A 144,179-nucleotide genomic window follows, 5' to 3' on the forward strand; every position below is an offset into this window, starting at 1 on the left:
AACACACCAAAACATTAGGAAAACACGATTTTATTAATTGTATTGTATAAATTTTTGGTTTTAGCAAATGAATAAATATGAATATTTAAAAACACGACTTGTTTATTTGTATTGTATTTTTTTTTAAAAGGCATTTGTCTCATGGTGAAACTGATACACTGTTAATTATTCTGTATTATATTTTTGTATTTATGCAATAAATGTACAAACTCTGTGTTTTTTTTGTTTGACAATTTCGCCAAAACTGAAAAAAAATATTTTTACTAGATCTATAGAGTTGTATGTTATTTAAATTCATAGTAAATCTACCATCCTTCCAAATATTTTGATATATGTATCAAGTATGATTTTTTGTGTGAGTAAATTTCTGGCTTTTTAAAAAAAAAATTGACGTGGGGTCGTCCATAAATGACGTCACACTCGTAAGGGAGAGGGGGGTCCGCAATTTTGTGACGGTGTGTGATGAGGGGGAGGGGGGTGGGGGTTTCAGATGGTGTGACGTCACTTTTGTGGTGTGACGTCATTTTAGGGGGTCTGACTTTTTGTGACGACGTGTAACGGAGGGGAGGGGAAGGAAAAAAATCGTTAAAAAAGCGTGTCCGTCACAAAAAGCAAGACCCCCCCCCCCCCCCCCCAAATGACGTAGCACATCTGAACCCCCCGTCCCCTCAACACACACCGTCACAAAATTACGGCCCCCCCCCCCCCTCCCCCAGAGGCGTAGCGACCCCTTCCCGGGGACAAACTTTCAACTTTCGATTTGCACCACCCCCCCCCCCCCCTCAAACTTTCGATTTGCACCTCTTAAAAGACTATTTAACACTCGTATTAATCACTTAATTAAGTGGAATTATCATTTTTCTCTATATATTTTGCTATTTTTTGCCTTGGTGTCACCCCCCCCCCCCCCCCTAAATGGTGTCAACCGCCTAACCGCGCTACGCCTCTGCCCCCTCCCCCTACTAGTGTGACGTCATTTATGGACGACCTCTAACATTTATTTTTTTTAAATGACGTGAGTTGTCACACTTTCTCTAACACTCCAAGCCATCCCTCACCAAATTCCCCCCCACCCCCCCCCCCCCCCCCCCCCCCCCCCCCCCCCCCCCGGCCCACTTTTAGCAGCATTATTGTGCCCTTTTAATACTTTTATTCAGTTTAGTTGAAATTGGAACACTTAATTGTACAAAGTGTGCATCTCTATTTTTGTAACCAACGAACAAAGCACTTCAGTCAGTCTCTTTGTTGTTTTTTTATTCATTTGTTAAAACAATAATACAATACAAATAAACAAGTCGTGTTTTTTAAACATTCATTTTATTCATTTGTGAAAACAAAAATACAATACAAATAATAAATCGTGTTTTCCTAATGTTTTGGTGTGTTTCGGTTGTTATAATAAAATACGCTCAACTGGAGGTAAACAAGCAATGGAGAATAAAATACGCTAAAATGGAGGTTTACCCCCAAATTGTTTGTCACAATACATTGTCATCGAGTCTAGACCTACGTGAAAACTTTTGAAGAAATCGGTCCGGTAAAAGTGACCTTTTTTTTCAGAAATCGGAAATAGTGTAAAAGTAATACATCCATTCACCGGAACTCACTCAAAATTTGAGAAAAACCAGAGATTAAAATCTTCTACCTATTTTTAAAGTCTCGTCCACCAAACTATAAAAGTACTCAAATTATCTGTATTTTAGAAACCAGAAATATAGTAAAGTACAACTTCCGGTTATCGTATATTAAAGAAGTAAAAAATGGCCAAAAAATACCGCGACGTCATTTTTTGACGACACGTATACGGAATTTAAACCAGCTGGATAACTCGCTACAACAACACCTGACCTAAATTCTAAAGAGAACTAAATCTGCAGGGGTGGGGGGGGGGGTTGGACACTGGTATGAGAATTATATTTTCTATATAAACTCCACTTCGTCCCTCTGAAGAAATGCCTGGAAGAAATTCTGTGTAGACCTACTGGAAGAAAGTGCCGAGCATAGAAAGTGTAGCGTAGACCATTTATTGGGGTCGGCGTGGTTGGTAAAGCTCATCGTTTTTAAACCGAAAAGTTCCAAGTTCGAACCCCCGTGTAAATAAGACTCGGTAGCTTGGGACAGCAACCTATCTAAGAGAGACAACTTACAAATCAAACTAACTGCTGCCTTGTAGTATGTTCTTGGTTGGACAAAGGCTGTGGAAGCAAATCCAAAAAGAAAATCAGGCTAAAATCAGAGTCAACGACCCATATGGCGCATAACAAGTTGACGCATATTACGTAATTTGTTTGGAAGAAATACCATGTAACAATGCAATTAAGAACGGAGGAGAAAAAGGAGAAAAAAAAAAGACTGTCACCAAATCTGGAGACAATCATGCAGTTTGGCTTTTTTATTCCTTCAATACAAAAATATTAAGAACGACAAATAATATGACCTATAGGGCAAAAATCGATCATGCAGACGGTAATTGATTGAAATATTATCTTAATCAGTATATTCTCCGAAAAAGTTAGAGACTTTTAAACTGTTAATTTTTTTTTAACATTCTAAAAATGGTAAAATGCTATGGATCAGGATTGCTTAAAGGTAGCCTACTCAAAGTACCGTTCAATGAAAATGCCGTTGTGTGAAATGTTTTATTAAAGAACTAAATGTTTTTCCAAATTTTTTTCTAACAATACTTGTTGCTTATGCCTGTTTATTCTTTAATAAGAAATATTGATTTATAAGTTAAGAACATAAAAACAACGACTATCCAGCAATAACACAAAAAAAAAAATAGAACACATTTATTACTGCAACATATTTTATTAAAACATCTGAGATACTTTAGTCTTCAAAAATTAAAGCTGAAAATGAAAAATGCAAGCCAAAAATAATAACACCCCCAAGCAAAATAATTTACTAGAACAAATAAATTTGGAATGATTCTGTATCGCCCAGCCACTATCAGAGCGAAATCCCACAATCAGTGCTTTCTCTGGGGTTCAGACATAAAGAAAAAGATAGGAAATGCAAATTTTTAATGTATACTTTAACCATTACTATAATTTGCAAACCCCCCAGAAGATTGACTTTTAAAAAAATCCCAGCCCACAGTTGCAAGTGACAAAAGTATTTCGCAACCCAAATAGCCAGCACGCTGACTAAACCATACTCATATAGCAAATAATTTTATTTTTCACAGCACTATGACTCTCATATCCTGGGTAGTTAGTTAGCACAATATTCATGTACAAGCTTAGTTCTCTATTCACGATAACAAACAATATTTAATAATAACATGGAATATTTATGATGGGTGTTAAAGTATTTAGACAAGATGAGAACCACTGGCATAGATCACATACAATAAAGGTTATAATTAGTTACTTCTTATTTATAATATTTATAGAATATTTTTATTTCATAAAACTTGTAATATCAGACAATATTAAAATATTAGAATTTATAACAAAACGTATATATATAAACAGAAGAATTATTTACAGCACCCATTTAAAGTTTGTTTGATGGAAGGGTAAAGCCTACAGCTCCAAAATATTCACTCAACCTGATCTAGCTTTCATCAAGCCAAAGTAACTAAAGTGGGACAAAAAAGCCAAAATAATTAAGTGGGACAAAAAAAGCCAAAGTAACTAAAGTGTGACAAAAAAGGCAAAGTAACTAAGTGGGACAAAAAAGCCAAAATAATTAAGTGGGACAAAAAAAGCCAAAGTAACTAAAGTGTGACAAAAAAAGCCAAAGTAACTAAGTGGAACAAAAAAAGCCAAGGTAACTAAGTGGGACAAATGAATTATTAATGATAACTCATGATGGAGAATTGTAATTTAGCAGCTATGATGCATTATTGTGATATTTTGTCATAGGGTACTTTTAGTTTGAGTGTTGATTTCAATAGTGAAGACTAGTTAACAAAATTGAGAGATTAAGTCTCGGTAAAATCTAGGCAAAAATGTGATCATGAAAAATGTTAACAGTAAAATATCTCTCATTGTTTTACCATTGTTTTCCTGTATATACTTTCTAGTTAAAATTTAAAAAAAAACAATATAAATGTGCAACAAATTATTAAATAAAATACCTAAAATCCCAATTTTGTAATATTAGACCTTTTACTCATATTTTGGTGTATGATAAAATTAAGGTGCAAAGTCATAGATCACATTTGTAAAATGATTAAACCTAACATCAACCATCACATTTTAACAATGAATCACCACTTAGAATCACATTTGTCAAGTGAATCTGCTTGTAATCAAGTGTCAGTTTTGTAAAGTTCACCACAGAATATTTGAAACCAATCATGCTGGTTGTTTAGGTTATATGTGTAACATAAAATTCCAATATCTTTTCTACATATCACATTTATTATCAGCACTTGCTTCCATCTTGTTTAAAATTTGTAAAACAATAACTATTTTTTTTAACAATAAACTATAAAATTCAAATATTAAATAAATAAACATACAAATAAACCTACACAAAATGAACGACTGATAAACTACAGACCTTAAACATTTTAAATAGCTATTTACAAAGACTAGTCTGTATATGAAAACATCTATTATATGAAAACATATTTTTTTGGTACATGGCGTTGCAGCATCAACCATAAGGGTGGGAACAATTAAAAGTAATTTGCAAAAACAGTTTATGAAAGCAATATAATTTCACTGTACGTGTAGACTGAACTTAAATCTGTTTAGTGTTTTTGAGTCCATCCAGCTCTGACAAGTACCTGACTAGAGTTGGGAAAGTAAAGGCAAAGGGGTGTAATGCAGACCACACAATTCTTTCATATGCCACCACATTAACTTTGCCCATCTGACTTTCGGGTCTGAAATTGTGCTTTTCATTTTACTTGACCTAACAAAAACATGGTTTCTAAATACAACACATTTTAAAGTAATTATTTACATGTCAACATTGCAAATAAATATTTGTTTTTCTTCAGCTTACAAAACTACACTTCATCAACAAGAAATAATATGAATAATTAAGCAAATTCATATAATTAATGTTTTAAATACAAAATTTGTTCTGATGTATGACAAAAAAAATGTGTTTAAAGCCAAAGAAAAGCACACATTAACAGATATTTTAAAATGCTGTCTGCAGCTACACTAGATGATTAATAAAAACTATTTTTGTTAAAATTCTTTATGCATCTTATGTTAAGGAAAACTCATACAATTGTGTTTTTTTAAGGATAATTAAAATATTTCTTAAGTTTTTCACATATTGTTATTTTAAAGAAAATGAAAATTTTGTTTTGTTGTAATGCCAGTATTTTTTGCCACATTAAATCAATTTGTAGATTACACAGCTTACAGTACTTGAGATTTACAGAAAAGCTAGAAAATGTGGCCAGATAAATGTTCATCTAAAACGCCATGTGGGTTGTTTAATTAAATTAATTTTCAATACATTTTATTTTAAAATTTAGGTAAGAGAATCAATAACTACATATAAATTTAATAATTAAGTCTAATGTTTATACACAAGATGTAAGGAAACCCTGTTATGTATTTGCAACATTTTAACATTTGAAAAAATAAAAATTAAGTTTATTAAAATTGACTATAAAACTCTCTAAAATAAAGTAGGCTTACATAATATTATACCTCACTATTATTTACTTCTAAAAACACAATTATGGATTTACAATCCAAATAAAAAATGTCCCAGATATTTAAAGCTAAATTTATGAGTAAATCTATCTCCAGGTGTATTAGCATTGATTAAATACTTGACTAGTAGTTTTGAAATAAATTTTGATCACACAATTGTTAGGAGAAAAAAACTCCTCCTTAAATTGAAATATTTTTAACTATTCTTTTACAAAATTTGTATATATTTATATAATTTAGCCTACAAAAATAATTTACTTCTAAAATTATTCAAAAAAGGTAATTTTTCACAGTGAGATAAGGACAAAATATAAAAATGAAGTAAAATATCAACAAAAAAAGTTGAGCTTACATTAAAAAAATAAAACTGCAAAATATTTGTGGGAGCAGATTTTTCTATACAAATACTGACATAGAAACACCTCAAATATAAACTTCTAAACATTAGTCTGAATTATTTATTTGCAAAAAGTGGCATCAATATTGACTGCACCATTACTGTATATGCAAATAAAATTCAACAGTTTTAAGAAATTTTTTGGCATTTACAATTTTTCTTTTTAATAACATACATTAAGTTGTAGAATCATAACAAATTTGTGCAGCGAAAACTTTCACATGTTGTATCAGAAACTGTTACTTTGTGCACTTTTTACCATACAATTTTTTTTTGTTATTTACCCCATAATAAAATATCAAAATGTATTCTTAATTATGGTAGCATTATTGCACAAATTGTTAGAAAATTGTTTGTGAATAACACCCAAACAACAGAAAAATAAATCAATTTTTTGGTGATAAATATACTTCTGTAAAGCTTTTTAGTGACTTTTAGTATTGATTAGGTAATTACATTTCAGAAAAATAAATGGGGTAATCATATGGATAGAGGAGATTATGCTCCAAAGTTATACCAGTTAAAATCAAATCACACCAACTTTGAAGAATTGTCATTTTTTTTGTAATTTAAAATTCATCCGATTCAATTTCATCATCAGCGTCATCCCCACTTCCGCCCACCAAACCTTTTCTCTGTTCTGAGTCTTCAGTGCTGCGCGGCTGGGTGTGGTAGTTGATGAGCACCATAACGATGTAAAAGACCGTACCTGTGTGTTAGACATATGTTTTGTTAGTGGCAAAATTCAATTAGAAACTCCCTTTTTATAGGTGTGTAAAAGAGTGAATGAGTTTGAATCCTAGCCAGAAAAATTGGTATTTATATCAGTTGGACAACCCGAAATGAAAATATTTTTCATAGGCATTACGTTTGATCAGTTTCTCACAGGGATGTTGACATGTTGTATAGCATGTGGTCTAATCAACAATTGGGATTCTCGCAAACATAATCAATATCCCAAGAGTTCAAATATTATATGTTAAAATAGCTACACTTTTAGGCTCTAATTTAACAATGTTGGCCATCTTAAAAAGGAGTATTTTTATGTATCACAGTAAAGTGAAGCAAAAGCTTGTTTAAAATAAGGGTTGCTATAGTTAACCAGGTGCAAAGTTCGCAAAGACAAAACATTCTATGGAGTAACTATTAATGTGAAATGTCATTGTTATATTTTTAACTCACCTGAAGTGGCAAGAATGACAGGTATGGTTTAACTCACCTGATATGACAAGAATGACAGTTTAACTCACCTGAAGTGACAAGAATGACAGCTTAACTCACCTGAACTGACAAGAATGACAGTTTAACTCACCTGAAGTGAGAAGAATGACAGTTTCAATGAAACCATTGAGGTCCCCAGATGAGAACAAGAGCAGGGAACTGCTGAGTATTGACAAGGTGGGCACCAGGGGCATCAGTGGGGTCTGAAACAGGGCATTGAAGTTAAGGCATCTTAAACTGGGTGATAGGACACAGAATCAATGCACATAAATGAGGCACAGAATTAACACAAATTTAAAAGATAGTGTACAATCAAGGCATGCAGAGTTCTCGACAAATGGAAGATATCAGGGATGTCTTGGATTATGGAAGGTTATGGTGGAGGCCCTGTGCTCCACAAGGAGTAAAGAGGATTAAGTCAGGTCAAGACTGTCAATGCATGCATTTTAGTTTAAAAGGAATGTAATCCAGAACTAAGGAATATATAGGAATTTAAGATTTAATAAAAGTTTACAAAAATTATAAAAAGAGTACTTATAGTACATCTATATACTACTAAAACTCAACTTTGTTTACATGTTTGAATATTTATTTGTTTGCCTGATCGAAAATTGTGATATGTTCGACTCTATCTGGAAAGCTGTAAAATGGTATGCAGGTAGAGAATAATTTTTTAATGCAGACAGACTGTTGATCACAAATTTATTTAAAGACGTTAATTAATTTATTGATTTATTCCTATGCAGAATAACCCATTTTTTTTTAAAATATTTGAAAAGCCACTAGACTCGGCGGGACCGTGACGTCACAGGTTTTTGTTTACTCTTTAGTACAATAAAATGGCGGCGTCTATTGAAGAAAATTGTGTTCCCATTCAAAAGTTTAACGCGTTCTAAATCTAATTTTCTGTCGGTTATAACTTTAACAATACGTCCGTTTGCTGTATTTATTACGTTCCAACACTTATATCAATTTTAAACTGTCTTTTTTCATTTAGTTTTACAATAAATTTCTCTAGATCTAAAATCTCTAGATCTATGCGCGGAGACTCAAAAGTATAGTATAAAAATTCATTTGTGACGTCACGAGAAAATAGCTAAGTTGGTAGCGTAGCCCGCTCTCATGTGGGTGGCACAGGTTCTAGACCAATATGTCAATGATATTTTTTTTCAATTTTTTTTTTAGATGTGAATGATAAAGTTGCCTATCTGAACTTGGCAGGATACAGGGCAGGTGAAGTAGAGTTCATCTGTTTCTTTGTCCTAAGCATATGAAAGGATAGTGTGGTCAGAGACATGCTCGGCTGGAATCGTTATTTAAACGATAAAAACATGTTGTCTGAGACTTGGCGGGACACTGGGCAGGTGAAGTAGAGTTGAGTAGGTCACATGTGACGTCAGTATATGAAGGGATAGGCCGAAATCGGTGTTTTCGGTGTTTTTAAAAGATAAGAAACATATTTTTGAATGTGGGGTCTGTTTTTTGTGACGATAAGTGACACTTCAGTAGCGTAGCGAGGAGGGGGGGGGCGGGAGGGGAGGCGGGGGGGGGGGGAGGGGAGGGGAGGCGGGGGGAGGTGGAGGGGGGCGGGGGGGGGGGGGACATATGTTGGGGCGCCAAAATGGTTTGGAAAAATAAATTGAAAGGTTGAGGGGGGTTCAAATCGAAAGTTTGAGTGGGGGGGGGGGGGGGTGCACATCAAAAGTTCGAGGGGGGTTGAAAATCGAAATCTTGGGGGGGGGGGGGGGTTAAAATCAAAAAGTTTGTCCCCGGGCGCCGGGAAGGCTCGCTATGCCTCTGAGTGACAGACGTGATGTTTTTTGATGGATGACCCCCGAAACCCACAGTTATCCAACGGATGACGGGTATTCTAGTATAAGATATTTTTCTATTTCTAGTTTTTTTCTTAGAATAAGTTCTTAAAAATATTACACAATAGAGGCAAAAAATGTATTTACATATGAACAACATATCAGTATATAAAACCTATTAAAGATGGCTGATATAAATTTTAACTTGACGCTTAGGAGATTCTCACTCACCTTAAAACCTGAGTTCTGAGTTTCCCCACACTGAGTGCCCAGCAGAAATGACAAGAACACGGCCACTGACATTAAAACAGAGAGTGCAGCAACACTGACAGGCTGGAGTGCCCAGAGGTCCCTCCATCCAAAGTTTATCTGGATGGCCATGAAGAAACAGGTGGCCCAATGCAAAAACATGACAACATTCACGGAGAGTATTCCAGGAATTAAAGGGGAGACAAATAAAGCAGCAGCAGATGCGTATTTTTTATCTCGGATCTCAATCAGTGTTTCTGGTTCAAGTTTTGATAATAAAACTTTAGGGTCTGCTCCAGGTCTGTCATCCTCTGTTTCCTCGTCGTCTGCCTTATTTACATCTGAATCTTGTTTCACTTGAATCTCGTTCATCACTTTTTGCTGAATTAAGAACTGGTTTTGTTCTAAAATACTTGAAACATCAGGGCCGTCTCCAGAACAATGACCATTGAGTTGATCATTTGTTACATCCACAAGCAGGTTATCTCCATGGGGGACAACTCCGTCCACGTCCACACTCTCCGTGCTCTCACAGGTTTCATATTCACTCACCACCACCTCCTGGTCATAATATTCTCGCTCACTTTTCGGCAAAGTTTTCTCCGTCTGGTTTGGGTTGACCCCAGAAAGAAATTTTTGCGACTCTGTGATCTTGAGTTTAATGAGCGCGGCAGCAACTGTGATGTTAGCCAGCAGCATGAGAATCACTGTCTCCCTGACAATGTACGACAAGTCAAACAACAAAGCTCCGATTGATGTGAAAAAACCCACAAAGAACACACTGTTCAACGGGACTCCTGTTCTTTTGTTTACTTTAAGGAACCAATCTATGAAGAGGCCATCTTTAGCCATACGGTAAAGAACACGAGAAAAACCATACACTCCCAGCATCTGTAGATTGGTTATACCAAACAACGGACCAATCACAACCACAATTTTTCCCCACAAGATGCCGTTGTATTCAAAAGCTGATGGTAATGGTGAGCGAAGATCAATTTCCCAGTATGGAATCAGCATCAACATCCCAATAGCTGCACCGACATAAATGGTGCAGACAAGAAGCAGCTCAGATATAATTGCACGAGGTATCGACTTAGCTGGGTTCTTGGCTTCCTGTGCATAAAAAAAAAATGTTTTAAAAGTAAGCTAAAATTGTATATTGCAATCATTTAACACAATATATATAAACTTTGGTTAGAAACACAAACTACATTACTTGGTTCTGGATTAATTTGCTGTACCTGAATATTCATAAAGATACTACCAATAATTATGAAAACATCTTTATGGTGATACAATATGTAGGAATACTTAACAAGTGCCAGTTATGAAAAATGTAAGCAACAAACAATTTCTAAACTAATTATCTTAGATTAGGTTTGTAAAAGGTTACAAGATTTTATTTGAAAAAATAATTACAATTGAATATACACATATGCTCACCTCCGCTGATATTGCGATAACCTCAAAGCCACTTAATGCATAGAGGGCAAGCGTTGCCCCTTTTATTACTCCAGCTACACCGAAGGGGAAAAACCCACCATGATCTTCATTGAGAAGATTACTGCCATGGCCGTACACAAGTCCCATGACAAAGACAAAGACAAGGACAGATGAGGTGAGGATCCCAAGAATGGTGTTAATCACTGAAGAGCACAGGACATTGCAGGACACAATAATAACAACAAAAATCTGAAAGAAGAATGCCAGGACATCAAGAGACTCTGCAAATGGAAGACCAAATTGAATATTTCCTAACACACTGACAGTGTGGGCCTGCAAAAGAAAAAATATTATTATTTTAAACAACTTTTTTTTTATTTCTTATAAGATACAATTATAAGGCAAATGCATCAAAAATATGAAGAATATCACAGTATATTTATTCAGGTTTCTATACTTCTTTTTTAAGAAATTTTTATATCTATCTGAAAAGTTTGGTCTAAAAACTGTTATTGTCTCTTAAAATTTAAAATGTTTTTGCAATGGCAAATAAAGAATAGAACCTATAAATTCTTTCAAAATATAGTTACTAATACTAATTAATGAAGAACTACCTGTATTGTATTGTTAAAAAATGAATCTAGCATTCCACTCCAAGCTCTTGCACCCACGGATGAAGCAAATGCATAGGCTGATAAAAAAAGTAAATCCTTCATTATTTTTAACAAAACAAATCATTTTAGAATACTCTCTATTGTTATGATCTAGTCTAATAAACAAGTTTTATTTTAGTTTTTTTTTATCATTATCATATGGAAATATTTCTTACTAATTATCATTACCCATCCACAAAGAAATGCAGCAAACTCTCCAAAAACCTGTTAAATGAGAACATTAACACATTCATTTTCTTTATTGCAAGATAACTATATTATTGATGTTGGAAACTAAAGTCTTGAGAAAAAAAATAATATAAAAAAATATATAGGGATACCCTGTAAATATAAATGTAGGAAGCTCCAGTATGGGGAATGTAGGTAGAAAATTCAGCAAATACCAGAGCATTCATCATAGTAACAAACATGGCAGCCACAAAGGACAAAACTGTAGATGGTCCTGAAACAAAATACTGGCGATTAAATCAGGTCTAAACACAACTCATAAAGACCATCAAAAGTTAGTGAAATGTGTTCTAATTAATCTATTGTAACCTGCTATTATACATTAGATAAATATAAAATCTCTTAAGTTTTTACCAGCATTTTCTTTAGCAATGACGCCAAGCATGACGTAGATGCCAACACCAATTGTATTTCCCATACCCAGAAGGGTAAGTTGTGGAGTAGAAAGGCATCGCCTTAAATCTGTTTTCATATCATGTTCCCCCACCACCTTCTGATGTAGTATACGCTGATGCAAGTATCCAAGGCGGCTGAGCCTTGGTGAAGATGCTGCCTTCATACTAGTAAAAGTAAAAAAAAAAATTCAATAATTAGTAATATGTTTTGGAATAAAATTCAAAGTCAATATTGTAATTAGGCCTAATAATACTAGAAGATGAAAAGTGTATTTTGCCTTAATTATTAACATAATTATAGGTAGATGTTAGAAGATATATATAGTGACCAGATCTCTAGAGCGGCATTTCTTTCGGATGGCCTGGTTAAAATATTTTTTCAATATCAATTTTATTTTTCTTCGACTTTATCCCCCGGAGAAAAAAGTCTGGAAGAAACACTGGTAGTAGTGGTAGTGGCAGAGTGTAGTTTTAAAATTCTAGTAATGTGAACTTTATTATTATCTTACTATCTATATATATTATATATAGATCTATATATATAAATGAAAGTATGCACCATGCACTTTTGATATGATGGTCTACTATTAATAACCATTGGCTAAATCGAACCAGACGCTTTCGCAAGCGCCCTGGCAGTTGGATGACAAAGAGCACTCTGGGCTCTCATGTGAGCCAATGTCATGCCGACACTGTTTACACATAAATAATTATGTTAATTCAGTTTTAGAAAACAATGTCACACATCTAAAAATATAAAAATACACTATTGGTAACGCATTGAGGAAATACTCTTGTGACACTCTTGTCTGTCTTATAATAATATTGTGAATATTATTGTCACATTGTGTCACTGGTGTCGAGTAGGTCAGTCAGTTCAGTAGGAGGAAGAAGAAGGACAGTAGTTTTATTATTTCAGTCCTCAGACCTTAAAAATAATAAAAAGCCACCTGTTATTGTTTTAGTTTCAAATATAAATTTCTTTTATCGGAAAAAGTTCCATTTTTTAAATCGACTAAACTTGTGTTTGTGTCTAAATAAAAATATGTTTAGTTAATAGTTTGCTAGCAGTAGCAGCCGCAACATTATTGTTTTGTGTGAGAAATAAAATTACATTCTACTGTTTAAAACTGTTAGAACTACTGGAAACGCAAATGAAATTGCGGTAACAACTTAAATTTTGACACCCTGAGAAAAGAAAATAAATTTCGAGTAAGGTAAAAAATTAATGTACAGGGTTTTTAAAAATATTTTTGGATTTCGTTTGTCTTTCTCTTCATTTTAAAGATAACATGATGAAAAATATTAGCCCTTGTAGTTATTCAGTATATATTTATTAAATGATAAATAATAGGTTATAAATTAATGATACACCGGTACCTAGTAAATTTACAAATCCAATGACCCTAACGCCATTCTCACCCGTCAGGTGTTGGTACTTCCGCGTTTCGCTAAAACATTGAAAATGGGAATTCAGGTAGTCCGTTATATTTCGCAAGACTTTTAACTTTTAAACTATTATTTTCTAGTAAACATAGCGTGGGGTATGTGTTATACCAGTGTCTGATAATGTCACACTGCCACGGTAGAACTTTAAATAATAAATAATAGGGCCCTATTATAAATATAATAAAATTAAAAATAGTAGTAGGTCTAGGCCCTATGGCCTACTAACTACTAACTTACTATTAATTTACTATTAACTATAATAGTTCAGACTATACTTTAGATAGTCTATAGGCCTAATAAATTACTAATAATAATAGTAAAATAGTAGGCCTATTGTGATAGTGAATAAAAAGGCCTAGGCCTATACCCTATACCTAGACTAATAGGCCTAAATAATAAATAGGCCTAATATTTTATAAGGTAGTTTTTCTCACTAAATCTAGAATTTACGCAATTATCAATTTAAACATGGCCACTGAATAATAGACATCCATATTTATTATTTAATCCATTAGGCACTAACTTTGGAGTTTTTAGTTCGTTTTAAACTAAATTACTTAATTTAATATTTATTGTCAATCACTGCCATGTCCAACACATCTCTCCATGACAACTCTTCTTAAGCTTGAAGCTAAAGAAAACCACAAATCAAGTTAGACTTTTTAAGTGGCCATGCACAAGAGTTCCTCACTAGTGATCACCAAATAGTGGTCACGTGGTTTTTTTTTTTCAAAAAAAATTTGGTTGTCATTTTTTCGGCTGGTCTCATAAAAAACGGCTGACGATATTTGATTTATTTTTTCATAGACTGATAAAACTAATAATGCTTCAGTATGGAAATCAATTTTGTAATATGGAAATCGATATTTAAAAAGTTCTAGTATTTTTGATGAAACCAACTTTTAAATTTAGCCTTCATTCTCCAACGCAAATTTTAAAATGCTTTTCTGGCATATATAGCCCTGCCACCTATAGCTTGTTGTTATAATGTGAAAGTCCCGCCATTTTGCGCGTGGTAAACATTTTAAATACTAATTAGTAGAAGGTCTCTGGAATTTAGCCGAAAAATCATCGGAAGTCAAGCGTCCGGTCTGGGCGCCATATTGTTGTTAGCAACCGACCACGCCTCCAAGTTAGCGAGTAATACTAATATAAGGTGCGCTATAAAATTAAACGAGTTGAGTTATAGACTAGATCTATTCAATAACTTATTAGCCTATAGTCACTATTGCCGACTAGGTGGAGACGTTGGGGCGAAAAATCTTTTCCGAGTAGTCACTTCGCTTAGAACTTAGCAGCTAGAGTATCTATCTACTAGGCTATATTGTAAATTATATATATGTAAATAATATAGGCCTAGGCCCTTATTTATATGCCCAGTTGGCACATTTTTAATCTCACACATTAATTAACATAAAAATATTTTTAGCCTACTATTTATATGAACATTATATTTCTTGTTTTATCGCAGGCACCTGATAAACGGTTTCTTATTCTGGCAATAGCTGTTGGTGTTGCATATATTGCCACCATTTTTGTTGTCATAGGGCTGTGCACCAACTACTGGATTGAAATCAGGAACCGTAACCTATACAGAGAAGATGTTGTGGCACATTTTGGACTACAACGAGTATGTTGGACTAGCAGTGACCGTTGCACAAATTCCGGCAACGATTATGATAGGACAAGTAAGAAAAATTTTTCTTTCTCAGTTTCATTTTTTAATTCATTGCTGTGTCTCTATTCTTTTTGTAGCAATTACTCTTAAGTTAGTGGTTATGACCAAAGGTGGTTATATACAGATGCCAAGCCATACTATCATACTGTGGCATAAGCATGGACCCCAATTAGACTAGTGTCTTGTATTAAGTTACAAAATTTTGATTCATGAAATCACAATTTTATGTTAACAAAATAACCTGCCTTATACCTAAAAGCTGCTTATCACTAAAATAATATATAGTCTAATTGTATATGGTAAACTGGAGTTCAGCTAACAGTACATAAATCTATTTTTTTTTATGTTGTTGCTTCATTTGGTTCTTAATTCCCCAGACACCACTCCTGCAGCCCAAGGAATTTTGATAACTGGAGGATTTATTGCTGTTTTTGGTAGTTTGATGGCTCTTGCCAATCTCCTGCTTGACAGACTTGGGCGCTCAAGGGGTCTTTTTTCTGCAGTTACTGCTGCCGTTATTGTGCTGTCTGGTATGTCTAATTTGTTTACTGCTCATTTAAAGTTGATGTTCAGTTTTAATTTGCAAAGTGATTGATATTGCTAAACATGAATAAATATATTTTTCAATTAAATAATTTTGTAAATGTTTTATGTTTATACTAAACTAAAGGCTTTATTTATTGATATAATTGTTAATATTACGATATTTCATTTTGACAATTAATCTTTCATTATTTTTCCTAAAATTCACTTCTAGGTCTCTTTTTACTGGTTGGTATCATCATATTTGGAGTGAAAGTGGAGGTGCGAGTAGAACTACTCAATGTTGGTCATGTGCAGTATAAAGGGTATTCATACGGGCTGGTTACTACAGCTTCTATTTTGATGTTAATTTCTGCTGGACTAAGCGCATGGTCTGGCTGCTCTGAAGCTTCACCAAAATTTAAACAATGAACACACACTTTATACAAACTTTTTTTGTACATTTTTACTTTCTCGTATATACGAAGTATAGAGAAAGTATTGTAATCGTGCACAAAAATCACTTGAAATTTTAACAATTTTCACCGTATTACACCTCAGTCCTTCATCACATCCGAAGTACAGAGGACTTATTTTAATCGGGCAAAAATTATCAATCCAGATTTATCAAAATTAAGAGGTTTTATGCGTAATCCATTCTGAAAAACTGGGCTTTGCAATTCTGTCCGTATGTCTGTGTGTCTGTGTGTGTGTGTGTCCGTGTGTAAACACGATAACTTGAGTACCGTTACAGCTAGGTTGATGAAATTTCATATATAAGTATTTAATCAAAATCGTAGATCTGTATCAACTTTTGAGCGATTTCCGATAACCGGAAGTGGTACTTTTCCTACTTTGAATTTTTCAAAAGCCTATAACTTGAGTACTATTTCAGATAGATAAATGAAATTTCATACGTAAGTAAAAGATCTAATTCTCTACCTTCTATTAAATTTTGAGTCATTTCCGTTGACTGGAAGTAGTACTTTACGCTACTTCCGATTTCTCAAAAAACTAATGTAAATTTTAAAAGTAATAATAATATTGCGCACTATTATGCGCTTTTTTATTTCGCGTTCACTTGGTGTGCAATTAATTTGTCTACGAGATTTTATTCTATTTTTAAAACTTTAAGTATTTAAAATGGATTAAAAATCATGTCTATAGCCCGAGTTCCCATCCCCTGTTATTTTATATAAGAATATTCGAGAAAGTTTAGGGGAGATCACTCCCGGTTTATTTAAATCTATTGTGTATTTCCACTGAGGCAGCTTGAGATTAAGAAAGAAAAACAATGAGTTAATGTGACATAGTATTGTTTTTATGTATGTCTGATGCTAAATTTGTCTGTACGTGTTATTTTTAGTACAAAAACTATAAACCTACTACATAATTCTACATTCCATTTTTACTTATTAAAATGTGTAATATATAGATCTGATTATTCTAGGATTATAATAGTTTCAGTTTTGCACTTTTATTTTAGTAGAAAATAAATATTAACTTGAAAGTGTTCTAGATTTCAAAATTGACCATGCTTATAATATGTCATCAGTTTAAAATTAGCAAATATTGCATTGATTTTTTTTTGTGACTGTTTTAAGTATTAAACCAAATCAAGTCCTGACTTATTAAATTTTGTTATTTTTTTTTTAAAAGCAGAAAATGTATTACTATTGAAATTAATGATTTATCAAGTTTATGTAATATTTGTTTATATGTATATAAAGATTTTGTACACATTTGGAACGTAAATAAATATCATTTCTTGTATTGTGCAGTTTTATTAGTTTCATTTAAGTTGATATTTAGTGTCAAGCTTACAGTGTCATCACCTTTTTTCCACACTACACTTTGGACAATACTTTTATTAAACTTTTATACAAATAACAATGAACCTATTACAGCTAAACTTTGCTGGGAGCTTTCATAATATAAATAGAAGTTATGACTTTGATTTAGAAAGCATATTTCATCCTTAACAGTAGGTTATGTCAGATTGTTAACTTTTTTATTTCTCCTTTTTCCCTATGCACTGCTTGTGTTTTTATTTTCGTTGGCATTATTTTCTATAGCTTAGATCTTCTACAAGGTGACCCGTCAAAAGAGCGCCGACATAAGAGCGCAGACAAAAGAGCGCCGACATAAGAGCGCCGACATAAGAGCGCAGTCAATAAAAATAATGTTGTACGCTAAACGAATATGACATGGTTATCACTTGTTTTAATCAAACAATCGGCGAGAGAACAACGTCTTTATTTATATATTATGGTTAATATGTTATAAATGCAGTTTGAAAATATTTCTAACCCAAGTAACATGGAGAAGATCGAATCACAGAAAGGGAAGGTTATTATATTGGTCGAAGGCTACAGATATAGACAGGACAGAGCAAATGCTGATGGAAGTACGACATGATGTACTACCTACGAGGTACAGCCCACAACATAGCATTATAAATGCAACTTATTAATATGAACTTATTTTCATTTTGTTACATTTCATTTCAGTTTATATTCTCACTTTAGGCCAAACATTTAAAATCTGTGTCTGTGTTATTAGATTGCGTTTTGAATAATTGGACTTCACGTTGATTATACCAGTTTTTTAGTTAAAGAAACTGAACAATTCGTTTTTTAATTTAACATCAAACGATGCCTCCTGATCTTAGTTAATTTTCTTGTTTTTATTTATTAAATATGGTTTTTCGATTTTTAGTTTGCGCTCTTATGTCGGCGCTCTTTTGTCGGCAAATTAGTGCGCTCTTATGTCGGCGCTATTATGTCGGCGCTCTTTTGTCTGCGCTCTTATGTCGGCGCTCTTTTGTCGTGCGCTCTTTTGACGGGGTGCCCTTCTACAAACTCATACAGAGCACTAAGTGGTAGCATTTGATATTTATTAACACTAGAACGCTGATAGACTGTTCAGTGGAGATACAGGAAAAGGATCGTAACTAAAATAATCTGCCTTTGATAAATGGATTTATGATTTCTAATAGTGGAGGTCAGCTGTTAAAATGGACAGCTGAACTTTGAAGTTATATTTATTGCCAATTTTCAAAAACCCATAACATTACAAATTACACAATAAACATTTATTTTCTTAATATGAGCTGTAGTTTAACTTCTTTTAATGGAGGTAAAGTAATACAGTGCCCAATATAATATATATCTCAACCTTATATCAAACACATTTGCGACCAATTAACCAAAAATTAAAGGGATTGGGAGTAAGGAAGAACATGGTACAATAGTTGGATTCACATATTGTCAATAAGCTCATGCAGATTGAAAAATAAAAAATCTGGTACCAAAAATCTTAATTTTCTGAGGTTTATTGTACTTTGAATAATAGAAATAAAATATGTTATATATTTATATAAAGTATATTAAGACCTTAAATGAAAAGGTACTTTTTGACCATCGGTTTTTGGAAAAAGAATTCACAAATCACAATTGGAAGTGAAAAGCATACTGTAAAGACTTCTAGTACAATTTAATTTATAAAATAGTCATAGTGATGTGAAACTGTTTTTTCAAGTAAATATGTAGTTAAAACTTTAAGAGTCGATTCGGTCATTTATTGTTGTTTTCGGCGTTGCAACCATTCACGTAGTAAAAATTCTACTTCCGCTACACTCTGACCTTAGGGGCCTAAGATTTAAGCACATGCAATAGTTTCATAATGGATCCTAAAAAGGCTGCGGAATTCGCTGGACGATTGAAGAAAGCTGGACCTAAAGGCTTTGGGGCTGGCTTAGGCATATTTGCACTTGCTGGAGGGATTTACGGCCTAACACAATCTTTTTACACAGGCAAGATGCTAATAAGAAAATGTTCATGTTGGTGAGGTCACGTACCGACAGCAAACGTTTTTTTTTTATTTTTATCAACATTCTGTCTGATGAAATGAATACGATGTTTTTTTTAATGATGCAGTCATTAGAGTCTAGACTAGATTAATAGATCTTGGGGGCCTCTTGTTCTAGAGTATCGGCCTATATTATAAATATTTAGTCATTAATATTTTAAGTCGACCCTTTGTATTAGCGAGACTCACTAACTTAAAAGCGTCCTTGGTTGCTAACCAGAACATGGCTACCACACCTTGGCCTACGATTGGGCAATTTTTTCTGCTTTGTTCGAGAGACCACCTTAACATTAACTTTAAAAATAATTATCACGCGAAAAATGGCGTTTTTTTCGCGTATTTTAAGCAATCTAATGATGACAAAGCTATTTTTGGCAGATTTTTTTTTTTTTTTTGCTTCCGACATTGAAAGGTCGAACGTAAACATGGGTACAGTTTGAGTAGCTCAAAAACTTTAAATAATGGTCTCTAAGGTGTCAAAACTGCATGCCTAGGTCGAGTATTATTAGATTGATCGTTTAGTGAAAAAAAATTGTAAATATTATGTTCGCCTTTTAAGAAATCGGCATCGCAAAAAGGTCACTGAAAGCACGTTATTTTTTATTGTGACGTCATCGCTATGGTTACGGAAGCTGTACAGTAGTATCCTCTCGCTGCTTATATAATTGTGTTTTCTTTTCACTTGACACTCTTTTTCAGCTTATTTTGCTAGCGTAATTAGACTAATTAAGCCTAATTATGGATTTTCACCTGACTTTTGGATTATACTATGACTCTAAAAACCCTTAAACCACAACGATCTGTTATTTTTTTTTTTTGTTGATCCCTGGAATTAGATCTAGATCTAGTAGTGAGCGTTGGTCTTTGTGTGCTTACTTAGGCTAATGACTTAGGCCTAATTATTTGTTTTCAAATTTGTTATAGCTTAATTCTTATTGATTTCATAAATTTTAATTAGGCTAATTATAATATTTTCACTGGTCTTCGTTGATACATTTATTAGGCTTAATAATGTTAATATTATTACGATTTTAGAGGCCTGATAGATAAATTAAATGATTTTAGCGTTGGGTCTAAGTTTACATTACTAATTAGTACCTAGTAAACCAAGTACGCATGGACTAGGACATGTGTGCTGTGCCCGCGAGCGAGCGAGTCGTTTGACACACGTGGTCTGTGTCGATGTTTGGAATGCATAGGCATAGGCCTAATTCTCGCTCTCGGGTGATTAATTTTTATGCGCTGACATTTGAAAAATCAAATAGACACACATCTTAATTAAATACATTTAATTTGAACTTTATATTAATCTAGACCTATAATACTAATTAGGGCCTATAACTTGGGATAACAAAGTACTTGGACTAGATTTAGCGCATGCGCACACTGTGCTGTGAGTTTTCTCTCGCTGGTTGACAAAAGAACGCAGGCGGGCTAGCGATGTTTGTAATTTGCATATATCTTTGCTCACAGGCGATCATTTTAATGCGATTGGCCTCTTTTTATTTTATAGGCCTAATTAATTGTATTTGATAGGCTAACTTTTCTGGTTGACAAAACTAAGCGAGCGAGATGTCTGTCACGCGCACTGCCCGTGACGCTGTTTAGAATGTATTTCTCGCTAACTTGATGAATTTGAATGCTATTGCAGTGTTTTTTAAAATAAATCAAATACTTACAAATCTTTACATTTTAAACTGAGCATAGACAAAACTTTGTAAATAACACACCTGTCCCAAGTGAAGTGAGAGAAGAGGGTTAGATTAATTTTACAATGACATCGCTATATTTTATGAATTGCCCTAATTAAGCATTGCTAAAACACTTACACTAGTTAATAAAACATGCTTGGGATTGAATATCTTTAAAAAGATTAGATCTATACTATATATTCTTGAACATGTTGTTCATTAATTTGAATTTAGTTTTCCTTTTTAAACACCCTTCCATTTAAAAAAAAATTAAATAAAAATATTTAAAAATTCTAGATCTAGATGTAATTCCATCTTGTGATTTTTTATTCTGAGGAAGACAGTGTCCATACGAATAGAAATGTGGTAATAAAATCAAATGTACTGTGCATATTCTGCTAAAATCAAATCAGCTGCAAGGTCAACCCTGCAGAGTTTGTCTCTTCAGAAAAGTAATAGCGATCTGGTTGTCACGGATTATTTGGCTTGCAATGCTTGGAGTGGCCAATTAATAAAAATCAGTAATTAAGCTCCAAATGAGTTTATTTTCAACAAATTAAGTATTTGATTGATTAGAGATTGATCTCTAGTTTCCATTGGTAATGTTTAAATCGAAAAATAACGAAATTTAAAATTAGTGAGTATCTCTACTTTGTATCGTAAGCAGAACGTCTCCCCAGCCTGGCCTCAAAGACAACCAACCAGTGGCCTTGTTCAGGGTTCGTGCTGCCTCCTGAAATCTTAAAAAGGCGTAAAAACCTCCTAGAATTCTCATGAAATTTTTAAAATTCTCATGAAATTTCATTAACCCGACCATAATTATTAGATTCTAGATTTTGTTCTGCCAACCGATCATTGAGAATAGTAGAAATCTAGAGTAAAGTTCCACGCGCGGTCACACATAGCGAACTCCCGACTTTCATCGACTTTCATCGGGCGCTATTTTGTAACCGTTTAACACAGAAACAAACCCAAAGTACTATATTATTCCTCTGCCTTTCTACTCTTAATATGTATCAATCAATTTATATTCCTACGCATTGAATTTGAGATATTCACGTTTTAGTGACGTGCTACTTGCGATATTTTTTTCCCCTCTTTTTTTTTCCCTGCGGCCATCTGAACCGGCTTGCGTAACGATCGTGTTTTATACGTTTTAATCCTAGTTTAATAAATAAAATAAATATTTTACACTTTTAAACGTGTTGTTGATTGTATTATTAATTAATAGATTTCAAAACCAAATTAAAAACATGTTAATTAAATTAATTAACGACATTAAAAGTTGACCCAGTGATGACTCAAGGGACGCAACTATAATAATCATAACAAAGGGACGTAACAACCACTGACAAGACATAACGTAACATTTGCTTAGATATGCTTGTATGTAGAGACACAAACTAGATTTAGAAGAAGTAGATGATCGAAATAATTTAAAACAGCAGAAAAAAATAGAAATTATACAGATTCTAGGCTTAGCTTGAAATGTAGAGCATCTAGAACTAGGCTAGTCTAGCTCAAGTCGTTGGTTACGCAGCGCGGTGAAACCACCCAAATCGACACCCAAGCTGCGGCCACCCCTATTCACCTATCAGGTTGCTTTATTAGCCTAATCTATCGTATGTACAGTGTCACGCACATATTGTAGAGGCTATTTATAGTTAACCTAGTTATAAAAAGCTTTGATTGGTTGGTTTATTCATCTCATCCGGGACCTAGTGTTTTTCATACGGGGAACTAGAATCGCCTTCGACGTCATACCTCGAAACTTTAAAATTTAAAAACTCGACTTCCAGAAGGAGAAAAACAAAAGAATTTGACCTGGATATATTTAGAAATGGACAGGTTTACAGCAGATATCGGTAGTTTCGTATAAAACATCAAAACAAATATTGTACGAAGCGATAAACAGGCGATGACCGCACCAGTGTTTTAACCGCGCGTGGAACTTTACTCTAGTTTTAAAATGGGACGGAAATAAAATGTATGCATTGGCCGCCGTCCGACTGAATTGCTCTGCTGTGGAGATATACTCATCGTGCAGCACAGCTGTTGTGTGGTCACATGACGCTCAGCAGATGATCTGATTGGATGATACTATAAAAAATATCTAAAGATAGATACATGGTGTTCCCGTGTTTGATTCATTGGCTATTGCATTTTTAAAGTAGACAGGCATGTTTCATAACTGTCTTAAACTATTGAAAAAGCAAAAAAAAGTTGTAGTATTTACTGCTCAGGACGAATCGTCAAAATTAATCTTCTTTAGAAATTAATCCGGATAGCTGCGGCCTGATCAAACAATACTGATGTGATTTGCGTAACATTTGATTATTTTGTACATTAATTTGTACTCCATTAGCGATTATTAGACCAAACTAAATTTAATTAGGCCCTAATTACTCACTGAGAGTTCCTGTATGTATGATGTTTTAGCAGTATTAATCTTAAATAATAGGCCCTAGGCCTATATTTTTACTATTAACTAAAAACTAAATAGCTTCATTGTTTCAATAGCCCTACCACACTCCACTTCTTGAATTAAAAGTTACACTTTAGGGCCTACCGACTGTAAAGTGTAGGGGAGGGGTATAAACTCATTGAAACATAGTGAGACATGTAGGGATACTTTTTCCCCTCAAAAGAACAAGGCAGTAATGAAATTTAAGGTTAACCATTGTGTTGTCAGAATATAGACTTTAAAGATTAGTAGTTATTAAGTTATTAGATCATACATATTTCTAAATCACCAATCTCCAAAGCGGGGGGCTCATTTGGTTGTTGAAACTACAGTTTTAAATTTTGATCGTTCTTAGGTATTAGTGAAACTCAGTCCAAATCAGAAAATGTGCTGGTGAAAGGTGTAGGCTATCCCTCACACAAAAATTATTGGACTTGGTTATAATTAGCATACTATTTATTAAGTGATAGGACTATATCACATCATGCCTGAAAATTTAAAATATAATTTATTAGCCTGGGGTTTTGTTTAAATTTTGTTAAGCTGACGCTCTGTCAATTTATAGTCTCAAAAAGAATGCATTTGTTTTCAAAGCTGCTTATCACACTTGATGACAATGGCTGTACAATTTTTTTATTAAGCCTGCATATTAGAGTAAATGTAAATTTTTTTCATTTAGGTCTCATGCTTAGTGGTTTTTCAGTTCACAAAATTGATGATGGCCTAGAAAGTTAATGATTGTAAAATTTTTGACTATTTAGGCCTATAGTTAATATAAGGCCTATAATTAATATAATATACAGTTATTTTTCATATAGGTTATCATACCAGAATATTTTTTCTTTCAAATCTGCTGTTTCTAAAACTATTTTCAAATAGAATCTATTTTGGTTAGAAATTTAAAACATTCATTAATTTTTAGATTGTCTAGTATTGTTTTTTTTTTTTTCGGGTTGTTTATTACCTGTCATGTTAACTTAAATCCAGCCTAACAAATTCTCTTACTTTTCCAGTTGATGGTGGACACAGGGCTATAATCTTTAGCAGGTTGTCTGGCATTAAACCTGATATATATGTGGAAGGACTACATTTCAGGTACATTTGTGGCTCCTTTTACTTTTTAGGCTTCAATAAAAATGATCACGTAACTCATTGCATTACACAGATGAGCTTGACTTTTCTCTACAGTAGGGGACACATTTTCAAATCAAATATACAAAAATTATGTAATTTTATATGCTTAGTTCATTGTTAGTATTTTAATGTATATGGATTTGGCTCACTTAAATTAACTAGCCTTTAATATGCCTAATTAACTCTGCAAAATACTTAATTTTTCTACATGTGTTACTATTTTTAATTTCATCAAAACTTGTTTCAGAGTGCCATGGTTTCAATATCCCATTATTTATGATATTCGGTCAAGGCCTCACAAAATCTCTTCCCCAACTGGAAGCAAAGGTAAGGAAGTTTTTAAAATGTGAAGTTATGTTTTAGTAACACAAATGAATACCAGCTTTAAAGTGGAACTAAATATTTTACGATATAATATAATGGAAAAAATTTCTTTTCTTTAGATTTACAGATGGTTAACATCTCTTTGAGAGTCTTGTCTAGACCAAATGCCTTGTCATTGCCTCAAATTTACAGGCAACTTGGCACAGACTTTGATGAGCGCGTGTTACCATCTATTTGTAATGAAGTAAGTAGGCCAGTTTGGTTATGTAATCATTTATGTTCATTGTATCCATAAATTAACGTGCATAATAATTTCATTCTATCCTAATTAGTATTTCAATTGGGGGCGATGGAAACTCATTTTTAAATAAACTTTTGGAAAATTGCATCAGACACCTATTGGAGCAACATGCATAATTTTCCCTATTAAAAAACATACACATACACAAGCTAGTTCTAAACAATTATAAAATCTATTTAACAGGTCTTGAAGAGTGTTGTGGCCAAATTTAATGCATCTCAGCTCATCACTCAGCGTCAACAAGTTTCACTGTTAATCAGGCGTGAGTTAACTCAGAGAGCTAAAGATTTCCACATCATTCTGGATGATGTCTCTATCACAGAGCTTAGTTTTGGCAAAGAGTATTCATCAGCCGTTGAATCAAAACAGGTAACCTCACATTACACTTGGGTTTTTTTTTCTTTCAGGTTTATAGCTACAATTTCCTTACAAAAAAATGTCCACACAATTAGACTAATAATGCTATTATTTTATTCTTATCCTTACAGTTAAATACTTAACTGTTTGGTACGGGTACATTGATTTTTTGTCAAATTTCTAACACAATTTTTAACTTTTTAAGATTGCCCAACAAGATGCACAGAGAGCCCAGTTTTTGGTGGAGAGAGCTATTCAAGAGAAACAACAGAAGGTAGTACAGGCTGAGGGAGAGGCTGAAGCTGCCAGGCTGATTGGTGAAGCCATGAGCATGAACCCTGGCTACCTCAAGCTTAGGAAGATCAGAGCTGCCCAGAATATAGCTAGAACAGTAAGTGCTGGTCTTTAAACTGCTGTTTGACCAAGATAATAACAACTGTATAGAATATTTCTGGACAGTTGCATTTTGATTGCAGTCTGTAACTGAAGGAAAATAACAGTAGCTAATAATATTGTTAGAACAGTGCCTTATTCCCACGTTTTCTTTAACTTGCTTTCTCTGTTTGTCTTTCCAATCAAATCTTGCGATCGAAATTTCTGGCACTTCCCAGTTAGCTAGCGCGCTGAAATTTTCAGGGAAGCTTTCTTTTGGATGACCATAGAATATTCAATTGTTATTATTACTAAATTGATCAATGGAAACATTTTATTGAGCATTTTAGACTGCTATATAATCCATATATATAATTCTCCTCTGCGAGCCATTAGAAAAAAAACGAGCGACGCGTAGCTCGCCTCTCTCTTGCCGCGCGCAGTGAAGCGAACGATCCCACGTCGCGACAGGCTTAGGGGCAGATAATTTAGTTTGAACCGACTTTAAACTTACAGGAGGTAACTATTACCACTGGTGGCCAGTTTGGGGGAGACGATATGGTCGAGTGGTTGGGCACACGATTGCTATCCCACTCGACACGGGTTCAAATCTATGTGTTCTAGTCAGTAACCAGCCCTCGTCCTAACCGCTATCAACTAACCTCTGACAATCATTCACTTGCGATTGAGACCGAAGAAAAAAGGGTCTCTCGGTTTTTACGAGTTGTCTTCGTTTACTCAAAAAAAAAGTGAAAAGATAAAATCGATAGCAAGATTTCAATGCAAACAAACAGACAAAGACTAAAAAGTAGAAAATAATAATCATTAAAAAAGTTTTCAAAAACCCACGTTTTCTGATTGAACTAAAAAGTAGAAAATAAATACTATACATCACAATAATGCAAGCGATCACTCTACTATAAGCGATGAAAAACGTGGGGCGCCGTGATTTTCTTACAGTTTCTAATACTGTTGACTCTCTACAAGCTCCCTAATAAAAGTCAATAGTATTATCTAATCAATAGTAATATAACTTTTACTTCGGCGCCCCACGTTTTTCATCGCTTATAGTAGAGTGATCGCTTGCATTATTGTGATGTATAGTATTTATTTTCTACTTTTTAGTTCAATCAGAAAACGTGGGTTTTTAAAAACTTTTTTAATGATTATTATTTTTCAAGTTACTGTTGTATTTTAGAAGTTCAAATGTCTATCTCTTCCTCGCCAGCCAAAATATCCCATATTTTTTTTAAAAATATTTTTAAATAACTTTCTTTTCCAGATTGCCCAATCTCAGAACAGAGTGTACTTGAATGCATCATCCTTGATGATGAACATTGGAGAGGAGAGTTTTGATATCGCTGCTGACAATCTTTACACCAAGAGAAGGAAATGAAAATAACAAAAGTATCAAGTGTAGAGAATTTTCAGAGTTTAAAAAATAATTGTAATGTTGAGGGCTTGGAACGTCATTAATGTTCGTAGTTGAACTTCTCTGCATTTAGAATCTGTTCACACTCTTGTGTTGCATTAAGATTTTTCTAGGATCATGTGATTGTGTTGATTTTAATAGATTTTTTTTTCCAACTCTTCTTGAATGTAAAGAAAAATTTGTGTCTATTGGACCACAACATTATTTGTAATAAAAAAAAATATTTCTACTGTATTTTGTGTGCAGTTTCTTTTAATACTATCTCAAACTAATATTAGATAAACCAGTTTTTTTTCTCACCCTTTTCTGATGGGCTATGTTTTCATAAATTTACAGGACATTAAACATTTTCAAGTACATCAAAACTAAAAACTGATTAAAATATTTATTGGCAAATTTTGTATCATAAAACAATATCACAGTTCATTAGGGAAAAATTATAGCATGGTTAAGTTATCTTTATACTGGCAACAATGTACATTAATAACAATTTTCAACTGTCCACCAATTTTAACATGTATAAAAGTAACATACAAATAACTTCATACAATCCAAAAAAATTCTTTTTATGTGGTTCTAGAAACAACCAAATGACAAATAACTGGTTATATTTAACATTGCACAAATAATCATGTTCATTACATCAAATCTCTAACATTTACAATACCCTGGTAGCATAACATTTAAAATAGTGTCACTGTAGTTCACTTTCGAACATTTTCTAATGCTTCTTTCAAGACTTTGAGCACCATTTGGACATTTTCTGGTTTACAGTTGTATCCCATAATTCCAACACGCCAGACTTTTCCCACCAAGTCTCCCAAACCACCAGCTATTTCCACTTTGTAACTGAAATGTATTTAAATTACAAAAAAAATTAAGCCACTAATTAAGAAATAAAAATAATTGTGCAGTCTGAAAAAGTTAATTTTATTTTGGATAGCCCCAAAACTCACTGTGTATCAAATATTCTAAAATTAACTAGCATTCAAAGATAAAAGAAAATTACTTTTTCATGGCATAGTCAGTGACATCCTTCCAGTTGACACCTTCAGGTACCTTTATTGTTGTAACGCATGGATTCCTTATCTCCTGCAAGCATACTTTTATTAGATTGAAACTAACCACAAAAAACTACAGCTTCTCATTCAAAATAGAAACCAAATCATAACAGAACCAAGCGATAATTAGCTACCAAGTCAGCTGAATTAGGCTATAAAAAATGTATTTAAAAAAGTGAACCTCACAAAACATAAAAATTTGAAAGCTGGCTAGTGTTTACAATGATAGAAGTTAACAATACCTTGTTCTTAACCAGTAGCTCTAGGCCAAGGTTTTCCAGACCATTATATAATAATTCTGAACAAGCTCTATGGTCTTCCCAAGACTTTTCTAAACCCTGAACAAATTTTTTAAATTGCATAGAATTATTTTTGGTGTGTGATGTAAGGTGGTTTGGTGTAAATGAATCCATTGCAAAAATGAGCATGCAATTTATCTTAGAAAGATTTAAAAATTAACTACAAGATTCACCTCTTCAACTATCCTGGCCAGTCCCTCCCTTAAGCCATAGACGCTGGTAACCATTCCAGTATGGTGGTATCTAAACGGAATTAAACATGTTTGTGTAAATGTATGATTTCAGTAATCCATCTTAAAAAAGATAACTTATTCATATATTCAACAATTTGTTAGAACAAGGATTAAATTGGCTTAAAATTAAACAATATAACTGCTGATGATGTGTCTTGTTCCCTAGCTCTCACTATACATCTTGAGAACCACAACACTACACAATAATGCGAATAACATTAACAACAGTATTTGTTAGAATATTGTTAGAGAAAATAAACCAGTTTACAAACTGACACTTAAACAACAGTAAGTCAAACTGATTAACATTACATATCTATTGACTCTAGGTAACAGATTGATAAAAACATTAAAATACCTTCTTGGTCCCTTGTCACAACCCCAGTAGTTTGCCAACTCATTGGCATCAAAATAGTATGATCTAATCTTTGTTTTTCTACTTGTTATTTTGTCCCTGTAATAAAATTAATTGGTTTGTAGATAAATAATAATAAATTGAATTTTCAAAGGGTTTTTGTTAGGAATAAAAAAAAACAAAGAACTACAAAATAAAACATGCATTGTATTTTTCAATTTTAAGTATTAATGAATGGCATTAGTATAGACATTCATGAATATTGTAACTAAGATGAAACAACAAACCTTGCTCTTTGGTTAAAGGAAATGGGACTTGTTGCAGGTGGAGCTCCAATTACTTTTTGGGAACCAGAGTACAAAATATCTATATCTAAAAATCAAGAAAATAGTCTCATGATTTGCAAACTGTCACACATTTTTTAAAAAAAGGTAGTGGTAGAAATTGTAGGGTGTAAATTAAAAAGACAACCAAAGAAAACTGCTTAAAATCTAAGTATCTTTTTCTTCAAAACTTAATAAACTTGCAATTTATTAAATAAGCAATATTTATTATTCATCAGTATTACAAAACAGAATAGTGGGTATAAACAATTTATTTTTTAAAACTTCTTTTAAGGTGAATTGAGCAGTCATTTCACTAACTAAATTTTCTAACCGCAAACAAATAAGCACATATTAATAAGACATGTGGGATCTACAATATAATTTGATTACAGATATTTGTTTTGAGATAGCTCAATATCTTATAGAAGTTAATTATATTATACCCCAGGCATCCATATATAACTGTTTTCCACCTAATATGGCAACAGAGTCAACCAACAGTAGTGCATTATACCTGCAATTAAAATTTCACACAAAATAGTATTAGAATTGCATCTAAAGCTATAAATAGCTTACTTTCCAACACTTCTTTTAATATAATCAGTTACCAAAATACCTAAACAAAGATTCTTTTTTAAGACTTATTTTTGAGTCAAACAACAATAGGCCTATAAAGTGGATGGTGGCTGAGTAAAAACTTTACTGGTAATATGAAAACCTACTTATGGCATAGTTCACCAAGACCTTCCAGTGGTTGGGCAGTTCCTGCAGATGACTCTCCGTATGTGACAAACACTAAACTTGGCTTGTGCTCTTGCAAGCCCTGAAAATGGCCATACAACAAACTATGTAAGATATGTTGAAGCAGGAAGTTGGTGTGCATATGACTAGCTCTCATGCTACTGTTCTCTATGATGGAGTCACATGTTTAAAAAAATTAAGGCTAGGAAACTATGGATTCTGGAAAAAGAAACACAAAACTGAAAAAGATATTGGGTAAAAAAGAATTAAAATGTATCTCACAGATATGTCAACTATGCAAAGCATACATTTTATCCAATAAAATGGACATTATTTTAAAAGAGGTAGATTCTAAATAAAATTATTTTCCACTAGATCTAGATCAGTGTATTATTTTTATTAAAAAAACTATTCCATGCTATATATAATAAAATGATAATACATTTATCAAATTACCTTCTCTATTTCTTCAAGTGTAAAAACTTCTCCATAAGGACAAATAATTTTCTTTGCGATAGACCCTGAGATTTAAATGAGATTATTTTCAGAACATAAAATGGGCTAAATTTAAATTTTATCTTCTAAATGTATAGAGATTTAGAAATAGAAAATCTATTCTGAGCCAGAAAAGGAAAAACAATTACCATTTCTCTCCACCATATCAGCTAATCTCTGGCCCCAAATTCCATTCTGGCATATTAGAGCTACTTCACCTGCTTCTAGCAGATTCACCACTGCTGCCTCCATTGCAGCATGTCCTATTTTATGATGCAAAACACACTTTGTTTATAACAAATGTTGTACAATCTTTATACAAACTATCCTACCCATAAAAACATCCTTGCCAAATAATGAATATATTGTTAACCCTTTCATTTTACAACTACTTTAACAAGATATCATGTATGGTTTACAATTGTAACCAATACTACTCTGCAAAATAGATATTTAATTGAAAAATATCAGACTTAAATCACATTAAATATAGAATCTACAAACCTGCAAAATATTACATTATTATTATTAATTAATGAACAGAACAATGTGTTAGTTTGATTTAGTTATAGTGTTATAGTTATAAAATACAAACAATGGTGTAGCTTACCAGTGCCAGAAATTGCAAATGTCCACTCATTTTTTGTCTGAAAAATGTACTGTATTCCTTCTTTCACTTCATCCATGATCTAGAAACAACAAGGATAGAATTGCATTTTTATCCTAAGTATATTAACACTAAATAAACTATGTTCACAGTTTTATTTTCTACACATGTGAGACCAAAAAAAACTGTTTGTTTTAAAAAATAAAACTGGCAATTTTTTACACATCAATTTAAATTTGGCCACATTTTTTTTATTCTAGATTATGTTATATGCCATTAATTAATTAAATAGTTAATTTAAAAAAAAAAGAAATTCTTATAAACATTTATTGTGCTACAAATACAATAATGGGATTTTTATTTCTACAGTTGAATTAATTAAATCCAATGGGTTTTTTAACATTAGAAGCATTTAGATATTGTATCAATTTCCTCTGCCATATGGTTACCTTTGTAAACTCTGGGTGCAAGTGACCTAACATTGGCAAGGATCCTGCAGCCAACACCCTCGGTGGACAGTTCGATGGCCCAGGTCCCATTAACAACTTCGATGGAACATCCATAGGTTTCATCAAACACTTCGGCGGCGAGACCGACATTGCTGGAGATTCCATTCGAGCAGATGTTGAAAATGTTGCCGTCGCAGCTGCACGCGAATGCAGTTGTTTTAAAATACACAGCGATGACCAGCCTCGTTTTATCGACCGCTGGTTATATAGGTCGGAAAACGTTTTTCTTAACGAAAAAGCCATGGCTATATTTCCTTGTGCTGGTTTCACTGAGATAGTTTATCTATTGACTATATCTATTTACTACTCTAATAAACGCAAGTGCACCAAAAGTTTTAAAAATGTATGAATATTTTGCACTGACAGTAGGCCTACTACTGCACTATGTGACAAGACAATAATGATAATCCATTTACCATTATGTTTTAGTTTTCATTAATTCGGATTTAATTTCTGCAATAAAAACCTACTGTACGGCTTTCAAGATCTAGCTAAAGTAATCAAACTCTTAAATTAAAATGTTGACTACAAATTAGGAGAAAATATGCTTGCAAATGTGCATAGAAATAGCAATAGATTAGTCTCGGGAATTTGACATGGTTGGCTACTAAATGTCATGCATGTCCCACATCGGCTCGTCTTAGTTAGCTAGAATTTAACATACTACGCAAGACAGGTGAACTTTGTGTATTTTAGTGAATAACCTATGACCTTTAATACTCTCTTCAACCCCAATGTTAAACTGAAAGAGTAAAAGAAAACTCAACCAGTGTTTCTTCCAGACTTTTTTCTCCGTGGGGGGGGGGGGGGGGGGCGCACTCATTATTTTCGGGGGCGGGGGCGGACAACATTTTCCGGTGTGGGGGGGGGGGGGGTGGACACTGGTAAAAAAATATGTTTCCTATATAAATTTCATCTCGTTCGGGGGGGGGGGGGGCGGTAGACTTTCTTCTGCCCCCCAGAAGAGATGTCTGGAAGAAACTCTGAACTCAACGATGGGCAATATATTGTTTCGTCATTTCAAAGGCCGATGGGATAAGTAGTAAGATTTCCCCTTGGCTTTACAACTTTAAATGTGTTTACGCTATGAATATTAATAAGAAAAGTCCCTGAAATGATGTCATGCTTTTTGTTACGCTTGTTCCCCCCCTCCCCTCCATCACACATCGTCACAAAAAGTAACCCCCCCCCATAAAATGACGTCAAACATCAATCAACCTAACCCCTCCCCCTCCCATATCTTCCCGCCCCGCCTATTTAAAATATCGACAAAGCACGGTCAACTTAAGGTATTTCATTTCAATCAATTTCTATTACAATTTATTAAAACAATTTTACCTAAAATGTGAAATAACGGCAAAAATTCAGTCTCTATAATTACTTTATTTAAATGCAAAAGTTTGACGTCACACTATCTTAATTTCCCCCTACCCCCCCCCCCCCTTTATCACACATCGACACAAAATTACTTAACCCCTCACCCCCCCCCCCCCTTTACGAGTGTGACGTCATTAATGGACGACCCTTATGCCTTATGGGTAGGCTATAACTACCAATCACGTGCCTATGTTCTGTAAAACTATTAATTTCTGACAGCATTGATGATTTTGTTCAGGTATTGTTCCTCATCAGGTGATGTTGAGTTCTGCCTTCGGTTATCATCCCACTCCGCCCCGTAAACGAAATTGAAAAAAATATTTGGAAAGTGTATAGCCCAGGGGTCTGCAACTTTTCGAAGCGGAAGAGCCAAAAGTTACAATTTTCAAAATTTCCCTGGTTTTAAAGAGCCGCTGACATTTTTTTAATTCAAGTATTTTATTTTTTTATTAAGATTATTAGTATTTGTGCAAGGAGCTGGAGGGCCACATCTTGACATCAAAAGAGCCGCATGCGGCTCGCGAGCCGCAGGTTGCCTACCCCTGGTATAGCCAATACTTTAACCGGTGTTCACCCACCCAACCCCTTTTCATGAGTCCCCGTCCGTCCGTTACGCATCTTCTTGTCACCGTAGTAAATGACATTAAGGTAAGTAGCGTCACAGAGAGGTGGGGGGGGGGGGGGGGGCGAGGGCATAGTGGTGTTGATCTCGCCAGGATACAGAATTCAAGGGCGTGGTGTCTCCAAAAAGAAAAATAGCATATTTTAACTTTAATATCGTTTTTTTCCCCCGGTTATTTAAAAACTTAGAAAAGTTGTATACACCAGGAAGGGGATGAGAACAATTAGGCTGCATGTAGTTTTAGTACATTGTTGACGGAGATGGGTGACACTCTGGGTTACTGCACCAAATAACACCCGGCATAGTAACACTAAGCTATAGCCTTATCAATGTAAACCAGGTGGTTTCAAATGATGTGTGCTAATTTCTAAACATTAAATTATTTAAAAAAAACACAACCTCAGAAAAATTAAGTAGGCCAACTTTTTATGATTTACCCAGAGAGATTGAAATGTAATCATGCACTGTAATCTTAGAAAAGTCAAGGGCATTTACTTCTATTTCTAATATAGAAAACGCTAGCCAAGCCTCATATAGTTTCGGCATTCTCTTTTAAATTTTAAAATGATTTTATTGTTTGAATGGCCCTAAAGATAAGCCTAACGATGGGGACTTTAAGAACCACTTTTATATCGTTTATGATTATCGTTTGACAAAAATTAGGGCCCTAGGTTATGTAAAAAAAACAACAACAATAGAGTTTAAAATTAAGAAAAATGTGCGAAATTAAAAACTTTTAACAAATTTGCACCTCATTGCGTGGCCGAAAACTTGGGCAGATCTATAAACACCCAGCATAATGGTTCTCCCATCCTAGGCTAATACGAATATATTTTAGGCAGATTTTGCTCCCCACACTTCCATGTCATACGTCAGAACAAACTCAAGTCTATCTCCACTGCTATTACAATGTGTCCCACCACCCCAACCCCTCCTAAATAAAATAAATTAATATAATTTAGTTTTAATTTCTGTTTTGTTATTTTAAAATGCTTGATGGCCGCTTTTCTCATGGGCCCAAAGGTAAGCATCTCCAGTGTTTCTTTCGGGCATCTCTACCGGGCGCACGTCCACCGCCCCACTCCGGGCGAAATAAACAAATACAAAATGTATCGAACAAATTTATTTTAACTAGTGTCACCGTCAGTGTTTCCTCCATCCGCAAGTTTCAAGTTCCCCCAGGATAAAAATATCTAAAAGAAGTACTAGGTGTCACACACAGTGTTTCAGGTATCTCTTGGGGGGTGGGGAGGGCCCCATTTACCCCTCCCCCGCCAAACCCCCACAAAGAACATAGAATTTATATAAAAAATATGTACATCCAGTGTCCCCCTCCCAGTCCACCCCCCCCCGAAACCCCCGAAAGTTTCAAGCCCCCCCCCCCTCCACTTCCCATGGAGAAAAAAGTCTGAAAGAAACACATGCCACCTATACAACGTGGCATCAGCTGTGTCGAATTCGCTGCCGAAAGAAACCCAGAGTTTTCAGTTCTATCAACTGGTGTCCACTCATGTTCGACTATGTAGTTGTTCTAAGTTTGCTTCTGCACAACGCTGTTGTGTTATGGAACCCCGTAGAGGAAAACCGCTCATAGAATTATCAGAATGCTATATACAACAACAAATACTTTTCGTGGTACCAACGCTCGCGCCGGACCACCAAAATTATATTAATTGGGACATAAACGTAAAAGCCTCGCGTTGTTGTTCTTCTGTTTTTGTCCCCCCCCCCTGGTATTTATGACAGTTTATCAATGTTATAAACACTACTTTGTATGCCCATCTAATAATCTCAATTAGCCGCTGCTTCTAACGTTCCTTTTACTTTAGCACTTTAGCTGGCATAACAGATCAATTTTTACAGTTTGCTTTTAATATTCAATATCAATGGAGGCCAAAAGCCACGAAACTTTGCTTTTATTAAAATAAGTCTGAAAAAAGTTAACGCATGTTCTTGTATTAGGTTCTAGGCTAGATATAGATTCTAGGTCAAGTTAATCATTACTGAGTTGGTAAAATTCAAGAGTCGAAAATTTAAAGTTTTGTTACACGGAAATTGCACATTGGCAGTCATTATAGACAACAACGTTGTTTTCATTAGTTTCAAAATGGCCGACTTTCTAAATTTTCTGGATTATGTTCTGATAGCTCTTTAAAATTCAGTTCAATTTATTTTTTATTTGCCTATTCGTTATATTTTGCTTATGTATTATTTAATAAAAAGAAATCTTTTAGTTACAAGTAGCTAAAATTTGAAGAGAATAGGCAAGAGTATTTTTAATTTTATTTTTTAGGCTACAAAAACAAATTTTAGAAATTTACACAAAACAAACACTTACACAGTACTGTACACTTGAGTACACAGTGTACCCGGCTTTCATCAAATCAAGGACCGTCAGACCTCTGTTTCAAAGAAAAACTAACGAGCAAGTAAGTTGCATCTGATATTCCTATTACCTAGATCTATATTAATATTATTTACTAGCTAGATCCTTTTTTTTCTAGTGACTAGAATCTAGATTATTTATTAAATTAATAATAATATTATTAGTATATTAGTATTATAATTAGGCCTAACCTAAAATAATAATAATTTAATTTAATAATTTAATTTAATAGTCAATCAAATTGGAATCAAGTTCTTGTGTTCTAGATCTAGATCTATATCTATCTAGTATAGTAGTATAGTAGTATAGTCTGTACTCTGTACTATAGTACTATATAGTAGTATATAGTCTACTACTTAGAATGACTTATATCTATTCTAGATTCTAGATCTAGTTAAGTTAAAGTTAAAGTAATCAAAGTATTGTAAGTAGATCTACTAAGTCTACTACTACTGCAAAGTTTACTAAGTAGAGTAAAGTATCTAAATTATATTTATAACAATATAGAGAATAAAACTGAGTCAGTAGAGCTAGATCTAGATTACTGGTTACTAGATCTACATGACATTGTTAGTAACTTGGTTAGTATGGTAGATAATAGATATATATCATTAATTAATTAAATTACTCATGAGTAATGATTGACTAATGTTTAAAGACTTAAAATGCATACCATTCATAAAAAAAAACTACATTGGGAGCTGCTGGAGTTTTACATCTTATATTCTTAAAGTTGAAACCATTACTTTTTCTAGCTAGGCAAGTAAACTGTGATTCTACTTTGTCTATCAGTAGTTATGGAAGAGGAGAATGAAGATAACTTCTCAAGGTACACACCACAGCATCCACTTCCAGAAGAAATCAAGAAACTTGCAAGAGACAAAACTGTAGGTTGGAAACAAACTATACAACATAGAACTTGTTTCTAGTGGTACATATAGATTTAGTTATTATTGCATTTTTATTATTTTAATTGTTATTCAATTAAAGTAAGTTCTGAAAGATTGAATTATAATTTTCATCCTAGGTCTGTAAATACTGTGGTGTGAGTTACCTGATTCACAATGAGATCAAAGCTCTAGAAGGGAAACTAAAGGCAGCGGAAGGAGAGCTGTCTAGACTGAGAGGTCTAGAGAAGAGGGAGGAAGTGCTCAAACAGGAGACAGTTTTGTTGAAACACCAGATTTCTGATTTGAAGCTCATGATTGAAACTAACGGAAAATTGTATGTTTATCAGCATATCATCAAAATATGATTTTTTATTATAAAAAAGTGTATGAATTTCTAATGATCATACGCATTGGTTTTAATTCCAAAATTGCTATTGAAAATAGTATAAACTTTGATAATTTGTTTATGCTGTCTTGCAGGATAGAATCACAAGGCAACGAGATAATAAACAGTAAAGAAACACAAAAAGTATTAGAAGACACGCTCAAAACTTATAAGTAAGAAAATTGTTGACTTTGATTAAAAAGTAAAATGTATTATTAGGTCTATTTGAGCTTTGTTATAGTCCTACATTATCCTGAACTGACAGGATAGATGTCATGCTTTCTACTGAGTCATGTCACGTACTAATTGGTCAAAATTTGGTATTTTGTATTAGTTGGACTGATAGGGGATTAGCCTCATCACCTGAGTCCACATACAGTATGCAACTGCTATAGATAAACAACTAATTCAAATAATTTCAGGCCTAATTTTTACTTTATAATTTACAACAGCTTGTCAAGGGTTATTGATGCTATTTAATACAGATGATAATAATATCATAGCTCAATGCTGTTAGGTGATCTAGATTATTGGGCTTGTGTTGCCCAGACATTCTGTTTTAAAAACTCTGCTTAAATATGCAGGTCTTGTTGATAAAAGTACTTAATCTTCCGACAATTTTAGTCCTGTATATGGTAAAATAATTCTTTTACAGAGAAAAATATTTACGAGCCCTAAAGCAATGCTCCAACTTGAACCAGACTGTGAAGCAGTGGAAAGAGAACTTGGGATTTTTGAAAGACAGGGTTCTAACTTTTCAGTCAGAGATGTCAGAATCTATGAGACCAGCACTAGAAAATGTTGGGCGCATATCAGAACAATCAACAAAAGGTACATACTTCAGAACAATAACTATTTCATTATTTTATGGTATTGATCTGTTAGCTGTAAGTTTATCAGAAAAGTTGAGGGGGGGGGGGGGTGGGGCTATGTTGCTTGGATGGTGTGATTGGATGGTAGAGCTAATCCAGGTCTCAAGTTAAGGTCCCGAGTTAATGTCACCGAGTGTACCCAGCTCTGATGGGTACCTGACATATATTAGCGAAAGTAAAGGGGGTTGGGCATAGAGCTGACCTCGCTATCCCTTTGAGGTCCCTAAAACAAGTGATTTCTGCTTCACCTGTCTCATGGATCATCAGGCTCGAAAGGGTAACTTTTTAAGCTAGATTTGGGTTTGGGTTAGAAATAAGATTAGCATTAGAAATTATAATAATTTATTGGCTAATTTACTACCAGTAATCTAACACCCCTTTATTTAGAAGTTCCTATTATTGTATAGTTATTTAACACTAGTATAAAACATACACTTGGGTAAAATGATCAATTTCATGTGTTATTCATAATTTTTTACATGGTCCAATTAGTGTTATCAATGCTTTAAAAATCTGATTGCAGAACTAGGGACCTTGCAGTCACAACTGGAGTGCACAGAGATGGAGAAACTTGTCCTGTCTCAGTCCAACAAAACTCTTTCAGACAATTTGAAAACAAAAGAATTAGAAATGAAAAAGTTGCAAGATAAGTTGAAATCAAAATCCAATGTGTTAAAAGAAAAAGACGTGACAATCAGCCGCTTGGAGCATCAGATTGCCAATTTGGAAGGAACTGCAGCTTCACTCAAGTCCAAGGAGGATTCATTGAATAGTTTGTATTTCATTTGTAACAGCTTTTTTCCCCATTTCATTCAGATATGTTACTGTGTTACTTTTTTACCTTTAAAATAATCTTTGACTATTGTAAATTTGTAAGCTTAGATTTTTTTGTAAAAGTAAAAATAAAAACTTAAATGACATCAGATTGTAGCCTATGTTTCATACAATACAAATACATAATAGTGTGTACAAATTAAGTTTAGATTAAAAAACCTGACATTTTTACTTGATGTCCATTTGAAGCCAGATTAACTTTAATACCTAATACCTTTATTCAGTTCTTATATACACATTTTAAGTTAATAATACTTATTATCTTTTGTTTATTTATAATTTTAGGGATAAATGAAGAATTTAAGGAGAGCCAAGATCAATGTAAAATTTTGATGGTAGAGCTAGATCAGTACAAATTAAACATAAAGTAAGTATTACTGCTCCAAGGTTGGAGTAGGCCTTTTGTCTACTCTCAATATACCAAGCATATCTGTAATCTGTATTTAAATGGATTAAAACAAATGTTTAAAGTGTAGAAACAAATTTAGACCTTTGGATGTTCTCAAGGACTGTGGTATTAGCACATTCAAACACTTTTTTAAGAAAATAAAAGAAAAAAATATTTCAACAAATGAGTTGAGTTTAGCAATGATTTGTCATTCTAGGGCTAAAAACTCTGAGCTGACAGATGCACTTGATAAGCTAAAACAACTGGAGCATGACCATGAGTCTTCACTACAAAAGTAAGTTACTTCAAAGTTTTTATTAACATAAAACTCAAAACATTCCTAAAAGACTTTTAATAAACAGCAATTACACTTTTTTTAAAAGTGTTAAATATCAACTTATATTGATAGTTTAGTTGATGAGATTTATAAAGTTGATGTTATAAAAATTAGCCACACCTTTTCAGCATACAGATTTTTTTCAAACTATGGCAATACATTTTTATTATGAATTTAAAATTTTTTTTTCTTTCAAATTTTTACTTTTATCCTTTTCAAATGAGTGTTTTTTGTTTTAAATTTTTCAGGCTATATTTAGAAATCAAAGGTAAAGAGAATGAACTAACATCACATGTAAAGCAGATTAAAACACTAGAAAATCAATGCAGAGAGTTACAGAAAAAAGAAGCAGAGAGCTCACAATGGAGCAAAGTCAGCACAAGTGAGTTTATTAAAAAACTGTATTATGTTATTCATGGTTCAATGTGATGAAATTAAAAATATTTTTTTTTTACTAAATTTTAAAACTAAATAGAGCTAACTGTAACATCTGAAGTAGTAATTGTTTCATAGTTGAAATTATCTACAACTATTCTGAAATTAGATGAAGTTCAAGAATTGAAAGAAGCGTTACAGAGAGCTAAAGGAGATGTTGCAGCTCTGAAGTCTGAAAGGTAGGTCTTTTGATACAAGTCTAAAAATATCCTATTTTAACAGTATTTAATGCTGGAGCTTTTGTGGATAAATAATATTTGTATTTTTATGTGAAAAATGTATGTTTAAGTATATTACCTTAAATATATTTAGTTGATTAGTTAAATTAATTTTTAGGTTTTTTTTCCTTGCAATTATTTTTAGTTTTATTTTACTGATTAGACTACCGTACTGAATTTGTAACAATGAAATAGTTTACTGTTAAAACTACTGTACACTTTATGACCAGGGAGTTGATGATAGAGGCTCACCAAAACAGGATAGAGGATCTGAGAGAAAGTTTTAAAAACAAGATGGCTGAAGCAGATGATTGGCCCCAGAAAGTAAACATTTTTTTAAAATTAAGTATTTTGCACATATGCCATGTTATAGGTGTAGGGTGCAGGATAGGGGTAGGGCCCATGATAGGGATAGGGCACATGATAAGGGTAGGACACATGATAGGGCACACAATAGGGGTAAGGCACATGATAGGTGTAGGGCACATGATAGGTGTAGGGCACATGATAGGGCATATGATAGGTGTAGGGCACATGATAGGGGTAGGGCGCATGGTAGGTTAGGGCACATGATAAGGGTAGGACACATGATAGGGTAGGACACATGATAGGTGTAAGGCACATGAAAGGGGTAGTGCACATGATAGGTGTAGGGCACATGATAGGTGTAGGGCTCATGATATGTGTAGGGCACATGATAGGGCATATGATAGGGGTAGGGCACATGATAAGGGTAGGACACATGATAGGGTAGGGCACATGATAGGTGTAAGGCACATGATAGGGGTAGTGCACATGATAGGTGTAGGGCACATGATAGGGGTAGGGCACATGATAGGGATAGGGCACATTATAGGGCACATGAAAGGGCATATGATAGGGGTAGGGCGCATGATAGGGGTAGGGCGCAGGATAGGGGTAGGGCACATGATAGGGTAGGGCATATGATAGGGCACACGATAGGGCATTGCTTTGTAGCTATAATAAATATGTAACAGAAATGTCCCTAGGATGACTGATAAAGTTTAGAGAACTTATTATTTTCAAAGTATTCAAATTTCATCCATAAATCTTTTTTTAAAAATTTCAATGGTTAGTGTATTATATTAAAAAAAGTCTTTGTTTTTTATTAAAATGGGGAGTGTATTCCACCAAAACAAGCCACAAAATATACTAAATTCTTACAGAGCGGTGTTCTTTTAGTTTACTCATAAAATATCTTGTCACAGCTACAGGGAGCTCTAGCAGCAGAAAGGAGTCGGCACATGATGGAGTTAAAGACATTTGAAGAGAATCTCAAGCACCAGTTTGTTCTGGTAAGTGGCGTCTTGCATAGAGTTTGAATGTATGTTAGAGGTTCTGGTTAGTAAGTGGTATCATAGGCAGGGCTAGAATGTCTTCTGTTGGAGGTTTTATGTTAGTAAGTAATATCATGCATAGATTTAGAATATCTTCTGTTGGAGGTTTTATGTTAGTAAGTGGTATCATGAATAGATTTAGAATATCTCCTGTTGGAGGTTTTGTTAGTGCATTGTTAGTGTCATCATACATAGGGCTACTAAGTCCATTATAGTTTTGGTTAGTACATGGTATCATACATAAGGCTATAAAGTCTTCTGTTGGAGGTTTAGTTAATGAGTAGAATCATACATAGAGTTTGAATGTCTGTTAGAATTTTGGTTAGTAAGTTGCAACATAGATAAAGCTATAGTTTTATGACTTATATTGCTTTTAGTTGCCTATTCTTCTAGAAACCTAAGTCATATTGTATTAGATAAAACCAGACAGGAAATGAAGATTTTTTTGTTTTATGTCAGCTTTCAGAAAATTATTAATTATGTATATTTAGAAACTTAATCAATCTATCCCTAGTTGTCTGTTCTATTACAGACAAAATTAATAAAAAGCTTACTAAATCATTCCATCTGTGTGTTATTACTTCCCTGAAATGTTAAAAGGCTTCTGTATATATTTTTTAAATCAATTTTTGCTGCTCATAGGGTAGATAATCTGTAGATTTTAAAAATTGGTTTATCTCCCCTAGCTAAATAAAAAAAATATCATCAAAATATCCCTTTTGATGAAGCTTGTTATTAAAGCTAATGAAAAATACTTGCTTACAAAATTATTTTGCTACTTCAGGAGCTTCAGATTGAGAAGGATAAGTACAACGAGCTTTTAAAAAAATTTCAAGATCAGGAAAAAGAGAAATCATATTTGGTAGGTAGATCGTCTGTAAACAAAATGTTTTTCACCATAGCTTCTAGACCCCAATAGCTTGTTTAGTCTCTAACCGATTTTTTTATTCATCATGTGACTTTCTGTACAATCAATGCTGGTCATAACAACTATGCTTAAAAATATTTCTTGCATAGCTTACACATTAGTCTTGCAGAGATGCAATAAAAAAAGGGTCATTGTCCAGTTTGCCCTATTCTGTTTTATGGACATTGAAATGAGAGAGTGGACATCGATGTGGGTCATATCCATTACCAACCCTCTATCAGTATATTTTTGAGATGGACTTAATTTAATATTGTAATTAAGGCACACTTTCTGACATAATGGTCAGATCTATTTCTTTAAATGCCAAGGCTAATGGGCATAGTGCTGACCACACGATTTCTTCATATCCCAAGTCAACAAAACCCAGAGATGTGTATGGTCCTACAGTTCTACCCTCCCACTGTATCTTGTAAATCCTACAGTCCTCCCACCCCTCACACACAATCTTGTCCGTCCTACCCCCCCCAAAACACACACTATCTTGTAAGTTCTCCCCCACCACTGTATCTTGTTGGTCCTACAGTCCTAAGCCCCCCCCCCCCCACTATCTTGTAAGTCCTACCCCCCTCCACTATATTGTAAGTCCTACCCCTACTACTGTATCTTGTAAGTCCTACCCCCCCCCCCCCCCCACACACACACTATCTTGTAAGTCCTACCCCCCTCCCCCCACACTATTTTGTAAGTCCTACCCCCCTCCCCCCACACTATTTTGTAAGTCCTACCCCCCTCCCCCCACACTATTTTGTAAGTCCTACCCCCCTCCCCCCACACTATTTTGTAAGTCCTACCCCCCTCCCCCCACACTATTTTGTAAGTCATACACCCCTCCCCCTGACACCCACAGCGAGAGAACCAGCGGGCCCTGCTAGAGATCCAGTACAAGGAACAAATAGACGAACTTGTACGGCAAGTCACGGATGGCAAGAAGAGAGGGGCAGAGAGGGAGGAGGAGCTGACAAGGGAGATCACTAGCTTGAAAAAAATCATCAAGGACTTGCAAGATAGGCTAGGTGAGTTGTGTACCATTGAAATTGTATGCTAGAGATGACAGCATAGTAATTAATTTTTAAATTGTTAGGTTGAAATAACATATCTCATTAAATAAATGGGTGCAGGGGTAAAATTGTAGCAGTTCATACAGCAGGCCAGTTTTAAAGAATCCTTGAAAAAAATATATTTGGTTACATAAATTAGTTTCTAAAATTGGATTTAGGCTTCCTCTGTTTCTGCATGAAGCATTAGTTTTACTATGAAAGGGAGATTAAAAATATTGTAAACTTAATAATTGTATAGGTATAATATGCTTTAAGAGAGTTACTTTCTGACAGTTTTATACTTTCCTTTTGAATAATTGTAAAGCGTTTCATTTTGAGTTCGATTTAACATCAATGAATTGTTTTAAAATTTATTCTTTTAAATTTTGTACTTTAGATTATATATATAACTATATATATAACTATATATATATATATATATATATATATATATATATATATATATATATATATATATATATATAACCTATGCATTTGAGAGAAACCATGACCACACAACTTTTAAAAAACTATTTTAGCTCGACTTGATACATCAGACTCAGGGAAGTTAGCGGAGTACAAAAACAAGTTGTCTCAGGTGCAGCAGGACCTGCTGGATGCCAGAAGCAATGTGACCACACTGGAGTCTCAAGTCAAGGAGGCGCAGGAAGAGGTGAAAGTTGTTTTCTACTGTCCTGAACTATAATAAGTATAATATGCTTCAAAGATGTGATGTGTGCTTTTTGTACATTTTTAATTTAAAAAAAATATATTTGTATATATATATATATATATATATATATATATATATATATATATATATATATATATATATATATATATATATATATATATATATATATATATATATATATATATATATATATATATATATATATATATATATATATATACCTTGTCAGTCCCACAGTCCTCCATATATATATATATATATATATATATATATATATATATATATATATATATATATATATATATATATATATATTTATATATATATATATATATATATATATATATATATATATATATATATATATATATATAAAGGCTATATATATAGACAGACGTACACATACACATAGATATATATATAAATATAGATAGATTTAGATAGATATAGATAATATATAGATATAGATATAAAATTAGATATAGATAAAGATAGATAATTGAAAAAATAAAACCCATAACTGTATTTTTTATCCTCAGGCCCAATTTCTCCAAAATGTTGTGCGTAAAGAGTGTGAAGAACGGTTTGAGTTGACTGAAGCACTGAGTGAGGCCAGGAAGGAACTTCTACAGCTGAAGAAACCCCCAGGTGAGTGGAGGATTTGTACTCAAATGTAATGGGCTGTACTCAACTGTAAAGGGCTGTACTCAAATTTACTTGACTGTACTATATTGTAATGGGCTGTACTCAACTGTAATAGGCTGTACTCAACTGTAATGGGCTGTACTAGAATGTAATGGGCTGAACTCAACTGTAATGGGCTGTACTCAAATTTACTTGACTGTACTATATTGTAATGGGCTGTACTCAACTGTAATAGGCTGTACTCAACTGTAATGGGCTGTACTAGAATGTAATGGGCTGTACTAGAATGTAATGGGCTGTACTAGACTGTAATTGGCTGTACTAGACTGCTGACTAGACTGTAATGGGCTGTACTAGACTGTAATGGGCTGTACTAGAATGTAATGGGCTGTACTAGACTGTAATGGACTGTACTAGACTGTAATGGGCTGTACTAGAATGTAATGGGCTGTACTAGACTTAATGGACTGTACTCAACTGTAATAGTCTGTACTATACTGTAAAGGGCTGTACTATACTGTAATGGGCTGTACTATACTGTAATGGGCTGTACTAAACTCTACTAAACTGTACTAGCTTGCTCTAGACTACTAGACTACACTAAAATGGTGCATTGGATGCCTCTAATGAATGTTGATTCAATCTTAATTTTATCTTTTAAGATTATTAAATCACTATGATGGTATGTTTGAGTTGTATAGCCCAGGATTACTAACCTAAAAGTATTGATTTTTTTGTACACAAGCACATGTCCGTAGACGAACCTGCACTGACAGTTTCTCGATTTTTGTCTGGAAAAGCTAAAGGTCTGAGATAGTGCTGATAAAACTGATTCTTCAACATATGCCAAAGTCCATGAAGCAGATGAACTCTACTTCATCTGTCCCAAGGACTATTTGGTCTGACCGGGTACTTAATATTGAATTTCACTATGCATAAAAAACTTAGTAGAAAAATGTTAAAATCCACAGGGGGATATCCCAGCTTACAGAAGAGAGGAAGCATCAGCAGTATCCTGAGTCCGTCTCAGCCAAACTCTCCAGCCCCTCTGGCCAGTGGAGAGGACCCGGGGTCAAAGTTCAAGTCCCAGACAGCTGCCAGCAGTGTCAGCCTGAGTTACAGCCAGGAGAGCATCAGCGCCAGATTGAACAGCTCGGAGAGAAACGGTGACGCTCGGTTGTTAGAGAGCAGGAAAAGAATAGCCAATGTGATGGGCAGGAGATGAGGGCGTGTGTGTTGATTTAGTGATCCTGGATGTGTAAATTTTGATGTCTACATTGTTAGGCCGATGTATTATTTGTCAGTTTTATTACATTTATACATATTCATAAAAACAAGCTAAACACAGCCTAAATACAATTATAAATTCTTATATACTGGTGGTTGTATCCAGATTAGGCATGATTTTGGGTTTGTTTATCTTCCAGATTTTTTTAATGCTACTGACCAAAATATGTTTGTGATTGTCTTAAAAAAAAAACAGGCATGAGTAGAAACATTTTAGTGTGGCATTTGATGCATAGATGTAAATAAATGTACATTTTTCTGCTTTTATAATCAATTTATAATTTGTAGTATGATTATTTTATTGGCTTATACACTGGTTGTAGTATAACTACATGTGTGATGAAGTATTACATGAGATTAAAAGTGGAATAAAAACTAATCTATCCAACACACTGGGTTTGTTTTATTTGACCTTGTGATCTTATCTTGGACCTGAGGGGCACTTGAAGTCAACTGGAGGGGGTGTTTATGTGGTGACGAGGGGAGGGGTAGTTTTTGTCCTAATGTTTTCAAGTTTTTTTTTTGTTATGGCACAGGCCCAATAAGTCTATCTTCTCCAGTTCCCTCCCCTGAAAAGCTGGGCTGTGTTTGTTGGGATTTTAAAGATAAGATATAGGCATTGCATTATTTCAAACAGAGAATCTGTTTTTAATTCCTTGTTAGACTTAACTGTAGAGATAAATTATTGGTATCCCATTATTTCAAACAGAACACCTATTTTGACATTTATGTTAAACTATACTGAAAAGATAAATGTATTCCATTATTTCAAACAGAGAATCTTTTTTTACATTCTAGTTAGACTTTACCATGAAGTCTCTCAATAAGTTAAACGAGAAAAAAACAAGGTGACAGTAAAGTAAGTAAAGTTTCCTTCTCAAACCTGAAGGTCTATGGGGCAAGTGAAGTAGAGTTCACTTGTTTCTGTGACCTCAGTCTATGAAGAGAATGTGGTCAGCACTATGCCCAGCCGCCTTTACTTTCCCTAACGTGAGTTAGGTACCCATCAGAGTTGGGTGGACTCAGGGACTCAAGGTGACAGTAGTATCAACATATTCATCCAGTCAATTTGAGTGGCAAGCATTTAATGAAACTACCACTACAGAAAACAACAATGTTATAATATTGCTGTGCACTATCCTCTAACATGAAGAAGGTTAAGACCCGCCCTGCGCAACCAGACACCCTTGCCTCAGCAGACGTGTAGGTTTTTTTTGTTTACCTGCACTGTAAGCGACTCTTGCTACTTGTTTTGTTTGTGGTTCACGCCCACCCCCCTCCCTCATCATCAACAGGATGTGTCCGGGATATCCGGACCTTGAGGGCCAGTTAACACTTAGGCCCTAATTAGATATGTGTATCAGACAAATAGTTCAGACTTAACTAGTCAAATAACAGTAGTATGTAAAACAAATAATTCAGTCTTACAGAACAAATAGAAGTTGAATATGTGTGTAAAACATAATTGTCGTGTAATTTATAATATAAATGTAGGCTTTACAGACTTTGCAAGGGATTATTAATTACTTAAAGATGTAAAAGAAATGACAAATTTGGATAAATCCCCGAGCCATATAAAGTTATATAACATTTTCATAGACCATGAAATGTCAAGTAAGAACATTCTTTAAAAAAACATTTAATTAAAAAAAAATAAAGCAAAGATAAAGTTAACGCAGAAATATATCTGTTCCATTCTGTTCTGTTCTTCTCTCTTCTGTTCTGATTCTGTGGGCTCTGTTCTGTTCTTTTTCGTTCTATTTTTTAAACAACTGCTTTATACATTTCTTTGCCATCAATATTTGCTTAGCTCCGGATAGACCTTGATTCTGCTTTTTGTGTTCTGCTCTATCTTAAGACAGTCGGTTATTCTGTTCGATTCTGTTCTTATCTCTATGGCTCTATCGTTTTTGTTTAGGTTCTATTTATCTGTTGTTTTCTTTTTTTCCTTTCTCTTTACATGTTGTTTTCTTATTTTCCTTTCTCTTTACATGTTGTGTTCTTATTTTCCTTTCTCTTTACATGTTGTTTTCTTATTTTCCTTTCTCTTTGCCTGTTTTTGTTCTGTTTTCAACCCGTGCTCTGTTCCAAATAGCCAATACAATTTTGACATGCATTTGAATTACACTTTTTTTGTTATAATAGATAGTGTACTCAGTCATAAGTTTAGGGCAACCATGTTTTTCCAACTATATCACCTACACCTTAAAGAAACAGCTGCATGTTAGTGTGCTTAACCAGAGACAATGTGATTAAATATGCAGTTCTTTATTGATAATAAATTCTATTCTTTTTTTCTTCTTTTTTTTCGACTTCGGTATTTTTATCTGTTATGTATTCTTTATGTTGTTTTTCTTCTTCTTTTTCCCCGTTGTTATTTTATCTTTAGTACATTATCATGGACTTCACGCAGGTGATGCATCTTGAACAAGACTGGTTGATATAATTGACAGGGAGTTGCATATCAAAATAGTTTGTAATAATCAAAATAACACACTTTTTACCAACAATATTTTTCAATAACATAGTCTGGGGACCCAAAAATCAGGAGGACGTAGAGAGGAGGGGGAAAGGAGGGGAATTACTTTCCGTTCAGTCACCTCTTATTTTGTTCCCGCAGTTTTGTTGGCTACATATGACACCACTCCCCCCACCTCCTTTCTCGTCTTGCGTTTTAAGTTTCATAAAAATCTAGCTTGGACACGGAAACGATTTTTCTACAGGTAAACTTTGGGGGCTGTGTCAAGGTGTACTGGGCCTACCAGAGTTGTCATGTCATGTCTACACGGTTATCAAAACGTTGCACACAAAAAAAATAATCTTAAGCTAGCTTAGCGTGTGCACACTAACCACACACGAACTCAACCTGTCGTTTGCAAATGACAAAAAATAGTTGTGTTAAAATAAAAGACTGTTTGTTTTAGCGTGGATCACTTATCTTGAAACCACTGAAGCGGAACGACTGGTAAGTCAGACACGGTTGCACCGTTGCACCTAATACATATGCTCAGGCTGTGGGATAAGGAAAATATGTTTTTGTCCGTTGTTCACTTTACAAAGGTAACGTAAAAATTATTAAGTAAACCTTTTTAGCAATTGAGGCAGATATTTTGTGTGTGTATGGAAATTACAGAACATTACTTAATCAATTAATATTACCGTAAAAATTCGATCACAAATATTATTTAATTAATTAATTATTATTAACATAAGAATTCGAAGTCTGACACCAAGTTTGACCTATTTTCGTGACATACTTTTTGTAACATGTCAGAACTGTATTTTACCTTCAATAGAAGCACAACTAAACGTGGTCGTACATAAAGACGTCGAGCACCCAACATTCACACGCCGAAATAAAAAGCCTCTCTACACACGAAAAGACCGCACCGAGCTATAATCTCGCTTAAATTAGCTTTAGATTTAACGGTTAAGTCTTTTTTCATATTTGCTCAAAAAAAATAAAATAAAAATAATATTCAGTGTTTTTTATATACAGTGGTATGTAGTGAGGTCAATCTGTTACATACATGGGTCATATGTGTGTGTAACAGTGGCGTAGCGAGGTCGGGTGTCACCCGGTGCGGCACTTAATGGTGTCACCCCCCCCCCCCAGAGGCGTTGCTACCTTTACCGGGGACAAACTTTCAAGTTTTCGATTTGCACCCCCCCCGGCCCCCTCAAACTTTCGATTTGCATTCCCCTCAAGTTTTTGTCTATATATTTTGCTATTTTTTTACCTTGGTGTCACCCCCCCCTAAATGGTGTCACCCGGTGCGGTCCGCACCCCCGCCCCCTCTCGCTACGCCCCTGGTGTGTAATATAATGGGGTCAGTGTTTTATCTAGTGAATCAGACAATGATACAGTGGGGTCTGCGTTTATTTATATACTGGAGTCAGTCTGTTATGTATTGGGGTCAGTCTGTTATGTATTGGGGTCAGTCTGTTACATACTTGGGCCAGTGTGTAACATGATGAGGTCAGTGTGTTATGTAGTTGGGTTAGTCTGTTATACTGTGTTCTGAAAATAAAATAAACATGCTTTCTTTAATTAATCCATTGGCTGCTCAAAGGTAAGCAACCATAGCTTTTATTTAAGAAAGCTAGTTAGTTTAGTTTTCTTATTTCCGCGCATTCAAAAGATTTTAAAAAAATGTTTTATCTAAGTTATTGTTCATAAACAACAACACACATAACAACAGGGGGCGCTATTATGATAATATTAGGGTGTATTCCCGCCATGGTCATCTCCCTTGTAAATTTTGGAATGCGACTAGTATGAGAAAACAATGTCGTGAAATGCTTTTAGGACATACTGAACATAACAATAACATCTGACGGTGTTAAAGGTGCACAAAGAAGTATCTGGTCTGTTAGTTTTTTGTCTTTTGATGAATATTTGCGTAGCTGGGTTAGATGGTGTGGGGGAAGTGGTAAAATCATATATAAGCTTGGACCTTTAAATCTATGATGCTACACACACTGAGAGGCGTGGCCTAGCGGTAGAGAGCTACACTGCTAACTTAGGAGTATATTGTTCGAATCCGGTTTCAAATCAGTAGAACCATGTGTCTTGGGCACGAACGGGAAACAAAGGTGATATACAGTTTTAAAAAACACGTCATTTAATAGAATACTGGCCTTCGCTAATTGTGAAATGAAAAATCACTTTGCACAGTTTACGTTGAATTAGCATTTATTTACCTTTATCGTTTTGATGATGTGTGTTTTTCCCACGTTTTCTTTAACTTGCTTTCGCGTCTTTCCAATCAAATCTTGCGATCAAAATTTTGGGCACTTCCCAGTTAGCTAGCGCGCTGAAATTTTCAGGGAAGCTTTGTTTCCAATGACAATAGAATATTCAATTGTTATTATTACTAAATTGATCCATGGAAACATTTTATTGATCATTTTAGACCGCTATATAATTGTACAAAAAACGTGGGGAAAAAGGGACATAACCCAATAATTGTAATTTGATGAAAACAAGGTTCGGTACTCTCCCTCTTTTTGCTTACTGAGTAGTTGTCACGCGGTGTTTGTGTACAAACAACCAGAACGTAACAACTGGTATGGGGGAGACGATATGGTCGAGTGGTTGGGCACACGATTGCCAACCCACTCGACACGGGTTCAAGGCACGTGTTTTTTACGAGTTGTCTTCGTTTACCCAAAAAAAAAAGTGAATGCGAAAAGATAAAATCGATAGCAAGATTTTAAAGCAAACAAACAGACAAAGACTAAAAAGTAGAAAATAATTATCATTAAAATTTTTAAAAAAACCCACGTTTTCTGATTGAACTAAAAAGTAGAAAATAAATGCTATACATCACAATAATGCAAGCGATCACTCTACTATAAGCGATGAAAAACGTGGGGCGCCTTGATTTTCTTACAGTTTCTAATACTGTTGACTCTCTACAAGCTCCCTAATAAAAGTCAATAGTATTATCTAATCAATAGTAATACAACTTTTACATCTTATATTAACAATGACCGATAAAAAACTTTTACTTCGGCGCCCCACGTTTTTCATCGCTATAGTAGAGTGATCGCTTTCATTATTGTGATGTATAGCATTTATGTTCTACTTTTTAGTTCAATCAGAAAACGTGGGTTTTTAAAAACTTTTTTAATGATAATTATTTTTAAAATTGAATTATATTCAGCAAACATTTGTATTTTGTTTACATTATCTTTCTTGTTCATTTTGACACATAATGCGGACATTTCACACTTGGTTTAGATAAAAAACAACAACTTGTCATTGCATAGTCACCTAGGCAAAATATGCTACTTTTTAAAATTCAGAATATTTCGTACTAAGCCTAAAAAACGACAGGCGTTCTATACAATGCCTAGATTTTTTACTAGTTAAGTAGAATAAGAAACTATGAACATACTTTAAATAAACGATGTTACAGATGAAACTATGTACATACTTTAAATAAACGATGATATTGATGAAACTATGAACATACTTTAAATAAACAATGTTATTGATGAAACTATGAACAAACTTTAAATAAACGATGTTACAGATGAAACAATGAACATATTTTAAATAAACGATGATATTGATGAAACTATGAACATACTTTAAATAAACGATGATATTGATGAAACTATGAACATACTTTAAATAAACAATGTTATTGATGAAACTATGAACATACTTTAAATAAACAATGTTATTGATGAAACTATGAACAAACTTTAAATAAACGATGTTACAGATGAAACAATGAACATATTTTAAATAAACGATGATACTGATGAAACTATGAACATACTTTAAATAAACGATGATATTGATGAAACTATGAACATACTTTAAATAAACGATGATATTGATGAAACTATGAACATACTTTAAATAAACGATGTTATTGATGAAACTATGAACATACTTTAAATAAACGATGTTACAGATGAAAACTTAAAACATGGACCAGGAGATAGAAAGCTCAGGAGAGAATGACCAACTGACCGTCCAGAAGAAGTGGAAAGTTGACAAAGAAATCGCCGATAAATTAAGCCGAGAAAACGAACCTTCTAGGTTAATCCCGCTAGCCAAATGGGTGGTCACCTTGATACTGGGTACGGTCATCACGTGTCTGTTCGTCTCGACTAAGCTCTCCTTCATCGCTCTGTCCAGTCTACTGTCCAGTGCCAAACCAAAGAGTCAAACATTTGACCATGTAGAAGTAAGTTTTACCTTTTTTGGTTATTTAAAATACAAGTGCCAGGGGTCGGCAACCTGCGGCTCGCGAGTCGCATCCGGCTCTTTTGATGTAAAGATGCGGCTCGCCAGTTCCATAATAATTATATTATTTTATTTTCATAACTTATAAAAATATTTTACTTAAAAAAAACCCACAAATTTAAACAAGATAAAAACATTAATAATTGCTGGAGTAGAGTGTATACATACAGCTGACAGCTGCTTGGGTACAAGGCCCAGCTCCACAGCTGTGCTGTGGCCAGCCCCGTGGCAGTAGTTCCATGCTTTCCACTACCGTAGCGCACATTATTTTTCGAATATTTTAAATAGTAATTGTTATTTTATTCAGATGGCATTTTTTAAAAATGTGTTAGCGTGCATTAATCTGACTTGAGAGATATTTTTTTAGTTATTAGCTTCTAAATTGAGTGGGGAAAGTGCTAAAGTTATATAATTTGATTTTATTATCATAGCAGAGCTAGCTAAAATACGTTATTATGTTTCATACTTACACCCATTTATTTTAAATGCATTTGCCTAATCCTACTCAAATACCAAATATTGAAATAAATTGTTAGTGGCTCTTTTATTTCTGGGAGAATTTGGAAATTATAAATTTAGGCTCTTGCCGACCCCTGTGCTAGTGCCAATTTCTGTTATTCAAGTTGGTACCAAAAAGAATTGCTCACGTGATTACACTTCCGAATGATATTTATGCATGTCATGTCTATAAAGAATAACTCGCAATAAGTTATTGTTATATGAAAACATGTTTCCTAAGGTACATTTATACTTACTTGCTGCAAGGTTTTTTTTTTCTAGACATGTATAGCATACATAAATGTCGGGATTTCTTTGGACTAAAATCGGTCAAGATCAAGAGTGGGATCATGTTCCATGGCCAACCCATGTTGTCTTTTCTTATGCCTTGGTTCGCTCCCCTTGAATTCTGCGTGCACCCATTGTTTCCCGTGGGAGAATAGCATCATATGTTATAGTGCCTAGCATCAATATATATTTTAAATACAAACACACACACACACATATATATATATATATATATATATATATATATATATATATATATATATATATATATATATTTAGGTCTATACTTATGTGTGTTTGCGCGTATGAAGGGGCTATTTAATAATGTTTATATATCCGGATATATACATTAAATACAAGTGAAATAGTGTAGAGAATCTGTGATATAGTGGGGTGACGGACAGTGAGAGAATATATTCTATAACATTATATATATATATATATATATATATATATATATATATATATATATATATATATATATATATATATATATATATATATATATATTTGCGTGTGTTTGTGTGTTTCAACTTTGTATAGAAAGGGGCTATTAAATAATGTTTATATGTCCGGATGTATACAATAATTATAAGGGATATAGTGTAGTCAAACTGTATTATAATAGACTGTAATATAGTGGTGTGACAGATGTAAGAGGATATATTGTACAATATACATATACTATATATATATATATATATATATATATATATATATATATATATATAATATATATATATAGTTATATACATATAGTTATATATATATATATATATATATACATAGTTATATATATATATATATAGTTATATATATATAGTTATATATATAAAACTAAAGTGACCATCATGCAACATTCCCTTGCAGTGGACACGCTACAATGGCCAGTTTTTTGTCATCTACCTGGCCATCACTATTCCATACTTTCTGCTCTTTGTTCGGGCCGTGTGGATGGCCATAAAACCCAGCGTCTCCGAATGGCCGAGAAAATGCGTTATCCTATGTGTAAGTATCTGTTTAAAAAAATGGGGTGCAAGTTACATGGTATAATTTATACAATAGAACAAACATTTTGAGACACTGAAGTGCGTAGGTTGGTTTTCCCAGTGATTTTCCTCCGGCGGGGAGGAGGGGGGGGGGCCTTTCAGAGAGAGGCGCACTTGAAATTTCCTTGTTAAAGTATAATAATATTTTTTGTATATTTTTTTTTCTATTTAGTCCTTGGTAGCGAGGTGGGGGAGGGGGGATGGAATAGAGGGAGAGGTGGGGGGGGGGGGGCGGACGAACAGTGGAAGCACTCATGGCGGGGTAAGGGGTTGCCTCCCTGGAGAAATTTGCCTGAAAGTAACTGTTTATCTCTAACCTTTTGCAGCTTAACCAGCTGCTAAGAGCAAAATTAATAAGTCTGTGCAGTAGCGTAGCGAGGGGGGGGGGGGGACATATGTCCCCGGGTGCCGACCTTAGGGGGGGCGCCAAATTGAAAGTTGAGGGGGGGGGTGCAAAAATGAAAAGTTCGAGGGGGGGGGGGGGTGCAAATCGAAAATTTGCTCCCAAGGGGGCGCCAAATTGAAAGTATGTCCCCGGGCGCCGGGAAGGATCGCTACGCCTCTGAGTCTGTGAGACAGTTTAATTTTTTAAGAATGGAAATATTTAATGCAACATAATTTTTTTATTTTTTTAATTTATTTTTTTTTTTTAAGATTTCTGCTATTTTAGAAAACTAAATATAAGATATTTGAAGACAACTTAAAGACAATTATTTTCGCAGTGTGTTGTGGCCGGTACTTTAGAACCACTTGGCATCGTCATCCTTGCTCTCAAAGTACTGCCGGCCTACAGTCCCGTGGTGTCTGCTTGCCTTCTCTGCTGTGTGGTCGTCCCGTCCTTTGTCATAGCGACCGCGGAGTCGTTTCTGGATGGGGATCTTCTAAGGTGGAAGGTTCTCAACGTGTTGGCTACACTGCTCATGCTGAGTGAGTAGAGTCGTGGTACTTAAGTTCTGTGAGCGTGAGCACTTTAATGACGTTGTTTATACTTAGCTGCTGGGGGCAGCTCGTAATCTTGTCAGTTCGACATATAAATTAGAAATCGTTTTTTATTCAACAATTTTCCAATTTTTATTTTTATGAGAAATATGTAATATACACACACACACCAACTGTATAATAAATGTGTTGTGTTTAAAAACTATATATATATATATATATATATATATATATATATATATATATATATATATATATATATATATATATATATATATATATTATATAAGCGTATATATATATACACATACACGTATATATATATATTATATATAGGCGTGATTTATATATATATATATATATATATATATATATATATATATATATATATATATATATATGCACACACACACACATATACATATATATATATATATATATATATATATGTATATATATATATATATATATATATATATATATATATATATATATATATATATATATATATATATATATATATATATATATATATATATATATATATATAAGCGTATTTTTGTGTATTTCAAGCTGGCGTTGCTGGGACTGCATACATGGTTGTCGAGACGAGTCACACTTCGCGGGATATCGTACACGCTGCCGCGGGGGTTGTAACTTTAGGCATCGCATGGTTGCCATGGTTACAGCGGTACATCACGACGCCTCTGGTTGAGGGAATGACTGGTGAAATGCATAGAACAGAGAACGAAGGTTTGGACCTTGTGTTTACAAATTTATATTAACTGTTGATTACAGTGAGTTTCGTGGTACGCGGAGTTTTGATTAGAGGTGTTTTGTTCACTGGAGGTTTTTACAGGCTCAGTGTTTGTTTCAGACTTTTTCTCCGGGGGCGGGGGGGGGGGGGGCACTTAATAATTTCGGACTAAATGTTCTATATAAATTCCATTTCGTTCGGATTGGGGGGGGGGGGGGGGGGGACGGTAGACTTTCTGTACGTATTTTGAAACTATTTTATTTGTTGGTATGAAAGTAAAAGATTCTATGGAGTTGATTATGAAAAAATTTTAATCGAAAAATAATAAATTAATTTTCTCTTTAAATACATTCAATGTAAATATGTGCTTGAATAACATAGCCAGCATTTATATAATTTTTTTTATATTTAAAAAAAATAATTTGGCTTTATGACAGAAACATATTTGATCATTTTAACCTAACAATATTTTATTACATTAAATGAATGTATTTTATTCTGTAACAGAAACCAGGCCCCTCTTACTTCAAGCAAGCTCAACAAATATTTCTATAAACAACTCCGAGAGGAGAAGACATCAAATTTTTTTCCTACAAAACACAGACCAATTAACAACGTGGAAAACTTCCGTGATCCTGTATTTTGTCAAAATTCTGGCCACTTTCGTTTTCTCATTCATATTTTTCTACATCGATTCTGAATTCCCGATAAACTTCAACGAAGAATTGCACTCAGCTTTTTTGGCCGGGTGGGATTTTGATGTCAGCATACAAAACGATCGAACTTGGGTTAACTTTGGTGTGAATTTATTTGGCGGGCTAATATGTTACGTCCTGGTCTTGATCGTCTGCCACACAAACACCCAGAGAGGTTGTCTGGGAGTGCCACACGTGCTGTCCTTGCCCTTAGTTGTCACAATCGTCTGCGTGGACGTGTTCTGTCAAAGTTTCATCGACTTGCAAGATTTCTGCGCAGGCAATGATGAGCGTTTGTACATTGTATTTCCGGTAGCCTTTATTCTAACTCTTGGACAGTCTTTAGGGCTAGGCAGACATGCATTCAGGAGAGAAAAAATTCATCTGCAGAAAGAAAAAGTGGTAAGTTTTTTTTTCTATATCAAAGAGTTAATCATTCATGTTGTATCTTTTTAATCATGGCTTATTTTAGTTTTCAACTTGAAACAGGTTATACGATCAACAAGCCTTAGTTTATTTACAATAATTATATATCGTGAATTATAAAAGTTCTTGAATTGAGACTTAGTATTAGAATAGATATGTAGTCATGCGGTAAGGGGTAGGCTAGGGTTTGGATTAGGACTACAACTTGAGCGTTGTGTTAAGTGCAGATGGATATCTTCTGTTCATATTATATAAAGAGACCAGTTGATCGCCCAGATTAATAAAACAACTAATTAACATTTTACAACAATCGAAACATAAAAACTTAATTCAATTCAATAAAGCTTTTAAAACTAATTTTGAAAAACCACATTAATAGACGAGAAAGGTTTATTTTTAAATTGAACATTACGACAAACCTGAAACTGTTATAACAATGCCTGAGGATTGTGACGACTATGTTTCAGCTTTTCTGGATACCCGGCTACAATGGCGCCATATTGGACTCGTGGCTGCTTCTAGACCGACGTCAGACGATCAGAGCTGGACGGTGGTCAAGACGAGACAAAATCAAACACTTGAAGCCCCGCGTCTACATCTGTACCACCATGTACAGAGAGGTGAGTTACACAATAAATGTGTCATGTATAGGAAGATAGTCCGTGGCAGGTTTTTCTTTCAGACATTTTTCTTCGGGGTTGTACCTAAAACTTCCTAGTTTAAATTAATATTTACTATAGAAATATTTTTTTGGTCAGGGTGTTGAAAGGGGGGGGGGGGGGGGGGGGGGGGCGGGGGGAGAAAGTGGGCTTAGAGGTGAACTTGTAAATGCTTTTATTTTTAACATGTTTATTTTCACTTCTTATTCATGAAATTCCACTGTACAGCTAAAATATTTAATCTTAAATGAGGAAACGACTGAAGTAATAGCCTGTTATTTGAAGTAATAGTCTGTTATTGATGCATTGCTAGGATGAAAGTGAAATGAAACAGCTACTGGAATCTCTAGCAAAAGTGAACCTCGCCCAGCAGGATGGTGAGACTTTGTTCGAGTCTCACATTGTGTTTGACGGTGGGGTCACCAACGGAAAGTTCTCGGAGTTTTCACTGATTCTCATCTCGTTGTTGGAGGGGACGTTGAGTAAGTTTAGAGTTAACAGTGATTCTAATATTATTGTTTGAGGAGTGGGGGTAGAGTAAGTTTACATTTTTTTTAGTGATTCTCATATTATTTCTAGATATTTAAGCAAGTTAAGATTTCTCATCGATTCTGATATCATTGCTGGAGAGGACGATGAGTAAGTTTAGAACCAACAGTGATTCTCATTCCGTTTTTTTTAAGGGAACGTTGAATAAATTTCGATTTCTGAGTGAATCTTATATCATTGCTGGAGGCGACATTGATTTCTCTCCTAATTTTATCTCGTTATGGGATGAATATTTAATACATCTTAATAAAGTAAACCCAAAAGCACCGCATGCTGCTAATATCTTTTTGTACTTTCGTCTACTCAGATCTAATGGGATTGCAAATTCGATGCTATTGAACATCATTTTCTTAGTTGATTTTTATTTCTCGTTGGTCTTATCTAATCGTTTCCTCCTCTTTACAGTAGCTACAAAATGTTCTTAGATATTCCCTGTCAGTCTGGTGCTCGCCGAGTTCTAAATAAAGTATACGTGTTATAATTTTTTATTTCGTCAAATCACACAACCAGACCCAAGTCAAATGACTTGATTTTTCCCTTCGTTTATTCGATTTATTTACACCTACTTCATTTCCGTGAGGACAATATTTTTCTATTTCAACTTCATGTAATAAAAAATCATAGCTCCGAATTTCCAACGTGTACTCATTAACCTCAGACATCCAGCCCTCAACATGTACGAAGACTGAGACGCCATACGGTGTGAAGTTAAGTTGGCAGCTGGTCAACCCCAGGAATAAACAGATGCTGTTTAACATCCACCTCAAGGACAACACCTTGGTAAGTTTTTAACACCCAGTCCACAGGTAACACTTTGGTAAGTTTTTAACATCCAGTCCAAAGGTAACACTTTGGTAAGTTTTTTAACACCCAGTCCAAAGGTAACACTTTGGTAAGTTTTAACATCCACCTCAAGGACAACACCTTGGTAAGTTTTTAACATCCACCTTTAGGATAACACCTTGGTAAGTTTTTAACATCCAGTCCAAAGGTAACACTTTGGTAAGTTTTTAACATCCAGTCCAAAGGTAACACCTTGGTAAGTTTTAACATCCAGTCCTAAGGTAAAACTTTGGTAAGTTTTTAAAATCCAGTCCAAAGGTAACACTTTGGTAAGTTTTTAAAATCCACCTCAAAGACAACACTTGTTAAATTTTTAACATCCTCATCAAATACAATATAATTGAACTTTAAACTGTGTCAGTTGTTTTTAAACTGAAGAAATACAGGAACCACAGAAGAAAGTCGATACCAAGACACATAAAAATAGATATGTACATAAAAATACTCGCACAACAGACAAAATTTTGATAAGTTAAGTTTTTCAAACATATATATATATATATATATATATATATATATATATATATATATATATATATATATATATATATATATATATATATATATATATATATATATATATATAAACACTTCTAATTAATATCTAGTTTATGTAACCATAATCCTGTAGTTTTGTAAGGAGGAGGTGTGTGTGTTTGAGGGTGGGGGGGGGGACGTAGCTGGTAAATGACCGTACATAGTTTTCATCATCTCTGTCGGTCGCTATAGACGTCTGCTACTCCTTGTTTAACGACCTCTTAATGTCGCCTGTACTCTCGTCACTAATGTACCAGGTCAAGAACAAGAAAAGGTGGAGCCAAATTATGTACATGTCCTATGTGCTGGACTTTCTGTCGAAACAAGGTGGGTTTGACACATATAGGCAGACAGACAAACACACAGACACACACAGACAACAGACACACATATAGACAAACACAGACACACAGGGAGACACACAGACAAAAGAAACACACAGAAACACACACACACAGATACACGCAAACACACACTCATATATATATATATATATATATATATATATATATATATATATATATATATATATATATATATATATATATAGACATAATTTATTTAAATACATTTCTAAAAATTCATCTACATATTTTGTATATCATTTATTATTTTTGTGTGTGTCAATGTTAGTGTTTTCTATTCGCGAACTGTTGTCGGTTCTGAGAAACAAAGCCTGGAATATTGTTTGTATCTGTAACCCTGCATCATACTCCAAGAAAGTTTTAGAAAAATCAAAACAAAATATCCTGGAGAAAAATATTGAAACAACAAAGTTGCCTGACTTTCGTTTGTACATTACCTCCAACATTATTAATAAATTTAAAGGGAGGCAACTTTAAATAGATGTTAAGAACCATTTATTATACTACAATAAGAAACTTGTTTAAAGTCGAACAATAACTTTTGTCATAATAAATATTTTAAAAATAAAGTTGTATAAGAAATGATAATTTAAATTTAAATATGTTGAAAAATTTAATATGTTTAATATAATTATTTTAAAACTCATCAGACTACATTAGTAATATTATTTTTTAGATAATTAAAATCGCGCCAATGTATAATCTGCTCCCATGTTGGTTACTTTGCTGGTTAAAGCAATTATTTTCTACCAACTTTTACTCAACCTGTTTCCTAAGACGCCTCTGTCACAGGGGTCGGCAACCTGCGGCTCGCGAGCCGCATGCGGCTCTTTTGATATCAAGATGCGGCTCTCCAGCTCCTTGAACAAATACTAATAATCTTAATAAAAAAATAAAATATATGACATAAAAAAATGTTAGTGGCTCTTTAAAGCCAGGAAAATTTTGAAAATTGTAGTTTTTGGCTCTTCCGCTTCAAAAGGTTGCCGACCCCTGCTCTGTCATTCTGTTGTCATGGATCGAAACGGGCGAGCGAAATTTCGAACATTTAAACTGACCGACTCGCTTTAAACTTGGCAAATGGGTCAAGACCCGTAAACAATGCAATCTGACATATTGGATGACCAATTAACTTTTTATGAACTGATTAATATATTTTTTTTTAAATTAGTAGGCTGCACGAATACTATTGTGCACTATTATACGAACATTATCATGCTCATTTAGTGTGCAATAATTTTTATTTACCCAACTCTGTTTTTCTGGTCAAATATCAACCAATCAATTAGCCCTTAACCCTTAATGGGGGTTGTTGTGGCACCACAGTTGATTTTCTCAAAATTTCCGCTGTCTCGGTCCTCTGCTGCGCTGTGTAGTTCTTCAACAGGCAGCCCAGTCTAATCCAGAGGCGTAGCGACCCTTCCCGGCGACCGGGGACAAACTTTCAATCTGACGCCCCCCTCGGGGGCAAATTTTCAATTTGCACCCCATCTCAAAATTTCGATTTGCACCCCCCCCCAACTATTTATAATGCAAAAATGCAGCTAAAATGACATTTTAATTTGTTTTTCCAACCCATTTTGGCGCCCTCTAAGGTCAGCGCCCGGGGACATGTGTACCCCCTGCCCCCCTCCTCGCTACGCCTCTGGTCTAATCTTTGATATCCTCCATTCAGTGACGTCTTTGCCTTCCGCAGTGCCTTGCAATATTGTTTTGGATAAGCAGTGGCTTGTGTGACATGCACAAAGCAAATTATCTTGTCTCGACAATGTTCAGCTGACTCTCAAAGAGACCTACCGCTTTAGTGATCCTTCACGGAGATATAGATATTCATTAAATTGTTATCTGAACTGGTCATGCATCGAATGTAGAATCCGTGGTATTTATTTCTCTATAGTATAACGGGTGACGTGACCGTGTGGTCGGGAGGTAGAGCGTACAACAGCTAACCAATAAAGCAGAGGCGTAGCGAGGGGGAGGGCGGGGGGGGCATATGTTCCCGTGCGCCGACCTTAGAGGGGGGCGAAAAATTGAAAGTTTGAGGGGGGGGGGGTGCAAATTGAAAGTTTGAGGGCGGGTGCAAATGAAAAGTTCGAGGGGGGGGGGGTGCAAATCGAAAGTTTGTCCCCGGGCGCCGGGAAGGGTCGCTACGCCTCTGCAATAAAGCCTCGACGTGATCTGAACCCAACCCAACTCGTGTTAGAGGAATTCAATTCAGCTACGTGTACTGCTGACCGTACTGTCTTTTTATATGTCGAGGTCATAGAAACAGATGTACTCTACTTCATTTGCCCCAAGAACCGCGAAGTTCGAAGAGTAACTACTTTTTTATTTACAATATATATTGCAGAAAGTATCTACAGAAATTAGGTCTTTGATCTGTCAAATTTTAAATGAAGTGAAACATATTTTTAATTACAGAGAACTAGTCTTCTCATCAGCTAGCAACAATGGATTGATAATACATACATTATAATTTTATAAATTTTTGTCAATTTGTAGGACAGAAATTTTCTTTATCTAAGTGTCCAAGGATTTCACTATATTCAAATCCGAAAAAAAAATCCTTCTGATTTTCCCCACACAATCTTGTGATTTCCTCCTGAAGATAATTAAATCTGTTGTTATATAACAAATGTATAAAACCGCTATGTAAAGCTGTGTAGTGATCTGATTAAAAAAAACTTAACCTCTGTGTAAATGAGTATTTTAGCTGAGCTTTTTAAATATTTTTTTCTCTACCAACCAGCCGTAACCATTTAAAAAAAATTGTAAGCCAAAGTTCATTAAAATGTATCGCACTGTTTGTTTAATTAAAAAAAATGACTGTATCAGATGAACTGAACGAACAGACGTACATCCTGACGACAGATGCTGACGTCATGTTCACACCACAGTCTGTTGAGGCTCTGCTGGACCTCATGTCACGAGACAAATCTATAGGTCAGTGGTGAACTTTAGGTCAGTGGTGAACTTTAGGTCAGTGGTGAACTTTAGGTCAGTGGTGAACATTAGGTCAGTGGTGAACATTAGGTCAGTGGTGAACTTTAGGTCAGTGGTAAACATTAGGTCAGTGGTGAAGATTGTGTCAGTGGGTGAACATTGTGTCAGTGGTGAACATTGTGTCAGTGGTGAACATTAAGTCAGTGGTGAACATTAGGTCAGTGGTAACAACATTAGGTCAGTGGTAAACATTAGGTCAGTGGTAAACATTAGGTCAGTGGTAACAACATTAGGTCAGTTGTGAACATTAGGTCAGTGGTGAGCATTAGGTAACAACATTTGGTCAGTGGTGAACATTAGGTCAGTAGTAACAACATTAGGTCAGTGGTAAACATTAGGTCAATGGTATAAACATTCAGTGCTGAATATTAGGTCAGTGGTGAACATTAGGTCAGTGGTGAACATTAGTTTAATACACAAAAGGTCAAATGGTTAGCTCTGTAATTCTAAATCATAGATCAGCATCTGTCAACTAGGAGAGGTCAGACAAAATAGTACTTTATGAACAACTGGCTTTCATCCTACGTCCTTGCTACGTTGCGTAGTAACGATAAACAAAAAAAAATCATTAAATAATAACAATATCGAGTATTTTTATAATGAATGTTGTCGCAAGACTTAGAAGGCGAAGGCAGTGCTAATCAAAGAAATAAAATACTGGCTATTAAAAAATCATATTTTTTTCATGATAAATTCATTTATGGATGGTGTTTTATACTTTATATGTTTCCCATAAACACCTGTGACCAATCCACTTCCTGTTGGCTGTTACTTATCCATTACTTATCCACAGGGGCTGTTTGTGCACGGACACACCCCATGGGGTCAGGACCCATTGTCTGGTACCAAATTTTTGAGTACGCCGTTGGGCATTGGTTCCAGAAGGTTTGATACGTTTATATCTACTTGACATCTAGAGCAGGGAGACTTGACATCTAGAGCAGGGAGACTTGACATCTAGAGCAGGGAGACTTGACATCTAGAGCAGGGAGACTTGACATCTAGAGCAGGGAGACTTGACATCTAGAGCAGGGAGACTTGACATTTTAAAGTTTTTAGACTTGACATCTAGAGCAGGGAGACTTGACATCTAGAGTAGAGAGACTTGACATCTAGAGTAGGGAGATTTGACATCTAGAGCTGGGAGACTTGACATCTAGAGTAAAGAGACTTGACATCTAGAGCTGGGAGACTTGACATCTAGAGCAGGGAGACTTGACATCTAGAGCTAGGAGACTTGACATCTAGAGCAGGGAGGCTTGATTTCTAGAGCAGGGAGACTTGACATCTAGAGCAGGGAGACTTGACATCTAGAGCAGGGAGACTTGACATTTTAAAGTTTTTAGACTTGACATCTAGAGCTGGGAGACTTGACATCTAGAGCAGGGAGACTTGACATCTAGAGCAGGGAGACTTGACATCTAGAGCAGGGAGACTTGACATTTTAAAGTTTTTAGACTTGACATCTAGAGCAGGGAGACATGACATCTAGAGTAGAGAGACTTGACATCTAGAGTAGGGAGATTTGACATCTAGAGCTGGGAGACTTGACATCTAGAGTAAAGAGACTTGACATCTAGAGCTGGGAGACTTGACATCTAGAGCAGGGAGACTTGACATCTAGAGCTAGGAGACTTGACATCTAGAGCAGGGAGGCTTGATTTCTAGAGCAGGGAGACTTGACATCTAGAGCAGGGAGACTTGACATCTAGAGCAGGGAGACTTGACATTTTAAAGTTTTTAGACTTGACATCTAGAGCAGGGAGACTTGACATCTAGAGCAGGGAGACTTGACATCTAGAGCAGGGAGACTTGACACATCTAGAGCAGGGAGACTTGACATTTTAAAGTTTTTAGACTTGACATCTAGAGCAGGGAGACTTGACGTCTAGAGCAGGGAGACTTGACATCTAGAGCAGGGAGACTTGACATTTTAAAGTTTTTAGACTTGACATCTAGAGTAGGGAGACTTGACATCTAGAGTAGAGAGACTTGACATCTAGAGCTGGGAGACTTGACATTTTAAAGTTTTTAGACTTGACATCTAGAGTAGGGAGACTTGACATCTAGAGTAGAGAGACTTGACATCTAGAGCTGGGAGACTTGACATCTAGAGCTGGGAGACTTGACATCTAGAGCAGGGAGACTTGACATCTAGAGTAGAGAGACTTGACTTCTAGAACTTGGACCATGCCATTTTTGATTTAAGATTTGACATTTTTAGACTGAAGACTTGAAATTTATAGATGTAAGACTTAATATCTTGATCTTTACGACTGAACTGCATTTAACAATTTGGTCACAGATCGTCCTTAATGTCTGACTAGCATTGTTGCTTGTCTAGAGATCTGTAATACAAATGACAGTCGAAAGACACTAGTTAAAAAAATGTCTGTCTCAATCAAAACAAAATTCTCTTCCAGGCAGCCGAGCACGTCCTGGGCTCTGTCCTGTGCGCCCCTGGCTGCTTCAGCGTGTACCGGTGCCGCGCCCTACGGGACACCCTGCCGAAATACTGCAAGAAGGTCGAGTCGGCCTTTGATTTCCTCACTAAAGACATGGGCGAGGACCGGTGGCTGTGTACGCTAATGGTGAGTACAAACATTTCAGTTCATTAACTAGCGTTGATTAAGTAGATTATATACAGTACAAACATTTCAATAGATTATATGTAAATTTGTAGTGAAAAGTAAAATCTCTCACAAATAAATAATCCGTTTACCACAAAGCAATTTATTACACGGAATGGTTAGGGCACAGCAATGATTCGACAAGAAGAAGTTGCATAGTACAATCCAAACCAAAATTTGTAATCGAAGAAAAAAAAGGCAAACATGCAAATACACTTAATACACACACACACACACACACACACACACACACACACACACACACACACACACACACACACACACACACACACACACACACACACACACACACACACACACACACACACACACACACACACACACACACACACACACACACACACACACACACACACACACACACACACACACACACACACACACACACACACACACACACACACACACACACACACACACACACACACACACACACACACACACACACACACACACACACACACACACACACACACACACACACACACACACACACACACACACACACACACACACACACACACACACACACACACACACACACACACACACACACACACACACACACATATATATTTATATATATATACACATTTCGTAAAGGTACAAAGTGGTTGGAGGATCGAATACTGCGCCGCCTCAGAAAACAGCACCAACTGCCCAGATAACTACGAGGAGTTCTTCAAACAGAGAAGACGCTGGATCGCATCCACCCTGGCTAACCTCATGCTCATGATCAAAGTTGGTGGTCCATTTTTAAACATTTTTAATTTCTCTAATGTGACGTATCGAGGAAATATTGCAATTATGCATACAAATCTTGACCATTTACACCTCAAAGAGTCGGAAAAACCTAGTTTATGCAATTTTGTCCATATGTCGGTGTGTCTGTTTGTGAACACGATAACATTAATACCGTTTTGTGAGTTTTTAAATATAAGTATTACATTTTTAGTTCTGTGTCAATGTTTAAACAATATCCGATTACTCGAAGTGGGACTTACACTACTTCCGGTTTCTCAATAGCCAAAAACTTGACTACCGTTTAAGTTAATAGGACGAAATTTCACACATGATTATTACATTAAATAAGGAAGTTTATTTCAATCTTTGAACGATTTCCGGTAAACGGAAGTGGTACTTTACTGTATTTTCGTACGAACATTTTACTTCAGTATTGTTTCGGTCAGGTTAACGAAATTTCATATATAAGTATAAGATCTTATAATTAAATTACTTTGAATTTTTGAGTATCGGTTTAGTTAGGCAGTCAAAATGTAAACACAAGTAGAATATCTTAGTCTCTTGACTTTGTCAAATTGTGAGTGATTTTCGGTGAACGAAAGTATTATTTTACGCTTTTCCGATTTTTGAAAGATTACTTATACTGGACAGATTTCTTCAATATTTTTATGTAGGTCTAGACTCGACTACATTGCATTGCGACATACAATTAGACTAAATTAGAATCGATGTTTAATTAAATTAAAAAAAAACTTAAAGGGCTAATTTTATACTCTATTATACATACATTGTTTACATACATTTGATGAGCAATTTTTTTCTCTACGCGAATGTATTCTATTTTAAAAAAATGTAATTTACGAGCTGAATTAAGATGTACGAGCCGACCCGCTGCGTATCATACGCCGCTATTTAGTTGTTTTTTTTCTACTTTTCAGTAATTTATAATTTGTGAATTCGACAGTACCAATGCTGCCATTGAAAATATTTGCTTAAAAACACTAACCCCCCCCCCCCCCCCCACGTGAAAGCAGGCTCCTCTCAGTTACCTCCTCTAAGTTTAAGATCGTTTCAAACTAAATTATCTGCCCCTAATAGCCGTCACCAAACCCGTCTCTATGATTGTAAAATGTAAACAGAGTGAACACCGCTCACCAGATCATGTGGGGGTGGGGTGGGGGTGGTAGTGATAGTGATAGAGAGGAAGAGAGGGGACTGCAAAAGGCGCACTACCCCCCCCCCCCCCCCCCCCTTTCCCCAAACCCCGACCCTACACCCCCCCCCCCCCCTCCCAGCCTCCTCTTAGTTATTTCTTAGTTACCTCCTGTAAGTTTGAAATCGAACTAAATTATCTGCCCCTAATATAAACCCCGCTCTACGGCTCTACGATTTGTAAACATTTAGCTTTGTAAACATTTAGCGTGACCACAGCTCATCAGACAATGTGGGGGTGGGGTGGGGGTGGTAGTGATAATGATAGAGAGAAAGAGAGGGGACTGCAAGGAGGCGCTTGCAGCTTGTTTTCTAACGGCTCCCAGAAGAGAATTATATATATAGATATATAGATGTGTTGTTTGCCGTGCAGGAGTGGAAGTATGTGGCCCTGTTCAACCCGAAAGTTTCAGCCGTGTTCCTGCTCTACCAAGGGCTGCTACTCTTCTCAACGATGATCGCCCCTAGCATGGTCATACTAGTTGTCGCAGGTTGGTAACACCTTTACACAATACACCCATGCCCAAGCTAGAATGCTGTTGAATGATGATTTGCTAGAGTTTTTTCGAGTCCCACTACCTGTTTGTTTGTAAAAAGAAAGTAAAGTTCTCTTTTCAAACCTGACGGTCTATAGGGCAAGTGAAGTATAGTTCACTTGTTTCTGTGACCTCGGCATATGAAGAGATAGTGTGGTCAGCATTATGCATAGCCGCCTTTACTTTCCCTAACGTGAGTTATGTATCCATCAGAGTTGGGTGAACTCAGGGACGGTCTACTGACTTGAATCCGGATTCGAACTCGAAACTTACGGGTTAGCAGTCCAGCTCTTTACGGCAAGACCATTCCGTCCCATTTGACTGTTTGTGTGGCTAAAAATTTGAAACTCATTTTGGCTCATTTTTAAATGAAGCGGTTTTATTTAAGCTTCGCAGAAAAGTGCAATCAGATGACACCGTAAGAATATCTAATTTTCAACTTAATTCGATACTTCAAATTTGCAACCCTAATATACGTTTTTATATCAGGAGATGGTACACATAATACCTAGTTACCGCACTAAGAAATGAGTTGTTTAACAAACGGTAAATGTTCACGTAATTTTTGTGTTCCCAGGTGGGCTGGCTTTTGCCTGGGACATGAACGTCATCACCAGTATAGTTCTACAGCTGTGTCTAAGTCTCGTGTTTGTGGCTGTCTGTATATTCACAACACAGAAGACACAAATGCTGGTGATATTTTTTGTTTTACTCTAACTAGTTTAAGATGGATTAGGATTTTATACTCTGACAGACTGACTTACACACATGTAGGGTTGCAGGGGTGGGGGTATTCGGGTGGGATGAAGTGCTTTAGAAGAATATATATATATATATATATATATATATATATATATATATATATATATATATATATATATATATATATATATATATATATATATATACATACATTATCATTGTTATTGCAGTCTACAACACGCTTTTTTAAAAGAAATTACATACATTCACACAAAAAAAAACAAAAAAAAAAGAACAGCAACAATAGACAAAAAAAAACACCTCCCCGTTCACGAGTTAGACACAAAGTATAACATTTGTTGTCTTCCTAATATGTATAAATATATCTAAACTATGACAAAGAGTAATCTAGCCAAAATGTAATAAAAATCTACTTCTTACCCCATATCTCGATTTAAATTGAGATTTAAATTTTTAGAGTTTAAAACTACAGACTATAAAAAAAAACTCCGATAACTTTCCACTTTTCCATTGGTGTTTTGGAAGGTTGCTAAGGGATTCACGTTTGTCTAAAGGTTGCTAAGGGATTCACGTTTGTCTAAAGGTTGCTAAGTGATTCACGTATGTCTAAAGGTTGCTAAGGGATTCACGTTTGTCTAAAGGTTGCTAAGGGATTCACGTTTGTCTGAAGGTTGCTAAGGGATTCACGTTTGTCTAAAGGTTGCTAAGGGATTCACGTTTGTCTAAAGGTTGCTAAGGGATTCACGTTTGTCTAAAGGTTGCTAAGGGATTCACGTTTGTCTAAAGGTTGCTAAGGGATTCACGTTTGTCTAAAGGTTGCTAAGGGATTCACGTTTGTCTAAAGGTTGCTAAGGGATTCACGTTTGTCTAAAGGTTGCTAAGGGATTCACGTTTGTCTACGCGATCATCATGTGCGCAGTGACGGTCGGCGCAGCTGAACACATCGTCCTTGACCTGTTTGAGAACCCGGTTATGAAAAACGTTGTACCACATAATGTAACGCTAACAGAATTCGCCACGACCAAACGACCCAACCAGCGTGAGTACTTCTTCTAGACGGACGAGAATTGTTTAGAACAATGGTGCCATGAGCATAAAATACTGTTTTAAAGCTAATTTTAAAATTACCTCTTGAAACAATGCACCGAGGTAGGGGGAGGGAATGAGTGGGAGGAGAGGCGTAGCGACCCCTCCCGGCGCCCGGGGACAAACTTTCAATGTGGCGCCCCCCCCACCTATATATTTATTTTTATAATTCAAAATAGCAGCTATAATGAGCTTATTTTGGCGCCCCTAGGTTCAGCGCCCGGGGACTTATGTACCCCCCCCCCCGTCGCTATGCCTATGAGTGGGAGGAATCAATTTATTTTTAAAAATGTATTGGAACCTGCAGGTGTGGAATAACCCTATAGGTCCGGGAAATTTTAACAGTGGCCCCTAACCCCAGATTGAATCTTTCATAGTGCGTTTTTTTCTCCATCAAAGCCTGAATTCTACCCCTTGGTATGAAGTATTTGTAAAATGTCAGCAATCTAAAAAATAATCAAATCTCTATTAGAATTATTTCAGCACCGTTCCATGAGCTTACCAAGATATTTTCCAGAGAGCCCACCGGAAATTTTTCCCGGTAGACCGGCGGGCAAGTCCACCCCTTGAAACCGGTGATCAAATTGGCAACAACAAACGCTAGTTCGCATGCTTTGCGATCAGGGGTCTCCAAACTTTTCAGCCCGAGGGCCGCATTGACTATCAAAGTTCAGTTCGGGGGCCAGTTTCTTCCAGTCATGTCTTTGATTTTTCTGGGCAAAGTTCCTCAGCTATCACACACAAACGTTTTTTCCGTAGACAAAAAGATCTCCGCGGGCCGGATGAGAGGACCTCGCGGGCCGCATCCGGCCCGCGAGCCGTAGTTTGAAGACCCCTGGACTAGATTAATAAAACTAAAACTAAAATGAACTTAACATTGGTGTATCTTTGACCTCCTGTATTTCCCACCAGACATCAGCGACAACGTGGAAGTGTCAGTGACCACGGCCTACCTGCTGTTCCTGATTGGCATATTTCTCCTGGGCGGTCTGCTCCACCCCCGGGAGGTCTACTGTCTGCTACATGGGGTCTGGTACCTGCTGTGTCTGCCGTCGGCCTACCTCATCCTCATCATCTACAGCGTGTGTAACCTGACGGATTCCAGCTGGGGTATGGCGGGGCTGGGGGGGGGGGGGGGAGATGGTGGGGCTGAGGGGGTTGAGATGGTTGGGCTGAGGGTGGTGAGATCGTGAGAGTGGGGGTGAAATGGTGGGGCTGGGGGGGGGGGGGGGGGTTGAGATGGTTGGGCTGAGGGTGGGGGGTGAGATCGTGAGAGTGGGGGTAAAATGGTGGGGCTGGGGGGGGGGGGGTGAGATGGTGGGGCTGAGGGGGTTGAGATGGTTGGGCTGAGGGTGGTGAGATCGTGAGAGTGGGGGTGAAATGGTGGGGCTGGGGGGGGGGGGGGGGTTGAGATGGTTGGGCTGAGGGTGGGGGGTGAGATCGTGAGAGTGGGGGTAAAATGGTGGGGCTGGGGGGGGGGGGTGAGATGGTGGGGCTGAGGGGGTTGAGATGGTTGGGCTGAGTGTGGGGGTGAGATCGTGAGAGTGGGGGTGAAATGGTGGGGCTGGGGGGGGTGAGATGGTGGGGCTGAGGGCGGGGAGTGAGATGGTGGGGCTGGGGGGAGGGGTGGGGGTGGGGGGGGTTGAGATGGTTGGGCTGAGGGTGGGGGGTGAGATCGTGAGAGTGGGGGTAAAATGGTGGGGCTGGGGGGGGGGGGGTGAGATGGTGGGGCTGAGGGGGTTGAGATGGTTGGGCTGAGTGTGGGGGTGAGATCGTGAGAGTGGGGGTGAAATGGTGGGGCTGGGGGGGGGGGGGTGAGATGGTGGGGCTGAGGGCGGGGAGTGAGATGGTGGGGCTGGGGGGAGGGGTGGGGGTGGGGGGTTTGAGATGGTGGGGCTGGGTGGGGGTGAGATGGTGGGGCTGGGTGGGGGTGAGATGAAGGGGCTGAGGGGCGGGTGAGATGGCGGGGATGGGTGGTGAGATGGTTGGGCTGAGTGTGGGGGTGAGATGGGCTGAGGGGGGAGAGGTGAGATGGGCTGAGGGGGGAGGGGTGAGATGGGCTGAGGGGGGAGGGGTGAGATGGGCTGAGGGGGGAGGGGTGAGATGGTGGGGCTGGGGGGTGAGATGGTGGGGCTGGGGGGTGAGATGGTGGGGCTGGGTGGGGGTGAGATGGGCTGAGGGGGGAGGGGTGAGATGGGGTGAGGGGGGAGGGGTGAGATGGTGGGGCTGGGGGGTGAGATGGTGGGGCTGGGGGGTGAGATGGTGGGGCTGGGGGGTGAGATGGTGGGGCTGGGGGGTGAGATGGTGGGGCTGGGTGGGGGTGAGATGGGCTGAGGGGGGAGGGGTGAGATGGTGGGGCTGGGGGGGTGAGATGGTGGGGCTGGGGGGTGGTGGTGAGATGGAGCCTCAGTGGGGTATGGCTTGGGTGGGTTTGTGTTGGGCTGGGGAGGGGGATAGGTTCGACGGTAGTGGGCTGGGTTGGAGCTTGGGTGGGGCTTGGTTAAGATGGCTGGTGATAGGTTAGAGTTTTGGTGATGTTTGTGCTAGTGGGGCAGGGGTTTATGAGACACGATCTCAAATACTGTTCATACCAATCACTCCCACGCATTGTCACATAAAAAATTATTCTCTAACACGTGAACTTGCATAGACTCACACAAGTTGTCAACAATTGATTCTTATACACAATCTGACACGTTCTCATCAACTCACCCTCTCCACCATACACGAGCTTACACTTTCACATGTTTTCACATACTTGCATATTTACTCGTGACTGTAACATTGTCTCTTTCTTTCTTTAGACTCACTCTCCTATTGTGTCATTACATACTGTTACATTATACCACACACACAACCCCACATAGAACCACACACACACAACAATTTCATCAACGTTTCTGGCGCTCATATAAAAACGTGGATCTCTACAGGTACACGTGAAGATAAATCAGCCACTGGCGATGTTTCGAAGTTCGAACTCAAAAACTTCATCATCCGAACTTTTTACTCCATTTTCTTGTAAGCTAAAGTTATTTTTGTGTAAAATTTAAACCTAAACGTGATTCAAAAACGTTTACAATGTAATTTATTATGAAAACTGATCTGATAAACGTGAGCTTAAAAAACAACACCAAATAATTAAATGAAATCTGAAATAGTCTGCAAAAGACTAAAAAAAAAGTTTCATGTTGGTGTAACTTTAGCTGTATCTATATTTAGTCTAATATTGAAGTTGTTCCGTGAAGTCCTTTCCGTCGTTATGTGATTATGATTTTACCATTCCGTGTGTGTATTTGTTAAAGTTTGTTATGTGATTATGATTTTATCATTCCGTGTGTGTATTTGTTAAAGTTTGTTTATTTCTGTAATTTTTATCAATATTTAATCACTGAGTGTGTGTTTTTTGTGTTAATTTGTATATATATATATATATATATATATATATATATATATATATATATATATATATATATATATATGTGCGTGTGTGTGTGTGTGTGTGTGTGTTGGTAATTTAGCGTATTTTTATTGTCACAAAAGTTGTCTGCCAAGAAAAGACAAGCAAGGGGTGGATGTCGAGGTGCAGACGACTTGTTCAAGTCTGCGACAGGTATCTGTGATGGATGACGTCGATGGGAACGATACAGGTAAACAAACGAAACAGTTACAGGTAAACAATTTTATTTTGTAACTTACTAAAGGTTGTATTTTACGGATGACATTGATGGGAACGATATAGGTAAACAAACGAAAAAGTTACAGGTAAACGGTTTTATTTTGTAACTAGCTACAGGTTATTTTTTTTTAAATTCACTATAGGTAAATGGTCCTATTTTATAATTTTACTACACGTAAAGTGGACTTATTTTATAGCTTTACCGCAGGTAAATGGTCATATTTTACAACTTTACCAAGGTAAATGGTCGTATTTTATAACTTTATCACAGGTAAATGGTCCTATTTTACAACTTTACCAAAGGTAAATGGTCCTATTTTATAGTCCCCACAGTTAAATGGTCGAATAGTATAACTTGACTACTGGTACTAGTTTTTATTTTGATGTAGCTAAGCTATTGACACCTAGAGTCACACCATTATACCAACACTAACTGGTCACATTGATTTCAGGATTTGATGGCGTCAAAGACGTGTTCGGTCCTGGAGAGTTCATCCCAGTTGACCAGTGGCTGCCGGCTGAATTTTCTGTAGGTTGCGCGGATAAGTATTTATTCTTAGAATAACTTTGCGTAAAATTTCTGTCGAGTAGAGGGCGGGTGATTATGAATGAATGTTAAAAAATATATATTAAAATTGTATGGCATAGCTTTTTTTCGTCAATGCATGCACGATACATGAAAATATTGCTGAAGTTTATTATTTTTTCCCGAATGATAATTTGAACGTAAAGCACGTTTTTTACAAAACAATCAAACAATAAGTCAGTGATGTATGTTGCGGATGTTAAAACACAACTACCTATGACAAAATGCTGACTACGTCACTGCAATATAAGCATACATTTGGTGCCACCTTTAACTTTATTCAGTGCACGTGTACTACGTTTATGTTTCTCCTTCCCCTCTCTCCCCACCACCCCCCCCCCCCCCCACTCTAGGAGAAGTACTCCACCATGTTTATAGAGCGAGGTTACGACAACACCCTGTTTATAAAAGGTCTAACTGAGAAGGATCTCAGAAAAATGGGGCTGCAAAACCGTGGTCACATTCAGTATCTGATGTCCCAGATTTCTGCGATACCAGCTTTTGAGATCGAGTACAAAGTTCCGGTAAGCGAAAATGTTTGTCGATAGAGATAAGTTTTGTAAATATAATCTTCGTTTTTAACACTCTTTTTGTCAGCTGCTAGAGCCTTGGTTTTCTACAAGGCTTTTGCTTCCTCTCACGATCTAACAGAGTTCCTTCCCCGAACGAAATGGAATCATGGAATCTATATAGAAAATATATACTTTCAACAGTGACCCCCCTCCCCCTTTCCGGAAATCCGGAAATTTTAGTCCGCCCTACCCCCCCTCCCCCCGAAAATTTCAAGTGCCCCACGAAAAAAAGGTTGGAAGATTCACAACATTCGAGTAAGAGGGGCTGTTTGATAGAGGAACGACATGGGTTTTGAACCGGTGACTTTTGGGTTAACAAGAGTAGACTGGTTTTCTTTCATATATTTTCCTCCAGGAGGGGAGGGGGGGTGTGATCACTTGAAACTTTCATGGGGGGGGGGGGGTTAGACACCAGTAAATTTTTTAATATATTACATAGTTTATTTCGCTGGGTGTTTTGTGATTGGGGGATGGTGGCAGTGCCCAACCGAAGAAATGCCTGAAAGAAACTTGTGCTAGACCAAACAATCGTTTAGGATATATGCCCGGGTACTGAAATATTAACATTCCGTTTAACAAGAACGTGTTCTATCTCCAGACCACGCCGTTTGCTAAACACAATTCTATTAAACTATCTGGCCAAGAAAATTGACTTCATATCTCTGGAACTAGGTCAACGTCCGAGACTGGCTCTATGAGATAGGTCTGGGGATGTACCAGGAGAACTTTGAACGGTGCCACATCAGGACGCTGAAGGAGATGGAGATATTGAAGGGGTTCGATGCCAGAGCTGTGGACAGGGAGTTGGGGATCAGGAAGGAAGGTAATTAGGACAGGAGATTTAACCCAGGTTTAGGTTAGTGAGGGGGGTGGGGGGGGGGGCAGAAGAGATGATAGGTTTAGTATGGTGAGGGGAGGGGCATAAGAGATGACCCATGGTTAGGAAGGTGAGGGTGACAAAAGGAATTAGTTTAGTGAGGGAGTAAAAGGCATGACCCATCGTTCATTACCTTATAGTTCCCCTTACCACTCCAATTATCGTTCTCATTGAATCGAAATGTAAAGCCTATTTTAAACATTACTGGCAATTCTGATAATGCAACAGATTGTTTAAATGAAGTTAACAAAAAAAAATCATTACTCAAATTTTATAATTTTATCCATATCGTCGGCAGGTCACGTGAAAAGACTTTTGTACGCCATACGAATGTTACGAGACCCTACAGAAAGTAAGTTTAATCTTTCACGGAAATCTTTTGTCAGTAGCGTAGCGAGGGGGGGGGGGGGGGCGGGGGGGGGACATATGTCCCCGGGCGCCGAGCTTAGGGGGCGCCAAAATGGGTTGGAAAAATAAATTGAAAGGTTGAGGGGGGTGCAAATCAAAATCTCGAGGGGGGGGGGGGGGTGCAAATCGAAAAGTTTGTCCCCGGGCGCCGGGAAGGGTCGCTACGCCTCTGTCTTTTGGTATGGTCAATACAAAGTTCCAACAGAAAGTAAGTTTAATCTTTCACGGAAATCTTTTGTTATGGTCAATTGGTAGAGCTGACAGAAGGTAGGTTTAATATTTACTGAAATCTTTTGTTTTGGGTCAATTGATTTAAGACTGAAATCCATTGTTAGAACACGTTTTGTGTTAGAATTCAGTTCCCCTGTAGAGTGAAAAGGATCACTTTTATAGCAAATGGACAGGTTAACGAATGAAAGTCTGGGTGAGTAGAGACAATGTCCACGTCACGACAAGTCGCAGCTGCTTGAAAACATGATGTCCAATTTATCTGACTTCGAGTCTCTACTGGAAAGAGAAAAATCCAATTCCTTACAACTGGTCACTTTTAATACTAATGCATTTAAAATAAAATTCTTATGTTTTTGTTGACAGCTCTTTTGTAACTAACATCTTAAAGTGCTCTTTGGTCGGCGTGGTCGAGTCGGTAAAGCTCATGGTTACTAACCCGAAAAAGTCTCGAGTTCGAACCCTCGGGCAGATGAGGCTCGTTAGCTGGGCACAGCCACTCTTCTAGGAGAGTCAACTCCAAAATCAAACAACTGCTGCCCTGTAGTTTGTTCTTGGTTGGATAAACGCTATGGAAGCAAATCCGAAAATAAAAGCAGGCTGAAATCGGAGTCAATGACATCAATGGCGCATAACCAGTTGTCACGGATCCTTAATTGTGATGGAAGCATGATCGAGTCCAGTGTTTCTTCCCGACTTTTTTCTCCGGGGGGGGGGGGGGGCACTTGATAATTTCGGGGGGGGGGGGCGGTCAACATTTTCCAGGGGGGGGGGGGGCGGACACTAGTAAAAGTATATATGTTCTATATAAATTCCGAAGAGATGCCTGGAAGAAACTCTGATCGAGTCGGCAAAAAGCTCGTGGTTGATAAATTCGAAAAAGTCTCGAGTTCAAACCACTTGGCAGATCAGGCTCGATCCCTTCCAACACTAAAAATTAAGAACGAAGAAGAAGAAGAAAAAGAAGAAGAAAATGCTCTTTAAAATGTTTTAATTCCTCAGCTCAGCAACGCGCCAACGCAACCCGTCAAATCATGGAGAAAACAAAACTGCATAAACTGCAAGAGGTCAACAACGAGGAATTCGAGTTCTGGGAAAAACTGAGAAAAACTTGTTTGGAGCCAGACCTCAAGGCGTTTGGCATCGACTCGGAGATCGCAAGTCAGTACCTGTTTTCAATCTTTGTGATAACATTGTCTTTTTTACACTTGCGATATTTGTCGCTTGCCAGTCTGATTCCCTTTCTTTTTCATTTGACATTCCATGAAAAAATACTTTCGTAACTGTAAATTACACAAACTTATTATTTTCCTTTTTAAATTACTAATTTCATTAAGCGGTTGTACTATCCTTGCTATTAGACATTCTATATTACTTGTCCTTAAGATATCTACGAACTTTAATGCTATATGATATTTTACACTAAATAATATTCTTTTGGAAAAGAGAACTACTTATGTGGAAAGTGACCTCATGATTTTGGTAGTAACTCGGGTGATGTCATTTTACTTTACGTCGTATAGTTTTTAGCTATGGTTGAGAAATATTGTTGAATGGAACGGAGTGGTCGGGTGGTATAGCGCTCGAAAAGTTTTCGGAGTTGAGTCTGTAGGACGTGCCTGAGTCTGACCAAGTCATACAATGTAAACGGCGTCTGGGCATAGTGCTGACCACACCTTCCATTCAAATGCCGAGGTTAAGCAATATCACGCTGCTTCATCGGGTCTGAAAGAGAAACTTTACTTACCATTTCGTTGTGCCTTGCTGCTGTTTAGGCTTAAAAGAAGTTGTCATCATGCTGACATCCCCTTGTCTTGAGAAACTTAGCGACTAATTAAATCACTTTATAAAACCAATGTTAAATATCAGTATTAAATGCCAACATATGCAATGTTAATGCCTGCTTTAAGATACTTTTTGGCATTCTGTAATATATGAATCGAAACATTGAGAAACTTTATCCTAGATGACATTATTATATGATATGGCAATCAATGGTATGACTTTCTATTCCATAACACATTGAACACTATGACATTCCATTTTGTCCCCATTATATTTACAGTAAACCTGGTTTCTCTGAGAAACGATTGGCTGATTTCTATGGCTGTGTCAAACAGTTTGTGGATCATACTTATATCCACCGTGTCTACAAAGGATAACCTCAGTGTACTAGGTTCGAATCCACTGGGTATGTTGAGTTTAATTTTATTTTTACTATCTAATTCAGGGATCCTGGACATGTTACATAACACGAGTGGCTGAGAGGATTTGTTAATTATTTTCTTATAATGTTATATAGTATGGTCGTCTATGAATCTGTTATATGACTACGTTTTATGTTGAAGTGGGGGAAAGTTAAAATGTCGTATGTGTGTGCTATGCTCCATGTTGAAATGTAACCCTTTAAAAGATCATTTTTAAAAATTATTTATCTGCCTCCTGCATTTTGGTTTTGATCTCAGCTCCTTGCTATAGAGCTAATAATTTACTTTTGTTGGCTGCATAGCCTAGTTTAGTTTATGATTACATTAGTGTAATTAGCGAAATGATTCTTCTAAATAAAAATACTAGAACAATCTCCCCTTAAATTAGTCTAGTAAAGCAGATGATGTTTAAAACTCCAAATGTAAAACACATAGTAAATACATTCTAAATACACTGTATACTCATTGCAAACAATTTGTGTAAACACATTCTAAATACACTTTAAAAACATTGTAAACACATTCTAAATACACTTTAAACCCCTCATTGCAAACTATTTGTAAACACATTCTAAATACACTGTAAACACATTGTTTATACACTGCAAACACAACGCAAACCCATTATAAACACATTCTAAATACATTGTAAATACACCGTAAACACATTGCAAACACATTGTTTAAATACTGCAAACACAATGGAAACCCATTATAAATATATTCCAAATACACTGTAAACATATTATAAACCCATTGTAAACACATTGTAAGCTCACCGTCAACACACTGTAATTCCAGATTTAGTTTTCCTGCTCATCTTCGGTCTAGTGTTCCTCATCCAGTTCCTGTGTATGCTGGTCCACCGTGCCAACACGCTGTGTCACAACATTGCACGCGCTCCTTACACGTGCGGCAAGCCACTAGAGACCAGCTGGTCATTCAAGGATAAGGTAGATCTATTTATAGATTTTTTGTATCTAATGTACAAGGTTTGTAAGCTACAGGGTATCATCCTTAGTGTTTCTTCCAGACTTTTTTCTCGGAAGGGGGGGGGGGGGGGGTGAAGGGGGCACTTGAAATTTTCGGGGGGGGGGGGGGGGGTAGACTTTCTTCGGGGCGGGGGGGGGGGCCGGACGCTGTTAAAAGTATATATTTTCTATATAAATTTTATTTCGTTCGGCTCTACCGCCCCCCCCCCCACCCCGAAGAGATGCCTGGAAGAAACTGATCATCCTGGACGTCTGATTTTCCCGGTAGTGTTTCTTCCAGACTTTTTTCTCCGAAGGGGAGGGCCAGGGGGGGCACTTGACATTTTCGGGGGAAGGGGGCGGACAAAAAATTCCGGGCGGGGGGCGGACACTGTTAATATATATATATATATATATATATATATATATATATATATATATATATATATATATATATTGTATATACTTTTCATTTCGTTGGGAGTGGGGGGTCGGTAGACATTCTTCGGGGGGCTCTGCCCCCCCCCCCCCCCCACGAAGAGATGCGTGGAAGAAACTCTGTTTCCCCGTCAAGGGGGAAGTAACTTTCCGGGTCATGAGAGGTATCAGGCCCCTGGGTCCTACCTGGGGAAACAAAGGCTCTATTTGATTGGTCCAATGGACTGATTTGAAAGTGTACTTCATTACGCAACAAGGAAAATGGCAAAACCTAGCTTTTAATCAGATAAAAAACAGTTGTTTTTGACGTAAGAAACGATCCAGGTCCTGTTAAAATAAGGGTGGACTCGTACACGTCTTAGAAGACAGTGTTAGAGGACTAATGCACTCCGCCTTATGACTAACTCTTGCATTTTATTCCTCATTAAATATACATTTAATTAAATTCATTTTTTTAAAGCTACACTAATTTTTTAAAAATTCTTTGATCCCTGCGACAGTTTGAGACGAAAGAGGAAGAAGACCTATATCAATCAATCCGCGAAATTAACTCAGAAGTTACTAGGTCTAGACGGTTGGCAGACTCAACATATGGCGCCACACATTCAAGTTACATAAGAGTTCAGGACGATGATGAAGCTTAACCAATAAGGACAGGCTTACAATTTGGCGCCACAAGTTACATTAGTTTAGGCACCTACAGGGCGATGATTAGACCTAATCAAACCATACAGTCTTTGCACAAACAGCTCGTTTCCTATAAGCCTTGCTTGAACATAGCTTTAGTTCATGCCATGATACTATCGAACTAAGATGATTGCTCTGAAAATATCCTTTTATGTTTTAGTATTTCCGTTATAACTATATAATTCTGATATATAATTCTGCCATAACTCTGTTCACATAACAGTTGAGCATCTATATTGTGCTGAGTTCAATCAATGAAATATAATTTATAAAACATTCGCGGTAAATATACGTTAAGCTCTTTTTGTTTGTTTAATCGTATACACTTTGACTTTATTGATATAAATTTATGTAAAGAATATTATATATTTACACAAATATTATATTATATATATATATATATATATATATATATATATATATATATATATATATATATATATATATATATACAGATTTTTTCAAATGTATGTATATGTATTAAAACACTATGTCCACCAAACTACATTTCTACAATATTTTTTATCAAATGTTTTTAATATTTCACTGGCAGATCTTTTAAATTAAAACTTTATTTGACATTTTTCATGAAATTTATACGTATGATAAAATATTCCAAATGTGTTTTAAATAAACAAGACAGAAACTGAGCTCTGTTCTGACAAATCATTCTAGAGTCAAGACGACCAGTTTCTTCCAGGCATCTCTTCGGAAAGGAGGGGGGAGGGGGAATCTACCGCCCTCCCCCCTAAACGAAATGAAATTTATATAGGAAATATATAATTTTTCAAGTGTCAACCCCCCTCAACGGAAAATTTAGTCCGCCCCCCCCCTCCTCACCGGAAAATTTAGTCAGCCCCCCCCCCCCCGAAAATATCAAGTTTCCCGCACCCCCTCCCCGGAGAAAAAAGTCTGAAAGAAACACTGAAGACGACAACCAGACGTAAGTTCGAGAAGAACCTCTTTAATAAATCTGCCCTACCTCACTGCATTAATAATTAAAGTACCAAACACGATAGATAGGCTACTTAACTGCTTTAAAGTTGCTTAAGAAAAGTTTAATCTTACAAAACTAATGGAATAAGAAACAAAAAGAATAGCTTACTATGTTAGTACTCTTAATTAAGTGAAAAAAATATTTTAAAAAAATTATGTTTTTGAGATGTTTCGTTAACTATTTTGAAAACGCAACACAAATATCCGACTTTTTAATCTTAGTGTGAGTCGACTTAAGTCATTAGCTTGCAAGTACTAACGGATGTCACAATATTAGACGCATCCTAACGGCTTCACGTGTTGCCTGTTTGTGGGGCGGGTAGATCACTGATTACAGATGTAATAACTGTTGACAGCAGACGATTAGGGAAGTAACACCTAACCACTCACCCACACAAGTGCTCGCTGACAAGGCACGCGCCTCACGCTAACAGCATGCAAGCTTTCTCAAGAAGTACTCGTCTTTATCCTATAATGGTGATGTTATTGGATAAATACACGAGCTTAGCTAATTAAAGATGTGATGTGGAATTAGTAATGTACACAAACATAATTAAGACGCAACTCGAGTTATACATTAGTCCATCACCACTACCACCACCACCACCACCATCATCATCCTTACCACCATCATTATCATCTTCATCATCATCACCATCGTTATCACCCACATCATCATCATCACCACCACCACCATCATCAGCATCATCATGATCATTATCATCATCACCACCGTTATCTCAATCATCATCAATACCATGCAACTCGAGCTACACATGAGTCCATCACCACTACCAACACCCTCATCATCATCATTATCATCGTCATCGTTATCATCATCATAGGGAACATAGGGGCCCAACCACGCCTCTCCATGATACGCGTTTTGGGCGATTCGATTCCTCCAAGTTGGGGGCCACAACATTGGGTCTGATAACCAAACTTTTCCAAGTTAATTTGGGCCTTGCTACTTCCTTCTTCCTACGGGATTCTAATCTAGAGCTTGAGTGGGGATGTTGCTAGCTTGTTTTACGTTTATGTCAGATCCTTCCCCAATTTGAGCTTTTGTATTTATTTGCTAATAGGGTATGAGGCGATAAGCTTCTTAAATTCGTCAAATAGTAAAGCTGTGAGTGATGGGTTGCTTTCCTAAATGATGGGGTGCTTTCGTTAGTGAGGGGGTGTTTTCCTCTCCGTGTAAACTTATGGAGAGTAAAAAGAGAAAATCTGTCATACACATGGTGACGTCCTGAAAGCTAATTATCTTGGTTTATTTTGCAACCGCTAGCCATTTAGTTTATTCTTGGGTGCACTAAGGCGATGGAAGCAAATCCAGAAAGAAAAGCTGACTAGGATTTGGGGTCAACGAGCCATATTTGGCGCTTAAGATGACACGTGTTGGAGGAAATCCCCTCCAATGCTATAATTAAGGACGAAAAAGAAAACTTTGCCAGAAACTTTATCATAAGATAATGCATGAGTGATTTACATTCATTTTAACAAAACAGTTGTTTATATTAACGAAAACCTATCTAAACATGGCCTTTGGATGGGGGTGGGGGATCATGTGGTCGAGCAACAGTTTAAACGTCAGGTTGAGGTTGTCAATTTAAAAGTTCGGTTCCCAGGTTCAAATCCGTACGAGGCTAACGAGTTCATTCAGCACTATTTGATACCTTACTTGTAAAAAAAAAAAACAACGTTGAGTACACAGTCCCTTTATATGCAGAGATCAAAGAAAATTTTAAACTCTACTTCATCTGCCCATGAGAAATTCAGTTGTGAGACGATATTTTACAAATCAAAACCATTTACACTGCAAAAATATATGAAAGACTGATATACGATTTATAAAAAAAAACCACGGACCCACTAAAACAGCGCAGATTGTAATAAAGCGACCCGTTTCGGAAAAAAAACAACGAAACAACCGTTGTTAACGGATGTTTTGATTAGCATGTAGAGATCTATTTTTGGACCCACGTGCCGGCGCCCTCTAGAGGATCGGAGAGTAACAAGGAAATGGTTTTAAGAAATGGATGATGCTGACGCGCGGAGCCACCGCGCTAGCAAACACGTTCGAGGGAAACACAAGGGGGAAGTCGGATAAACAAACACTGACGTCACAGGATTCGCGTTAAAGGGACATAACTCACTATCGTCTTAACTCTGAATATTTAATGTTGAGCAGTTTGCTCCCTTCGATATCAATTATTTAGAGGGAAAATCTAGTAACCCAACGTCGTTGATATGTGGCATGTTCGTTAAATTTATTTTGTGAGGGGATCAAACACGTGTATGTAACAATTTGGTTAGCCGTACCCACACTGAATTCACCTAAAGCATAGCAAGTTTTAATGTTAGTTATAAGCTTTTAAAGTTTACCCTACATAACCGCAACCAAATGCTTAAACTTATGAGAAAAGCAAGACAATGAATATAAGTCTGAATCTAGTATGAGCTTTAAACTTGACTCAACTGTACATCTAAGCCTAACTTGTTAAGCCAGAAAGCAGTGTTTCTTTCAGACTTTTTTTCCGGGGAGAGGGGGGGGGGGGGTGATAGGGGGCACAAGCAATTTTCGAGGGAGTGGACTAACTTTTCCAGGAGAGGGGACACTGGTAAAAGAATATATTTTCTATATATTTCATGGATGGGGGGGGGGGGGCGGTAGTTGTGCTTCCGGGGGGAGGGAAAGATGAAAGAAACTGACAGCAAGACCAGTGGCGGCACTGGCGAGGAGGTGACGAGGAGGTGACGAGGGTGTCGTCATGTTGATGAAGTCTCATATTCACACAATATACACAACACACACACACACACACGCGCACACACACAAACACACACACATAAACACAGACACTCACACACAAACACACACAACATTCACACACACACACACACACGCATATTGGTTTCTTGTCACACTTTACCCGCCCACACCTCATCATATTTTATTCTTAATATTTAGAAAACTAATAGCTTAAATTAGGTACTAAATCACCTCCGAAAAAGTTAACATCTTAATAACGCAGTTGATTGGCTGCAATCCCCCCTACCTTCCTCTCTCAAACACACACACACACGCAAATTGTGTCACCATCAAATGGTAGATACCTGCAGTGTTTCTTTTATAAATTTTTTGTCCAGGGGGTTGGGGGAGGGGGGGGGGGGGGGGGTCAAGAAATATTAGGGGGAAGGGTACTTAAACATCCGGTGGTCTGTAGTTTATTCCTAAAAAGGGTAGGGGAAGCGGTGGACGTTGTCTAGACGCATGCACTGCTCCTCCCACCCCCCCCCCCCCCCTTTCCGAAAAATTGCCTGAAAGAAACTCTGTCTCTCTGGCTTGTAGAAGTGACTGGTCAACAACTGATCCCAACCACCCCCATCCCATTTTCTGTCACCCTCAAGATTAACCATCGTGTCGGTGTCATTGTCTTAATCCTCCCTAATCCTACATGTTTACCATATCAAATAATCCGATCCTTCAATAATATCTCAGTAGCTTGACAAACCGAAGCAATACCATTAAAAATCCACTTCTCAAATGAGAACTTTTTTTTTATTTTGTCTTGGGAACAATACACAACGTAGGCGGAGCAACTAGGGGAAGACAATCAATGACTCAATGCAGACAAATGGCGGAGATGTGCAGCAGACGTCACATAGAAATTAATTCTCCTCAAGCAGGCGACAGTGGCAGAGAATTGAAGTTAAATCATTAAAGCGATGGGAGGCTTAAAGCTCTGGCCGAGTGGGATTATAGAGTTGGTGATTCTGCGCTAGGCAGGTCAGGTGGGTTGAACAATGAATTATTCGTGGGCGCTTATCTATTCCATTTATGTGATGAGCCAACATGAGCCAACATGACCCGACATGAGCCAAAAGGCCAATAGATCGTGGGGTGGAGGTGCGGGGGTGTACGTCTTAATCCAACTTGACTTGTTTTGTTTCGGATATTTGAGCTTTTATTGTTTTTATACAGGGACAACATGCACTCAATTAACCCTCGCTTTCCTCCTTCAATACATAGGGGTCATCCATTTATGACGTCCACACGGGGGGGGGGGGGGGGGGGGGGGGCGGTCCGAAAAAAAAAGACTTGCGGACGCGTGTGGACTTTTAAAAGGGAATTAAGTGGACTTTTGTGGACGGGGTGGGGGGGTCTAAAATCCCCCAAATTTGTATCATAAATGGATGACCCCATTCACATCGGCAGGGAAAATACCACCACCACCCCCCTCCCCTTACATTACAGGTGGTAGAGCCCACTAATTAAAACAAAAGTTTATTGACCTAGCTGGGGTCAGTAGGATAACATCTCTAATGTGATACAATTCTCAAGTAAGGGATAGTGAAGGTCTACTAGAATATAGTTCAACCCCCCTCTCCCCCCGCCCCAAGTTTATACACTTGTCTTAAGTCTCAAACTGAACCCTGATTTTAGACGAAGTACATGATGATGACGTGGTCTAGAGGTAGAGCACTCGTTAGATTCTAATCGGGTAATGACCAGAGTTCCGAACTGACCCCACATCTTAACCCGCTGATTCGATACATCGGTGGGTTGTGGGAGGAGAACGCCGGCGGAAACCCACGGGTCTAGCGGCTGGGGCTATGTGGCTGTGAGAAAAGGTTCGATTCTTTCTGCCGCTGCGGTCTGTTCGGATAACAGCGTGGCTCAGCCGGTTATTTCCGGTTAAGAGCATTGATCGAGCCGGTTATGACCGGTTAAGAGAGATAGATGCTAGGACAATTGCCATGTTTAGGGAAATAAATGGGGGAGGGGTGGAGGTAGAGGGCGACTTGGTTAGAAAAATGGTGCAAGTGTTTTGTTTTTCTTTCTCTTACACCGCGTTTACATTTGCGACATGTATACTATACATGTTTAGAAAAAAAAAATCGCAATAAGTAAGAAGCCCCTCCCTATGCGTTCTGATAAAATTAACATAAGGCGAAGTTTTTCCTAGACATGTATAATATACATTTCGCAGGTGTAAAAGCGGTGTAACAATATCAAAGAGCATGTTTTATTTTAGTTAGACTACAACAAATTTATTTTAAAAAAAAACGTGATCCTTGTCGGAATTGTGGGCGTAAGAAGAGGTCTTAAGAAGTCTTAACTCTGAGACAAGTAAAAAAAATGTCCTAACTAGTTAGAGTGCTCTTTGTTGAGAAGGTAGAACATCTCATAGAGCAGATTTTTTAAATAAGACGACAAAAAGCAGGTTTTTTATTTTTCTAGAGGTATTACAGTTACAGTTAGGGACAGAGCTAGTGTCAGGATAAACGTTGAGAGACATTATAGCAGGAAAAAAAAATGCTTTGATGCGCCCTTTAGACAAGTATAAAAGCACTAAATTTCATGTTTTTGAACTAGTAAACATAATCATCTGATTTTTAAACAAAATTAATAAAGATACTAAATTTGAAAAAAAAAAATTACCTTAATAAGTAACAGATCGAAAACACGTTTAAAATAAAACCATTTAATGCAAACGCTAATAGTTTAAATAAAAAATTCCGGCGCTATTTGAAATAACGTAATGCTAATAAAACCTCCCCTACGCCACTAATAGGCCAGATTATGCTGTTATACCTTACTAGGCAGAGCAAAACATAAAACACTTTCCTTGTTGACGACTTGCTAGTCCCCGCCTGTTTGCTGCTATTCTTGGATTTTTAAAGTGCAGTTAACGACCTTAGTGGGTATTAAAAAGTTGCCAACGCAAGCAGTAAAACCAACAACAACAACAACAACTGCAAATAACTACTGGATGCAAGAGAGAGAAAATCATGCGCCAGATTTAAGGAGATTTTGCGAGATTTGGTTCGGATTAATTGAGAGAACTTTAACTTGGCAAAAGTGATAAGCTGGATCTTAAGCAGAAACCCACAACCACCACCCCCGCCACACACATCAAAATTATAATTTGATTAAGTTGTTTTGATAAGATTATAACTACAACCCTATGAAGTTGTATGCAATTATTTCATGTCTGTTGAAACCACTTTTTAAAAAATTGTAATGATTAGGGCCAATATTTAGTTGTTGTCGAGCTGTTGTTAGCTTTATTTTAAAAATCCGTTTTAGGTGTTCATTCTTTTACATTCCAGCTTTTGATTTACAGATTCGATGTTAGCTGTACACCAACATCTCTAAAGCGAGTTTTTAAATCGTTCCACTAATGGTCTATCACTGTTATCAAAGTCTAATGTCTCATCACATTTTAACCAATTAAACAATAAGTAACCAGAAATTGTTTTTTAGTGGATTAATTAACTGAGAGTCTCTAATTCGTCAATTAAATTAAATTAACATGCATCGCAATATAACTAGCTTCACGGTTATGTAGAAAGTTTTGAAATAATAATTGGGAAAAAACGAAGTTTCGACCTTAACTTCGACAGACTATTCGACCTTAGATGAGACAAACTATTCGACCTTAACTGTAACCAACCAATCGACTCTCTTTGGACTGAACTAACATAGTCATCATTCCGTCAGTACACGAAGGGAGGCAATCAGAACCAAATCTCACTGAACAAACTAATCAGAAATGAAATATAAAAATAGATGTCAATCCTTAATGTTAAAAAAAAAATTATCATACACTTTGAAATGGATATCTGTTTTTGTTTCACATTAAAAATGACATAAGAACAATCCTATATTCACTTGCATATAAACCCATTCACACTCATTTAAAATACCTTCTCAAAAAGTAGTTTCAGGTTTCAATAAAAGATTTCTCTCCCCGTTAACTATTTTTTAATCCGTAAGGCAGCTTCTGCAAATAAGAACAGTTACAGAAAAAAAAGTTTCTTCAAGTTTTTTTAAAGCAAATTTGAAGCAAAAAAAAAAAAAAAAAAAAAAAAACAACTTGATCTGATTCTTAAAATTAAACGTTTTTATAAACTCTCGAATGTTCATCTAAAAATAGTATCCAATTATCAAACAATTCAAATGTACAGCTAAAAGCTCGTTTTATCTTGTATTTGCACACATCACCAGGAATGATTTACGTAATAGGATATAAAATGAAACAACATAAACAAAAGATCATACTCGTTATGTCAAGGGGAGGAGTCGGTTGACCAGATCCCTGGAAAAAAAACAAGAAATCCTCATTTGCCTATATATATATATATATATATATATATATATATATATATATATATATATATATATATATATATATATATATATATATATATATATAGTTATAAATATATGCAGAGTTATTATATATAAAGAGACAGACAAATAGATACACACATATGCAAACAGAGACGTTTATATAGGAAATAGGGCCTATATATACATATATATATATATATATATATATATATATAGGCCTACATATAAATATACGTATAGTAATAAATATATGCATAGTTATAAATAAATATATAGTGTTATATATATATATATATATATATATATATATATATATATATATATATATATATATATATATATATATATATATATATATACTTACATATATATATATGAGCAGACAGTTAGCTAGTCATATTTTTATTCATTTATCTATTTATGTTGACAATCTTTTCGAGAAATCTTCCATGCTAAACACCTGCCTACGCCATATATCGAGTGATATAATTAGGTGTGTATGAAGCTATGGCACCACGAAGCTAGAAGTATTGTGCAACTTAACAGAAACACACTAGGCCTACGTAAATTACATCCGATACATGCACCATTTTTTTTTACTATCCTGCAGAAAAATATAATAAAATATTTTTAGATTAAAAATGTTTTGATAAACTTATTAAAAATATGTATAATAAAAACACGTAATAAATTTTTGTTTTGTTTTAATGCATGATGCAACTAGATTTAAAAAAAATAATAACGGACAAAACAGTAGATATAATTTATCCTTATGTTATTCACGTAAAAATTTATGTGTGTATGTGGTAGCGCAACAGCAAGGAAAAACTCCTCAATCTTTATGTCAGGAGAGCTACAGAAAGGGGGATTAACTCTGTTTAAGCTACCAAAGATTAAGCTTGAAGAGTCGGATAACTAGAGAGACAATAATACAGATATTTCGAGACTTGGAAATTTAAAGGAAAAAAATTGTCTAAGTCGGTCTTGGATTGTTTTGTAGTGTAAGGTTAAGGAGGGTGCTTTGACTGGAGAGTGTTGTGATGGGGGGGGGGGGTGTTTTAGGGGTGTTGTTCTGTGCTTGAGAGGGGTCTGCTCTGACGTATGAGTGGTCTATCTGAGAGGAGAGGGGTCTAACTGAGGGGAGAGGGGTCTGAGTGAGGGGAGAGGTGTCTGACTGAGGGGTCTGACTGCGGGGAGAGGTGTATGACTGAGGGGAGAGGTGTCTGACTGAGGGGAGAGGTGTGTGGGTGAGGGGAGAGGTGTATGACTGAGGGGAGAAGGGTCTGACTGAGGGGAGAGGTGTCTGACTGAGGGGAGAAGGGTCTGACTGAGGGGAGAAGGGTCTGACTGAGGGGAGAAGGGTCTGACTGAGGGGTCTGGGTGAGGGGAGAGGTGTCTGACTGAGGGGAGAAGGGTCTGACTGAGGGGTCTGGGTGAGGGGAGAGGTGTCTGACTGAGGGGAGAAGGGTCTGACTGAGGGGTCTGGGTGAGGGGAGAGGTGTCTGACTGAGGGGAGAAGGGTCTGACTGAGGGGTCTGACTGAGGGGAGAGGTGTCTGACTGAGGGGAGAGGTGTCTGACTGAGGGGAGAGGTGTCTGACTGAGGGGAGAGGTGTCTGACTGAGGGGTCTGACTGAGGGGAGAGGTGTCTGATTGAGGGGTCTGACTGAGGGGAGAGGTGTCTGACTGAGGGGAGAGGTGTCTGGGTGAGGGTAGAGGTGTCTGACTGAGGGGTCTGGGTGAGGGTAGAGGTGTCTGACTGAGGGGTCTGGGTGAGGGGAGAGGTGTCTGACTGAGGGGTTTGGGTGAGGGGAGAGGTGTCTGACTGAGGGGAGAGGTGTCTGGGTGAGGGGAGAGGTGTCTGACTGAGGGGAGAGGTGTCTGATTGAGGGGAGAGGTGTCTGACTGAGGGGTCTGGGTGAGGGGAGAGGTGTCTGACTGAGGGGAGAGGTGTCTGGGTGAGGGTAGAGGTGTCTGACTGAGGGGTCTGACTGAGGGGAGAGGTGTCTGACTGAGGGGTCTGACTGAGGGGTCTGGGTGAGGGGAGAGGTGTCTGACTGAGGGGAGAGGGGTATGACTGAGGGGAGAGGTGTGTGGGTGAGGGGAGAGGGGAGGGGTTTGGGTGAGGGGAGAGGGGTCTGACTGAGGGGAGAGGTGTATGACTGAGGGGTATGACTGAGGGCAGAGGTGTATGACTGAGGGGAGAGGGGTATGACTGAGGGGAGAGGTGTGTGGGTGAGGGGAGAGGGGAGGGGTTTGGGTGAGGGGAGAGGGGTCTGACTGAGGGGAGAGGTGTATGACTGAGGGGAGAGGTGTATGACTGAGGGGAGAGGTGTCTGACTGAGGGGAGAGGTGTATGACTGAGGGGAGAGGTGTCTGACTGAGGGGAGAGGGGTATGACTGAGGGGAGAGGTGTGTGGGTGAGGGGAGAGGGGAGGGGTTTGGGTGAGGGGAGAGGGGTCTGACTGAGGGGAGAGGTGTATGACTGAGGGGAGAGGTGTCTGACTGAGGGGAGAGGTGTGTGGGTGAGGGGAGAGGGATCTGACTGAGGGGAGAGGTGTCTGATTGAGGGGTCTGACTGAGGGGTCTGACTGAGGGGTCTGACTGAGGGGAGAGGTGTCTGATTGAGGGGAGGGATCTGACTGAGGGGAGAGGGATCTGACTGAGGGGAGAGGGGTATGACTGAGGGGAGAGGTGTCTGACTGAGGGGTCTGACTGAGGGGTCTGGGTGAGGGGAGAGGTGTCTGACTGAGGGGAGAGGGGTATGACTGAGGGTAGAGGTGTGTGGGTGAGGGGAGAGGGGAGGGGTTTGGGTGAGGGGAGAGGGGTCTGACTGAGGGGAGAGGTGTATGACTGAGGGGAGAGGTGTCTGACTGAGGGGAGAGGTGTGTGGGTGAGGGGAGAGGGATCTGACTGAGGGGAGAGGTGTCTGATTGAGGGGAGGGATCTGACTGAGGGGAGAGGGATCTGACTGAGGGGAGAGGGGTCTGACTGAGGGGAGAGGTGTCTGATTGAGGGGAGGGATCTGACTGAGGGGAGAGGGATCTGACTGAGGGGAGAGGGGTATGACTGAGGGCAGAGGTGTATGACTGAGGGGAGAGGGGTATGACTGAGGGGTCTGAATCAGGAGAGAGGGGTCTGACTGAGCGGAGAGTGTTCTGACTTTGGACAACGATGATCAACGTTGGTGAATGGCTGGGGGGGGGGGGGGTGATTCAGAAACATGAGATATCATTCGACTTGAATTTCTTTAAAATAAAGATATGATCCCAGCACCACATGTGAACGAGAGCTATGTCACATGTGTAGCCATACAGGGCTATGATCCAATTATTTGAGAACTGTCGAGAAATGTAACAACGTGACCTTGAACCCATTCCATCGGTCGTGGTACAGGGCAGAGAAAATATTGACCAAACTCTACCGGGGATCAACAACACGGGCCCGGCTAAGTAACATAACAGCTCGTTAGTCGCTACACAGGGGACAGTCACGGGCGGGTACATTAGTGGTTAGGGGGTGGGTCTCGTGACCCCTCCCCCCTGACCCCATTTCTTTCCACTACCCCACAAGAAAGTATTAAAGTGTTAAAATTACTTATCAACACATCACGAAAGGAACTTTAAGATTTTTATTTTTGCTTAATAAAATATTTTACAATTTTTGGTCTTGTGAGATTTTATTTAAAAACAAACTTTATATATGTAAAACTGATAGTGCAAGTCTTCTAAATATGAATTATTAATTGGACTATGGTAGAGCTCATGGTTGCTTAACCGAAGGGTCTCGACTTCGAACCCTCGGACAGATGAGGCTCTCTTCTAGGAGAGACAACTCCAAAAGCAATCAACTGCTGCCTTGTAGTTTGTTCTTGGTTGGACAAAGGCTATGGAAGCAAATCCAAAAAAAGAAAAGCAGGCTGAAATCAGAGTCAACGAATGACGCATAACCAGTTGATACGTGTAATTAATTGTGTTGGAGGGGATCAGACTAACTTGTACAAAAATACTTCGCCCGTCTATGGATGGTCACCACTAGACACTAGTAAACTGACCACTGATTCCAGACTTTAACAGAACTGCAGGCCACAACGTTTCCATCAAATCATCCACAGAACTCAATTATCCTAAATGTCAATAACACTCATTAAAATTGTAATTAAACCATTCACATTAGCTAGGCCTACTTGCTGTAAATTACGGATTTATCTTCCAGCGTTCAAAAACTGATTACATTATTTAGCCACAGGAAACGGAAGGTTGACAGGTTAAATTATGGCTAAGTTAACCTCTATTTGTACGTGTTTTTATAATAGCCTGGTTTCGGCGTGTGTCGACATGATTGTTGCCATAGCAACAGGGGTAAAACAAGAACAACATTAGCAAATACCAGACAGGTGACAGTTGGTTTTTTTTAAAGTCAACTATCGAGAAATGAAATAAAGGAGTTAATGAAATAAGTACGAACAGCGATCGGTTCATAAAGGGAAGCTACTCGGACTAAAGAGAGCTAACTACCGAGTGATTTGCGTCAAATCTTTTAAATGTTTACAGGTACGAATGGTTTATAACAAACCTCGTTGATTAGCATGAACGTACGGATAATTAACTCTTGATTGTTGAAGTTACCATTAACTGACCCGTGGGTACACTGTTGACTCGGGTCCACAACAAGGAGGGGTCGAAAGGTCAAGGCACTTAATTTGTTTTTGACCTTCATCCGTTAACAAAAATATATTAAGAAAATGAACATTTATTTTATATTGCCATTTATAATATATGCTCTACCAATAAAACATTTTACGGATTACAGTTATATAGAATTAAAATAGTCTTTTTCCAAGTTAAAAGTTAAATTGTATTTAATCTAGTGGCGTTATTCAAAACTCAAGAACCATTGAGTTCATGACACGGTGTCGCAATCAGGAGGCCATTCAGGCGCCAGCGGGGTACGTGTTGTTGCACGGAAAATACGGGGCGGTCAAGGGGAGAGCGATTCAGTTCACCGGTCACCAGATAAACAGCTCGATAGGAACATAATTCCAGAAAAATTGTGGCGTTAGCTGGGTAATCTCTTGCGAGAACACACGCTAATGACAGGCTTTGTGCCTATATACTGTTACTATATACACACATGCGTATATATTGACCATATATATATATATATATATATATATATATATATATATATATATATATATATATATATACACAAATGGATTTGCGCGTTTGTGTTTATATACATTGATGTCCTTTGTATAAGCTGACGTTATTAAAACCAAGAAAATGTTATTAATAGCAGTGTTTTTCCTCCGTGGAAGGAATTTTCTTTGGGTGGGTGACGCACATACATTTCTAAATTTCCGGGAAGCATTGGCCACAGTAAATTTTTCCTGTATAAAAAATATTTTTCTCTGCTACCCCCCCCTCCCCCTTCCCACGCCATCCTCCCCCTCCCAACAGACGCCTGAAAGAAATTTGATTTGATAGTTGGAGATTGTTGTATTCGCCCCGTGTCATAATATAGGGCAAGAAGTCTTGAGTATATCCTATTCATATAATTAGGTGGTCGTCTAATACACTGAAAACTGTGATACATTGTCTCAGATGTTGTTTTTTTTTAAAAGAGGTTTTGTCCGGAGATAGATCTAGTTTGCGTTGAGATACTTTGTATCGAGATATTCTGTCTAAGTAATTTGTCCATGCTTCTCTCTCTAGCGCCCATATCTCCAAATTATAAATTTTAGATCTTGTTATCAGATCATATCTCAAGGTTATCTAAAATGTAGTGGACTGCTAATTTATTTGATGACTTAATTAAGACAGCTTAAGTTATTTTTAATGTCTCCACTTTAATTTAGATTTGATAGCAGCTTAAATAATTAATCCAATGCATTTAGTTGCAATTAGAAAAAAAAACGACACGATTGGCAGTTTATGTAAAATATTTTCAGATTGAATTTTTATTTGTGTAGGCGGATATTTTAAAAAAATATCTAGTCAAAAACAAAAATACAACAGCCATCAAAAATATGTTTGTGTTCATATTTTTTTTATACGCCCAGCTCCACGAATCTCTCTGCCATCTCACACCTAGATTAATACGCGAGAGGAAGCGAGAAAGAAAAAAAAAATCCCTCAGCGAGTGACGTCACTAATGGCGGCTATGTTGGTGGTGATCCGATGCCGTGAGGGACGGGCTAGCAGGGTGGATGCTATATAAACGTGTAGGTGGGTGGGAAGGACGGAGTGTGGATACCATGAACTGAACGGACGACGGCGATTTATCTCTCGCTAGCTAAAAACGAACAAGTTCGAAAACAAAGATCAAGAAATTTTAAAATAAACAAATTTAAAATTAGAAGACAGAAACTGACTATTAAAAATATTTAAAAGTGTTTTGAAAATAATTTTCAATAAAAAGATAGCCACATTGTTGAATTTAAAAAAAAAAATATAATATAAAACAAAGCCAAAATACATTTTTGATTAATTCAACAAGTTTAGAAAAGAAAAATTCCTCCAGTTTTTTTTTCGTTTCGTGAAAAAGCCAAAGTTGTTCGCTCAAGCAAGACTTCTCAAGAAGTTGTTTCATCACCCAAGGCTGTGAGTGTCAAGTTCCCCGACCCAGGAGCCAAAGATGTCCCACGGTTGTGTCCTGACCCACAGGCTCGCTCTCGTCTGTGCCTTCATGCTAGTTGCTCAAGCCTACATCATCTCCACGCCTAGCAGGGTGAGTCAAATATATTAGTAAAATAATTGTAAAAATATGTTGATAAAACTAATGTAAAAATATATTAATAAAACAAATGTAAAAATATATTAATAAAACAAATATAAAAATATATTAATAAAACAAATGTAAAAACCTTTTTAATTATAAGCTTTTTAATGAACTGAAAATAAGGAAATCAAACAAATTCGCGTTCTTTAAATAAAATCTTTTGTCTTCGTGAGATCTGTTTCATATTTTAGCGGCTCAAGCTTTTTTTAAACAAAGCCAGTTTTCTTGTTTTCATTGCATTAATTAAAAGCTTGTTTTTATATACTTTTTTATTTTCCACTTTTTAACAATTTGTTTTAAATGAAATCGAAGATATACAGGCTACAACTAAAAATATGCGCGTTAAAATCTGACCAGTAGCTTGACGTCTCTAAAAGACAGTTATCTGCCCCTTCTTAGTTCGCGGTCGACGCCAGTGTTTCTTCCAGACTTTTTTCTCCGGGGGTGCACTTGAAATCTTCGGGGGGGGGGGGGGGGGGGGCGGTAAACTTTCTTCGGGGGGCGGACACTGTTAAAAGTATATATTTTCTATATAAATTATATAAAATTCATTTCGTTCGGGGGGTGGGGGGGGGGGGGGCGGTAAAAAATTTTCGGGGGGGGGGGGGGGGGGCTTCGCCCCCCCGAAGAGATGCCTGGAAGAAACTCTGGTCGACGCTGTGACAAGAAATCAACCAGCCACGACAAACAGTTCAAATTTGACCGCCAGCTAATCGAGCGGTTGCAAGTTGTCAATCTTGTTATCACCCCTTTTATTGGGCGTAGGACAAAAGGCCGACATCCAAAAGGCCGATTATTGAATTAAGTAATTTTCTAAATTAATTTTTTCCTGAATATCCTAACTGATAAATTAGTTTTAAAATTATATATTCTTGCATTGTCATCGCAGAGGTTTGCATCAGAAAAATAAATCAAAGAAACTATACTATGTATTATGTACCGGTCGCTAGGCTTTCAGTTTAATAAAACTGGTAAAATCGTTACCAGAGGGATAATGAGTTACCCAGCCGTCGACGCACTCTGACCTTGAGTTCACGTTCTGTGATCTCAACATACGAAGGGGTAATGTGTTCAGTGTTTCTTCCAGACTTTTTTCTCCGGGGGGGGGGGGGGGGGGGGCACTTGAAATTTTCGGGGGGGGCGGTGAACTTTCTTCGGGGGGGCGGTAAAAAATTTTCGGGGGTGCTTCGCCCCCCCCCCCCCCCCCGAAGAGATGCCTGGAAGAAACTCTGAATGTGGTCAGCATCAGAGTTTCTTCCGAACGAAATGAAATTTATATAATTTATATAGAAAATATATACTTTTAACAGTGTCCGCCCCTCTCCCCCCGAAGAAAGTCTACCGCCCCCAACGAAAATTTCAAGTGCCCCCCCCCCCCCCGGAGAAAAAAGTCTGGAAGAAACACTGGTCAGCACTATGCCCAGCCGTCTTTACCTTCCCTAACATGAGTCAGGTACCCATCAGGGCTGGGTGGACTCAGGAACCTGTGACGAGACCGAACTCGAGACTTTTAGCAGTAGAACGCTTTACCATTCGACCACGTTATCCCCTCTCTACGTGGGAGTCATAAATAGATGACCCCCCCCCCCTCTAAATCGTAATGAAACTTACTGATCAAATAAGTTTTGACACCCCCCCCCCCACTCGTCTTTATTTAGTATCCGATCATTTATACCAGTTTTTGTAGTATCGTCCAATGACCAATTCCTGGCGTGCTGACCTACATAACACAGACGACAAGGTTTCCCTCCTAATCGGATTAAAATAAGATCACAGATGTTCAAATCAACATCGTCTCCCTTGTTAAGTCTACTCGCGAGATTTAAAGGCCGCCATCTTTGAAATCGTTTGATACTGATCTATTTCTAGTTCAAGACTATATTTACTGTTCATGAACATATTTACTGATCATGCATATATTTACTGATCATGAATATATTTACTGTTCAAGACTTTATTTACTGTTCAATATTATATTTAATTTATCGGACTATATTTACTGTTCAAGACTATATTTACTGTTCAAGAGTCTCCGGACTATATTTACTTACGTCAAGCAAACGGAGGTTAACAGGATAAACGCCAGGAATTAATTAAACGCTCAAAATATCTCGAACTATTCTGCTAATAAACAAGTAGTACAAATCTAGTGCCAATCTTTAGGTAGAAGGAGTGAGCTTTTTATAAATAACTGGGCGAAGATCATACTGGCGTCAAATAGATTAAACAAACATGTTTTAGTGTGAGTTTTTATACAAGGTGATTTGACGAATAATTAACCAATTAACCTAATTTTGTCTCACTAAATAAACCAGCCCAATGGTAACCGAGAAACGATAAATTGATCAGATAATGTTGTTGTGTAAAGAGCTGTTGTTTTAGAGTTAGGTGGACTTCTGAATCGTATTTTTTTTATCATAGTGATTAAAATAGGGTAATTAGATAATAAAATAATTAGTTCATATCTTAACGTAGTCAACGTCAAATATTGGATTGCTGGTGATTGTCAATAATTAGACAAAAGCTAACTACTAATTTAGTGATACCCCCTTCCCTCCCCCCAAGCACAAGCCGCCCAAAATAGATAATAAAAAAAAAGATATTCGTATTCTAAACTTTACTTTATTTGCCCCATTGAACATTAGGTCTTAAATGGTATGATTAATTTTGTTTAAAGGTTTACACACTGAGGCATGTAAAGAAGAAATTATTCGGAAACAAGCAATAGAAGAAAAATCCACAACTAATACTCAAATAGTTAACCCAGCTGATTTAACAACACATAAGTATTGGGTCCAGAGTTTCTTCCAGGCATCTCTTCGGGAGGTGGAGGGGTTATTTGCCCCCCTCCCCTCCCAACGTTATGGAATTTATACAGAAATCATATACATTTACCCCCCCCCCTGAGAAAAGTCTGGAAAAAACACTGATTGGGTCGCTAAGTGTACCGTCGTCAGGATAACCATCTACTAGTCCGCAATGGCCCGGTTGTGTCCCAAAAACTATCCATTCAAGCCATACGTACAGGATTAACGGTGATAATCAACGAGGTTCACCCCTTTAATCCATCCTTTTCGGTCCGACCTCACACAAATTAACCCATTTAATTCCCAAAACAGGATAACGAGGCTTTAAAGAAACCATACAAAACGCGGTCGGCTAGCTTTTGCACTTGCTTCGTATGGTTCATTTCATAATCGCTTCCCTAACCGTTATCTGATACAAACGTAGGGGGGGGGGGGGGGTGGAAGAGGGGAAGGCGCCATATAATAAAAGCATTATGGAAGGATGGTGCCATCTAATAAAAGCATGGGGAAAGGGGAAATCTATTCATGTAAATAAATAATTAAATTGAATTTGATATCACCGGATGATATTTCTAACAAAATAGATTGAATTTTCTCAAAAAAACATGCTAAACATTTTCCTGCCATTGAAATAAGAATAATTGAATTCTATTTAAACTGCAGCTTGCAACATAAGCTCTAAGCTCCCACGTGCCAACACACACGAGGGTGTCGACCTATCTAGACGCTGAGATTATATTATTGTTATAAGTCGTTTAACATTCGTGTGTGTCCATAGACATAAAACCTTGTGATTTTTGGTGTAAATTATCAAAGCTATAAAGACTATGTGGGAATGCGTATTCGAATGGTAGAGCATACGACTGCTAGGCTAAAAGTCTCGAGTTCGAAACCTTGCTCCACCCACCTATGATGGGTAGCTAACTCACGTTAGATAAACTAGAGGTAGATGAGAATAGTGCTGACCACACTATCCCTTGATATTCCGAGGTCACAGAAACACGTGAACCAGAGGCGTAACTACCCCTCCCGGCGCCCGGGGAAAAACTTTCAATTTGGCGCCCCACCCTCATATATTTTTTTATAATTATAATTCAAAACTGTAGCTAAAATGAGCTTTTAATTTTTTCAACACATGTACCCCCCCCCCCCCCGTCACTACGCCTCTGACGTGAACTCTACTTCACTTAGATCGTCAGATTTGAAAGGGAACTTTACTTTTTATAAAGACTACGTGACGTTTAGAAAACTCCCATCTGCGGTTGTAGCGATCAATGTTTTCGGAAATTTGGTTCCGATGATATTCTCGTGAGAAACTGCTCGACAGAACATCGTTAATTTCAAACGTCACTCACACAACACTCAAGTAAAACTCAAAACCACCGTACACACAAAAATTAACTTCATCTACCAAACCACCCCTTCGAAATTAACTCTTAATCGCACCCACGGTTTCTTTCAACCATCTCTTGATGGTGGAGGGGGCACCCGCTTCCCAAAACCACGTCCACCGTCCCGAACGAAATGGAATTTATATAGAAAATACATGCTTTTAGCAGTGTGTGTCGTCGTTCCCCCCACCCCCCTTTTCGGAAGTTTCAATTGTCCCTTCTTCCCCGGAGAAAGATGTCTGAAAAAAACACCGAAAACGCACTTGCTTAGAGCAAACCAAAACTTTCTTTGCGTTAAACTACTCTACCAAAAGTCATTTAATTAATTAAAAATCCCCTATACTGAACTAAGGGTCAATTTATAAACACCCTTAAAAATTCGCGCCTCTTCTTCCCAGCTAGTCTCGCTTCCCTGTAAAAATATTTCTCTCTGATTAAACCACATACTCCGACTTTTTGTTTTTCCATGATGGTGGAAGTAAAGGAAATGCTTGTGACAGTAGTTTCATTTTAGTCAGAGTTTTGTAACCAGTGACGGCGTTATAATTATTTATTTCCCATACTTTTGTAAAGCTTGATAGCGCTACATCACACGTAGGGGCCTATTTCTCAAATTTTGAAACAAATGACAGCCCTATAAATTGTTATATTTGTTATTCTTTTCGTTTCAGCCCGTTTTCCGGCCGTCTCGAAGTTTAGAAAGGTCAAGGATGTGTGCCAGGAACACGCCGTGTGTCTGGGCCGTCTGCAGCTGGTCGCAGAGTCTCATCGTCAGCGTGGACAACTGCTCGTTCGTCAGCTCAGGGTGAGTACTGACGTCAGACCAATTAAATACTCATCAACACCACCTCAAGAGACTGGTCTTTTCCTGAACCAATTCTCGGCTTAGTTTTCTAAGACTAGATTCGAGTTTTATAAAAAGATCATGCACTGGGGGGGGGGGGGGGGGGGGGGTGTAAAGAAATGTTATATATGGGATCAGTGGCGTCACTAGGGCGTATGTACACTTAAGTGTGAACCTCCGTAGTAGCCCACATTTCTTGTGTCATTCTCCAATGTCACATCTCTAGTTTTTTTTTTTTTTATTTTTTGGACCTGACTCTCTGGGGGACTCTAAGTATAGGGCATGTCTGGCTACTTGAGCGTCGTTTTTTTAGAGCAGGGTGGATTTTCTATGATGGATTATGTCTTCAATACGCGGCTTATGTACTATCTTTTCTACGCTATTGTAGGGGTATCGATAAAAAACAAGACGAATGTCCAGTGTTTGTTTTGTATCTTTTATTACATGTGTATGATTCTTAATGAATTTTTTACATAGAATACTGTGAGTTGAAATCAGACGAATGTCAAGTTTTTGTTTTGTATCTTTAATACGACTCTAAATGAATGTTTTACATACGACACTATGAGTTGAAATCAGACTCACCCCCACTAACTCATCCTCATCTCCCCCCTCAGATGTAAGTGCCCCAGGGGACAGAGATGCAGGCGCACATCAGAGGTGAATCCTGACAACGGTTCTTTGACGATTCCATTTACCTGCCAGTGAAGGCCCTTCTACCTGGAGCAGTTTGTTGAATGACTGAAACCACCACTAGCAAACTTGTTGTGTAGGCTTCATTAAAAACACTAACTTCCTTTCCGTTGCAGCACTACGAAACAAACAAAACATATTCTTGTTTATAAATAGAACTCTTGTCATCTGGTTTGTAGTGGTGTTTTCTATATTGGCACCGGATGTTCTCCCCCCCCCCCACCCCTACCAGCTAGAGAATTATTATCTTACACAAACCAAAGTTTTTATTTTTTTTATTTTTTACCAACTACAGAACTATTTACACAAACCATGTTTTTTTTTACCTACTAGAGAACACAAGCCTTTTTTTTTACCAACTACAGAACTATTTACTTACACAAACCATAGTTGTTTTTTTTTTTTACTAGTTAGAGAACTATTATCTTACACAAACCATCATTATTTTTTTTATCATCTCCAGAACTATTAATTTACACAAGCCATTATTTATTAGCGATGAGTTGGTAAATAGTAAACTCATGTTTTTTCTTAATTCATTGTATAATTTGTGAAAACATAAAATAATAAGAAATGTCAATAAATATACATACAATTAAATAAAGTATATATAAAAAAAAAACTGGTTAAGTAATATATTTATATTTATTTTAAAAAGACCTATGATGACATACATACATACACACAATCAAACAGAAACTCCAATTTTGTTTTTATAATAAAAAAATAAATGTGTGGGTACTGCTGTACATCACATGTGTGTGCAACATTGCTGTCTTGTACATGACATAACTGACATGTGCCTGACATTGCCGTGCCTGACATTGTGAACAAGGTTGGATCTAAATGTCACATTCGTCACACTGACATTGTTGTCCCCATTGTACGAGCTACGGCTGGATGTACGTTATGTCTGAACACAAGACTCAAGCCTTGTCCTGTCTGACCTATCATGGGACATGTCAAAACACACACACAAAGGAAAGTATGAAATGACACATGACATATAAGACTAAGTATAGCACATGTCAGATCCAGCGTATGACACTTGACATCAGTGTGATCAGAATGCAGCTATGTCATACATATGATAAGAAGCAGCTGTGCCAATCCTATGTGTACATATAAAACAAAATTGTGTACACAATTTTTTTCATGTACAACCACAAATGTTTTTATGTATATCAGTGTTTTATGAACACACACTAGGACTTCCACACCCCACACCAGTTAAACTAAAACAGAGACATTTTTCTCTAGCATGTTGATGCCCCTGTTCTAGACACAAGACAATCTTATATTTAGTTCTTCACAGGTGGAACTGATATTAGATCACAATCCGAACATGACATTTAAGTTTCCCATATGCTTGACATTTAGCCTATTGTACAAATGTCATTTAACATTACCATCACACTGACATTATCCTTCATACACACATGACATCTCGTCTCTTTGACATTTCACCATTTTTTTTCAGACAATACAATCTTTTTTAAAAAAATTAACCTTATGTTTTTCACATAAAATCAGAAAAATCTGTCAGTATTTATTACCACATATCCAAAAAACAAAACTGACATAAAGGTGAGGGGGTTCTAATTAAACATGGAGCATGCAAGAAGCTGACACTACATCCAAACAGGTTTATAAGGCTCTAAAGAAGAAGATTTATACAGCTGAAATATAAGGCCAAGCTTTCATTGGTTTTTTTAATAATAAAAAGTGTTACAGGTAGATGAAAGAGTGAGATGAAATTTTTATGTAAAGGCAAATTGACCAATAAGCATCAGCCAACACGTTAAGCTCCACTCTACTAAGATATTAAACAGCCAATCAGCACTCTGCAAAGGAATAACACCAAAAAAGCAGCCAATCAGAAATCTACATGGAAATATTTAGCCAATCGGTATGTTGCTAACAAACATTACATAGACACAGCCAATCGGGTGTATGGAAAACTTTACATTAAAAAAATAAAAGATCAATTATTGACATGACTTTGTTCCGCAGTGATGGTCAAGTATTTTAGCACAACTACAGCTGATTCATGTGTTTTCTTCAAGATTTCTATTCATTTAAGTGGTCATGCATAAGTTTTGTACAATTTTTACTGATGCAAAAAAATAAAAAAATGAAGCAATGATTAAGTTTCCAATTACAAAAAATGTAATGGCAATAGTTAAACAAATTAACCAAAAAAAATTATTGAGGTTAAAAGAAAATTGAATTATTAAACAAAAACAAATGCTAAAAGTGATCGTTTCCATCAACTTTTAACACAAAATTAAAAATACAATTTATATTTAGTTTGTGCTTAATTAAGGAAAAAGTAAATAACATCCATATTAATTAGTTGAAGCAGGTTCTCAATAAAACAAAAATAAAAACTCTTTTGTTTTCATAAATATCTATCAACAAATAAACTTGAAGCTCAAAATAAACTGATACAAAATAAAATATTTAAAAAATTAGAGTACATTTGTTGAGAGGCTTCGTTAAAATTTGTTTGGAATTCATGATGCACATACCTGTGCATAGGTAGATGCAGTAGAGTTTAAATGTTCTTACTGAGATGACAGAGAGAAATCAGATTCCAAGCACGTTGCCTGGAAGTCTTTAAATTTCCATCCATGTCATGTCAGGTACTGACAAGAACTTGCTAGCCTCTGAGTTGTTCACCACGACATGGGGCAACGTTTGGTGGTCAAAGCTGTATAGAGCCTGACTCCCAGCCCTAGGGTTCGCAGGTTCAAATCTTGAGTCAGACAGTCACACATTGTACAAAATATATTTTTTGAGCTCTGTCATATTGAGCTTTAAAACATTTCCATTATCAATAGATATCTCCAGAGATCTGACACTGTATAGAATGACTTATCCAACAATGTAATACTGTCAAGATAATAGCCAGCTATTGTTGTATACATTTTTTTATTTAAACAACCGGTAATTAATATAATCTTAAACCAAACCATTTATTTATTTTTAAATCATGTGATTTTTTAAGTATAGAACTTTATCAATAGTAAGTACAGAAAAATAAAGACTTAAAAATTATTTGTTCATAAATCAAGGACAGATACTTAAGTAACTTAGCGCAATATAATTGCTCAGTGCTTCGATAATATTACAGTAAATTAATTCCAGTAGCATCAACTGTTATGCAGAATGAATTTCATGCAAACTATGCTAAGACATGACTGACTAGACCAAAGCGAAATAGAAAGCATTGTAACAAAAAAACAACATTATTTATATTTGTATGCATACATTCATATATACAAGCAATAATATGTACAGTTGTATGTGTTATGAAATAGGAATGAATATTTGAAAAAAAAAATGTACACATTTATAATAAAGGCTAATCACATTACTTAAGGAATACCCAAATAACAAATCTAAAAACTCTGGATAAATATTGACTTAATTTACAAGTCGGATATTTTTTTTTTTTTGGCAGTTCTAGCAGTTTAGAAAGTTTGGTATCAAGAAGGAAGTTTCATAAATTAGGCACAACATAAATTTGAAATTAAAATATTCCTCAAGCTTTACAAAAGAAATGTGGAGAAAATGATACGTTGAGGAAAGGAGGGTAATTTAACTGTACTCAAATTATACTGGAATAAGGTGAAGACGAAAACTTCATCACGAGAAGCTCTATTTTATTTGTCAATGATGATTTAGACGTTTGCTTGATATAAGTTAAGATTGCATAGGTACTACACTAGACATTAGTTATTGCTTTCAACAGCCCATTTTAATGACAAGTCTGTTTTAGGATATTTTCAATGGGCAAGTCACTATTTGGTATGTCAATCGTACTTGATCAGAAATAATAAAATCTTGTATCGAAATCAAAACAGCTATGACAATTAGAATAACTATTATTTAAAAAAAATATATTTAAGTATGTTTAAGAATAGATTGCCAACATTTTGCTAACAATTATATTAAAAACATAATTCTGTAAAATTATTTCAGTTGTACTCATTGCGAAAACTTGGAAATTTCTTTAAATTAGGTGCCTGGTACTATATAGAGATATTGATTCAACTAATTAAGCATGATGATCATAAAAATTGTTTTAATTAATAATTAAGTTCATCATGAGTGAAATAGGTAAAAAAAAATTTGAATAGAAAAAATGTATATTATGGAAAGCATTTTAAAAATATGTGTAGTGTATTTTACAATGAACTGTGTCTCTTCAGCCATACCTCTGCATGTACATGTAGCAAGCTATGTAAGACACAATGGTGGCTAGCTTGTTTTAGTATGGTGGTCTATCAACAGGTTATGCCATCTCTATTCAGGGAATCACAATTTTCTTAATGACACTTAACAGTAAACAATGGACAAACTACAAATGTAAGCTGAACATTTTTGACTGGTGTACAAAGAAATTTCCCAATCAAAATTTTAAAACTTACTAAAAATTTTTTATCGTTCACAAATTCATTTAATTAATTGTATGTATTCAGTTGTGTATGTGTTTAAATACATAGAATGCCTTGACAGGTAATGCCTCTAATATGCAAACATTATAAAATAGGCAACATATTGACTATTATTTAGCATACAAGTCTACGCTAAGAACCAGAGTAAAAAATTAATTAAAAAAGGAAAGCAAAAACAAGGAAATCAAACAAACAGTTTTTGTAGGCCAAGAAATTAGGCTTTTGTTCAAAGAACTTTAGTCCACATTTTGAATTAGCTTTGCAATAAAATGCCTTATTTATTTATTGTTAATTAAGGCCAATTTAAAAAAAACAACATTTCCATTTCTATAGTAAGAAAGGAAAACACAGCCAAGAAATTATTTCAAGCTTCAATGAAACTTTTTCTAAAGAAGTAATTACCTTTAACACAATAAAACATTTTTTTTTTTTAGAATTTGTTCTCAAAAAGCTTGTAAAGAGTCATTTTTAATTTTGTCACTTTTGCTCATGTCAACATGTCTCAGATGAAAACCATGTATCAAAATGTGCTGGTTGAAAATAGAACTTAATTAGTTTAACAGAATGTCAATCAATTCTTGCTTAACAAAACATAATTACTGGCATCAGCCTTCATATGGCAAGTGATCTCAAGTTCTGTGGTGCCAACATTTCTGTTAATTCACGCAAGTATATTTTTATCTCATGTGGGCAGAAGACCAGCCCGTTTAGAAAATAAAGCAGGCCTCTCACAAGACATGAAAAATGTTGCCTCAACTAACAAAACAAAAGATGCATGTAGTACAATGTTTCCATTGGGAACTAGATGTGTGTATAACCCAATACATTAAAATAGTAGGGTATTATGTTGCCTCAACTAACAAAACAAAAGATGCATGTAGTACAATGTTTCCATTGGGAACTAGATGTGTGTATAACCCAATACATTAAAATAGTAGGGTATTATGTTGCCTCAACTAACAAAACAAATGATTCATGTAGTACAATGTTTCCATTGGGAACTAGATGTGTGTGTAACCCAATACATTAAAATAGTAGGGTATTATGTTGCCTCAACTAACAAAACAAATGATTCATGTAGTACAATGTTTCCATTGGGAACTAGATGTGTGTATAACCCAATACATTAAAATAGTAGGGTATTATGTTGCCTCAACTAACAAAACAAAAGATGCATGTAGTACTATGTTTCCATTGGGAACTAGATGTGTGTTTAACCCAATACATTAAAATAGTAGGGTATAGCATATTACATAAAGAAAAAACCTACACGTTTATGAACATGTATAATTTGCATAATTTAAACAAACAAGCAATTCACTGCTGGATAACTTTTAAATGTTCATAGGTTTTTTTCTTAAATGTAACAATTATTATTCTTTGTTCGATGAAAGGTGAAAATGAAAATTTTACACCAAAAATTGGTTCATATTAAACAGTGTGTAAGTGGGAATTATGTCTGTGTACAAATGGGGTGTACCCTCTACATAACATGGTGAGTAAAATAGTAAGTGGTGCGTCTGCTAAAAAAATTATTACGCATCAAATTCTGTACTGAAGAAAAAAATAAATCACACCACTGGTCACATAAAAATAGCCATTCAAAAGGAATAATAAAAATCACAGAAACAAAAGCGATATCACCAAACAACATAGCCCAGGACAGGTCCGTGGCTGATACAACAGGCACACTGTGTCTGCTTAGATACTGCCATCTGACAAACACACAAAAAAACAGTACCTGATGCGTAAATGCTGTCCATTCAACACCGTAAATGCTATCCATCCAATACCATAATTGCTGTCTATTTAGCACGATAATTACTGTCGATTCAGAAAACACCTTAGTAAATTAACCCATCCAAACAAATAAAATAGCCAATGCTGTCTGTCCAACAAAAACCTTCAGCATCTTGTGCTGTCTACCCAACATGTTAACAAATCTAAAGCTGTCCATCCAACACCAGCAACTGTGGCCCAGCAAGCCAGCCAGCACACAACTTGAGTGGTTGCTGCTGTCATCCAACAAAGTACACCACCCTCAGCAGTTGTATGTTTCTCTCTGTACAACATCCAACAAAGTACACCACCCTCAGCAATTGTATGTCTCTCTCTGTACAACATCCAACAAAGTACACCACCCTCAGCAATTGTATGTCTCTCTCTGTACAACATCCAACAACTTATTTACGCTTCAACTTCTCTGGGTTGTTGGATGCCATGTTGGTGAAGTCTCTAAAGACGTCTTGAAAAGTTTCATCACCTGGTGTACACACAGGAGAACAAAAACATTAGGGGTGGGGAGAACAAGGGGTGGGGATAACAAGGGGTGTGGAGAACAAGGGGTGGGGAGAACAAGGGATGGGGAGAACAAGGGATGGGGAGAATGAAGGATGGGGGAGAACAAGGGGTGGGGAGAACAAGGGATGGGGAGAACAAGGGGTGGGGAGAACAAGGGATGGGGAGAACAAGGGATGGGCAGAACAAGGGGTGGGGAGAATGAAGGATGGGGAGAACAAGGGGTGGGGAGAACAAGGGGTGGGGAGAACAAGGGATGGGGAGAACAAGGGGTGGGGAGAATGAAGGATGGGGAGAACAAGGGGTGGGGAGAACAAGGGATGGAGAGAACAAGGGATGGGGAGAACCAGGGGTGGGGAGAACAAGGGGTGGGGAGAACAAGGGATCGGGAGAATGAAGGATGGGGGAGAACAAGGGATGGGGAGAACAAGGGTGGGGATAACGAGGGATGGGGAGAACAAGGGATGGGGATAACTGACGAGGGTATAGAATCTGTTCTTTTCACATGAAGTAAAAAAACAAAAGCAGATAAGGCTAAAGAAACAGTGACTATAGAGACTGAATAGCATAGCTAGGGTTAATCATGCATTAGTGATGATGAACAGGATGTGTATTATACAATTCTTTTTTTTTTTTTTTGCCACTTGGTTGTTTAGCATTTACCCCACTACAGAAAATATGTAGATCAGGGATTCTCAAAATCATTTCATTTGTAAACATTTTTTTTATAAATGCAAGTATTTTGGCTACCCTAGATATATGTTACAAGTAAAATGGAAAGAGTCTGAATTTAAAAATACTTTTTTTTTTTGTTAGTGTTAATATTAATTTTGTGATACTCTCATAGTCTATTTCCACACTTTGAGAACCGCTGGTCAAAAAGACAGTAGCATGCAGCAGGTGAATAAAACAAACATGTTTACCTGGATTTCCTGAATAGCCTTCTGACTCTTTCATTTCATCATTTAGTTTTGCAAGCCTTAGCCTGCCAACAAAAAAAAAACAACAGTGTAACATTATAATAATTCCTTATTTCAGACAAAAGGCAAACTTGTAGAGTGAGGAGTCCACTTATAAAACTAGCTGTGCAAACTTCAGATTTTATTTATTTTTAAATTGTTGAAATTAGGTAATCTTGTGAAGTTTTTTGTTAAAAGATTGTACTCTTGTAAGTGTATGTTTCATAAGCTTTAATAAACCGGGAGTGATCTCCCCTAAACTTTCTCGAATATTCTTATATAAAATAACAGGGGATGGGAACTCGGGCTATAGACATGATTTTTAATCCATTTTAAATACTTAAAGTTTTAAAAATAGAATAAAATCTCGTAGACAAATTAATTGCACACCAAGTGAACGCGAAATAAAAAAGCGCATAATAGTGCGCAATATTATTAGTACTTTTAAAATTTACATTAGTTTTTTGAGAAATCGGAAGTAGCGTAAATTACTACTTCCTGTCAACGGAAATTACTCAAAATTTAACAGAAGGTAGAGAATTAGATCTTTTACTTACATGTGAAATTTCATTTATCTATCTGAAATAGTACTCAAGTTATAGGCTTTTAAAAAATTCAAAGTAGGAAAAGTACCACTTCCGGTTATCGGAAATCGCTCAAAAGTTGATACGGATCTACGATTTTGATAAAATACTTATATATGAAATTTCATCAACCTAGCTGTAACGGTACTCAAGTTATCGTGTTTACACACGGACAGACACACACACAGACAGACACACACACACACAGACATACGGACAAGATTGCAAAATTATGTTTTTCCGTATCAGTGAGGTGTAAAACGTCGAGATTTGTAAAAATCTCGATTTTTTTTTTTGCACGATTACAATACTTTCTCTATACTACGTATATACGAGAAAGTAAAAATGGTGGATGGACACATTTTAGAAGAGCCAACTCATTTTTTTTGGGTGACGCAGTGGTCTAGTGGTGGAGAGCTGGACTGCTAACCTGTAAGTCTTGAGTTTGAATCCGGGTTCGAGTCAGTAGACCGTCCCTGAGACCACCCAACTCTGATGGGTACCTAACTCACGTTAGGGAAAGTAAAGACGGCTGGGCATAATGTTGAACACACATATGCCGAAGTACAGAAACAAGTGAACTACTTCACTTGCCCTATAGACCGTTAGATTTGAAAGGGAAACTTTACTAACTCATTTTTTAGTTACTCCTTACACATAGGGGAGGCTACTCTTAAAATTAAAAAAAGTTTACATAAGTTTTAACATAGATAGCAAGATAATATTTCCTTTTAACTATTACAGGCAGTTTCATAGACTTATACCCATAAAAATAATTAAATGATTAACCATGTAAATTTTCATATTTCCAGATGAAAAAATAAAACAACAAATTTAATATCTACATATATCTTTACTTATTTTAAATTAAAAAAAAAACAAACCCAACAAGATTAACCTTGTACTTACAATGTAACAATATCAGCATTTGCACTCTCTACAGCAATCATCAATGGCGTCTATCAAAATAAAATTGATTGTGTCAAATAATATTATTTTCTTATTAATAGGTCATCTTTCCAGTTTCATAAATTTATAAAACTGCTACTGAGGAAACGAAAAAAAAATGTTCAATAAAATTTAGTAAAATCTTACCTTCCCAAAATTATCTTTAGTATTGTGATCAGCTCGCCTTTTGAGGAACTGGCAGACTTGGCTGAGGAGGGAGAGAAATATGGGCATGTATTGAAGAAAAAATGAATCAGCTATTTATGCGCAGATATTGTGTTAATAAAATTTCAAAAGAAAACTATAAGAGTTAATAACAGTGGTTAAAATTCAATACAACAATTGAGTGTGTACAGAAAGGAAATATAATTTCACGTGTAAATCTATTTAAATGTTAAAAGGCCAAATTCTATTCTACAGTTACATGTAAAGTGTACATACCCAGTGTGGCCTAGAATTGTTGAATGGTGTTAAATGGCCACATTCTATTCTACAGTTATATGTAAAGTGTACATACCCAGTGTGGCCTAGAATTGTTGAATGGTGTTAAAAGGCCATATTCTATTCTACATTTATATGTAACGTGTACATACCCAGTGTGGCCTAGAATTGTTGAATGGTGTTAAAAGGCCATATTCTATTCTACATTTATATGTAACGTGTACATAACCAGTGTGACCTAGGATTGTTGCATGGTGTTAAATGGCCACATTATAATCTACAGTTACATGTAACATGTCCATACCCAGTTTGCCCTAGAATTGTTGAATGGTGTTAAATGGCCAAATTCTATTCTACAGTTATATGTAAAGTGTACATACCCAGTGTGCCCTAAAATTGTTGCATGGTGCAGGGCTGTACGCCCATGTTTATCCTTACGGTCCAGCTTGCCGTTGTTCAGCAGTAAAAACTCACAAGTTGCCAGCGAGCCCTGTGGACATATATGGTCAGCATCAATGGGGGCTTCATGGGGTCAATTCAATATATCAAAAAGTGGGCTTCATGGGTTCATTTCAATATATCAAAAGGTGGGCTTAATGGGTTCCATTCAATATATCAAAAAGTGGGCTTCATGGGGTCAATTCAATATATCAAAAAGAGGGCTTCATGGGGACAATGCATATGTCAAAAAGTGGGCTTCATGGGGTCAATTGATATATCAAAAAGTGGGCTTCATGGGGTCAATTCACATGTCAAAAAGTGGGCTTCATGGGGTCAATTGATATATCAAAAAGTGGGATTCATCAAATCAATTCAACACAGTAAAAAGTGAGGGCCTATTGGTGAACAACAACGACAGAGAAGGGGTGGGGGTAGGTCACTAATAACAAGTGACACCCTTAAAGTTAGGTTTAACATCAATAATACATGACACCCAAATGGTTAGGTTAACATCAGTAACAAGTGACACCCTTGGGGTTAGGTTTAACATCAATAACAAGTGACACCCAAATGGTTGGGTTAACATCAGTAACAAGTGACACCCTTGGGGTTAGGTTTAACATCAATAACAAGTGCCACCCAAATGGTTAGGTTAAACCAAAACAACATCAACACCACCTAGCACCCAAGTAAACTCACCGTCTGCACAGCTTTCATGATGGGAGTCTTCCCCTCGTCGTCCAGGTTCACCCAGTTGGGGTCAGCCTTGTTGGACAAGGCCTCCATCATGACAGGCAGGTTGCGGGCCCCGCTAGCCTTGTACAGCAGCAGGTTGGGGTCCAGCTTGCTCATGTCCTCCCACGAGGTGGTGTTCTCGTCTCCGTCACTCCCTGGCTCGTCTTTGCTGGCTTCCGTCCCAGGGGCTTCGTCTTCGTACTCGTGCAGTGACTCGTCTGAACTTTCAAGGTCAAGGCCTGGGTTAACACATGAAAAAAATGTGTTTGTTAACAAATTCAACTATTACGTTAATTCAAGATAAAATAAAATGTAATATACAACAGGCAATTCCATGCTAAAGTGATATGTTCAGTTGGAACAAGAGAGCTAAAGATATTTGCATGTAGCCAGAGTATTTTAGCTGCATTTGCATTTGCACTGTGGTTATTTTTAGAAGGCTATTTTACTTTCGGTAATACTTTTCTTTAGCATTTTTGCTTTGTGGTTATTTTGAGGGGTTATTTACTTTCCTTGATTTTTAATAAGCTATTTTACTAAGTGTTTTATTTTAGAGTCCGATTTGCTTTGTAGCTATTTTTATAGTATACTTTGCTTTAAGGTTATTTTTATAAGCTATAGTGCTTTGATTTAAAAAAAAATCTTGTTGATGCTTTTTGTTACTATAAAAACTCAACTACAGAATTTCTTTTTATACACCATAGCCCACGAGGTTTTATTTGTTTATAGATCTTTCTTCCATACATCATTCTCCTGGGAGCACAATACCCCACCCCCCTCCAATCTGTAGTAGCGCATTACCCCCCACCTGGACTTTATGAGATGGATAGGGAAATGTTCAGGATAATTTAGGGATAAACTTTGGGATAGGGATATGGTTAGGGATAGAGCAAAGGATGATTGGATCAGGGGTAGAGATAAGGATAGGGTTAGGAATGGGGGACAAGGAGTTGGATATGGACCAATATAATATGCATTGTTAAGTATTTACAATGGGGGGGGGGTATTTGACAGAGGGTAATTGATCTTAAGGGGATGGGGTAATACCAAGGGGAAGACCCCTTTCTCTCACCATACATTAAATGAGTGTCACCTCTTATGATCCCCCCCCCCTTCCCCACCTTCTCACACAGTATCTTACTCTTGTTCAACCCAGCAACAAACGGGCTGGGGCACTCGTCACCAAAGACCAGGCCGTAGCTGCTGTCTGCCAGACTCTCTCCCCCCCTCCCTCCCCCCCCCCCCTTACTTCACACAGTATCTTACTCTTGTTCAACCCAGCAACAAATGGGCTGGGGCACTCGTCACCAAAGACCAGGCCGTAGCTGCTGTCTGCCAGACTCTCTCCCCCCCTCCCTCCCCCCCCCCCCTTACTTCACACAGTATCTTACTCTTGTTCAACCCAGCAACAAATGGGCTGGGGCACTCGTCACCAAAGACCAGGCCGTAGCTGCTGTCTGCCAGACTCTCTACCCCCCCCTCCCCCGCCCCACCCCTCACACAGTATCTTACTCTTGTTCAACCCAGCAACAAACGGGCTGGGGCACTCGTCACCAAAGACCAGGCCGTAGCTGCTGTCTGCCAGACTCTCTACCCCCCCCCTCCCCCGCCCCTCACACAGTATCTTACTCTTGTTCAACCCAGCAACAAACGGGCTGGGGCACTCGTCACCAAAGACCAGGCCGTAGCTGCTGTCTGCCAGACTCTCTCCCCCCCTCCCTCCCCCCCCCCCCCTTACTTCACACAGTATCTTACTCTTGTTCAACCCAGCAACAAACGGGCTGGGGCACTCGTCACCAAAGACCAGGCCGTAGCTGCTGTCTGCCAGACTCTCTACCCCCCCCTCCCCCGCCCCACCCCTCACACAGTATCTTACTCTTGTTCAACCCAGCAACAAACGGGCTGGGGCACTCGTCACCAAAGACCAGGCCGTAGCTGCTGTCCGCCAGACTCTCCACGCCGCTGCTGGCGCTGCTGCTCTCCTTAATGGTTGCGTTAGACACTGACAACACCGCTGGGAGGGTCAGGCAGGATGGACAAAAGGTCAAGGTTAGTACAGTGCAGAAACCACATCGGGGTGTAGATGCAACAATGCTTTACAATAATGATCAGGCTCAATCATATAGCATGCTAGTATTACAATAACGCCTAGAAAAAACTACAACATCTCATGCTAGATATTAAGATAATGACATTCTCAGATACATGGTCTACTCAGATATGGCAGCTAAAGAGAAATTGTATGACAGCAGGTTATGACACTGATTATAGTTATTATATGTTGTGACATTGGCTGACTAATACGTGTGAATGGCAATGTATAAGCCGGTTGCTCAGCTATGACATTAGCAATACAAGGCATTCAATCATTGGAGAATAACACATGTACCCTAATATTCTATAAGGCAAGTTAAAAGGGGTATTTAGCCGTTACTTTTTAATTTTCATGACAGGTACTCATTACAGCTGAGTTGACTCAGTGGTAACTTATAGACAAAAGACCAATAATCCATCAGAGTACAAACCTTACACATTAAGACTAGTGATTTGAAATTTACTCATTGACCTAACATTCCATTTACATAAATTAGAGTACATTTATAACAAGAGTTAAGTACACTTTCAGACCAGATGGCAGAAGAAGTAGAGTTAATCAATATCTCTGGCCTCAGCGAGTAAGGGATAGTATGGTGAGCACTATGCCCAACTGTCTTTACATACAAAGAAAAAACAAAATCAAACTGACACAAAGATTGTGTGGTGAGTAACATTAGGATAAACAAAGAAACAATGAACAGATCATGACAGTTATTACCAAGTTAAACAAATGAGAAGAGATTAAAAGCCAAGTTAAAAGGTTAAACTGATTAAGATAATATAATGACAGTCATCAAAATTAAATAGGAGGCAGCAATATAAAGAAAGTTAAGACAATACAATGAGGGTTAAAGTTAAATTAATACCACACTATGAGGGTTAAACTTCAATATTTAGACAATGAAAACACTGGAGTCAATTAGATAGACACAATATAAAGGGAGACAACTTAATAAACGTTTGTCTCAGTGTTAGACCAAGTCCACAGATAAGAAACAAACTGCAACAAAATCTTGGTTAAGAAGATAATACATTTTAAGCTAGCACACATCAAATCAAGTTATAGGTTAATAATAACTGTGCATCTCTTCATGTCTAAACATTCTGCCTGCTTTTTAAAAAATAATATGTAGAAAAATTGCTTTAAAATAGAAAGTTCTTACGGAAACTTTGTTTCTGTTTAAAATTTTATAAAGCATTAAATATTTAATACGAATAACAAAAATATAGTAAGAATTTTTTACCCACATATATTACTTAGGTTACATGTATAAATAACTAAACTCAAAGAGAAATCAATGGTCTAAATGATAAGAAGCTAGATACCTCACTAGTACCCATAGATAAGATCCTCTATACCCAATTAGCACATAAATCTAAAACATAAGAATCTCTATACCACACTAGCAGATATAATCTAAAAGATAAGCTCTGAACCCCCCACACACATATAACCTAAAAGATAACCTCTATACCGTACTCACACATATAACCTTAAAGATAACCTCTATACCCTACGTGCACATGTAATCTAAAGATAAGAACTCTATACTCTACTACCAAAACCACAAAAATAAGACCCTCCATACCCCAAACTCTAAAACTTGAGACCCTCTCTAAAGTAGTTTGACCCAGGACATGAAGAGCAGCAGGTTAAAACATGGAAAGCAAAAAGCAGCATAAACACCTCCTCTACTAGAATTAACACCTTCCAGAATTTCTGACGGAACCTCCTCGGAGTCTGATGGCGTCAGGGAATCCCCCCTGGAACTGGACGAGGTGGACTGGGCACTCTTGGTGGGGGACTTCCTCGTCTTTTTCCTCACACTCCACTTCCTGGAGACATTGGTTTTATTGACGCCTGGAAGTTTCCTGATGAAAGCCTTCTGGACATACTTAGCGCGGATCCAGTTTTCCCTTACACTTCTGCACAAATAAAAACAAAAGCAATTTACACAAAGCAATTATTTAAGTCGTAAATTATAAAAAAAAATCAATTATTCAAGTAATATATTTTTAAAAAATTAATTATTTTAGAAGTAAATTTTTAAAAAGCTATTCATTAAGAGGTAAATATTTAAAAACCAATTCATTAAGAAGTAAACAAAGAAAATGTTGTCAGCCTATGAAGTAATAGTCAGCAGTACTTGGTGGAAGGGACTGCCTGGCAAATACTACTGATTTTTTTTATAATGTTTGAATAACAATTAGAAATGAGTCAATACTGATTCTTTATACAGATACACGTAAAAAAATGTGTGATAGCTTAAATCTAACAAAACTATTATGTTGAAATTAGATTGATTTTAAATGATTGTTTAAACATAATTTTTCTAACCAACTGCTAAGTTAGCTAGAAAACTGCATTTCTATCAAAACAGTATCTCAACAGTGTAATGCTTGACCATGGACTTAAGGGTTACAGGTGCAAAATTTGTTACTCCAGAACATCCCTGCGCTAACCCAGCTCTAATAGGTACCTGATCGTAATAGGGCTATAAAAATCAGCAGTTAACTACAACACCAATGTTGTGGTCATACCTTAGCTACAACACAAAGGTTGTGAACATACCTTAGCTACAACACAAATGTTGTGAACATACCTTAGCTACAACACTAATGTTGTGAACATACCTGTTGCTGTCCGGCGCTGCTCTAACAGCCACTGACTCGTCCACCTCAGCCTCGTAGATGTGGTTGACCACCTTATTGCCCAGTTCCAGCATCACCTTCAGGTGTTCTGGTTCCCAGGTGTCCAAGGTCAGGGAACGCACCTGTCACAACCACAGAGGTCATCCTAGTCACATGTAACTCACACAGGATTCAGTAAATTATTCGTTAATACTATTTTAATACAATTAGAGTCCAATAGTTGCAGATATATATATCAGTCTAATTATCAGACAATACATAAGTCATTACTCAGGCTTCCAACACAACATTAAAACAGATGACAAATGATACTGCATTCTAAGGCCCGATCTTTACTAACATCTTTATAAGATTCTATATTACCTTAAGCCCAACACACCAAAATACAAACATTACAGAGGATATGTGGATACCAAAGCTAGAATAAATACCAGAGGAATCAACATAGTTTAACCTAAGCCCACCACACCAAAACACTAACATTACATAGGATATGTGGATACCAAAGCTACAATAAATGCAAGAGGGTTTAACAATGTGTAACCTGGGCGCAGCATACCATAACACTACCATTACCTTGGATACATGGACACCAAAGCCTCGATGAATTCCAGAACATTCAATACAGAGTGTGATCCCAAGGTTGATGCTGGCCCACCTGGGCTCTGGGGCACCGCAGTCGCAGCAGTTGGAGTTACCTGGTATAACAAGCAGCTGTTCCATGCGACTGGGGAGGGGGGGGGGGACAAGAATCAGAGACATTATACACTACATCTAGAGCATTTTAGTAAAATGCAGTGGGATTTTAAAAATTAGCATTTTATACATAATTTTAATGGACATTTAATAATTTTTTCTACATTAAAATTTGCTTAAAAATTAGGTACGACTCAAATTACTATAGAAAGATACAAGTGTGGAAGGGGGGGGGGGGGGGGGGGTCTTTTAAAGTGTATGAGGGAAGAGTCTAGTTTTTTGAGACACGAGTATTATATAAGCATGGACCTAACACAGAATGAGACAAAGACACTATGATGGACAAGACTGGACCTACACCCTAAGACAGCATGAGACAAAGACACGATGGACAAGACTGGACCAATAGCCTAACACAGCATGAGACAAAGACATGATGATTGAGAAGACTGGACCAATATCCTAACACAGCATGAAATAAAGACATATGGGACCAGACAAGTTCTTACACTCTGGCTTTGCTGGGCTTGGGCTCTGCTGGCTGTATTTCTGACTGGCTGGAATCTTTGGAGGAGCTGCTGGAATTTCTTTTGTCTTCCTGGTAAATACAAGATACAAAAAGTTTGAGCCTACAGAATACACACATTGTTCCATGTCCTGTCTGTGTTTGTGAGATATCATTTAACAATTGAATGCAGAGCAATTTCAGAACTTTTTTCACTAGAGATCAGGATAGTTTGTTGAAAAGGGAAATAACTAGGTAAATATAACTGAAAGATTCAGTTTATACAATATATCTGAGTCACTCATAGGCTAAATGTTAAATTTAGCTGAGCATTAAACTGGCAATAAATTTGCTTCAATTGGCTCAACCATTTAGATAAACTCTACTTCTGCTGTCTCAAATAAAAGTGTACTGATTAAAAATAAAAGTGTACTAATTAAAAATAAAAGTGTACTAATTAAAAATAAAAGTGTACTAATTAAAAATAAAAGTGTACTAATTAAAAATAAAAGTGTTCTAATTAAACAAATGTTCTCACCAACTTATCTGGAGGGTGTAGAGTCTCCTTATAAGCCCGGCTGATGCTGGTGTTTAAGGCATTGATCCACATTTGGCACTCTGTATCTGAATCAGCTTGCAGGATGTGACTCCTGGCAAGGGAGACAACAACAACAAAAGGTTAGAATGTTTCAGTATTGAGTGGCATCATCTACCATTCTCATTGTTTCTGCTCACATTACAAAGATCAATTGGAAATAATTTCTGTTGTGAGTAACACTACCTAAAATGTGAAACTTTACTCAAAGTAGAATACATCTTGTAAACATTTTAAGCAAAAAGTATGTTCCTTGTAAAAATTGATGTAGGGCACTACAGTAAAAAAGTCAGGTTTTCCTATTTTATGACAATGCTAGGGACTGCCACAGGGCTATGTCAAGAAACTGATATTAACATGAAATTCCAGCAATATTGCTAAAATACATGCTCTAAAGTACCAAATATATTGTATGTAACAGAGAAATATATATTTTTTTAAAAAAATGATAAAGATAATACAATTGAGTTAATACAAGAAGTAATGTCTCTGGATACAAGAGCAACAATTTTAAACTGGCATCATATAAATCCCAGCAACCCACCTGGTAGGGGAGAGAACCTCAAAACAAAACCTCCTGTCTGAGTCTGGGGGCTGTCGTATAGTGCACAGCCTGAGGTCGTCCTCCATCACAGTCATGGTGTCCTTGCTTCTCTTGCGGTAGACAAGCTGGCTCTCTTGGATGCAGAACCAGCGCCTGTAGGGGTAGAAATATGACTAGGGGGTAGAAATATTGGAGTCTTCATGACTCTAGTAGGTAGAAATATTGGAGTCATTGGGGTACAAACATTGGTCATTATGACTAATCTTTAAAAAGAAGTATGGTTATGGCCATAAAGCAGTGTTTGACTGTTTCTGTAACCTCAGTATAAAAGAGTGATAGTGTTTTAAGTTCTGTAATACTTTCTCTAGCTCAAGACACATACCCATTATGGCAGATCATCTTTTTTTATAAAAATATATAAGAGCTGTTGTTATAACAACAAACTGATAATGTACCTGTATACACAAGACATTGGGGGTGGGGCGATGGTGGTATGTATGTCTTTAGTAGTTCCTGGGCTAACAGCTACAAAGTATGATTCTGACAAGATTCTGACCACTATGTTGAGGTATCACAACAAAGACTTCTCTATCTCTCTGACGGACGAGGACTGACAGTGTACAAATTTTATGAGCAAATGGTAGCACTCACCTAACATAGTTTTTGAAAGCATTGCTGTTTCTTTTAAAGAGATATCCTTCCACCTGGTCCCCTAGATGGAGATTACTGGTGCTCAGGTCCTGAAATATACAGGTTGTGTTTAGGTAGGTTGTATGTAACTTAGGTCCTGAAATATAGAGGTTGTGTTTAGGTAGGTTGTATGTAACTGAGGTCCTGAAATATAGAGGTTGTGTTTAGGTAGGTTGCTAGCACTGAGGTCCTGAAATATAGAGGTTGTGTTTAGGTAGGTTGTATGTAACTTAGGTCCTGAAATATAGAGGTTGTGTTTAGGTAGGTTGTATATAAATTAGGTCCTGAAATATAGAGGTTGTGTTTAGGTAGGTTGCTAGCACTGAGGTCCTGAAATATAGAGGTTGTGTTTAGGTAGGTTGTATATAAATTAGGTCCTGAAATATAGAGGTTGTGTTTAGGTAGGTTGCTAGCACTGAGGTCCTGAAATATAGAGGTCGTGTTTAGGTAGGTTGTATGTAACTGAGGTCATGAAATATAGAGGTTGTGTTTAGGTAGGTTGTATGTAACTGAGGTCATGAAATATAGAGGTTGTGTTTAGGTAGGTTGTATATAACTGAGGTCCTGAAATATAGAGGTTGTGTTTAGGTAGGTTGCTAGCACTGAGGTCCTGAAATATAGAGGTTGTGTTTAGGTAGGTTGTATGTAACTTAGGTCCTGAAATACAGAGGTTGTGTTTAGGTAGGTTGTATGTAACTTAGGTCATGAAATATAGAGGTTGTGTTTAGGTAGGTTGCTAGTGCTGAGGTCCTGAAATATAGAGGTTGTGTTTAGGTAGGTTGCTAGTGCTGAGGTCCTGAAATATAGAGGTTGTGTTTAGGTAGGTTGTATGTAACTTAGGTCCTGAAATATAGAGGTTGTGTTTAGGTAGGTTGTATGTAACTTAGGTCATGAAATATAGAGGTTGTGTTTAGGTAGGTTGCTAGCACTGAGGTCCTGAAATATAGAGGTTGTGTTTAGGTAGGTTGTATGTAACTTAGGTCTTGAAATATAGAGGTTGTGTTTAGGTAGGTTGTATGTAACTTAGGTCCTGAAATATAGAGGTTGTGTTTAGGTAGGTTGCTAGTGCTGAGGTCCTGAAATATAGAGGTTGTGTTTAGGTAGGTTGTATATAAATTAGGTCCTGAAATATAGAGGTTGTGTTTAGGTAGGTTGCTAGCACTGAGGTCCTGAAATATAGAGGTTGTGTTTAGGTAGGTTGTATGTAACTTAGGTCCTGAAATATAGAGGTTGTGTTTAGGTAGGTTGTGTATAAATTAGGTCCTGAAATATAGAGGTTGTGTTTAGGTAGGTTGTATGTTTTATTATGTGATGTAGTGTAGGCCATTTCCTGAAATGTTGAGGTTACTTTGGTAGGTTGTATAAATGTTATGCCAGTGTTTGTAAATGTTACATATTGTATGCTCATGGTCAATTTTATTCTGCTGGTTAAACAGGTTGTCAACTGCAGGTATTTAAGTGAGAGAGAAAACAAGTTCTTTCAAAGTGAATCAAAGTAATCCTAATTAGACTTAATGCGGAGGGCCAGAATTATAAGGGAGGAGAAAAAAGGCTGTATCATCTAGTCACATATTACTTAACACAGCAATATTAGCCAAAGTCTTCTATAAAGATATATTTACTTAAAGTTTAAAATAAAACAAGTCCCTGTTTACAGGTTAAAAGGAAGAGCAAATGAAATTAAATCTTAATCAGATACATATCTAGAATCTAAGCAAAATACCTAAGCGAAAAGCAAAACTATTATTTTTTAAAGATGTATATCACCTGAGTAATACATAGGTCATTCACAAATGACGACACTCAATTTAACAACCTACCCCACCAGTCAAACAGACCATCGCATAATGCTAGCACTCAGACTAAATGACATCAAACCCAAACCCCCCACCCCAATTAAAAGGTCCGAAAAATATTAACACGTTTTTTTTTTCAACCATTCAGTTTCTTGAAAACTATAAAATATCAGCACGCCAAATTTATGGAAGACAATCATCTCCTACCCACGGCCATGGTCACAAACAGAGTTTCTTCCAGCCCCCCCCCCCCCCCCCCCCCCCCCCACGGAGAAAGAAAATCTGGAAGAAACACTGGTGTCAAAGTCAATCGTTCCCGAGGTGCGTGACGTCACTTTACATGCGAACTACAAGAAATAGTGTGAGAAACAGTGTCAAGTAATATGAGCTATTACCGTACACCACGAGAGGTCAGCTGACTAAGGGGGAGTGTGGGTACTCGGCCAACAACAATAGAGACAGTTGTTTACATCAGTACTTGAGCTCAAGTAATCCACCACATAGTGATTCGTTTCACGTCAAATATCAGCGGCAGAATTTTTTCTTTTTACATAACCAACAGAATTTTTTTTGTGAGTTTTATGTCAACTGTATGCAACAGAGAGTTCTTTCGTGAACTTAACGTCAATTATCACCAACAGAATTTCTTTTGAAAGGTTCTATGACATTTCCCTTAAACCCAAACACGCGTACCGCCAACAAGTTGTTGCACTAAAAATACTTTCTTTTAAATACCTGCGAACTTTAGTAATCTATCCAATTGAAATGTATATCCCGTTTTATTAATAATTAAAAAAAGTCTAAATTAAACGCTCACCGGTAAGTCTAGAACCCACGCGCGTACAATCGGATGTCTAGAACCTTCCCGGTCTATGACATGCACCAACATTAACCGCGTCTCCCACACTCCGGTAAAACCCCACCCAAACACCTTCACAATCTCCGATTCTAGAATCGACTACAAGCCATAAACAGACGGCATCGCCAAGTATTTACATTTATTTTTATTTTCGAGAACATTTTTTCGCCCATCCTAGTTAAGCTTTAAATATTCGTCAACTAATTTAAGCGAAAAAAAAAAGATATTTATTTTCCTGCTCACTTGGCAAGAAAGAGGAGGGTATCGATACCGCGGGGATGAAGGTAAAGGGCGGAGGGAAGCAGACGAGTTTGTCATAGCGGCGACATCAGTAGGAGTAACTTGGGATCCGGCCAGTCGTGTAAGTACTCACTTCTCTCGTCTGCTAGAGTTTCACTTACATAGGTCTATTGACTCTAATTTATCTTTTGTTTTCTCTTACATGAGTCTATTTGACTCTGTAATTTGATCTTTTGTTTTCTCTTACATGAGTCTATTTGACTCTGTAATTTGATCTTTTGTTTTCTCTTACATGAGTCTATTTGGCTCTGTAATTTGATCTTTTGTTTTCTCTTACATGAGTCTATTTGACTCTGTAATTTGATCTTTTGTTTTCTCTTACATGAGTCTATTTGGCTCTGTAATTTGATCTTTTGTTTTCTCTTACATGAGTCTATTTGACTCTGTAATTTGATCTTTTGTTTTCTCTTACATGAGTCTATTTGGCTCTGTAATTTGATCTTTTGTTTTCTCTTACATGAGTCTATTTGGCTCTGTAATTTGATCTTTTGTTTTCTCTTACATGAGTCTATTTGGCTCTGTAATTTGATCTTTTGTTTTCTCTTACATGAGTCTATTTGGCTCTGTAATTTGATCTTTTGTTTTCTCTTACATGAGTCTATTTGGCTCTGTAATTTGATCTTTTGTTTTCTCTTACATGAGTCTATTTGGCTCTGTAATTTGATCTTTTGTTTTCTCTTACATGAGTCTATTTGGCTCTGTAATTTGATCTTTTGTTTTCTCTTACATGAGTCTATTTGGCTCTGTAATTTGATCTTTTGTTTTCTCTTACATGAGTCTATTTGGCTCTGTAATTTGATCTTTTGTTTTCTCTTACATGAGTCTATTTGGCTCTGTAATTTGATCTTTTGTTTTCTCTTACATGAGTCTATTTGACTCTGTAATTTGATCTTTTGTTTTCTCTTACATGAGTCTATTTGGCTCTGTAATTTGATCTTTTGTTTTCTCTTACATGAGTCTATTTGGCTCTGTAATTTGATCTTTTGTTTTCTCTTACATGAGTCTATTTGGCTCTGTAATTTGATCTTTTGTTTTCTCTTACATGAGTCTATTTGGCTCTGTAATTTGATCTTTTGTTTTCTCTTACATTAGTCTATTTGGCTCTGTAATTTGATCTTTTGTTTTCTCTTACATGAGTCTATTTGGCTCTGTAATTTGATCTTTTGTTTTCTCTTACATGAGTCTATTTGACTCTGTAATTTGATCTTTTGTTTTCTCTTACATGAGTCTATTTGACTCTGTAATTTGATCTTTTGTTTTCTCTTACATGAGTCTATTTGACTCTGTAATTTGATCTTTTGTTTTCTCTTACATGAGTCTATTTGGCTCTGTAATTTGATCTTTTGTTTTCTCTTACATGAGTCTATTTGGCTCTGTAATTTGATCTTTTGTTTTCTCTTACATGAGTCTATTTGGCTCTGTAATTTGATCTTTTGTTTTCTCTTACTTGAGTCTATTTGGCTCTGTAATTTGATCTTTTGTTTTCTCTTACATGAGTCTATTTGGCTCTGTAATTTGATCTTTTGTTTTCTCTTACATGAGTCTATTTGACTCTGTAATTTGATCTTTTGTTTTCTCTTACATGAGTCTATTTGGCTCTGTAATTTGATCTTTTGTTTTCTCTTACATGAGTCTATTTGGCTCTGTAATTTGATCTTTTGTTTTCTCTTACATGAGTCTATTTGGCTCTGTAATTTGATCTTTTGTTTTCTCTTACATGAGTCTATTTGGCTCTGTAATTTGATCTTTTGTTTTCTCTTACATGAGTCTATTTGGCTCTGTAATTTGATCTTTTGTTTTCTCTTACATGAGTCTATTTGACTCTGTAATTTGATCTTTTGTTTTCTCTTACATGAGTCTATTTGGCTCTGTAATTTGATCTTTTGTTTTCTCTTACATGAGTCTATTTGGCTCTGTAATTTGATCTTTTGTTTTCTCTTACATGAGTCTATTTGGCTCTGTAATTTGATCTTTTGTTTTCTCTTACATGAGTCTATTTGGCTCTGTAATTTGATCTTTTGTTTTCTCTTACATGAGTCTATTTGGCTCTGTAATTTGATCTTTTGTTTTCTCTTACATGAGTCTATTTGACTCTGTAATTTGATCTTTTGTTTTCTCTTACATGAGTCTATTTGGCTCTGTAATTTGATCTTTTGTTTTCTCTTACATGAGTCTATTTGGCTCTGTAATTTGATCTTTTGTTTTCTCTTACATGAGTCTATTTGGCTCTGTAATTTGATCTTTTGTTTTCTCTTACATGAGTCTATTTGGCTCTGTAATTTGATCTTTTGTTTTCTCTTACATTAGTCTATTTGGCTCTGTAATTTGATCTTTTGTTTTCTCTTACATGAGTCTATTTGGCTCTGTAATTTGATCTTTTGTTTTCTCTAACGTAATTCTGATGTTGTTTTTTTTAAAATACTTACATAGGTCTGATGGTTCTGTAATTTAACTTTCTCATACATAGGTCTAAAACTTGTTTTCGTTTGAACTTCTATATCAAGTGCCATATCACTAATTAAAAATTTGATATCTATAAAGTATTTCATTTAACTTTTGGGTACATAATTAATTGGTCTATAATTTAATCTAGGTATATTAAGTATAGAGAAGTGATAGACTGTTTTATCGAGTGAATTAGTAACATGTTTACGACGCAAGCTATCGCCATGTCGGGTTAGGATGAAGAAAGTCGGTACATTTCACCTTTTATTTTCTCGCGAAATTCCACAGGTTGCCGATTTGAATTATTTACAACGATAGAGAAATATAGTGTTTATCAGTCCGTCAACAACTGTGGTGTTTCAATGTGTGCACGCCAATTGCTAACGCGAAATAAAAACAACAAAATAAAAAAATACATTTTCAGTTTTTTCTCCACCCCTCCCCTCTCTATACTTGGTAACAATTAGACCCAGAGTGTGATTGCCCTGACACCACGCTAATTAATTCACTTAACAGATCATTATTTTTTTAACCAAACAACACCGAAAGTCAGCCTAACATTAACTCCCCGCGTTCTAACAATGACAACATTGAAATTGTATTAATATTAAGACACGTATGGGGACATAACTACTGAGCTAACCAAATATTAGCACATACTAAGCTAGCCCAATAAAAGCCACAATACCATACCTTAAATTAAACTAGCCGGGTTCTCGAGCTAGCCCTATATAGGCCCACACCTAGCACTCATCAAAGTGAGCTAGGCACGTGCAGGGAAGTGAGTACACTTATTATGTGCATGCACTACTCACAAATATATATATATAAACACATTGCACATCTAAGACGGGTCGGCTATAGAAAGACATCTAAAAGGTGGGCAGGTAAGGGCGGTGTCTAGGGCCAGAGTTTGTATGGGCGGTGTCTAGTGCCAGTGTTTGTATGGGCGGTGTCCCACCCCCACATCCATATGGCCAGTCTATGCTAGAGTTTGTATGGGCGGTGTCTAGTGCCAGTGTTTGTATGGGCGGTGTCCCACCCCCACATCCATATGGCCAGTCTATGCTAGAGTTTGTATGGGCGGTGTCTAGTGCCAGTGTTTGTATGGGCGGTGTCCCACCCCCACATCCATATGGCCAGTCTATGCTAGAGTTTGTATGGGCGGTGTCTAGTGCCAGTGTTTGTATGGGCGGTGTCCCACCCCCACATCCATATGGCCAGTGTATGCCAGAGTTTGTATGGGCGGTGTCTAGGACCAGAGTTTGTATGGGCGGTGTCTAGGGCCAGAGTTTGTATGGGCGGTGTCTAGGGCCAGAGTTTGTATGGGCGGTGTCTAGTGCCAGAGTTTGTATGGGCGGTGTCTAGGGCCAGAGTTTGTATGGGCGGTGTCTAGGGCCAGAGTTTGTATGGTCTGTATGGGCGGTGTCTAGGGCCAGAGTTTGTATGGGCGGTGTCTAGGGCCAGAGTTTGTATGGGCGGTGTCTAGGGCCAGAGTTTGTATGGTCTGTATGGGCGGTGTCTAGGGCCAGAGTTTGTATGGGCGGTGTCTAGGGCCAGAGTTTGTATGGTCGGTGTCTAGGGCCAGAGTTTGTATGGGCGGTGTTTGTCAGAGTTTGTATGGGCGGTGTCTAGGGCCAGAGTTTGTATAGGCGGTGTTTGTCAGAGTTTGTATGGGCGGTGTCTAGGGCCAGAGTTTGTATGGGCGGTGTTTGTCAGAGTTTGTATGGGCGGTGTCTAGGGCCAGAGTTTGTAAGGGCGGTGTCTAGGGCCAGAGTTTGTATGGGCGGTGTCTAGGGCCAGAGTTTGTATGGTCGGTGTCTAGGGCCAGAGTTTGTATGGGCGGTGTCTAGGGCCAGAGTTTGTATGGGCGGTGTCTAGGGCCAGAGTTTGTATGGGCGGTGTCTAGGGCCAGAGTTTGTATGGGCGGTGTCTAGGGCCAGAGTTTGTATGGGCGGTGTCTAGGGCCAGAGTTTGTATGGGCGGTGTCTAGGGCCAGAGTTTGTATGGTTGGTGTCTAGGGCCAGAGTTTGTATGGGCGGTGTCTAGGGCCAGAGTTTGTATGGGCGGTGTCTAGGGCCAGAGTTTGTATGGGCGGTGTCTAGGGCCAGAGTTTGTATGGGCGGTGTCTAGGGCCAGAGTTTGTATGGGCGGTGTCTAGTGCCAGAGTTTGTATGGGCGGTGTCTAGGGCCAGAGTTTGTATGGGCGGTGTCTCACCCCCACATCCCTATGGCCAGTCTATGCCAGAGTTTGGATGGGCGGTGTCTAGGGCCAGAGTTTGTATGGTCGGTGTCCCACCCCCACATCCCTATGGCCAGTGTATGGCCAGTGTTTGTATGGGCGGTGTCCCACCCCGACATCCCTATGGCCAGAGTTTGTATGGGCGGTGTTCCACCCCCACATCCCTATGGCCAGTGTATGGCCAGTGTTTGTATGGGCGGTGTCTAGGGCCAGAGTTTGTATGGTCGGTGTCTAGGGCCAGAGTTTGTATGGTTGGTGTCTAGGGCCAGAGTTTGTATGGGCGGTGTCTAGGGCCAGAGTTTGTATGGGCGGTGTCTAGGGCCAGAGTTTGTATGGGCGGTGTCTAGGGCCAGAGTTTGTATGGGCGGTGTCTAGTGCCAGAGTTTGTATGGGCGGTGTCTAGGGCCAGAGTTTGTATGGGCGGTGTCTAGGGCCAGAGTTTGTATGGTCTGTATGGGCGGTGTCTAGGGCCAGAGTTTGTATGGGCGGTGTCTAGGGCCAGAGTTTGTATGGGCGGTGTCTAGGGCCAGAGTTTGTATGGTCTGTATGGGCGGTGTCTAGGGCCAGAGTTTGTATGGGCGGTGTCTAGGGCCAGAGTTTGTATGGTCGGTGTCTAGGGCCAGAGTTTGTATGGGCGGTGTTTGTCAGAGTTTGTATGGGCGGTGTCTAGGGCCAGAGTTTGTATGGGCGGTGTCTCACCCCCACATCCCTATGGCCAGTCTATGCCAGAGTTTTTATGGGCGGTGTCCCACCCCCACATCCCAATGGCCAGTCTATGCCAGAGTTTGTATACAAAAACATCCAGCGCCGTTCAGGAGAATGCCGGGACCAGATGTGTACATAAAGGTTATCTTGACACTACAGAAGCAGACACCTAATGGCGGGGTAAACAACGGGGCTTGGATCACTTCACGCGGACATTTATTTTTTTGTCAGACATTTCAAAATTGTTTTTCTTTAAAACCTGTCTTCCTTCTGACACACAAAAAAAAATAACTTTTAATTTTTAAAGCTGCAAGCTTTCATAGTGACACGGACGCACCGGCGTAAACAGCTGTAGTTTTAGATTAGACAGCTGTCATATTGAGGGGTCATGGAGAGGGTAGTCTGACCCCCCCCCCTAACACCCACTGCATACGCCAGTGTATACCGTGGCTTGTTATAGTTAAGTTTTTATATACTATGTCAGGTAGAGATATGAATACCATCACAAGTTAAATATATGTATCGTATATCATATCCGAACATAGATATAAAGGGATAAGCCGACTCAGTTTCCTGTAATAGCTATCTATATATTTGAAACATGCATATATATATATATATATATATATATATATATATATATATATATATATATATATATATATATATATATATATATATATATATACAATATATACACATACGCCTATATGCATACCCCTCCCTTTGAAAAATCCAGCCTACGCCTGTTTCCCATGCTGAATTAGCAACTATAAAGTAAAACTCTGTGGAAAACGTTTCGGTCAAAAAATCCTCAAAGCTGACAGGAGAAAAACAATTTAATACAACACACATGTGCGAGCAGGCAGCATCAATTAACCTCAATTAGGCCTTGAACTTTAACAACGGCAGAAAAATTAAATGACTGCAGATTTAAAACAATTTTTAGCGCACTGATCTTTGCCACACCCATGAATATACACGAAACAAAAAGGCAACATACACGGAAAAAGTGGATGCCAGCTATGCTCTGAAATCAACAAAAAAAACAAAAAAACAACTGCAACATAGGCTGAAAACCAAACAACCAAAGCAACTAATCCATACATCTCTCATTCCTTAAAACAAGCAACTAATTAAAAGCAATGGCCATAAAACGAAATGTACCTGCCCAACCACTGCTCAACAGAGTTGAATAACCAGTACAGGTAAATGAGTCATTGGGAATCAAATCTGTGATCTCACAGAGTCTAGCAACAGGTAGATCTAGAAAGTAGAGGGGGAAACAAGCAGACCCGGTCTACGTCTGCTGAGCCTACACTTCCGTTATAAACATACAAACGGCGCGTAAACAGATCGACGATGATTAGTCAGCCTTTGTTTTTATATGGGAGCGGGCAGAAACAAAAACAAGGCATGGATGTTGCCAACAATCTGTAATGGAGATACCTCAATCTCGAGGGATAGCATCATACAGAGGGATGTTCCCACAATAGTGCGGCGCTGGAGCTCCAAACAACGGGACGGTAAAACGTATTAACCACATAGACGGTTCTCAAGTCACCAAAAATGTATTAACCACATAGACGGTTCTCAAGTCACCAAAAATGGATTAACCACAGTGACGGTTCTCAAGTTACCAAAATGGATCAACCAAAGTGACGGTTCTCAAGTTACCAAGATGGATTAACCACAAAGATGGTACTCAAGTTACTAACAAGGATTAATACAAAGACGATAACCGCGAAGACGATACTCAAATTACCAAGAGTGTAAGATAGATTAACAACGTGGTAGCGACGGTTGTACACAGGTGATGTGAAGATGTGATCAAAGTTACCGCAATGTATAAATATGGTACAAGGAACCAACCACGAAGACGGTACTGAAGTTACCATCCACACATCCAATACTAAATACCCCATTCAGCCGTTGGTCATAAGGCCTATGGTGTCCTATGGTGCCCTTACAGCTAGCACCACTGGTACTCAGGAAGCTGAAGGTACCGATGCACTACAGACATGCTGACCTTATCAGAAGTGACAAAAAAACGAACACAAAATAATCACGCGCGCAGAATAGAGAGCATGTACCCAAAGGTCAAGGCCACCACTTAGCAAACAGGTAAGAAAATGAGCTAGGTCAGCGAAAAATAATTTGACATGAATAAATTAACCGTAGAGACAATGAGTATAAATAATTTAATTGACTGACAGAATATTAGTGTAATTAAATGAACAAATAGATAATTGAGATAATTGAGTACTATTATTTTAATTGACACATGGTTAATTATTTCACCAGAAGAATCGTTATAGTACATTAGTAAACTAAAATTCTTTTAAAGTTACTAATTATCAAAAGTAAAAGGAGAAACTAATTCAAAAAATATTTTTAAAGCTGTAGCAAACACGTTTTTTTTAAGTGGGCGAAAGTTTGGCATTCAGCTGGCATTCAGAATGGGGGGGGGGGGTCTTCTTTCGAATCCCATCAATTCTTTTATCGGGCGAAGTTCTTATCACTTCATAATAAACACAGCTACATAATGAGGAGGAGTGGGATTGATTGTACGTTATAGGCTGAACAAGTGCTTTACGGGGGGGGGGGGGGGGGATTTTTTTAAGGGCACAATGTTATTGTGATGTGATAAGAATTCTAACGTAAAATGTATTTTGTATTTTTTTTTTTAAACTAAGATATTACTAGATTGTGTTAATTAGCACGAAAACATCTTCCTAAAATATACTGTCCTAAAGAAAATGCTGAGTTTTGAATATACTGTGTTCTGGAAGATAAAAAAAAACGGACTGGATATTCATGTCCTAAAGATAAGCAATGATGCTAATTGCATTGTGTTGTGTGTATTAAAAAATGTGTACAGATCTGAGACGACTCGTTATAAGTCGACCGTCGGCTTTGTAATAATACCAAGGTGGATAAGGAAACATTCAGAGTAGCTTGCTGGTACCAGTAATAGCATAGCGCTGTCCTCCTGTCCGTATATTGCGGCATCAATTATAACGGGAGTCTGAACCATTCAGTCCTAGCCAAAGGGAATGTGTGGGGAGACAATGAAACGTGGGGTGTTGAGTACTTATTTGTAGGGGGGGGGGGGTGTTACTTCAATGACTTCATAGTGTCTGTGTGTGATTATGCTGTCTTTCTGTATCATCTCACAACGAAAATTTCGGTAGTTTCACCATTTGTATATCCTGCCACCTATAACGTTGGTGATGGGGCTGTTGATGTTATGTACCAATCAAACACCTAAGCTGTTTTCTTGTTTACATCCTGCCTGTTGTCGTCATTTTAGTTCAATAACAAAAACAAGCTGAGAAAACATAACTTCAGCACATTGCTACGAGCATAGTTTTAAACGCCTACATCTTAGTTTTGGATACAAACATTAGTGCAAACGTCGGCAACTGGCTGAAAGTGAAAGCAACAACTCAGTTTCAGCAGAATTGTCGGTCCTGACATTCGCCTCAACATTTAGCTACAACAGTTTTTCTTAAAGGGACACAACCGTGAAATTATAAATGATGCATATGCATAAACAAAGAGTTATCGAAATTGTTTTGAAACTATAATATATCGTTGCGCGGATACTAATACAACATGAGTCAATAAAATTGTAGCGGTCCTAGACGAGTTATACACTTAATTGTTAGTATGTAATATGGGAGCATTACAGTCTTATTGGAACATTACAGTCGCATTAAGGCCAACACGTTTAGCGGATGCATCTAGGAAATAAATTTAAAAAAAAAAAAATCGGTATTTTTATGAAGATATTAAACGTATTATACATCGCCGAAGTGATCTCATAATCAAAATGCAATTAAGTTTTGTTTAGAAATTTCATTAGAATTAAAACAACGACACCGACCAGCAGTGGTTGAGTGCGCCCCCACTCCTCTATCTTTCCCATCCCAAAGCTCGTCATGCAGTCAAAAGTTGAGGTGCACACGGAGAGGGGGGAAGGTTTACGCTAGCTCGTAGAGTGGCCCGGGGTAAACATAAATCTCAGATTTAACCTATTGAACGAGAAAAATCTGGCCAGCAATGTAAACAAATCTGGGCACATGGTGCCACTTTAAAACGGTGAGTGGCGCTGTAGAGTAGAGAGTAGGAAACAACATAATGGCCCAGCGTCGAAGGCAGAGGGTAGTGCTAAAAAGTAAGGAAATTGTGTCGAACAAAGGTAGAACAATGAGTTAAAGACATTTTATAAACTGTTATAGAATACTTGGCCAGGTGAATAAGCGCTAAATGTAAGTTCTGACACCGTTAGCTGTAATAGTTATGTTCAAATTTTAAATCTATATAAGTAAGTACGATAGTGAAATTCAGGTTAGTAACTCTATTATTATTTGTATCAATATCAAAGTATAGATGAATATATATATATATATATATATATATATATATATATATATATATATATATATATATATACAGATATTATATGTATGGATATAGAAACGCATATATAAATATAAACAAAATTATATTCACTATAATAACCTATTATAAAGATATCCAAATTTCTCCAGAAGACAAAATGGCTATGACGGGGTCAACGAGTCAACTATGTCACGTGGTACTACTGGGTCTAGTGATGCTGATGGTGGGCCAGCACGCCCTGGGTCAGACCCCCTGCCCCATCCAGTGCCGGTTCTGCTCCGACAACACCGCCAACTGCTCAAGAAAGAGTCTCACCGCTGCACCGACAGTAAGTACCGACACGACCACTAACGGGATGAAGGGTACGGAGCCAACCCAGGGCATAGCCTATTAACACAAATGGTTTAGATACATGCCGTGCAATGATGGTTGTCAAACATTAACTCCCATTACGTCTATCGGTTGTCAAATCTTGCCGACCATGAATGTTCAACCTTAACGGTCGTCCAATCTTGTCGGCTGCCTAATCTAGATGGTCGTGCCCCTTTTGAAAGCCGTGATGCCTGCGTAACCTTTACGGCTGTCCAACATCAACGCAACTACCTTCATATTTCTCTTGTCCATGTTTAGATCGCCACTAAACTGACATCCTGACTTGTCCATGTCGACACTAAACTGACTTGACCATAAGTCGACACTAAACTGACTTGACCATAAGTCGACACTAAACTGACTTGCCCATGTCGACACTAAACTGACTTGACCATGTCAACACTAAACTGACTTGACCATGTCGACACTAAACTGACTTGACCATGTCGACACTAAACTGACTTGACCATGTCGACACTAAACTGACTTGACCATGTCGACACTAAACTGACTTGACCATGTCAACACTAAACTGACTTGACCATGTTGACACTAAACTGACTTGACCATAAGTCGCCACTAAACTGACTTGTCCATGTCGACACTAAACTGACTTGACCATAAGTCGACACTAAACTGACTTGACCATGTCGACACTAAACTGACTTGACCATAAGTCGACACTAAACTGACTTGTCCATGTCGACACTAAACTGACTTGACCATAAGTCGCCACTAAACTGACTTGTCCATGTCGACACTAAACTGACTTGACCATAAGTCGCCACTAAACTGACTTGTCCATGTCAACACTAAACTGACTTGTCCATGTCGACACTAAACTGACTTGTCCATGTCGACACTAAACTGACTTGACCATGTCGACACTAAACTGACTTGTCCATGTCGACACTAAACTGACTTGTCCATGTCGACACTAAACTGACTTGACCATGTCGACACTAAACTGACTTGTCCATGTCGACACTAAACTGACTTGTCCATGTCGACACTAAACTGACTTGACCATGTCGACACTAAACTGACTTGACCATGTCGACACTAAACTGACTTGACCATAAGTCGCCACTAAACTGACTTGTCCATGTCAACACTAAACTGACTTGACCATAAGTCGACACTAAACTGACTTGACCATGTCGACACTAAACTGACTTGACCATGAGTCGACACTAAACTGACTTGACCATGTCGACACTAAACCGACTTGTCTATGTCGACACTAAACTGACTTGTCCATGTCGACACTAAACTGACTTGACCATGTCGACACTAAACTGACTTGTCCATGTCGACACTAAACTGACTTGACCATGTCGACACTAAACTGACTTGACCATGTCGACACTAAACTGACTTGACCATGTCGACACTAAACTGACTTGACCATGTCGACACTAAACTGACTTGACCATAAGTCGCCACTAAACTGACTTGTCCATGTCAACACTAAACTGACTTGACCATAAGTCGACACTAAACTGACTTGACCATGTCGACACTAAACTGACTTGACCATGAGTCGACACTAAACTGACTTGACCATGTCGACACTAAACTGACTTGTCCATGTCGACACTAAACTGACTTGACCATGTCGACACTAAACTGACTTGACCATAAGTCGACACTAAACTGACTTGTCCATAAGTCGACACTAAACTGACTTGACCATAAGTCGACACTAAACTGACTTGTCCATGTCGACACTAAACTGACTTGTCCATGTCAACACTAAACTGACTTGACCATAAGTCGACACTAAATTGACTTGTCCATGTCGACACTAAACTGACTTGACCATAAGTCGACACTAAACCGACTTTTCCATGTCGACACTAAACTGACTTGACCATGTCGACACTAAACTGACTTGACCATAAGTCGACACTAAGCTGACTTGACCATGTCGACACTAAACTGACTTGTCCATGTCGACACTAAACTGACTTGACCATAAGTCGACACTAAACTGACTTGACCATAAGTCGACACTAAACTGACTTGACCGTAAGTCGACACTAAACTGACTTGACCATAAGTCGACACTAAACTGACTTGACCATAAGTCGACAGTAACCGAGTTGTCCATGTCGACACTAAACTGACTTGACCATGTCGACACTAAACTGACTTAACCATAAGTCAACACTAAACTGACTTGTCCATGTCGACACTAAACTGACTTGACCATAAGTCGACACTAAACTGACTTGACCATGTCGACACTAAACTGACTTGACCATGTCGACACTAAACTGACTTGACCATGTCAACACTAAACTGACTTGTCCATGTCGACACTAAACTGACTTGACCATAAGTCGACACTAAACTGACTTGACCATAAGTCGACACTAAACTGACTTGACCATAAGTCGACACTAAACTGACTTGTCCATGTCGACACTAAATTGACTTGACCATAAGTCGACACTAAACTGACTTGTCCATGTCGACACTAAACTGACTTGTCCATGTCGACACTAAACTGACTTGACCATGTCGACACTAAACTCACTTGACCATAAGTCGACACTAAACTGACTTGACCATGTCGACACTAAACTGACTTGTCCATGTCGACACTAAACTGACTTGACCATAAGTCGACACTAAACTGACTTGACCATAAGTCGACACTAAACTGACTTGACCATAAGTCGACACTAAACTGACTTGACCATGTCAACACTAAACTGACTTGTCCATGTCGACACTAAACTGACTTGACCATAAGTCGACACTAAACTGACTTGACCATAAGTCGACACTAAACTGACTTGACCATAAGTCGACACTAAACTGACTTGTCCATGTCGACACTAAACTGACTTGACCATACCCAGATCAACAATAAAACTGACTTGTCCATGTCGCCACTAAACTGACTTGTCCATGTCGACACTAAACTGACTTGTCCATGTCGCCACTAAACTGACTTGTCCATGTCGACACTAAACTGACTTGACCATGTCGACACTAAACTGACTTGTCCATGTCGACACTAAACCGACTTGTCCATGTCGACACTAAACTGACTTGACCATAAGTCGACACTAAACTGACTTGACCATAAGTCGCCAATAAACTGACTTGACCATGTCGACACTAAACTGACTTGTCCATGTCGACACTAAACTGACTTGACCATACCCAGATCGCCACTAAATTGACTTGACCATAAGTCGACACTAAACTGACTTGACCATAAGTCGACACTAAACTGACTTGACCATAAGTCGACACTAAACTGACTTGACCATAAGTCGACACTAAACTGACTTGACCATGAGTCGACACTAAACTGACTTGACCATGTCAACACTAAACTGACTTGTCCATGTCGACACTAAACTGACTTGACCATAAGTCGACACTAAACTGACTTGACCTTGAGTCGACACTAAACTGACTTGACCATAAGTCGCCACTAAACTGACTTGACCATAAGTCAACACTAAACTGACTTGTCCATGTCGACACTAAACTGACTTGACCATAAGTCGACACTAAACTGACTTGTCCATGTCGACACTAAACCGACTTGTCTATGTCGACACTAAACTGACTTGTCCATGTCGACACTAAACTGACTTGACCATACCCAGATCGCCACTAAATTGACTTGACTATACCCAGATCGCCACTAAATTGACTTGACCATAAGTCGACACTAAACTGACTTGACCATGTCGACACTAAACTGACTTGACCATGTCGACACTAAACTGACTTGTCCATGTCGACACTAAACTCACTTGACCATAAGTCGACACTAAACTGACTCGTCCATGTCAACACTAAACTGACTTGACCATAAGTCGACACTAAACTGACTTGACCATGTCGACACTAAACTGACTTGTCCATGTCGACACTAAACTGACTCGTCCATGTCAACACTAAACTGACTTGACCATAAGTCGACACTAAACTGACTTGTCCATGTCGACACTAAACTGACTTGACCATAAGTCGACACTAAACTGACTTGTCCATGTCGACACTAAACTGACTTGACCGTAAGTCGACACTAAACTGACTTGACCATAAGTCGACACTAAACTGACTTGACCATAAGTCGACACTAAACTGACTTGACTATGAGTCGACACTAAACTGACTTGTCCATGTCGACACTAAACTGACTTGCCCATGTCGACACTAAACTGACTTGACCATAAGTCGACACTAAACTGACTTGACCATGTCGACACTAAACTGACTTGACCATACCCAGATCGCCACTAAATTGACTTGACCATACCCAGATCGTCACTAAATTGACTTGACCATAAGTCGACACTAAACTGACTTGTCCATGTCGACACTAAACCGACTTGTCTATGTCGACACTAAACTGACTTGACCATGTCGACACTAAACTGACTTGACCATAAGTCGCCACTAAACTGACTTGTCCATGTCGACACTAAACTGACTTGACCATGTCGACACTAAACTGACTTGACCATAAGTCGCCACTAAACTGACTTGTCCATGTCGACACTAAACTGACTTGACCATGTCGACACTAAACTGACTTGTCCATGTCGACACTAAACTGACTTGACCATGTCGACACTAAACTGACTTGACCATAAGTCGCCACTAAACTGACTTGTCCATGTCGACACTAAACTGACTTGACCATGTCGACACTAAACTAACTTGTCCATGTCGACACTAAACTGACTTGACCATGTCGACACTAAACTGACTTGACCATACCCAGATCGCCACTAAACTGACTTGACCATGTCGACACTAAACTGACTTGACCATAAGTCGCCACTAAACTGACTTGTCCATGTCGACACTAAACTGACTTGACCATAAGTCGCCACTAAACTGACTTGTCCATGTCGACACTAAACTGACTTGTCCATGTCGACACTAAACTGACTTGACCATAAGTCGACACTAAACTGACTTGACCATAAGTCGACACTAAACTGACTTGTCCATGTCGACACTAAACTGACTTGACCATAAGTCGACACTAAACTGACTTGACCGTAAGTCGACACTAAACTGACTTGACCATACCCAGATCGCCACTAAATTGACTTGACCATACCCAGATCGCCACTAAACTGACTTGTCCATGTCGCCACTAAACTGACTTGTCCATGTCGCCACTAAACTGACTTGCCTAGATCGCCACTAAACTTTGTTTTCTCTTGTCCAGAGCTACCCTAGGGGCACGACAGACATAGATCTACAACGTAACAACATCAGAGTGGTGGGCACAAGGTCTTTCACACGATCAGAAACAGTCGAGTCACTCAAGCTCAATGGCAACAAGATTACCATCTTACGGGATAACGCACTCAGGTAATTTACTAACGTGTTCACAAACTCAATGGTATTTTCCCAAACCTGCTAACTTGGCCACCCTGCAACTCCCCAAACTTGCTAACTTGGCCACCCTGCAACTTCCCAAACCTGCTAACTTGGCCACCGTGTCTCCCCAGCAAATTCCCAAAGCTGCTAACTTGGTTACAACCTCTCCCCAAACCTGCTTACTTGGTTACAACCTCTCCACAAACCTGCTAACTTGGTTACAACCTCTCCCCAAAGCTGCTAACTTGGTTACAACCTCTCCCCAAACCTGCTTACTTGGTTACAACTTCTCCACAAACCTGCTAACTTGGTTACAACCTCTCCCCAAACCTGCTAACTTGGTTAAAACCTCTCCCCAAACCTGCTTACTTGGTTACAACCTCTCCACAAACCTGCTAACTTGGTTACAACCTCTCCCCAAACCTGCTAACTTGGTTACAACCTCTCCCCAAACCTGCTTACTTGGTTACAACCTCTCCACAAACCTGCTAACTTGGTTACAACCTCTCCCCAAACCTGCTAACTTGGTTAAAACCTCTCCCCAAACCTGCTAACTTGGTTAAAACCTCTCCACAAACCTGCTTACTTGGTTACAACCTCTCCCCAAACCTGCTAAATTGGTTACAACCTCTCCCCAAACCTGCTAACTTGGTTACAACCTCTCCCCAAACCTGCTAACTTGGTTACAACCTCTCCCCAAACCTGCTAACTTGGTTACAACCTCTCCCCAAACCTGCTAACTTGGTTACAACCTCTCCCCAAACCTGCTAACTTGGTTACAACCTCTCCCCAAACCTGCTAACTTGGTTACAACCTCTCCCCAAACCTGCTAACCTTGTTACAACCTCTCCCCAAACCTGCTAACTTGGTTACAACCTATCCCTAAACCTGCTAACCTGGTAACAACCTCTTCCCAAACCTGTTAACTTGGTTACAACCTCTCCCCCAGCAACTCCCCAAACCTGCTAACCTGGTTACAACCTCTCCCCAAACCTGCTAACCTGGTTACAACCTCTCCCCAAACCTGCTAACTTGGTTACAAACTCTCCCCAAACCTGCTAACTTGGTTACAACCTCTCCCCCAGCAACTTCCCAAACCTGCTAACCTGGTTACAACCTCTCCCCAAACCTGTTAACTTGGTTACAACCTCTCCCACAGCAACTTCCCAAACCTGCTAACTTGGTTACAAACTCTCCCCAAACCTGCTAACTTGGTTACAACCTCTCCCCAAACCTGCTAACCTGGTTACAACCTCTCCCCAAACCTGCTAACTTGGTTACAACCTATCCCTAAACCTGCTAACCTGGTAACAACCTCTTCCCAAACCTGTTAACTTGGTTACAACCTCTCCCCCAGCAACTCCCCAAACCTGCTAACCTGGTTACAACCTCTCCCCAAACCTGCTAACCTGGTTACAACCTCTCCCCAAACCTGCTAACTTGGTTACAAACTCTCCCCAAACCTGATAACTTGGTTACAACCTCTCCCCTAGCAACTTCCCAAACCTGCTAACTTACAACCTCTCCCCAAACCTGCTAACTTGGTTACAACCTATCCCTAAACCTGCTAACCTGGTAACAACCTCTTCCCAAACCTGTTAACTTGGTTACAACCACTCCCCTAACCTGCTAACCTGGTAACAACCTCTTCCCAAACCTGTTAACTTGGTTACAACCTCTCCCCCAGCAACTCCCCAAACCTGCTAACCTGGTTACAACCTCTCCCCAAACCTGCTAACCTGGTTACAACCTCTCCCCAAACCTGCTAACTTGGTTACAAACTCTCCACAAACCTGCTAACTTGGTTACAACCTCTCCCCCAGCCACTTCCCAAACCTGCTAACTTGGTTACAAACTCTCCCCAAACCTGCTAACTTGGTTACAAACTCTCCCCAAACCTGCTAACCTGGTTACAACCTCTCCCTAAACCTGCTAACCTGGTTACAACCTCTCCCCAAACCTGCTAACTTGGTTACAACCTATCCCTAAACCTGCTAACCTGGTAACAACCTCTTCCCAAACCTGTTAACTTGGTTACAACCTCTCCCCCAGCAACTCACCAAACCTGCTAACTTGGTTACAAACTCTCCCCAAACCTGCTATCTTGGTTACAACCTCTCCCCAAACCTGCTAACTTGGTTACAACCTCTCCCCCCAACAACTCCCCAAACCTGCTAACTTGGTTACAACCTCTCCCCAAACCTGCTAACTTGGTTACAACCTCTCCCCAAACCTGCTAACTTGGTTACAACCTCTCCCCAAACCTGCTAACTTGGTTACAACCTCTCCCCAAACCTGCTAACTTGGTTACAACCTCTCCTCAAACCTGCTAACCTTGTTACAACCTCTCCCCAAACCTGCTAACTTGGTTACAACCTATCCCTAAACCTGCTAACCTGGTAACAACCTCTTCCCAAACCTGTTAACTTGGTTACAACCTCTCCCCCAGCAACTCCCCAAACCTGCTAACCTGGTTACAACCTCTCCCCAAACCTGCTAACCTGGTTACAACCTCTCCCCAAACCTGCTAACTTGGTTACAAACTCTCCCCAAACCTGCTAACTTGGTTACAACCTCTCCCCCAGCAACTTCCCAAACCTGCTAACCTGGTTACAACCTCTCCCCAAACCTGTTAACTTGGTTACAACCTCTCCCACAGCAACTTCCCAAACCTGCTAACTTGGTTACAAACTCTCCCCAAACCTGCTAACTTGGTTACAACCTCTCCCCAAACCTGCTAACCTGGTTACAACCTCTCCCCAAACCTGCTAACTTGGTTACAACCTATCCCTAAACCTGCTAACCTGGTAACAACCTCTTCCCAAACCTGTTAACTTGGTTACAACCTCTCCCCCAGCAACTCCCCAAACCTGCTAACCTGGTTACAACCTCTCCCCAAACCTGCTAACCTGGTTACAACCTCTCCCCAAACCTGCTAACTTGGTTACAAACTCTCCCCAAACCTGATAACTTGGTTACAACCTCTCCCCTAGCAACTTCCCAAACCTGCTAACTTACAACCTCTCCCCAAACCTGCTAACTTGGTTACAACCTATCCCTAAACCTGCTAACCTGGTAACAACCTCTTCCCAAACCTGTTAACTTGGTTACAACCACTCCCCTAACCTGCTAACCTGGTAACAACCTCTTCCCAAACCTGTTAACTTGGTTACAACCTCTCCCCCAGCAACTCCCCAAACCTGCTAACCTGGTTACAACCTCTCCCCAAACCTGCTAACCTGGTTACAACCTCTCCCCAAACCTGCTAACTTGGTTACAAACTCTCCACAAACCTGCTAACTTGGTTACAACCTCTCCCCCAGCCACTTCCCAAACCTGCTAACTTGGTTACAAACTCTCCCCAAACCTGCTAACTTGGTTACAAACTCTCCCCAAACCTGCTAACCTGGTTACAACCTCTCCCTAAACCTGCTAACCTGGTTACAACCTCTCCCCAAACCTGCTAACTTGGTTACAACCTATCCCTAAACCTGCTAACCTGGTTACAACCTCTTCCCAAACCTGTTAACTTGGTTACAACCTCTCCCCCAGCAACTCACCAAACCTGCTAACTTGGTTACAAACTCTCCCCAAACCTGCTAACTTGGTTACAACCTCTCCCCCCAACAACTCCCCAAACCTGCTAACTTACAACCTCTCCCCCAGCAACTTCCCAAACCTGCTAACTTGGTTTCAACCACTCCCCTAACCTGCTAACTTGGTAACAACCTCTCCCCAAACCTGCTAACTTGGTTACAACCTCTCCCCAAACCTGCTAACTTGGTTACAAACTCTCCCCAAACCTGCTAACTTGGTTACAACCTCTCCTCCAGCAACTTCCCAAACCTGCTAACTTGGTTACAACCTCTCCCCAAACCTGCTAACCTGGTTACAACCTCTCCCCAAACCTGCTAACTTGGTTACAAACTCTCCCCAAACCTGCTAACTTGGTTACAACCTCTCCCCCAGCAACTTCCCAAACCTGCTAACTTGGTTACAACCTCTCCCCAAACCTGCTAACCTGGTTACAACCTCTCCCCAAACCTGCTAACTTGGTTACAACCTCTCCCCAAACCTGCTAACCTGGTTACAACCTCTCCCCAAACCTGCTAACTTGGTTACAACCTCTCCCCAAACCTGCTAACCTGGTTACAACCTCTCCCCAAACCTGCTAACTTGGTTACAACCTCTCCCCAAACCTGCTAACCTGGTTACAACCTCTCCCCAAACCTGCTAACTTGGTTACAAACTCTCCCCAAACCTGCTAACTTGGTTACAACCTCTCCCCCAGCAACTTCCCAAACCTGCTGTCTCTGGATCTCAGTGACAACAAGATCACCAGCATATCCGCTGGTGCCTTCCGTAACCTGCGGCTGCTCCGGACTCTGTTCCTCCAGAACAACAAGCTGGCCAGCCTGGGGTTCCTGGACCAGGT

General features: G+C 37.6%; 9 protein-coding genes across 9 annotated transcripts in view; 6 read left to right on the plus strand and 3 right to left on the minus strand.

Moving 5' to 3' along the window:
• Nucleotides 1-6,183: 6,183 nt before the first annotated feature.
• LOC131940215 (cationic amino acid transporter 4-like) lies at nucleotides 6,184-13,083 on the minus strand. The gene is made up of 9 exons (XM_059298842.1): nucleotides 13,005-13,083; nucleotides 12,014-12,219; nucleotides 11,752-11,873; nucleotides 11,587-11,635; nucleotides 11,372-11,448; nucleotides 10,758-11,090; nucleotides 9,297-10,427; nucleotides 7,346-7,457; nucleotides 6,184-6,742 (listed from the first exon to the last, which is right to left on the minus strand). Exons 2-9 carry the CDS (start codon nucleotides 12,216-12,218, stop codon nucleotides 6,603-6,605), a joined length of 2,169 nt encoding a protein of 722 aa, XP_059154825.1. The 5' UTR covers nucleotide 12,219; nucleotides 13,005-13,083; the 3' UTR covers nucleotides 6,184-6,602.
• A 371-nt stretch (nucleotides 13,084-13,454) lies between these two features.
• On the plus strand, nucleotides 13,455-16,170 carry LOC131940216 (uncharacterized). The gene is made up of 4 exons (XM_059298843.1): nucleotides 13,455-13,531; nucleotides 14,975-15,191; nucleotides 15,559-15,711; nucleotides 15,939-16,170. Exons 1-4 carry the CDS (start codon nucleotides 13,520-13,522, stop codon nucleotides 16,133-16,135), a joined length of 579 nt encoding a protein of 192 aa, XP_059154826.1. The 5' UTR covers nucleotides 13,455-13,519; the 3' UTR covers nucleotides 16,136-16,170.
• Nucleotides 16,171-19,363: 3,193 nt separating this feature from the next.
• Nucleotides 19,364-27,882, plus strand: LOC131940233 (prohibitin-2). Its single transcript, XM_059298862.1, has 7 exons — nucleotides 19,364-19,517; nucleotides 24,742-24,823; nucleotides 25,110-25,189; nucleotides 25,306-25,430; nucleotides 25,671-25,856; nucleotides 26,050-26,235; nucleotides 27,499-27,882. The coding sequence occupies exons 1-7, from the start codon at nucleotides 19,388-19,390 to the stop codon at nucleotides 27,610-27,612; spliced, it is 903 nt and encodes a 300-aa protein (XP_059154845.1). The 5' UTR covers nucleotides 19,364-19,387; the 3' UTR covers nucleotides 27,613-27,882.
• A 66-nt stretch (nucleotides 27,883-27,948) lies between these two features.
• On the minus strand, nucleotides 27,949-32,902 carry LOC131940232 (alanine--glyoxylate aminotransferase). Its single transcript, XM_059298861.1, has 12 exons — nucleotides 32,215-32,902; nucleotides 31,769-31,847; nucleotides 31,308-31,421; nucleotides 31,120-31,184; nucleotides 30,645-30,745; nucleotides 30,366-30,436; nucleotides 29,884-29,968; nucleotides 29,600-29,695; nucleotides 29,182-29,251; nucleotides 28,952-29,047; nucleotides 28,658-28,740; nucleotides 27,949-28,497 (listed from the first exon to the last, which is right to left on the minus strand). The coding sequence occupies exons 1-12, from the start codon at nucleotides 32,515-32,517 to the stop codon at nucleotides 28,353-28,355; spliced, it is 1,308 nt and encodes a 435-aa protein (XP_059154844.1). The 5' UTR covers nucleotides 32,518-32,902; the 3' UTR covers nucleotides 27,949-28,352.
• A 3,489-nt stretch (nucleotides 32,903-36,391) lies between these two features.
• LOC131940234 (uncharacterized) lies at nucleotides 36,392-47,345 on the plus strand. Its single transcript, XM_059298863.1, has 17 exons — nucleotides 36,392-36,702; nucleotides 37,452-37,546; nucleotides 37,687-37,883; nucleotides 38,030-38,107; nucleotides 38,590-38,765; nucleotides 39,330-39,578; nucleotides 39,926-40,007; nucleotides 40,246-40,323; nucleotides 40,614-40,747; nucleotides 40,910-40,979; nucleotides 41,249-41,342; nucleotides 42,248-42,334; nucleotides 43,161-43,238; nucleotides 44,152-44,317; nucleotides 44,881-45,014; nucleotides 45,575-45,683; nucleotides 46,652-47,345. Exons 2-17 carry the CDS (start codon nucleotides 37,457-37,459, stop codon nucleotides 46,903-46,905), a joined length of 2,076 nt encoding a protein of 691 aa, XP_059154846.1. The 5' UTR covers nucleotides 36,392-36,702; nucleotides 37,452-37,456; the 3' UTR covers nucleotides 46,906-47,345.
• A 2,340-nt stretch (nucleotides 47,346-49,685) lies between these two features.
• Nucleotides 49,686-81,903, plus strand: LOC131940217 (uncharacterized). Its single transcript, XM_059298844.1, has 27 exons — nucleotides 49,686-49,932; nucleotides 53,399-53,674; nucleotides 55,390-55,527; nucleotides 56,291-56,495; nucleotides 57,772-58,361; nucleotides 58,853-59,005; nucleotides 59,358-59,526; nucleotides 60,252-60,373; nucleotides 61,231-61,300; nucleotides 64,174-64,281; nucleotides 65,135-65,226; nucleotides 66,765-66,932; nucleotides 67,596-67,733; nucleotides 69,322-69,439; nucleotides 70,062-70,177; nucleotides 71,081-71,246; nucleotides 72,206-72,403; nucleotides 74,227-74,314; nucleotides 74,837-74,943; nucleotides 75,404-75,501; nucleotides 75,912-76,082; nucleotides 76,803-76,953; nucleotides 77,306-77,359; nucleotides 78,646-78,804; nucleotides 79,709-79,834; nucleotides 80,652-80,803; nucleotides 81,760-81,903. Exons 2-27 carry the CDS (start codon nucleotides 53,414-53,416, stop codon nucleotides 81,901-81,903), a joined length of 4,062 nt encoding a protein of 1,353 aa, XP_059154827.1. The 5' UTR covers nucleotides 49,686-49,932; nucleotides 53,399-53,413.
• A 14,742-nt stretch (nucleotides 81,904-96,645) lies between these two features.
• Nucleotides 96,646-102,809, plus strand: LOC131940238 (uncharacterized). Its single transcript, XM_059298872.1, has 3 exons — nucleotides 96,646-96,814; nucleotides 101,735-101,868; nucleotides 102,525-102,809. Exons 1-3 carry the CDS (start codon nucleotides 96,722-96,724, stop codon nucleotides 102,613-102,615), a joined length of 318 nt encoding a protein of 105 aa, XP_059154855.1. The 5' UTR covers nucleotides 96,646-96,721; the 3' UTR covers nucleotides 102,616-102,809.
• Nucleotides 102,810-108,594: 5,785 nt separating this feature from the next.
• LOC131940218 (arf-GAP with coiled-coil, ANK repeat and PH domain-containing protein 2-like) overlaps nucleotides 108,595-144,179 on the minus strand; it is a 56,697-nt gene continuing 21,112 nt past the window's right edge. The window contains exons 12-26 of the mRNA XM_059298845.1: nucleotides 121,210-121,298; nucleotides 120,559-120,711; nucleotides 119,958-120,069; nucleotides 119,424-119,512; nucleotides 118,795-118,945; nucleotides 118,201-118,340; nucleotides 117,254-117,492; nucleotides 115,336-115,483; nucleotides 114,611-114,717; nucleotides 113,434-113,708; nucleotides 112,674-112,783; nucleotides 112,000-112,060; nucleotides 111,814-111,863; nucleotides 110,285-110,346; nucleotides 108,595-109,326 (exon numbers count right to left, since the gene is read on the minus strand). Coding sequence (XP_059154828.1) covers nucleotides 109,247-109,326; nucleotides 110,285-110,346; nucleotides 111,814-111,863; nucleotides 112,000-112,060; nucleotides 112,674-112,783; nucleotides 113,434-113,708; nucleotides 114,611-114,717; nucleotides 115,336-115,483; nucleotides 117,254-117,492; nucleotides 118,201-118,340; nucleotides 118,795-118,945; nucleotides 119,424-119,512; nucleotides 119,958-120,069; nucleotides 120,559-120,711; nucleotides 121,210-121,298 — 1,866 coding nt within the window. The 3' untranslated portion in view covers nucleotides 108,595-109,246. The remainder of the gene's footprint in view (nucleotides 109,327-110,284; nucleotides 110,347-111,813; nucleotides 111,864-111,999; nucleotides 112,061-112,673; nucleotides 112,784-113,433; nucleotides 113,709-114,610; nucleotides 114,718-115,335; nucleotides 115,484-117,253; nucleotides 117,493-118,200; nucleotides 118,341-118,794; nucleotides 118,946-119,423; nucleotides 119,513-119,957; nucleotides 120,070-120,558; nucleotides 120,712-121,209; nucleotides 121,299-144,179) is intronic.
• Nucleotides 124,185-144,179, plus strand: part of LOC131940213 (leucine-rich repeat-containing protein 15) — a 22,879-nt gene continuing 2,884 nt past the window's right edge. The window contains exons 1-4 of the mRNA XM_059298835.1: nucleotides 124,185-124,264; nucleotides 134,152-134,330; nucleotides 139,590-139,735; nucleotides 144,036-144,179. The exon at nucleotides 144,036-144,179 is cut by the window's right edge and continues 156 nt beyond it. Of these exons, the coding sequence (XP_059154818.1) occupies nucleotides 134,160-134,330; nucleotides 139,590-139,735; nucleotides 144,036-144,179 (461 nt within the window). The 5' untranslated portion in view covers nucleotides 124,185-124,264; nucleotides 134,152-134,159. The remainder of the gene's footprint in view (nucleotides 124,265-134,151; nucleotides 134,331-139,589; nucleotides 139,736-144,035) is intronic.

This window comes from Physella acuta, unplaced genomic scaffold, assembly GCF_028476545.2.
Source record: "Physella acuta isolate Inbredline_101_S28 unplaced genomic scaffold, ASM2847654v3 ptg000312l, whole genome shotgun sequence".
In the NCBI taxonomy this organism is placed as follows: Eukaryota; Metazoa; Mollusca; class Gastropoda; family Physidae; genus Physella; species Physella acuta.

Excerpts from the sequence above, each read along its gene's own strand:
- LOC131940217 (XM_059298844.1), top strand. The coding sequence starts at position 53,414 with ATGGACCAGGAGATAGAAAGCTCAGGAGAGAATGACCAACTGACCGTC. Across the intron at positions 56,496-57,771 it reads GGCTACACTGCTCATGCTGA|AAACCAGGCCCCTCTTACTT; the intron begins GTGAGTAGAGTC and ends ATTCTGTAACAG. Across the intron at positions 80,804-81,759 it reads GCTGGTCATTCAAGGATAAG|TTTGAGACGAAAGAGGAAGA; the intron begins GTAGATCTATTT and ends TCCCTGCGACAG.
- LOC131940238 (XM_059298872.1), top strand. The coding sequence starts at position 96,722 with ATGTCCCACGGTTGTGTCCTGACCCACAGGCTCGCTCTCGTCTGTGCC. Across the intron at positions 96,815-101,734 it reads TCATCTCCACGCCTAGCAGG|CCCGTTTTCCGGCCGTCTCG; the intron begins GTGAGTCAAATA and ends TTTTCGTTTCAG. Across the intron at positions 101,869-102,524 it reads TGCTCGTTCGTCAGCTCAGG|ATGTAAGTGCCCCAGGGGAC; the intron begins GTGAGTACTGAC and ends CTCCCCCCTCAG.
- LOC131940232 (XM_059298861.1), bottom strand. The coding sequence starts at position 32,517 with ATGGCTTTTTCGTTAAGAAAAACGTTTTCCGACCTATATAACCAGCGG. Across the intron at positions 29,696-29,883 it reads TCCTTTAACCAAAGAGCAAG|GGACAAAATAACAAGTAGAA; the intron begins GTTTGTTGTTTC and ends ATTTTATTACAG. Across the intron at positions 28,741-28,951 it reads AGCTACTGGTTAAGAACAAG|GAGATAAGGAATCCATGCGT; the intron begins GTATTGTTAACT and ends GTATGCTTGCAG.
- LOC131940233 (XM_059298862.1), top strand. The coding sequence starts at position 19,388 with ATGGATCCTAAAAAGGCTGCGGAATTCGCTGGACGATTGAAGAAAGCT. Across the intron at positions 19,518-24,741 it reads AACACAATCTTTTTACACAG|TTGATGGTGGACACAGGGCT; the intron begins GCAAGATGCTAA and ends TTACTTTTCCAG. Across the intron at positions 26,236-27,498 it reads CCCAGAATATAGCTAGAACA|ATTGCCCAATCTCAGAACAG; the intron begins GTAAGTGCTGGT and ends TTTCTTTTCCAG.
- LOC131940215 (XM_059298842.1), bottom strand. The coding sequence starts at position 12,218 with ATGAAGGCAGCATCTTCACCAAGGCTCAGCCGCCTTGGATACTTGCAT. Across the intron at positions 7,458-9,296 it reads CTCAGAACTCAGGTTTTAAG|ACCCCACTGATGCCCCTGGT; the intron begins GTGAGTGAGAAT and ends GCCCTGTTTCAG. Across the intron at positions 6,743-7,345 it reads TGTCATTCTTCTCACTTCAG|GTACGGTCTTTTACATCGTT; the intron begins GTGAGTTAAACT and ends TCTAACACACAG.
- LOC131940216 (XM_059298843.1), top strand. Across the intron at positions 15,192-15,558 it reads CAACGATTATGATAGGACAA|ACACCACTCCTGCAGCCCAA; the intron begins GTAAGAAAAATT and ends TTAATTCCCCAG. Across the intron at positions 15,712-15,938 it reads TGCCGTTATTGTGCTGTCTG|GTCTCTTTTTACTGGTTGGT; the intron begins GTATGTCTAATT and ends ATTCACTTCTAG.
- LOC131940234 (XM_059298863.1), top strand. The coding sequence starts at position 37,457 with ATGGAAGAGGAGAATGAAGATAACTTCTCAAGGTACACACCACAGCAT. Across the intron at positions 40,980-41,248 it reads GCAGCTCTGAAGTCTGAAAG|GGAGTTGATGATAGAGGCTC; the intron begins GTAGGTCTTTTG and ends CTTTATGACCAG. Across the intron at positions 43,239-44,151 it reads AAAAAGAGAAATCATATTTG|CGAGAGAACCAGCGGGCCCT; the intron begins GTAGGTAGATCG and ends TGACACCCACAG.